This window comes from Ananas comosus, linkage group 13 (genome assembly GCF_001540865.1).
Source record: "Ananas comosus cultivar F153 linkage group 13, ASM154086v1, whole genome shotgun sequence".
Lineage (NCBI taxonomy): Eukaryota > Viridiplantae > Streptophyta > Magnoliopsida > Poales > Bromeliaceae > Ananas > Ananas comosus.
Window position 1 is genome coordinate 5,510,647 of NC_033633.1, and position 144,179 is coordinate 5,654,825.

At 41.3% G+C, this 144,179-nt stretch overlaps 2 protein-coding genes across 2 annotated transcripts; one reads left to right on the forward strand and one right to left on the reverse strand.

The window, feature by feature from the left end:
- On the forward strand, positions 17,232–29,681 carry LOC109719752. Its single transcript, XM_020246559.1, has 2 exons — positions 17,232–17,594; positions 28,412–29,681. The coding sequence occupies exons 1-2, from the start codon at positions 17,489–17,491 to the stop codon at positions 29,233–29,235; spliced, it is 930 nt and encodes a 309-aa protein (XP_020102148.1). The 5' UTR covers positions 17,232–17,488; the 3' UTR covers positions 29,236–29,681.
- Positions 31,473–113,730, reverse strand: LOC109719254 (magnesium-chelatase subunit ChlD, chloroplastic). The gene is made up of 15 exons (XM_020245827.1): positions 113,342–113,730; positions 100,625–100,803; positions 99,599–99,683; positions 99,189–99,505; positions 98,936–99,059; positions 40,735–40,827; positions 39,322–39,417; positions 37,220–37,357; positions 36,860–37,060; positions 35,408–35,563; positions 35,144–35,251; positions 34,021–34,155; positions 33,765–33,923; positions 31,875–31,995; positions 31,473–31,800 (listed from the first exon to the last, which is right to left on the reverse strand). Exons 1-15 carry the CDS (start codon positions 113,624–113,626, stop codon positions 31,715–31,717), a joined length of 2,283 nt encoding a protein of 760 aa, XP_020101416.1. The 5' UTR covers positions 113,627–113,730; the 3' UTR covers positions 31,473–31,714.

Consider the following 144,179-nt stretch of genomic DNA (forward strand, 5'->3'; position numbering starts at 1 on the left):
CAAGAGCTAAGCCATAAGTGTCAAAATTGCAAGCCGAATCCAAATCTAAAAGGGTTCGGCACAAGTAAGGAAAAAAAATCTACAAGCACATTTGTAAGAACCACAAGATACCACATCCAGAACTAATAACCGCACCAAGAAATCAAGTGCCGCCTTTGCCGTACGGCATAAGGGCATGCCGTACCGTGGCCCCAAGAAGGGGGCACGGTACAGAGGGGTCTTGGCCCCCCCCCTCTATATCGCGGCACTCACACGCGTACCGCTCGAGACAAAGCAGCATGCAAGTGCGTGCCGGCGGCACGTATCGTGCGTGCCTCTTTTTTTTCTTTTTTCTCCTTTTTGGCTTTTTTTTTTGGCTTTTTCTTTTCTTCTTTTGTTCTCTGGGGTATCAAGTCTTTTTTTTACTTCTTATTTATCAATATAGGAGCAAATTTTTAATTGACATATCCAATCCATATCGGACCGAGCCCTCCACTTCCACCACAGACATCTATTTTTTTCGCAAAATATTTTATCAAAATTTGTCGCACCGCGAAACTTTCAGTGAATCAAGGGAACAAAAATCAATCTCCTAAACAAATTTTAATCAAATATTTTTTAAAAGAATAAAAGAACAAAAACTATTTATGTAATATCGGGAATATACGACTGTCTCACAATACAAGCAATACTTATATCAATATTGTCAAATAAATCTTGTATCTGCAAATGACAATATACCATATGATCAAGCGCGACGATCTATGTGGAATTAAGAAGTCATCTCTATATAAAGATTTAAATTTAAATAATTATTGTACTTGTGAATTTTATTATTATATTTTAATTTTTATTTTACATCAGGTATAGTTGTACTTTGCTTACAAAAAGCTTATATCCATGTTAATTGATGAGTATAGTAAGGTATACATAGTAAATATTCATAATTATTTATTTAAATCTTTCAAAATAACATTATAAAAGTTTATTGGAACTAAAAAACTGAAATAAGTCTGTGCCAAAGCATGGCAGTAGGAGGTCATGCGTATCTATCGGCACACAAGTGTGCCTGTGTCGTACCGTGCCAAGGACATAATGGCACGCCACCGTGCCACGACACTTTAAACCTTGAACCACACCACCTGATAGTAATGATTTAATGGATTCAAAAGTTTCTCTATAAACAAAAGAAAGAAATTCGGTACCTAGTGCCAGCTTTTCATCGTTGGCTAGGGCAACGACAATCAAAATAAAATCTCAATTGATCTTCTACAAACGAGTACATAAGAGATTATGATAAAGCTAGTAAAGAATGAAGGCTATATGTTCCTTCCTTGTAACCGAAGTAAGTGACTGGCCTACAAACCGGCGAATGAATTTGGTATAGACCAGATCGGCCTCCAGATCAAGATGAGCCTCAAAATCATTTACGCCATCAGGGTTATAGGCCATCGAGAGAGTAATACCGTGAGGGCGGAGTGATAATCGCCACCACATCCAGAAGGGTAGGAGTAAAAGGTCCCCCTCTGAAAAGAAAAGTACTAGAAACATGGGACAAGAAACAGAGAGCCGCATCCAAAAGAAGGTTGTTAGCTATAGGAGGAGTTCTCGAGAGTTGAATGGCTTCAAAAATCTCCACCTCGCACAAGAAATCGGCATAGGACGCTTCGACGTGATTTAACCAAGTGAGGTAGGCGTTTGAAACGCTTGGCCAAGTCTGAAGGCTCTTCCCAGACGATTTCGAAGTAGTTGAAACATACCAAGAAGACAAGTGAATGGCATCAGCCATCAAGGGAAGGCCCTCAGTCGAAAGGGAAAAATCTTTAGGGATAGCATCGTCCACAAACGAAGGACCTAGCACAAATCGAGAAGGATCCATTTCGACAAATTGATGAAGGAGAATGTAATCGAGGTTAGGAGATGAAGGAAGAGGATGAAGCGAAGCCATTAGAAGCTAAAATATAAGAAAGAATGAGAAAAATATGAGGAGAAGAAAGGAAAAACCTCAAACAGGGGTGAAGAAGAAAAGAAGCGGAAGGTTCGAAGAAGAAAGCGATGAAGCGCTAGAGGTTAAAAAGAAAGAAAAGAGAGAGAGAGCCATCAGATGGAATTTCAAAAAATAGTTTTAATGGCGAATAGACTGTGCCAATAAATGACCTAATTAATGCCTTAAAAGAGACAAAAGTGCATGGAAGATCGTGCTCGTCAAAAGCAAAAGGACGACTGAGAGAAGAAGACAATACAAGGCAATTTGAAATGATGATTTCGAAATCCGCGCCTTTCGAGAAGATTACGCCAGCTACCGAACCACTTATTCGGAAGCTGCCGAGGGGACAATTGTTGGCGCCAAAGAAATCGTGCCACGTGGTAAGCCAGGATGCGCCGCAGTCAGGGCTTTTGAAGCTAGAGATAAGTAACAAGTGGTGCACCAAGAACAGAGAAAGAACCGCATTAAACCGAAAAGTAGTTAAGGTCCATGCGATTACATGCAGTTAAGATCGGCTAGTAGTGGTTCACGAAATTGGGGAAGAGACCGATCATGGAAATAACTGAATAACAACAGGCGGACTATAAATAAATAGAAGACACCTGGAAGAGAGGTCTTTTTCCCCTGAGAACGAGAAAACCAATTTTCATATTCCTCGCATTTTACCATTTTTCTATGAGCAGTCTATTTGTAAACCTTTTACTTTTCTCGCATCTACTGTTTTTCCCTAGAAGTAGTTGGTAGAATAGATTCTCTTTTTGCTCTTTCTAGTAAATTTTTTTCAAATCTTAGCAATATAAGCTTCATTTGGCTCTTCAGCCGAACCAGAAAATCCTGTGTAATCCTCATACTCGGCTGATATAGCCAAGCCGAATTTGTTGTGTTACATTGAACTCGGTTGATCTGATCTCTCATCAACCGAATTGCTTGATCTATAGTAGGCACAAACTTCGAGGGTCATCATTCGTAGCCGTCTTGTCTCCTCGCACGCTTCCCGAAGGAGGATCTTTGTCCGGGTCAGCGGTTTGAGATTTTGGCTCACAGCAAGACCACAATATAAGCTCAAAAGAAAAAAAAAAAAAACAACTTAGATCCCTCACATATCACTTACAAGAGACGTCCTAACCCTCATTCTCTCAATCAAAACTTAGATCCCTCACACATCACTTACAAGAAACGCTCTAACCCTCACTCTCTCAATAAAAAGACTCACTTGTACCCACACATCATAAAAAATCAAATCCAAATAGCCTGCAAAAGAAAGGTAATTCAGATAAATTGATATAAAGTTTCAGCTAATGTAATTACGATGTCAACCAGAGTAATATTAGGCTAATCAACAATTGGGTCCAAGAATTTATCTCTACTAGCAAGATTATTAATGTTTCCAAGACAAAAAAGAAAAATTTTATCAAAGATTTCAAGTACAAGCACTAGATTCAATATGCATTTTATTAGTTACAAAATAGTTTTTATTGAACTTCAGTTAAAAATTATTTTCAATTTGAAAATTAGTTATTTATAAAAAGCAGACACTAAAATGAAAGAAATATTTATATTGTTAAGACAATGGATGGCAGAGCAATGCAACCTATAGACTTAGTATAAGTATTAAGTATAAATTTTACCCCCGAGATGTCACGCCCCGGGACCCACCGGAAGCCCGCCCGGTGCGTGTCCAGACCCGCCATATGCCAACAACATATAAGGCGTCTACAACAAAACGATAAATAAAAACAATAATAATTGAGCATCTAGGAGTATCAGAGCATACAACAACTAGGTTCTAGAACAAGAAGGTAAATAAAAGAGTTAATCCACTAACATAAAACCATTAAGTAGTACAAAAGGAACCCAAATATAAGTGCTAAACATATGAAAATGGCTTTATACATGGATACAAAACTCTCACTCTCTACTAAGATACAAAAAAATAGAGAGAGAACCACCTAATAGCAAAAATATACTCCTCTCTAGCTAGCTATGCGATCCCTTTGCCACAATCCCGAGCCTCCACCGGTGCGGATGGCTCTGAAAAACATCAATAAACAGGGGCGTGAGAACTATTAAACAATAGTTCCCAGTGGGCAATTACTGACCTCAGTGAAATGCACCACTAGGCAAAAAGTAAAAGTAGTAAGTTCTAACATTTAAATAGAATAAATAACATGTACACTAAATATGAATAAAGTTTGTAAAACTACTATGCCTCTACTTAGCATGGATTTGCATAAGTGTAAATGTTATTCTAACATGAATATGTGTATATATAAACAACTAGTAAAATGTCATTGTTGACTAACTTGTCCAATGTTTACTTTGCATTTTCGTCCAATAATATTCCAATCATGTAGGACCTACCCGTAAGTAGTCCGGCTTGCGCTGTGCCTAATGGCCGCGTGATAGTCAATATTCCCACCCTATGAATGAGCCTCCTCCACGGCATCCCATTTCGGCGCCCAATCCCGCACAGGCGAGCTAATGTCGCGATGGCTATCTTCGGAGTGCCGGCTTGTAGGGAGCGACCCTCACAAGCATGTGCGAATGAGCACAATGGCAAGCAAGCGCAAATATCCGTCTCAAGTCCAATGTCATCATGTCTAAAATATGGTATAAAGTCGGTATCTCAATGGCCTATCACTATGTTATCATGTGTAAAACATGGTATAAAAGCTAGTGATCCCATGGTCTATTTCGATGTCATCATATTGCAGTTTAACCATTTACTAGGTTGAGTGCCCCTTTATGGCACTTTTGTCCACTATGTCAAACATGAATTCTAAGTCCAATAGCATACTATATAAGTCATTTTCTTTGCAAGAAACATGATTCCAAATCTTGTAATAGAATGATATTCTCATGCATGCTAACAATGCATATATCTCTCTCTACTATATAGAGGTAATTTTTAAAAAATGTAATACATATATTTTAAGCATTCTAAACATCTCGTATGCTCTATCTAGCATAAATATGCATGCATTTATATTTTACGACAATTAAAAATGACATAGGAGGACTTTCTACCATTTTCGGTGAGGTCAAACCCACCGAGACTCCTCGCAACCCTTCGTTTGCGCCGACGAAGGTGTCCACTACTCTCCTAGCACCCTGAAGGTAATATTAAGAGAGTTAAACGCAACAAACGAACAACCGTACGATCAAACTTAAATCAACCCAAGAAAAGGGCAAAAACTCACCTTATAAGGTGAAAATCTCTCTCAATCTCCAAATGAGAATTAGAGTCCTTCTAATCCAACCTAAATAAAAGTTCTAACTCAATCAATTGAGTTCCAAAAGCCTCTAATCAAAAATTCCCATTTTAAACCCTAATTTTCACATTCTAGGATTTCATCTCAAGAAATCCATCAAAACATGAATCAAAAGGGAAAAACATGCTACTAACCTCTTTAGAAGCTTCAAACAAGGCTTAAAATGAGCTAGGGCTGAGAATCTTCCCACCAAAAAGCTTTAACCCGAGCTCCTAAGCTTCTCCCATGGTGGAAATAGCACCAAGAAGCAAAAAGAGGCCAAAAGAGAGGATTAAACCTCAAAAATCCCAACTAAATAGTAAAAGATCAAAGAGAAGAAGTGGAGGGCTCCTTACCTTTCTCTCCTTAGTTTCCAAGTTCAGGAAAACATCCAAGGGCGTGGAGGGTACTTGTAGTATTGCTACAATAACAAAAACACCCCTCAAAAACTGCCAGACTGCAATCTGCACTGCGTACTGGTACCATCGGGAAAGAGTACCGGTACCAGTTACTGTACACAAAAACCCGAGCCTCGGGTTGGTAGAAAATGGCCCTTGATACCGGTACAAACCCGATGTTGTGCCGGTACCACCTCCCATTCCGATACAAGTTCAATGCTGTACCGGTACTCTGCTCTGCAGAGTCAAACCCGAGAGCAGCCCAATTTCCTTCACTTTAGAGGTTTGATGCTAAGTTTTAAACCTCAATTCTCGGGATACGAGCCATAGGTCGGAATACTGTCAACGACCCTCCAGAATATTTGGAAAAACTCGAAACATAGATCAAACACTCGAACCTCGCAATTTGCAAAGGTCTAGTGTGTTACATTCACTCCTCCTAAAAAGGAGTTTCGTCCGTGAAACTAAAAAGCGAAGTACCTCAAGACTCCATCTAAAAAAGATGGGGATAGCGCTCCTACAGTGCGCTCTCCAGCTCCCACGTAGCCTCCCGCTCATCGTGGTTGCTCTAAAGAACCTTCACATACGGAATATCCTGGTTCCGTAACTTCTTCACCTCGCGAGCCGAAATCCTCACAGGTTGCTCTTCAAAGCTCAAATCATCCTTCAGCTCCAATGGTGTAGTATCCAAAACGTGAGCCGGATCGAAGATGTACTTTCGAAGGACCGATACATGAAATACATTATGTACACCCGATAGGTTCGGTGGTAGAGCAAGTCGATACGCTACCGGGCCTACACGCTCCAAAATCTCATAGGTCCAATAAACCGGGGGCTCAACTTTTCCCGAATCCCAAATCTTCTAATCCCTTTGGTCGGTGAGACTTTCAAGAAAACATGATCTCCAACTTAAAACTCCAAATCTCGTCGATGCTTATCAGCGCAACTTTTTTGCCTACTGTGGGCTGTCAACAATCGCTTCCGAGCAATGCGAACTTTGTCCTCTGCTTCCTGGAGCACATCGGGGCCTAAAGCCAGTCTCTCGGCAACTTCACCCCAATGAAGTGGCGATCTACACTTCCGTCCATATAGTGCTTCGAAGGGTGCCATCTTGATGCTTGCTTGATAACTATTGTAATAAGCAAACTCCGCCATTGGTAGATGCTGTGCCCATCCTCCTTGGAAGTCTATCACACAGGCTCAAAGCATATCCTTGAGTGTCTGCATAGTGCGCTCAGACTGTCCATCACTCTGAGGGTGAAATACGGTGCTAAAATCGAATCGGGTGCCTACGGCGTCCTGCAGACTCCTCCAAAAGTGAGATACAAAGCGGGGATCTCGATCTAAAACTATCGAAGTAGGTATCCCGTGAAGCCGCACAATCTCATCAAGATATACCTGTGCAAGTCTCTCACCTGTCCAAATCGTGTGAATAAGTATGAAATGAGCCGATTTCGTCAACCTATCCACAATCACCCAAATAGCATCATGCCCGGTTTGAGAGCGGGGCAATCCCATCACAAAGTCCATGGTGATCTTTTCTCACTTCCACACTGGAATCGGTAAACTCTGAAGTATTCTCGCGGAAACTCGGTGTTCAACTTTCATTTGTTGGCAAGTCAAACATCGAGCTACGAACTCGCCAACATACTTTTTCATTTCGGGCCACCAATAAAGTAGTTTCAAATCCTTGTACATCTTAGTGCCTCCCGAGGGTAAAGCATACGGTGCACGATGTGCTTCTTGAAGAATATCCTCTTTAAGTGCCGATTCCACCGGTACACAAATCCGCCGGCGAAAACGCAACATTCCTTGATCATCCACAAGGAAATCACCGGTGTAACCATCAACCATCTTAGCTCGAATCTTTTGCAACTCCACATCGTGGACTTGCTTTTCCTTGATCCTTTCCAAAAGTGTAGGTTGCACTACCAAGTCATCAATCTCAAGGGTGTATTAGAAGCCACCATCTCCACTCCAACCGCTTCATCTGCTCAATCAACGGCGGTTGAGTGACTACAAGCATCGCTAAGTTATCCGTCGATTTCCGACTTAGCACATCCACCACCACGTTAGCCTTGCCCGGGTGGTAGAGAATCATTAGATCATAGTCCTTGAGTATCTCCAACCATCTGCGCTACCTCAAGTTCAACTCCTGAGTAAATAAGTACTTTAAGCTCTTGTGATCCGTATACACTTCACACCGCTCGCCATAAAGATAGTGACGCCATAGCTTTAATGCAAAGACTACGGCCGCCCAATCCAAATCATGTGTGGGATAATTCCTTTCATAATCCTTTAATTGGCGAGAAGCATACGCGATCACCTTTCCATCATGCATCAATACACAGCCCAATCCATTAAAGGAAGTATCACTATAAATTACATACCTTGCTCCAGCAACCGGTAAGATTAGAATCGGGGCGGTCGTCAATCGAGCCTTCAACTCTTGGAAGCTTCTCTCACACGCATCATTCCAAATGAACTTGGTGCCTTTGTGCGTGAGCCGCGTGAGGGGAGTAGATAACTTAGCAAACCTCTCAACAAATTTCCGATAGTAGCCGGCCAAACCAAGAAAACTCCGGATTTTCGTAACGCTCGTCGGCCTCGGCCAATCCTTGATAGCTTCAATCTTCCTAGGATCCACAGCTATACCCGATCCCGAAATCAGGTGTCCAAGGAATGCCACCTCTCGAAGCCAAAATTCACACTTTTTCAACTTGGCAAAAAACTTCTTTTCCCGAAGCACTTGAAGTACAAGTCTTAAGTGCTCCTCGTGATCCTTATCACTTCCGGAATAAACCAAGATATCGTCGATGAACACTACGACGAACCTGTCTAGATAAGGCTTGAAAATACGGTTCATTAGATCCATAAAAGCTGCCAAGGCATTAGTAAGCCCAAACAGCATAACAGTGAACTCATAATGTCCATACAGTGTTCTAAAAGCCATCTTCAATATATCCCCAGGTGCAATCTTTAACTGGTGGTATTCCGACTGCAAGTCGATCTTGGAATACACACTCGATCCTTGAAGCTGATCAAAAAGATCATCAATCCTTAGCAACGGATACTTATTTTTAATCGTGACTTTATTAAGTTCACGATAATCCACACACAAGCGAAGTGATCCGTCATTCTTCTTAACAAATAAAACTGGTGCTCCCCAAGGAAAAACACTCGGGCGAATGAAACCTTTATTAAGAAGATTTTGTAGTTGTGCCCTCAGCTCTTTCAACTCTGCCGGTGCCATCCTACAGGGCGCCTTTGAGATTGGAGTAGTCCCAGGGACGAGATCTACCACAAACTCAATCTTCCTATCAGGTGCCATACCTGGAAGCTCCGCTGGAAACACATCACAAAAGTCCCATACTACCGAGATATCCTCAATCCTAGGGTTGTCATCCTCACCCCTCAACACCACACTAGCCAAATAGGCTATGCAACCCCTACTGATCAACTGCCTAGCTCGAGAGGAGCTAATCGTCATCGCAAACAGCGAACTCCGGCATCCTCTAAACACAACCTCCGTCTGCCCAGTTCTCTAAATGTAACCTTTCGATTCCTGCAATCGATAGTGGCAAAATACTTGGTTAACCAATCCATGCCCAAAACCACATCAAACTCTCCAAGTTTGCACAAAGCAAGAAGATCCACGGACATAATCCAATCTCCTACCCGAACAGGGCAACTGGGGCAAAACTCTCGAATATCCAAAGAATGGTCTGGGACTACAACACGTCCCAGATACAACAAGAAAACTAACGGGATGTCATGCAATTCGGCAAACAGCCGATCTATGAATGAATGCGATGCACCAGTATCAAATAATGCTCGAACTCTAACGCCATTTAATAAAATGATACCTGCCACCACATCCTCGGCCACTACCGCCTCCTTCGTCTAGGCCGCATGCATGCGCCCGCTCGGGGCCTGTAGTGACCCCTTAGTCCGGCGCTAGACGGGTGGCCACCCAGGCTGGTATTGTGCCGATGGAGTCCCCTGACTAGATGCTGGCAATGTTGGTGCCGATGCAGATGACGGTGCCGGTGACGAACCCCTCGGGCACTCGGTCCGGAAGTGGCCCTCCTGACCATACAAGAAACACCTGCCTCCCCGCTGAGGATACTGCGGTGGAATGTGAGAACCACCGCAGATCACACGCTAGGGAGGTCGGCGACAATCTGAACCTCCGCGCTGCGCCGACGGCCACGTCCACGCTGCTGGCTCCTAGGGTGCTTTTGCGGCCTCCTAGAGTGCATCTAACTCGCACCCTCAGCCGTGGGCCTCTTGCCCTTACCCTTATCCAAGCCCTCTCTCCGATCCTGAATATCCGCCGCGTCGCTCTCCACAAAAAGCGCGCGGTTCACCACCTCCCGATAGGTTCGGTTCACCACCTCCCGATAGGTTTGGAGGTTGGAAGACTGCAAAAACCGAAAGATCGACGGGCGGAGTCCTCGCTCAAAAATGCGGGCCTTGTCCTCATCGTCTCGCAAGACGAAAGACACGCAATGCAGAAGCTGAGAAAACTCCCTCTCGTACTCGGCCACTCTCCGATCCCCCAGGCGCAAACCGTCCTGTTCCATCTTCCTCTTGACACTGTTGGGGAAGTAGTGCTCCAACAGAAGTTCCTTAAACTTCTTCCAGGTAATAGCTGCAAGGTCGGTGTTGGGGTTGTCTTGGATATCCAACCACCAGTGATAGGCCTCGCCATCCAGGTGATGAGTGACGAGCCAAACTAGGTCTCTCTCCTCTACAAAAGTGTCGCGGAAGAGCTTCTCTATATGCAACCACTTCTCCACGATCTAGTAGTCAGCTTTCTCTCCGTCGAAGATCCTAGGATTACACCTTCTGAACTCGTTAAGGCGATCTATGAGCCGGTCCCGCTCCTCTCCAACAACCATCACGGAAAAAACTGCCCCCGCCGGATGCACCTGAACTGGTGGTGCCACAACATACTCCTCCCGAGGCGCGACCACAGGTGCCGCCCGTGAAGAACCGAGCGCGGGAGACGGTGCCGTCGGAGCAACGTCGTCAACTGGCGCAGGTGGTGGGAGAATCTGAACCTCCCTAGCAGCCACCTTGTAACATACCGAATTTTAATATAAAAGTAAAACAAATAAAAAAAATAGTATGAGATACTATTTTTATTGGATTTAGAGAAGTGAAATATAAGTCTGGAATGACTCGTGCTGAAATCGGAATGAAAACAGAAAATTTAAAATTTTCTGTGCGAAACGGGACTAATATTTTAGCAGAAAATGCACAGTGTAAGATGTAACATACCAGATTTTGGTATAAAAATAAAAATAAATAAAAATAGTGTGAGATACTATTTTTATTGGATTTATAGAAGTAAAACATAAGTCAGAAATGACTTGTACTGAAATCGGAATGAAATCAGAATATCTAGAATTTTCTGTTGAAAACGGGACAGATAAATTAGCAGAAAATGCACAGTCTCAGAAAATTATGAAATTGGAGAATAAGTCAGAAATATTTTTATGAGGTTAGATTTAAAGTTTCATATTTTTCTGACACCCGTAGAGTGAGAAATAAAATCCGACAGCTATCTGATAAAGATTACAGTTCGGTACAGTTTGTAGTGACCAAACGAGGTCGAAACGGAAAACTTAAGATATATTCTTACTCAGTACGTTAAACCGAGTCTGCCTGTCAAATTTGAGCCCAAACGGACACTAAGAAGGGCTCCAACTGTTCCGAACTGCTAAACTGCTGCCCGAGGTAAAGAGTGTAATAGTTGAGGGGCTGATTTGTAAAAAGGGATTTAATCCCTTTTCTTCTTCTCCTCCTCAGCCGAATGCGCACACACACACACGCCACACACACGCAAGGAGAGGGAGGAAGAGAACTCTCGTTTCTCTCTCTAAATCTCTCCTAAAAGAGAGGGTTTTGGTGGAGATTGAAGCTCAAGGATGGATTTTCATCTTCTCCATCTTCTTCCTTGCATGAGAAGCAAGCTTTGAAGGTAAGCTCCAAAACCCTTTAATGGTATCTCCTTGTAGTTTGGGTTTTAAACTTCAAGAATGGATTTAGAGCTATTCTAGCATGCTAAAGAAATGATTGTTGCTTAAATTGTGGATCAATTTATTGATTTCTTGCCTAGTTGTAAACCTAGGGCTTGAAATGAGCTTTTTGAACCCTCTCATGGTAGATCTTTAAAGCTTCATTTATAATCCATAGAAATGGTTTATTTGGAATCCTAGCATGCTAAATAGAGGATAAATGCTAGAATGTAGGATCAATTTAGTTAATTCTTGCAATAGATGAAACCTAGGGTTCAAAATACAATTTTTGAAAAGATGAGGGTTTGATCTCATTTGACCCTCTGTAAATATAATTGCTAGGTAAACGCTGGCGAAATCGGTTCGGCGATTCGTCGAGCCGGTACGAAGTTATTAAAGAAACGGACGTTTAGACTTCGTTTCCGCCTGGAGGGTCGAGGCGACATCGTATACTCATGAAAACGGATTTGAAGCATCGTGGCACATAACCGAAGACCTTAATTTCCGGATCGTGAATTGGAGGCCGTTCGGGTGGTTGCGCGAGAGATCGGGCTAAACCGGGTGCCGGGTGCCGCGGGAGGCCGATTGCAAGTGTCGACAAGCAATCGGAATGCGAAATGAGGTGGGNATTGTATTTCTACAGGTACTTTGACGCTTCGTATACAGGGAAAATTCCTTTGTATACGGCGGATTTGTCGGCGTGCCCGGGAACGAGACATCCGGGGCGTGACATAACTAGCATTAGATGTTGGACTTAGATCCCGACCTATAGGTCGGTAGGGGACATTCCATGTTTGAGACATGGCGATTGAGAGCCTTGTACTATGGATCATGCTTGCTTGCCATTGTGCTCATTCGCACATGCTTGTGAGGGTCGCTCCCCACAAGCCGACACTCCGGAGTTGGCCTATGCAACATCGTGCTCTCCTGTGCGGGATTGGGTGCCGAAGTGGATTGCCGTGGGGGAGTGTATACTACCACGGGGTCATTAGGCGTAGCACAAGCCGGACTACCTTGTATAGGTCCTTATGAATTGAACAAAAATACTGAATTGTATTAGTACAATAGTCACTACTAGATAGTGTGCATTTATGAGATGATATAGCATGCTTACTCATATAGAGTAGTTCATTATCTGTTGCTTACTAATAGTAGCATTAGAGACTTTATCATTCTATTGTTTACTAGTTGTTTATTGTTTATATCATGTTATAGACATACATGCTCTTTATTTATACCTCATGAACCTAGTGGTGTAATTCGCTGAGGTCGGCGGCTTACCCACTAGGAACTATTGACTAATAGTTCTCATGCCCTATTTATTGTTGTTTTATTTGCAGAGTCATCCACTGCGGGAGAGGCTAGGGATCGCGGCAAAGGAGTCGCATCTAGCTAGGCATAGCTTGGAGTCCCGCTAGGTGATCACCTCTCTGTTTTGGTTGTGTGGACGAGGGTGATGTTTTACTCGTGTATAGAGACTACCACATGTATATATAACTGTTTTGTGACCGTGTGATGTAAGAGTGATGTTGGAGGGTTGTATTTGCAGTTTTTATACTCTTGCTTCCTATTGTCTTTAGTGGATATTGTAGATCTTACACTCTTGCTTTTAGTACTTCTAGTACATTTTGTACATTCTATGCTCTGATACCATGTTAGACTTTTCTATTAATTATTACTCTTCTAGTATGGTTTTGGTAGACGCCTTGTATACTTTGGCTTCGCTTGGTTCGAAAATTAGTAGGAACTAGTTATACCGGGGATAGGTACAAGTATGAATTTTTGCAAGAACAATGGTATTTTTTTGTTTGGATGAAAATATGAGTATAAGCTGCATGGAATTAGAAAAATTGTGTTTGGATGGTTATTGGGAATAAAAAAAATAAATAAATTGATGTTTATAAATAAAAAATAATGATATTACCCCTATAATTGAATTTTAATTTTTAAATTTTAAACTTATAATTTTAAATTGAAAATTTTAACTTTTAAATTTTAAAATTTGAAATTAAAATTTAAAATTTAAATATTCAAATTTATAAATTTTAAATTTAAGACCAAATTTAAATTTGAAATATGTAAAATATCAAATTTAAAATTTAAAAATTTATAATATCAAATTTAAATTTTAAACTTTAAAATTTACCATTTACAATTTTAAATTTTAATTTTAAAATTACAAAATTTAAATTCTAAATTTTAAAACAAAACTCTATCTCTCTCTCTCTCTCTCTCTCTCTCTCTCTCTACCCCAGTGGGTGGGAACAAGCTTGTTCCCAAGCTTGTTCTCACCTCGGGAACAACCTACCCTTACCGGGTTAGGTTGTCACACCCCAATAATCCAACATCGGATAGGAATGGGGATGTGATTGGGTATATAAGAGACTTAGACACTAGTAATAATAACTGGGCTTAAGCATTTTGGGCCGGTGGTTGGGCCCAACGAGTTATTATTGCTAGTGCGCCGGATCGTTACATTTGATATCAGAGCCAATCACTAGCCGAAAATGTGTGGCGAGTCTCGGCCGAGACAGGGTCTGAAAGACAAGGTGATAGGCTATGCCGGAGTGGCTATGCCAGGGTCTGGTTGATAAGGCTAGCGAGACGAGTCTCACATCGCCTGGTGATCTTCGGTGTGTGTGATTGGACTGACAAGGACGTAAGAGTCTTAACGAGAGGAGTCTGTCATACCCTAATAATCCCACATTGGATAGGAATGAGGATATGATTGGGTATATAAGAGAATTAGATATTAGTAATAATAACTGGGCTTAAGCTTTGGGCCGGTGGTTGGGCCCAACGAGTTATTATTGCTAGTCGGCTGGGTCCTTACAAAGGTAGGAACAAAAGTTCCTACCTTGCCAAATTTTGTTTGGGTATAAAGGGGGGGATACCCCCTATCCCCCCCTTTATACCCGATCCAAACACACACTTTAGGTATATGACGGGTTTGTATATGTACCGAATAGGCTTCTGCTGTAACCCGGGCGTGATATATTCAATGTCGAAAAGAGTTATATCATCTATTTGGAACCAAAACGAGAAATAATATTCGTGTTGTGTTCAAATCATATGGCAAGTTTCAAATTTCTCATTCACGCAATTTATCGAACAATTGCAGAGCAAAGTGAGACGCCCCAAAAAAACAAAAGATTAGCTACCAATCATGAGTCCAAATGACAACCCATTCGACCAAATGAAGCATAAATTAAGCAAAAAAATGATTTAAGGATTTGAGGAGGATTACCTGAGATTGAGAATAGAGGGGTTTACATTATTAAAATAAAGTTACATAGTTTAAAAAAATTTGCACTATTTTAAGTAAAAGTTGCACTATTTGAGACAGAAAATTATACTCTTTAAATGAGAGTTACACTCTTTAGGCCAAAATTGCACTCTTTAGATAAACTTTACACTTTCTTTTTCTCTTCTTCTTCCTCCTCTTCCTTCCTCTCATCCTCATCTACATCCTCCTCCACCCCCATCCTCTCCCATTTTTTTTTTCTTCTTCTTTTTCTTTCTCATCCCCAAGCATCATCCCCGACAATTAAGTAAAATGAACTTCGTCTATGAATGGTGGTCGACGGCGACGTTCTCGACGTACCACTTTTAGGTCTGGATGAGGCCGTCGCGGGGGGCGATCTTGGGCTTCCAGCCCATGGTGGCGATCTTGGAGCTGTCCATGAGCTTGTGCGGGGTGTCGTCGGGCTTAGTGGGGTCCCAGACAATCTTGCCCGACGATGTCGTGGACCATCTCGGCGAGGTCGCGGATAGAGATCTCGGCGTCGCTGCCGACGTTGACGTGGTCGAGGTTAGAGTAGTGGTCCATGAGGAAGACGAGGATGTCGGCAAGATCGTCGACGTGGAGGAACTCGCGGAGCGGGGCGCCGGAGCCCCGTGGGGCGGCAGCGAGCTTGGCAAGGTGGAAACAGCAGAGGTGGAAAGGGTGGAAGCAGCAGAGCTTGGCAAGGTGGGAGTGGTCAGGGTGGAAGTTGTCGCGAGGGCCATAAAGGTTGGTGGGCATGGCGGAGACGGCATCAAGGCCATGCTAGAGGTGGAAAGCCTAGCAGAGGTCAGGGATAATGCCCGGGATTAGGCCCGAGAGGGGCCAGCGAGGTGGCGGCGTAAGCTATTGTTAGGGTTCGTAGGAGGAGGAAGAAAAAGAAGAAGGGGAGAGGATAGGGGTGGAGGAGGATGAGGATAAGGATGAGAGGAAGGAGGAGGAGGAAGAAGAAGAGAAAAGGTAGTGTAAAGTTTACTTAACGAGTGCAATTTTGATCTAAAGAGTATAACTCTCATCCTAAAGAGCGTAATTTTTGTTTCAAATAGTGCAACTTTCACTTAAAACAGTGCAAAATTCTTTTAAAACAATGTAACTTTATTTTAACAGTATGATTCCATCATCTTCTTCCTTCTTATATGATTTTTGGTCTTTTTTGTAGGAAAAAAATATTTTTTATTTTTATATTTTATTATTCTTATTTTTTTTCTCTATAGTTTTTTTTTTTCACAACCTTTTACTTGCCCTCTATCGCAACCATAGCGACATCGTCGGAGGCGAGCTCGCTACCTCCAACGACGTCGCAGCGTTTCGGCGCGCGGTGGAGGAGAAGATCCTACACCTTGACGTCGCCGTACCTAGTGGAGAAAGAGGGTCGCGGCACGGCCTCAACAGGGTCGGAGGCGAGGAGGGTGGGGGATGCGCGGGCAAGGGCCAGGGCGTGAGAGCAGAGGCGACGCGGGCAGTTTCCGCCTCTGCCTCCATTGCCTTCTTCGGAGAGGGAAAAAAAAAGAACGAGAGAAAAAAAAAAAAAAGAAAGAAAAAGGAATAAAGGTATTTTGGTCAGTTTGATGAAAATTCAAACCAAATCTCTAAAATCGAAAAAGACGGTCTAGTTTTGCAAAAGCTCAAAATTTATGAATTTTTTATGCAAATTGCCCTATTATTATTATTATTACTACTACTACTACTACGACTAAAATTTCATAAGAGTTTTATCGATTCTTGATTTTAAGGGTGTAAAATATAAGCATTTTTCTAGCCAGTAAAATAAAATTTTTTGAATCTAACTATCCATGTCTAAAGTAACACTATTGGTACACCCCAAAAAGTAGTATATATTTTACACCCGCTCCAACCAAAAGTCTTTAATTCTTTACCTGTCACATCAATTTTTTTATTTTTATTAAAAAGTATTTTAATTTTTTGTGAATACTAGAATGGTAAGTGTAAGATCTACAGTCCTTTACGGATATATATAAGTAGAATTTTGCTCAAAAACATTATTTATTTTTTATATTTTACTGTAGGCAATTATATGATAGTTAGTTAGTTACAGCCTTACATGGAACTATTTCAACCTAGAGTTCAAAGCCTTACTCGATCTGGAAACTGACGGACGCATAACCGACTTGCGCAGGTGATAGTCCGAAAGCCGGCTCACGCACTAGCGCGAATCTAAATGCGAGCCAGACAGCTTGTGGCAAAGCCGCAACAAAATCAGATCGTTCGTCGCATCTTGACGGAGTCTCCCGTCCGTCCAAAACCTACGCAGCGAATCCAACTCCCCCTATTTATTATATACACCGACGTAACCCACCTCAGAGAAGGAAAAATTAATTATTATATAAACAAAAACGAAAATAGTCGAAATATACGAGGATCTCCCCCAAATCTCTCCTCTCCGAGCCCGCACCAATTTCTCTCTTATATTTCGCAAGTTTAGGGTTTTCCCTTCTCTGGTAAGATTTGGGATTCAGTTTTTTCATCTTCTCGATCACTTGAATTTTGGGGGAAAAGTTGTGATCTTGGAGAAGAAGCAGCGGCAGAAGCGCTTCTCGCCGTAGATGGGGGAGTGGAGAGGTTCGTGGGATGGGGAGAAGAGGAATCATTATAATTACAAGGAACGAAACAGCGGGGCGAGCAATTCTTGGAGGCCCCCCAATCCAACAGGTATGCTTGGAAATTTTTTTCTTTTTTTTTTTTTTCTTTTTTTTTTTTGAAATTTCTTTTATTTTTTTTTTTCTTATGATGTTTCTTATTTGAATGTTGATTTCTTAATTGCTTTGGGATTTTTCCTTCTCTTCTAATCCGATGATGAGTTTATTGCCCTTTGTGCTTTGTGGTTAGGTCATCTGATTGTGGTTATGTTATAAGATCATCTTGTTGTGATTAATATGAAACAGGTAGGAATTTTGGTGGTTTGGGTGGGGACGGATTCTTTAGATTTCTGTTAGGTTAATCTTGATTTTTTTTTTTTTTAATAAAAGATATGCTTTTGTTTGAGAATTGAGGTTTATGTTTCAGTTCTTTTATTAGGTTGTTAAAGTACTGGACAAAATTTCTGCATCAATTAGTTCTTCTTGGAGATTTTGGGCTTGCAGGTATGCGTGTCGTGGTTAGCATAAAATTAGGTTTCTATGATGCCTTTGCCACATCCCCCCTAGAAGTCGACTCTGATCATCAGGCAAGTCTGAGAAGGGAGGGATTCTACGTGGGAAGTGAATCTGCCGAGTCAAATTGGAGGAGGAAGAAGCTCGTGCACTTGATAACGAAAGAAAGGTGATACTCTCTTTGCACTAATAGAAATGCAAAATACAAGAGAGGAGTTGTTCTGGCGTACTAATAGAAATGCAAAATGCAAGAGAAGAGTTGTACTGACAACCGGTGGGTTGGCTTGACGGACATGGCTGATCTATCAAGCGTTGTTGTGATGGACGTCGATCCCAGCTTTCGACGTCTGTGATGGTGTGGATTATTAGGTCGTGAAGATGGACACGAGTCCTTGCTGTGCAACGCAGATGGAATCGGTCAGTGCATTGAAGGCGTAGATGGTTATGACGAGGCGGGATGTCCTGGATGTAGGAGGAAGGAGACTACATTACTTCTACTCCTAAAAAAAGCCTTTAGTTCTGCCTACTCCTAAGTTACGTCACTTCTCCTATAGTAGAAAGAACTGATTTCTATAGTGGAAAGGGGCCCCTTGCCCATGGAGCTTCATTTCTTTAGTTAGTAGTTCTAAGGACCAATGGTGCCATAATATTTGATTCATTCATGCCTGCAACTGATTAATGATGCTGCAGCACCTGCCTAATTCGAAATTGTCATTTCAGGAAAAAGGACGTTCCCTACAAAAACATCACGCCAACAACTTAATGACACAGCATGGGATCCACCATACTTGAATTGTCGTTTCCAAAAGATAAACTATCCCTAACGCACCCACTTTTGGCCTATTATACAAGTCTTGTGATAGTAATGCTCCACAAATATAGGAATGTTATGTTGTCTCTTGCTGTTGAGTTACCAAGAACCTACATATAGGCTTCGTGCTTGGGCTTTTTTAGTCGATGTATTTGGCTGAATACCATAAATGGCAGTCTGCATTGCATGTGCACCAACATAGTTCTTCATGTTGGCAACGTGCCTCTCATGCATGTTAGCCTTCGACTGATGCAGAACAAAGTTTTTAGCTAATGGAGAAGCAAGGATGTGTATCCATTATTAACGGTGGATTGGCTAATTATATGTTTCATGGGCTGAAATGACTATACATACTCAAGCTGAATTTTATTTGATTGTATGCCTAATTGGNGGTCGCCTATATGTCTAAGAGTAATGGTTTTCTAATTGATGCATATAGTTGATGTTACTTACTGTTGAGATAAAATGCATAATGACATATAATGTGTTAAATGCTAGATGAATGTATGAGTTAATTGTCACATGAATGCATGAAAATAATGTTATAGTAATATGTTAGAGGTAATATGCATGTTGATAAATTATGGAACATGTTGGATGGCATATGAATGATTGGTATATATATGTAGACATATTGTGGAATATGATGAATTAGTGCATGTTGATTTATTGTAGAATATACTAGATGAATGTATATTGACAAATTGTGTATTATGTTAAATGACACATGCATGTTGAACTTCGGTCGATAAACTCTAGGTGAATTAGAGAACTCGACATTGGAAAACAATGACATATGAACTATGATATGTGACGTGGACAATCTATATATATTAGATCGAGTGGCATATGATTAGTATAGTGGAAACACTTATGGCATGTTGAACACTTAGAAAACAAGTGTGGCATGAGTCCAAGAATATAGTAGTGTATATGACACAAGTGATAGTAAAGAATGCAAAGAAAAGAATGATTGAAATATTATGACATTTCAACCCTAGAGTTATGGTCATTTGAGTATAGTCTTCCTAAAGTTAAGGAATGGATTGAACTTTGAGTCCTCAAATGTAGGATTGATCATACTCACTTTTAGTCCTTGCTCGAGGTTGTGGTAGCTCTCCCTCGGGCGATGTGCTCCGGAGTCGACATCACTGGGTTGTAGCGAGTATCTCCCCAGAGGACGGTCCCATCGGGTCGTAGCGAGTATCTCCCCGATTATTGGGATTTTGAGTTGGTGAGTTTGTTGAGGGTGAAACCTTCGGGTTAGCTAAGAAATTGGGTAACAAGCACATGAGCTGTAGCAATATCCTAGTTGAGTGGACTTAAGGCTGAGGTGCAAGTGAGACGTCCTTCGCCTCGAGCCTGGGTTTACGCGGTACTCCGCGAATGATTGACTCGAGACCGAGTCGGGTGGATAGTTGATAAAGGTAAATGAGACCATATGATCAGAAGTTTAATTGATATGAATCTAAAATAGTGGAATAACTTCGAAGTCAATTGAATGAGTTTTGAATAGCAGGATTAAAGTAGTATCGATTGAACTACTAATTGGTTGCATAAATCGCATGATTTTCATATTGCATGGTTGTGAGGCATGACATGTATTTCAATTATCGCATATATATATCTGTTGGATATTTGTTGGACTAACATGTTGTAGTGCCTCCTTGGACCTGTGGGTCGAGCTCTTCCCTTGGGTGGCCGTACCCACTGGGAACTATATTTATATAGTTCTCACCCCCGTGTTGTTTTTGGGGGTACAGGTTCCCACGTGAGCGGCGCGGCGGCGCGAGGAGAGGGTGTAGCTCCGTAGATAGCGCACTACCACCGAGACCAGAGATAGCGGTACCCTGAGTCGGTCTTTACTCAGAGCATAAAAAGAATATAAAAAGAATCAAGTTGTAATAATTTGTAATAAAAGCTTGATTGTATTTAGAAGTTAAATGTAATGTGTAATTATGATGTAAAATATATCTAGTGAATGTGAATGCTTGTAATAGCAAGTAAATTATGTTTTTGACACTTTCTTATGCAATCTTTGATTGAAATGTGTTCCTGGTTGGAACTTTGTACATTGTATTGATTGCGACGCCTTGAATGTACAGGGGAGACTCTGTCCGCGGTACCGAAAAAACCCTGTCCGTTCGGCGGTCTGTCGGCGTGCCCGAAACCTGCCAAATAGACGGGCTCGGGGCGTGACATCAGAAAATTATGAAAATTGGAGAATATGTTAGAATTATTTTATGAGGCTAGATTTAAAGTTTCATGTCATTCTGACACCCGAAATGTGGAAAATAAAATCCGACTGCNATTTACAGGCAAACTCGAGTTTGAACTGTCAGTCTGAGCCAAAATGAATTACTTTCTTTAAAATTAGAAAGTCAAAGCTGGTGTAAACCAGTGGCTTTCGAGATGGCTTGACATTAGAGATCGTGAAGGGCAGGCGAAAAATATCTGTATCTGAGCTACAAACTAAAGTGAATAGTGTTGAGGGTGTTAATTATAAAAGAAGCATTTGCTTCTTCTTCTCCTTCAACCGAATGCACACACACACACAACACACACGCACACATGGTGGGAGAGAGAAACTCTCCTTTCTCTCTCTAGATTCCTCCTCCAGCTCTCTAGATCCATCTCTCAAATTCAGAATTTTAGAGAAGATGATGTTGGAGATGAAGTTGAAGCTCTCTAATGGTGGAAGCAAGCTTTCCAATGGTGGATTTAGCTTGATGAGCATGGTGGCCTAAGGTGAGATCTCATGATTAAGCTAGGATTTCAATTAAATTCTTTATGTATGAGATTCTATTAGCCTCTAATGTGTCGTTAGCATGTTTTCTCCATTTAAATTGGGTTAATTGGAGCATGTGTAGAGGCTAGGTTTGAAATGGTGAATTTCTAGGGTTTGAATTATATGCTCTAGAATTGAATTTAGAGGAACCCTTAGATGCTAAATGGATGACTATTGCATGAATTAAGAGGTTATATGTTGATTTCTTACAATAGTGCATCCTAGGGCTTAAAGTGGGGTTTTGTAAAATGTAAGGGCTTGATCTAATTTAATCTGATGTAAACCTAATTGCTAGGTATACGAATGCGTTGGTGAAGTTGGTTCGGCGATTCGTCGAGCCTACGTGAAGTTATTGAAGAAACGGACCGTTAAAGCTTCGTTTCCACCTGGAGGGCCGAGGCGACGTCCTAAAATCATGAAAACGGAATCGTGAGCTCATGACAACTAACCGCGCATCTTTAATTTCCGGATCATGGATTGGAGGCTGTTCGGGTGGTGGCGCAAGAGTTCGGGCCGAACCGGGTCACGGGTGCCGCGGGAGGCCGATTGCAAGTGACTACAAGAAATCGGAGTGCAAATTGAGGTGGGTTGTGCTCACCGAAGCGACTAGGCCGCCGTTATGTCTAAGAGTAATGGTTACTATTGATGCATACATGTGTAGTAGTAGGTTGCAAGAGATAATGTAGATGCATGAATCTTATGCTTGATGTTGATACCTACGTATGAAATATGTATGTTGATACAATGAGGAAATGCTAGATGATGCATGTAGTTAACACCAAGAGAATGCATGTTAATTACATAATGTAAATGCTAAAGAGGATGCATGTTGCATATTATAGAAATGCTAAGTGAATGCATATGATATGATATAGAGATGCTAGAATGCATATGTGCATGTGACTGGATTATTAACTCTAGAGTGAGTAGAGAACATGGCAAAGGAAAAATACTAATGTGTAAGGCTCGATGGGACAATCTATGTATATTAGATCGAGTGGCATTTAACCTAGTGTCTTGAACATAGGTTGAACATGAATGATATGAACCTAATGTCGTGAACCTAGGAAAGATTGAGTGGCATTTAACCTAGTATTAATAAACATAGGTTGGTCAAGGGTGGCATTAAACCTAATGTATTGAACTTAGGTTGAGAATTGAACCTAGAGTCAAGTAAACCTAGGTTATGACTATAGCGACATTGAACCTAGGGTCAAGTGGACTTAGAAGGAAAATGACATTAGACCTAGTGTTAATGAACCTAGGCTATGAACATATCGACATCGAACCTAAAGTATTAACTTAGGTTGAACGAAGACTTGGACCTAGATAGGTGTCACGCCCCGGGACCCAGCGGGAGCCCGCCCGGCGCGTGCCCAGACCCGCCATATGTCTACAACATATAAGGCGTCTAAAAACAACAATAATAACAGCAATAATAAAAGACATCTAGAAGTATCAGAGCATAATAAATGTCTAAATGCTACCACAAGAGATAAGGATAAAACAGTAAATCCACTAAATAANTGTTTCTTATTTGAATGTTGATTTCTTAATTGCTTTGGGATTTTTCCTTCTCTTCTAATCCGATGATGAGTTTATTGCCCTTTGTGCTTTGTGGTTAGGTCATCTGATTGTGGTTATGTTATAAGATCATCTTGTTGTGATTAATATGAAACAGGTAGGAATTTTGGTGGTTTGGGTGGGAACGGATTCTTTAGATTTCTGTTAGGTTAATCTTGATTTTTTTTTTTAATAAAAGATATACTTTTGTTTGAGAATTGAGGTTTATGTTTCAGTTCTTTTATTAGGTTGTTAAAGTACTGGACAAAATTTCTGCATCAATTAGTTCTTCTTGGAGATTTTGGGCTTGCAGGTATGCGTGTCGTGGTTAGCATAAAATTAGGTTTCTATGATGCCTTTGCCACATCCCCCCTAGAAGTCGACTCTGATCATCAGGCAAGTCTGAGAAGGGAGGGATTCTACGTGGGAAGTGAATCTGCCGAGTCAAATTGGAGGAGGAAGAAGCTCGTGCACTTGATAACGAAAGAAAGGTGATACTCTCTTTGCACTAATAGAAATGCAAAATACAAGAGAGGAGTTGTTCTGGCGTACTAATAGAAATGCAAAATGCAAGAGAAGAGTTGTACTGACAACCGGTGGGTTGGCTTGACGGACATGGCTGATCTATCAAGCGTTGTTGTGATGGACGTCGATCCCAGCTTTCGACGTCTGTGATGGTGTGGATTATTAGGTCGTGAAGATGGACACGAGTCCTTGCTGTGCAACGCAGATGGAATCGGTCAGTGCATTGAAGGCGTAGATGGTTATGACGAGGCGGGATGTCCTGGATGTAGGAGGAAGGAGACTACATTACTTCTACTCCTAAAAAAAGCCTTTAGTTCTGCCTACTCCTAAGTTACGTCACTTCTCCTATAGTAGAAAGAACTGATTTCTATAGTGGAAAGGGGCCCCTTGCCCATGGAGCTTCATTTCTTTAGTTAGTAGTTCTAAGGACCAATGGTGCCATAATATTTGATTCATTCATGCCTGCAACTGATTAATGATGCTGCAGCACCTGCCTAATTCGAAATTGTCATTTCAGGAAAAAGGACGTTCCCTACAAAAACATCACGCCAACAACTTAATGACACAGCATGGGATCCACCATACTTGAATTGTCGTTTCCAAAAGATAAACTATCCCTAACGCACCCACTTTTGGCCTATTATACAAGTCTTGTGATAGTAATGCTCCACAAATATAGGAATGTTATGTTGTCTCTTGCTGTTGAGTTACCAAGAACCTACATATAGGCTTCGTGCTTGGGCTTTTTTAGTCGATGTATTTGGCTGAATACCATAAATGGCAGTCTGCATTGCATGTGCACCAACATAGTTCTTCATGTTGGCAACGTGCCTCTCATGCATGTTAGCCTTCGACTGATGCAGAACAAAGTTTTTAGCTAATGGAGAAGCAAGGATGTGTATCCATTATTAACGGTGGATTGGCTAATTATATGTTTCATGGGCTGAAATGACTATACATACTCAAGCTGAATTTTATTTGATTGTATGGCTAATTGGCCAAATAACTTTCTTACTTTTGGGTAGGTCAGTCCTATATTATTTTTAGATGCTTACTGCATCTGTTCCTAGGAGTGCTGCTACAACTGTTAGCTGAATTAGCATAGGTGGTTCGGCCTTACATGGTGGAAATGAACACCGCTCGGTAAGTCGGCGACGATATTTTTATAATCCAAATTCACTTGTTCCTTGATTTTGTTCTAGGCTGGAGTAACATTCGGCCTCTTAATATAATTGGTTAAGTGTGCGGAACTCACTTGAAATTGGCCAAAAATGGCCATCGTACATAACTTTGATGTTGTATTACAATTTTCGTAATATAAGTTGATTTAGTTCTTGTTAATGTCACCTTTTATATTGTTAACAGAATTGCTCTATTTTTTTGTTTCTTTGTGTAGTAAAAAAATTTATTTATTAGCTATTTTAACGATTTAGATGCTACTTTTATATTCCAACTTTAGGCCCAAGTTTTATCTTGAATTTGGTATTGTGTTATTCTTTGCGCTGAAGCAAGAGACGTGGCGTGAATTTCTTTTGCCAGTAAACCGAAACATCTTGACTCATAACCAACAGTTCGGTTCAGTTTCTCAATTTCATTCTACCTTCTTCTCACCATCACCTCTCCCGCATAGAGATGAGAGGCTGCCTTGCTGTCAGAGATCAGTTAGAGATGGAAAATCTAGAGTTAGTATGGAAGTCATCAGGTGACTAAGATTATTCAATTGCGGTTGTTTACTATGTGAATGAGTGCACTCAAAACAAATTAGATTTATCAAATCTGGGTGCAATCTAAACCGCCATACATATATTTGCGACTAAATGCAGGATTTTGTTTTGTGTGGTTGGATAATGCTGGATAATTAACGAATGAGGAATTAAAGCAACAACAAGTGAGGGCTTTGGAATGATAATAAACCCCAGATTTCTTCTTTTATATTGAGAACTTGGTAATTAAAGCTTTCGATTGATCCATCATCCACAAGAAAGTGTACGAGTTTGTAACATAATACCCATTGGACATTATCTTTGTAGTTATATGCTGGCTTTTGCTAGGCACATTAAGATAGATGACCGGTAGGATTGTTTTTTTTTTTTTTTTTTTGGGTTTCCATTTGGTTGGAGGTTGCAAACTTATTTTATTGATGGAATTTAAGGCTAAGATATGCTAGGTTGTTGTGGAGGCGAAAGAAGAGGCTTCGAGTGCTACTGAGGTGTGTATATGATGGATGTACATGTGATGATTCAGAAAACTGAGCAAGACTAGCTGGTCGGACCGCATTAAATTGGGAACCGGCTCGACAGCCGGTTTAGACATAGTACTGAAAACCATAGTAGGAGTTCAACCAAATACGCTGGTTAGCTGCTCGAACTGGCTAGATTACCACAATCCAACAAACCAGCCGGTTATGTAAACTAGTGACATATTGTAAATTAATGTGCTAGAAGCAGAATTCAATCCTGCATTAGCCCAATACAACCTAGCCACTCTAATCACTTGTCCATCCAAACATACTTTCTTAAAATATATAGTGAAAATCTATTGTATAAGTTTAAAAAAGTTACTTCTTTTAAAAAATATATATTTATAGATATATTTACAAATAAATCTATATATTTTTATGTTTATTTATTTTTATGGTTCAATACTAGTTCAGCCTCGATTGAACCTTTGAACCTTAAACCTCTACCATCACCGGTTCAATGACTGGTACAGAATGGAGATGTGCTGGTAATACTTCATATAGAAGACTATATGTGCTATAAAGGGGATAAAGGTGGTTGGATCTTGATTTCTTTGTTCTGTAAGGTTGTTGACCTCTTGCGAGTATGAGTGAAAAGGGTCGTCAAGGTAAAGAAGGAAATAGCAGGAAAGGAGGAGGGTGCTATGGTATCGTGGGTGGAATTATTACGAGACATAAAGATGGTGGCAGAGGGAAGAAACATAGAGAAGAAGTAAAACGGGATCGGTGGAGAGAGAAGTATGAAAAGCCATACGGAAATCTAGCACATGGAAGACACTTTTTGGCTATTTCTATGCAGCAAGATATAGAATCATCACCTCAATTTTGTGAACATAACTTTTCTTTTTGCATTGTAGGAATTTAAGTGTTTTTGACTCCTTTTTATTCAATTTGATGTCTCTATTTACCCTGTCTGTATGCTGGCTAGTAGCATTGGCCTTTCCTTGTTCCAATCTATCAAATTCCAAATAATGAAGCAAGAAACCTCTTTCATGTCCATTTTATTGTTTATTAAATATTTCATCAATTGTCATCAGCTGCTAACATATTTGACACTTGATAGGGATTTTTTTTGTGTGAATTCTATGCGTTGATTCTCACTAAAATATAAATACGTTGTGCACCTTTGTGTGTTGTTAAGTGGCTATATAAACTAGGTAAAATAATATCAGAGCAGATTATAGAAAAGCCAGAGAGCTAGAAACAAAGAAACTATGGGTTGACCAATCCAATCGGGTTTAAACCTTGGCTCCAGCCCTGAAATATCTACTCTGCTCTAGGATCTAATTAGCCTAAAAGTTACTCAATGAACTTCATCCGAACTAAAGGTCACTAAGACTCAGAAAGTGTTAAAAATGAGAAATGGCTTCAAATTTGATGTCCTCATTAAAACTTCACGATGGTCTCCTTTCTGTGTTCCATGGACTTTCTTGGATTCGGAAGAGTCACTTTGACTAGTGCGTGATGGAGATTTCGACTTGCAATGAGGTGTGGATATTCTATTAATCATACAAGTTGCTTAGTTAGAATGACTAGTGTTCTGCCCAAGTTCTAACAATGCTCTCTTTTTCTTAAGGTTCTATGCTTCTGTTGTCAATTGATTTCTTGTCCTGCAATTTCTTCAAAAGTAATAAGGGTCTTAGTTCTCCCTTGTAATGTATCTTATTCCTGGACTGCCAATATTCTTCAATAGTTGTTGGTTTTTCTTTTCCACAGAATATTGAAATTCTGGCTCATTTCACTTTAGTTCTTTCAGTACCTTCTCTATACTCATTTTTCTATGGGACGAAAGGAAAAAAAAAAATGGAAATATTTGGTGAGGATGCTTCTTAAACTTCTTTCTCCTTTAATTTGAAAATTTCCAACATCTGGCACTGCAAATCTACTCTCTTATAGAATCATAATTTGAGTTGTAAAAGAAGTCTGGTGGTTTACTAGGTTTGGTTCAGTTCAATATTCTAGATTTGAAGCTGTTCTTTTTAGCAAAAAGTTGTTTTTGAGCTTGTAAACACTAGATTCATTCGTATGCATGTCTCCCCACCATTACCGACATTTTTTGGAGAAACTGCAAAACTCCATATTCTGACTCACCATGTTCTGTTTATTCCCACTCTCAACTGCTCCTTGGAACCTCCTAACATCCACCTGGGACCATCCTATCCGTGATACTTCCTGTTTCTGCAATATGGTGCAACTTTCGTACATAAACCTTCAAGTACAATTCACTTGATTCAAGATAATTAGCCCTATGATCAAATAATTGACTCTGCAAAGTGCATGAATTTTACAGTTGATGTATTGCGTCAACATCTTTTTGTAACTTGGCAGAATATTTTCTTCATATATATATATATATATATATTTTTTGCAATCATATACGGTTGTTACAAGATATACTTTCTCCTTCAATTGTTCTTGCTAACACTATTTCTCCTTTATTTAAATTTTCAGGTCCTGAATATTTTTCTGTTCCATTGTGGGAGAAAAAGTTTTGCACTTATGTTTGCGACATACCCTGGAAAAGGCTTTGTGAAACCAAGAGATTTATGAGCATGTACAAGAATATTGTCCAGTGGGATGATTCTGCGGCATTAGAGGCTTTCCAGAATGCAAAGGCCCGGTTCCATGCAGAGTATCATGGCCTACATTGTGATATCCCTTTACCTAATCCGGATATGTACATCGATGAGGTTGACCCAAATGCAATAATCGACCCCGATTTAATTGCAGATTTGGAAAGTCAGCCACCTGCCCCTGCTGATAGAGATAACTCTGCACCTAATGGCTGGGATTCTTTTACATATACAGATAAGCCAATTCCTGCTACTGGGTGGGATGATGCGGAGCCAAATGCAGTTTCTGATCAGAATCAGTCAGTAAATTGGGATATTTATGTAGAAAAACCATCTCAAGCTACTTTTTCTTCAAGTTGGGATGTAAAGGATGAATCTCTCAACGCATGGAATTGCAGTAGTCGCGGTTGGGGTGAGGGTAATGAGCAGCACAATTCTTGGGCTAGTAATAGAAGGAATGATAATTGGGGCAATGTTAGAAGTGGCTCGTGGGGACATTGGGAGAATAGAAACAAGGAGACGAGTAGAAGAAATGGAAGGAAGAGAGACGGAGGAGGTGGCCGGTTCTATGCAAGAGTTACGAAACCAAAGTACCATGAGGTGGATGGTTATCAATCTAACAATAGCTGGAGAGGTTGTAGAGGGAGAAATAACACAAATTCTGACAAGGTTGCTTATGCAAAACCGCCTCTCGCTATGTAGCAGTGAAAGGCCAATGAATTATTTTCTGGTTGGCGTACCGAGTTCTCTTTTCTCGCAGTATATGGCAAGTTATAATGTATAAAATCAAGTTTATTTGTGATGGGCCTGATAACTAGGGTTCCCATCTATTAGTTGGAAGAGTTTTGGCATATTTTGAGACGTAGTATGTCAGAAGCAGATGATGATTTCAAGATGGTATCTGCTAGTACCGAACGTTATGTATGCACTCAATTTTGTTTCTGGCGTTCTATTAAAGCATGTTTTGTATTGATAGGGTGTAGTCCCAGATTTATTAAATGTTTTCATATTATAGGGTAGTTTATTATGGAAGATTAAGATTTTGTTTCATCTATTATACGATTACTTTGTCTGACCTCTTGGATTCTTTTTAAAGCCAGAGCAGTATGAATGTGGAAAGCAATGATTTTTATCGCTTGCAGCTTAAATTAGTTGTTCAACATAACAGGGCATGTCCTCTGTATTCTGAAAACTCGATACTGATATAATGGCAATGTTGATTCTATGCAGCCAGAAACTGCGAAATTATACCGTTGTAGCATGCAGTCTCTTGCTTGTGCAGGTTGGCTGAGCTATAGATGTATAACACATCATCACACCAAGAGAATTTTTTTTAAAAAAAAAAGGAAACACCACTTAAAAAAACGAAACACCAGTAAAAAAAAATTTTTAAAAAAAAAGGAAAAAAGAAATATCCACCCTGCTTGATGCTTTTGCAGCTTATAATCATGTAATTCAACGAATGGTATTTCGCCCACTTAGTTTCTATTTTAATTTTGGAAAATGCTACCTGTACACCATTATTTGTAGTGTACATCCTACAACTGGAGAATTGGTGGTTGAGATTAAATGATCATCATGGGCTAGTATAGTCTAATTTTATTTTTCTGAGGTTCCACACATTCCCTCCGAAACTCTCTGCCTCGTGTTCTGTGAGCTCTAAGCTCTGTCTTGCACTCTCGCCTCTCTCTCGCGCTCTTGCCTCTCTCTCTCTCTCTCTCTCTCTCTCTCTCTCGCCTCTCTCCTCTCTCCATCGGGCAGGAGTTCGCCTTTCACACTGCAGTTGTTTCATTCGACACATTCTCGAGCTCTGTAAAAAACTTTGCTCCAACCTTCTCAGAGCTCTCGCTCTTGCCTCTCTCTATTGGTAGTAGCTCACCTCTCGTCACTTGTACGATGCTCCAAACCACTCCCCTGTCCATCACAAGACCTACCACTCGTTCATTCGCTCGTAAACGCTCGAAATTGGGAACGATTTCTAACCTCTCAGCCACAACCCAAACATGGGACTCTTTTAATTCCTATAATCTTGTTCTTTCAATTTTTTATTTAATATAAAATTTCTATTTTTAGGGTTTAGGGTTCCATCTGAGCTTTCACCTTTGCCGTGCTGCTGACTTCATCACTAAATAGCAGATCACTCAATTTTAGAATACTACTGGGATATATTATTTTTTCGTTGCATTTATATAAATTCAGGGTTTAGAGTTAGGGTTAGGGTTAAGATTTAGGATTTAGAAGTTGCTTCCACAGTCGCACACTTATACAACATGCATTTTATTAAATTTTATTCGGTTTAGAATAGAAACATGTATTCATTATAAATATAAATTATTACGGCATAATAGAAAATAGAACAGTACTGTGAGGTTTTTAAATTTTATTTGTTTCAACGTGGAACATATATTCATTACAAATATACTCTTAGAAATTGATAGAATAGTACTACACAAATTTACTAGTATATATTATTTTGTTTGTTTCCATATAATTCATAATTTAAAATAAAGGTTTAGAAATTTTCACTTGTATACAACAGTCCTACACACACAAACATACTATTTATAGACGACACATATGATTAAGTTTTGTTCGTTTGAATAGAAAACAAGTATAGGAAACACATATTAATTGCTAATATAGATTCCGATCAATCTTTTGTTATATGCTTACTTGTTTCTGATTCGTTGGCTTAGTTGTTTTTGATTTGTTGTTTTAATTGTTTCTAATTCGTTCGTGTAGTGGAATTTGTATTTTATCATTTTTCTCTAGGGTAATTCTTTGTTAGATTCCGCAGCGTTGTTTATTTATAGTTCTAGCAGATATGGGATGTTTGTTATGTCTCGGATTTGGACCATGACAAACTGTAAACAGAACAAATCAGAAAATATTGAATACATTGGAGAAAGCTCTAGCAGAGCCAGTTGATCAAGGTGAAGTAGAAGCAATAACAGATCGTATAATTGGCCTAAAAAGTTCAACAATGCAATAAATTTGTGACAAATATATAGATAAAACAACTAATATGGTACATCCGCCAACATGTTTGTCTCATTGTATTCATGCTAAAGGAACGCGAAGCTCGAGATGATAAGAGAGGTTTCTGAGAAAACCCCTAAATAAAGTTGTCCGAAAATTTGAAGGAATAAAAAAAAAAAAAAGACAATTAGGAAGATACAGATCACGAACTTTTCAGGACAGATAAAGCTTCCTTTGTTGTAGCAGAGATTACAGCATCAGAAGCATTTGGCAAGTAGTAATATTTCCCTGCCAGATAAATATAAGGTTTAGCTTTCTGGAGAATGATTATATTATATCAGGAGTATCAATTACTGAACTACCTTGGGCCACTCTTGCAATTTCCTTGGCAAATCCAGTAGATACAAACTTGTTTTCGGTGTCAATAACTAAAAGTGACATCCCTGCTTTATATATTTTTCCAGCCACATCTAGTATCTCGTCCTTCAAGAAAACGAACAGCATTGGCTTATTGAACGAACAAAGATAAAAGGCACAAAAAGCTCCTATTAAGAGTGAGACTTAATAAACAGTACGAAGTTTTAAGGAGACTAGAAAAACACATATACTTAGTTGAATGTAAAAGGCTGTATATTGATTAAGGTAAAGAAACATATCTTCGCTTCTTTAATAGCTTTGTTCGCCTTGTTGAATCTGACAGTATTGTGAAAGTTACAGCAAAACAATATATAAATAAATAGTTTATTTTGATTTAAAACGGTGTGTGTGACTAATAACTTGAGATGCCATTCTGGTGCTTTTGCTTACTCGAGTTTTAAGAGACGAAAGCAAATAGATCTCTGTGAATCTGGACATGCAAGCTTCATAAAATCAAGCATGATCCACACTGCCTTTCTATTGATTAGTGCCAAAATTTAAGCTACAGCTGCTATTACTGTCTCGTTTAATCATGTCTCTAATATGAGCAGCCTCTCCCTCCCCCCACCCCCCTCCCAACTTCAATTACCAAGCAACATGGAAGTGGGTGTGGCGAAGACTCTTGTATTTTCCTTCAAGCGATAATGCCATTTTAGATAGTCTTTGACAGCCAAACATACTAGCTGGAATTCACTAGTTTCACTCAAATGGATATCCTAGATAACAAGGCAATTAAATGAAATAAAGCTCCGACCACTAGTAATTTGGACTTACAGTTGAATCCAGCATGGGAATAGAGAACTCCTTTATAAGTGAGTTATTTTCAAAGGTGGTCAGGGTGAAAAACATTGTTGTGATAGATGCGGACGTGAATCCAAAAGATGAGAGTCGTGCCTCTCCAAGAGAAGTGCATTTTAAGATGGTCGGCCTTCATTATGATGAAGAAATATAATGTGTCTTCATAAATATTAGAATTAACATGGCTTTGCTTGTTAGGTGGAAACTAAACTTTGAACCTTGCAAACTACAATAAAGGATTGTACTAAGATATCGAATAGAGTAGGTCAATTTGATGGTCAACATTCAAGAGTCAAAAGAAAAAACTATCTCGTTACACCCCAATAGTCCCACATTGAATAATATAAAAGAATTTGAGGGCCACATAAATGACTAGCACATTAGTACGAATGGTTTGGACTTAACGAGTAGCTTATACTAGTATGTTAATCAAGTAGTGATATATCAGATTAGTTGCCAACTGAAAGTGTGCAAACTAAGTTCTGTACAAGATATAGTGCAATACAATGGGCTTGGTGGGTGCCTCTTCAACCGCTCGGATCAACCTTCAAAATCACACATCACCTGGTGGTTCCAGATCATTTGTGTGATTGAGACTGACAAGGATGTTAAGATCAGAACGAGAGGAGTTTGTGACACTCCAATAGTCCTATATTGAATAATGTGGGAGAGTTTGAGGGCCATATATACAACTAGCACATTAGTACTAACAACAAGGGCTTGAGCATTTTGGAATTGTGATTGGGCCAAAGAAGTCGCTAATACTAGTGCAGTAGTTGGTTCATTACATATTTGAACTATTGCACTAGGAGATAATCCGTACTATTTCCTTTGTTAGGGTCACATATTTCAGTATGTTCAGCAGATAACGGCAATTTCGAAGAATATATGATTGATTAAAGCTGCTCCTGACAAAATTTAAATTGTAAGCACTATATGGAAAATAATTTCTTATGCCCAGTTTAAGATTAACACAAGTGGAAACAATTGCCGTACTTTAAAGTTGATATCTATGTTGCTATCGGAAACAATGGTACCTTTAATTCTTGAGAAGAAGGTTTAGGTGCATCAACAGAAGCTGCTTCTGGATCAGTGGATCTTTTAAGTGATACGTTAGCCCTTCCATCGGTAATTGCAACAATCATGATACGTCCAACATCCCCACTCTTTTCAGCATTTAGTCCAACTCTGACAGCCTTATGGAGTGAACCTGGAGTTAGTTATCCAGGAAACATAGAAAACAGAAAACACATTCCAGACAACAATGCATATAAGTAGTGCTTAATAAATTACCGTGCTAAGACCATGAGCTAATGGAGAACCACCACCACATGGTAGTCTCTCAAGACGCTTCCGGGCCATTGCTATTGACCTTGATGGAGGCAGTAGGACTTCTGCATAATCTCCACGAAAGGGAATAATAGAAACCTGGGTGAAAGAAATTAAAGATAACTTAGGAAACTTGGATTGGAATGAAGGCTAAATTGGGTTGAAAAATGAGAAACTTATTTACTAATAATAATAACAGACAGTTATAATCGGAAATTAATGCTAGCACTTTTTTTTTCCATTTGAAAGCAGGTAAATGAATAAATGTATCTGTTAGGATAATTTCTTCCTAATTAGATGTCCACAGAGAGATACTAAGGGCGCGTTTGGTTCAAGTTATGTAATATTACAGAGTATTTTGATATATTCAGATATCTTGGATTTCTAAATGAGACTACTACTTATGCTGCATTAGTGCATTTGGTTTAATACAGTAATATAATGTTGAATTGCAGTGTTTATAGCATTACTATATTTAGTTCTGTCTATAAAATTCAGTAATATAGACAATAAAGTAGTCTATTCCAAAATTGCCCTTAGCCATATTTTGCAATCTTTTTTTACTGTTTACAAATAATATTTTTTTACTAAATCTTATTTTAAATAATTTAATTTTTTAAATTTGAAGTTTAAAAATTTTAAATTTTAAATTTAAAAATTAAAAATTAAATTCAAAATTTAAAATTTAAAAGTTGACAATTCAAAATTTTAAATTAAATTTTTTAAAATGACGTATTGAAAAGGTTTCGGGAGTTAGAGGGGTAAAATTATCATTTTACATAATATGCAGTATTACTGGCTTTCAATAATCCAAGATACACATTCTCCTCTCGTTAATATTTTTGATATAATTCTACACCATTTGTAATGCTACATTACCGACCCAATTACATACCGAATGAACCAAACATAGTAATCCTGACAAAATTGCCTGTAATCCTGCCAGAATAATACGAACCAAACGCACCCTAAAAGAAAAGTCTTAGCACCAAAAATCCTTACTATCTTTATTGTTTGAGTTCTTAAAGTACATACACCTTGTCAGATAATTTAGAGGGGTAAACCAGAATGATATTCTTGTGTTTACCTGATCTCTACTAGTGTAGCTTTCTGCTAGCAATTGTAGTCCTGCACCTTTTGCATTTTGCATACGGTTCAGTGCCATGCTTCCACTAGCATCTACCACAAAGATTACCTGGAAAGAACACACTTAAATAAATAACACATACAATACCAAACCAGCAAGTACAGGGTTGTCCATTACCGAGAGAGTCTGACTAGAGGTAGTACTCTCAGCATTACAGTTGTGAAGTGAAAGAAGAACAAATGAGGGAAAAGAAAAAACCTATACCAGGGCACCTGCTTTTCGAGCCATTCTTTTTGCTCTCATGTCAGTTTTTTCAACAAAAACTTTTCTTGTCTTGTCAACATTTTTCTCCCTCCGCAGCTTTTGGTATGGCGCAGCTGCTCTAAGTGTTGCATCAACAGCCAATCTTTTTACTGGACCCTGCATTTCAATTTATTATTTTGAGATATAGAACACATTTATGACAAATCAAACACACAGGTAAGAATTCAGTCAAGTAGAGAGTAAAATATCCAGATAAATTTGCATAAGGCATTAAACAACATAAAACAGCAGCAGATATGCCATAGAAGTGATACAAAGTGTTAGCTATCAAAAAGCTGTTATCCACCACTGCTCAACTAGCATACCATAAGACAAGGTAAGATTTAGATAAGAGAAGCTCAAAATAATCATGGACTATGTTTCAAACAAGATTTAAAGTGTCGCCCTGTGCGCGGTACAGGGGGGGGTCTCGGACACCCCTCCGTGCTGCGGCACGCAGCGCCGTGCCGCACGAGACAGAACGGCACGGCACTGTGCTAATTTTTTTTTTGCTTTTTTTTTCCTTTGTTTTTTTTTGTTTTGTTCTTTGGAATATCCAAAGCATTCTGGGTACACCACGCCCCCCCTCCCCAAAGACATTGCAAATCGAAAATTTACTTATTAAAGTAAGTCAAAAAAATTATAATTTAAATTTTTTTGTTTATCAATATACGGACAAAAGATTTCTCCGAGCCCTCCGCTTCCATCACAAATATCTATTTTTTCTTTACAAATTATTTTATCAAAATTTGTTGCACTGTGAAATTTTTAGCGAATTAAGGGAACAAAATCGAACTCAATAAATAAATTTTGAGCCACATCAAACATAAAATTTTATTTTTGCGCTCGAAAATTGAAAATACTGATAAAATTAAAAGCTAAATTAAATCAATTGATACTTAAATTTATTTAATTTATTTGTCATATAATTTATTGCTTAATTCTTTTGATAGATTTTTAAAATTATTTTTTTGTATTTTATAAAAAAAACTGTAATATGGTCAAAAGAAAAAAAGAAAAAAAGATATCTTTGCATTTTAAAAATTCTAACATGTAAAAATTTCTATTCTGCATCAGGTGCAATTATACTTTACATACAAAAAAACTTACAAATATGCTAATTGATGAGTATAGTAAGCTATACATAGCAAATATTCATAATTATTTGATTAAATCTTTCAAAATAACATTATAAGAGCTTATTGAAACCAAAAAAACTGAAATAAATCCGTGCCAAAGCGTGCCAGTAAGAGATTATGCGTATCCATTGGCACGCAAGCGTACCATGTGTCGGTACGGAAGCATGCCAATGACGTACCGTGCCAGTCAAACAACGACACGCCCTCATGCCACGACACTTTAAACCTTGGTTTCAAATAACAAATAAATGATGGACTAAGAAATAGGAAAAACCTTTGGAAGCATAGACTTTATATATCGGCCCCTATCTTCTGAGAATATAACATTTTTGGCTCGTCCAGCTTTCCCTCGTCGCCTCTGTGCTTGCTGTGCAAAGAACAGGAGTTTATCATCTACTATACCACCTTCAGCATCAAAGATAAACTCCTCAGGTATTTGCTGCTCTTCCTGTTCATTCTCTTGCTCATTGTCCTCCTGTCAATGTAGTTGAGTTGTTTATCATCTCATAGTGGAAACCTCCGACAAGTATTGTGTTAAATAAGCAAAATAGTTTAAAGGAAAACTCAGATAGCAGGAATAGAATTCATGCTACACAGGATAAGGATGTATTATAAAAAAATAACATTGACCCACCTCCTGATCTTCATCCTCATTCTCATTCTCCGACGAGTCTTGATTCTGTGGGGGAGGTGGCGGAGGTGGAGGTGATTGATTTTGCTGTTCTTGTGGATTCTCGTTGATGGTTGACCGTGGCAAAATAACTAGCTCTACCTGCAGTACGATTAAATATAGCATGCGAAATATGTTAAAGACCCTAAATGGACAACATCAGTTGAACATATCTTAAAAAGATAGCTTGGTCTATAATAGAAAAGGATGCATAAATGCATACTATCGCATGAATATAATGATAAAACAGAAGTTACATCAATTTACAATGGCTATCAACTTTTGGAGAGTAGTCAGATCTCAGAATCACAGTGATCACTTATAGTAGCAAACTGAAATTCTACACACATCCCAATCCGACATTTTACGATTGATTCCCTATCGGTTAAATTTCTCCATGGATCATGATTATATCTAGGCATCTACTATTTTTGACATTTTAACAAGTCCCAGCAGCAGAATCTTGCACCAAGTTTGCAGAGGTGGTGAAGTCTTCGTTGTGAAATTATAAGAAACAAACAAAAAGCCTCTGCCATGCTCAAAGGAGTGCAAGTAGGCTAGAGCTCGAATCTGACCCAACTACGAGAAAGACACCATCTGTCTAAATGCATTACCCCATGCAATCCCTTACATCCTGTTTATCTGTAGACAGCATATATCTACTTATTTCATCAATTTATATCTACTAGGCGAGTCCAATACATGTTTATGTCATTGATAACAGGTACAGTTGCAGATATTGACATGGATGAAGCAAAATCTGACAAGCCTAATGGATGTCTGTATTACATTTATGAAAAATATAATGCATATAAGTTAAGTAATCTCATTTTTAGATTAACTACCTTATTAATAATAGAGCAAATCCATTTAAGGAATGCCTCCATTAATGAAGATCCATCAGATAAACTTTATTTTCATGTTCAATTAAGCACAACTTATCTCTAATTTTGAAACTTTGTAGATAGCAAATTGGTAAACACCAAGTTATTCCAGCTACTTCTTTGAAGCTAGTACTAAATATTTTTCTAATATAAGCTTTCTATGAACCATTTCAGTGTTCTATAAACTCCACCATTAGGTAATCACAGCGATAATTAAAGATCTTATTTCTAGAATGCTTATCAGTACAGAGTGAAATATAAACATATTCTACCTACAATATTTCAGCAGGCAGCGAGATGTACAACTATGGCTCATATAGAACACTCGACCAAAAAGTTTTAAATTAGAGTATGTTGGCTGATGAAGGGTCATAACCTGCAAGGTAATGCTAAGGCCTTCGAATTCGTTGAAAGTGCCAAAAAGCAACTTTCATGTTTCTTTTACTAGTAAGTTGTAACTTTCCGAATTTAGATAAGCATTAAGGAAGAAAGAAAAAGAAGGCTGCCTGACCAAGTAGGCCATCCAAACTAACCTTCCTTTCATTATGTCGACTTTCGGGGAAATTCTCCACACACTTAATACAACTTCATTGTTCTTTTCTTTTATTGTGCATTGCAAAGTTTTTATCTAACACATATGTAGGTTATCAGTTGCATGTTAGGTCTGGATTTGGTTCATAATTTTGCATCAAGAAAATAAATTGTTTCGCATCAATGAAAGCTACATTTTCAGCACGAATATCAGCTGGGCTAGCTTTTCTCATCCAAAAGACTCCATTATTAGAGTTTAAATTCATTAGCATAAACATCAGAAATATTGTTTGCCAACTGACGGGTGTCATATTTGTTTTTATGCAAGTATTGGTGGACAGTTGGTCCTAAAATCCAAACTAAAAAGCTGTGACCAAACAAAAGTACTACAAAAAAGCAGGCTATCAATTTTTGTTTACAAGTTGATAATTGAAGGGTCTCATAAACTTCTGCCACAATGCTATTAATTTAAAAAGGAGGAAAATATCAAAACAGATAAATGACAACAACCCGTTTCAACAGACTTTCAATGAGATGGACTATAGAGAACTTTCCTTATTAATATACTTGAAGAATACAGCATAAGGTGTCAAGCTATAAATGAGTATATCTTACAAGATTAAGCAGTCACAAGGAGTAGAGATACTTAACAGCTTTCTTAAGGTCATCCACATAAACTTTTTCACGTCCCTCCAGAGCAGCAAGACATTTTGCCACTCGAGCAGCATACAACTCAGCTCTATGTCCCTATAGATGGTCCTGATCAGATTCAGCATGCCAAAAGCACAAGGTAAATTGTAAACAAGCTATGTTTGCATCACTAATTTGGCAATGATTCACACGTGTGATATCCTAGTGGCAGTTAAATAAATGGTTGCTCCACAAAATTTCATATCGGATAGCAGATGAAAGTACAAACATAATAGACTAAGATGACTTAATCACTACGTGAACATAATAACAGTGAAGAATAGAAGTCAATGTGGACAAACCAAAGTTTCACCCCACAGATGGATCGCCTGTTATTGTAATGCCAAATGGAACATGCTTCACAGGTCTAGTAACCAGATACAAGTTGGTAATGAGTAAACAAAAAAAAGAAAAAGAAAAAAAGACCAAAAAAAAAAAAAGATAAGGGAAAGCAACATAGAGAGTCCGATTTTGACACTGTATGTTGTGCATAGATAGAATATGAATGTCAATATTTTTCGTCTAATAATAAAAAAAAAGAAAAATTTTGATCACTATTCAAATGATGTCGAAAAAAATATAAAATTTGGTTTCCAGATATTTCCAATGCATAGATCATGTCTAATGGAGCCTATCATTGATTCAGATGTTAGGGATGGTCTTACGCTATTGAAAATAACAAATGCGGTAGATCTACTTTAAGAGTGCTCGATGGATACAATTGACATTTATCGAATACTTATGCAAAATTGTCTTTACCCTAAGTTCTCCAAATTTCTAAACAAAAGCTGAAGGCTTTACAACTTCTTTGGTACTGCTGCCTTTTTCATTCTTATTTTTCTTTCGCAAAACTTTTATGTGGTTAGAGGTGCCGATGGATGGAGTTCCTTAATCTTTGTAATTGTTGACCAGCATCCAATGCAACCCAAAGGCCTCTTCTTCAAAAACTCAAAAAGTTCTATGATTTTTTTTTTTTCATGCATGATCCTTAGACGTATAGACTGCATGCGCTACCATCTACCCGACACTCTCTCACAAAGAATTTGTGTTATAGAAAAAGAGAACCATACAAAGCAATGCCCACACACTCTATCGCATAGAATTTGTGTTTAAAAAATTTTAAAAAGGGGCCAATACAAAACAATGCCTATATTTGTGAAAAATAATTAGGTAAAATTACTTGATCCAAAAAAATCATTAACTAATCACGATTTATTTGATTAATTAATAATTGTTGAATTGAAGATGCAAGTGCATTCCGTAGTACCAAATGCAACAGTAAATACATTGGCAAAAAAAAACTACAGGGGTGTGGGATGCTGCAATTACAAAAAACCCATAAATTGCTAGGTAAAAGTGTTTCCCAGTATGAACCTGACAACCACCTCGCAATGCCTCCATAACCAGGTATTTAAGCTGCTCCCGACTTATGGTTACATCCTTCAGATATTCTCTTGCTAGAATGATCTATATAGTTGAATGCAAATGAAATTAGGTCTCAATGCCCAACAGTAATCAAATTGAATAACAAAGTATACAATCATTCATTATGATCCTTCTTACTTCAATGTACTGTAATACAAAAATGAAAAATGAAAATTGGGCAATTATTAGCAGTGGTTTGCCATTGTATAAGAATATTTCATTGCTCATTTTCGAGAAGCGATGAAATAGGAGCAGAGCCTCATGGCAACAGAGTAATAACACATAAAGCATGCTGAAAACATAAAGCAATACCACCATAAATGAAGATGAAGTTTGTTCTCTAACAGACAGTTAAATGCTAAGTAGCTCAGAGATTCTGAGAGTTTAACTTAACACTCTTTTCCTTACAAATGACTAGGCAATACGCAAAAAAGATGCAAGATTAGAAGAAAAGCACAGAAAATTTGGGAAAACCTTCCATTCAACAATCGAGTTACAGTACGCATACTGAAACTTGGAGTAGCTTTTTTAGCCAAATACAGCTGAAGTTAGAAACCTAAATTTTCCACTAACCATGTAAACATTTTGATTTTGACTAGTGGTGAAATCATTATGATTTTCAAAACTTAATTAACATGGATAAGAACTACAACTCCTCTAGTTTTATTCAAAACAACTATTAATTGCAAATCACATAGGTCAATATATACTTTAACAGCATAATAACAAATGCAGTTAAAAAGTGAACAAAACAAGATGAAGATGAGACCAAAAAGTAGGTCGCCACAACATATAGTGCATTGATTGCAACTTTGATTGTCAGGGAAACCACTATCCAGATAGTTGAAGGTTTTCTTGGCCCCTTAATGAAGTTGATGACTCACATTTTAACAGCACAAGAAGCCATGCAAACACAAATTAGTCCATCAGAAGGTCAAAGTTGGAAAAGCCAAATCTAAGTTGGCGATAACATAAAACCACGACTAGTTCCACTAAATTTAATACAAACAACTCAAACTTCACGCAAATTGTGATTCAGTTATGTTATAATATTTGAAATAGTGGTTTCGAGCATCTTAAATACAAAATTTGATTATTGCATGGCTTTCACAAAATATTGTTTTTCAAAGAGTTAAATTTTACAATTTGATTTTGAATATTGTGAAAATTAACTATGTACCCCTCCAACGTCCCACAATTTATAAATACCTTCTCAAAGCTATGAAGATCAAAATACCCTTACTCTTATAGATGGTTATAAATATTCAAGATAATCTCAGTGGTAACGGTCCATTCATACCCCTACTTTCTCATCTTTCTTCCTATTTCCTTTCCCTCTTTCTACTTACAACCTTAGCTCCATTCTTTCCACCAATTGAGAAGAAAAGAAAACGACTAAAAAAATGTTTCAAAGACATACTCCTCCAAACCATGGCTGCCCCATCTTTCCTCATTTCTCTACCGATTTTTACTGCACAAACCTCCAACTAAGGGTGTAATGTGGGCCCAGCAAGGCCGGCACGGCCCACATTAGTCAGGCGAGGAGCCGGCCTGGCCCGGCCTGATTTCATACCTGAGCCGGGCCGTACCGAGACGGAGCAAACAAGCCTCCGGCCCAGCATGGCCCAGAAGGCCCGAGCCTGGCAGGCCCCTTAAATTTTTATTTTTTAATTTTTTAAAAAAATTGTGTAAAATTAAAAAAAATAAGAAAATATATTATTTTTGATTAAATTGATATTTTGATTAAAAAATTTAAAATTTTATAAAAATATAAAATAATAAATTTTTAATTTAAAAAATATATATACATTTTTATTATTATTTTTAATTTTACACAATTTTTTTAAAAAATTAAAAAATAAAAATTTAAGGGGCCTGCCAGGCTCGGGCCTTCTGGGCCATGCTGGGCCGGAGGCNTAAAAAAATAATAATAAAAAAAGTAAGAGGGGCCATTTCTTAATATTCTATAGGGGAGGTGGTTTCCGTACATTTCTCCCTCCCCAAAAAGAAAAAAAGAAATTAAGCTGAGGGCGTTCTTTCAACATATACATAATTGAGGGGGTATCGATACATTTTTATTATTATTTTTGAAAAAGAAAAAGAGTTTTTGGTCCAATGGACCAAAATTGTTTGGTCCATTGGACCAGAAACAACTCCTAAGTTCTGCAGTGGCAGACATTAGGTGGAGAGCCTTTTCTCTCTAGGAGCTCAAACCCTTAGGCCCAAAGCAAGTTGCCTTGGTTCATGGGGTCCAAGCAAGCCGTGCCGTGCCGTACCGAGCCGCGGGCTTTCCTCACCTCGGCACGACCTAGGCCCGTTTCGTGCTGGGCCGTGCCGGGCCATCGGGCCTAAAGAGTGAGGTCCAGTGCGACCCGAAAGTTCGGGCTGGGCCAGGCCGGCACAGGTGCTAGCCACCCATGTTACATCCCTACATCCAACCCTGCCTGACTTTCTTTCCCTCCTTCCCAATAGTACCATGAAGAAGAGAACTTGAGTACCATGGACAAGTCAATTAACTTTCATGCTTCTCTTGCTCTCATGTTATTTTGCTTCAAACGCCATTGCTTCCTAAATTAGGCATCAATTGCAATTACTGCCAATAAAAACAGTGTTTTGTAATTTTCAAGCTAGGTTTCCTCAACGAGGAACAAGCCGCGGTAAAATTGACTGATTGGTAATGGATTCCTACTGTATTTTCTTTTTACAAACTTGGCATTACTTTATGGTACATTTGAATTGTTGCCATGTGGCGTGTCCACATTGACCAATTCTAATTCAACCCAATCTACAGGGGATGTGAATAAAAAATTATCTTAATAATTATTTATTAAAAAACATATTTGGAATGAATATCTTAATAGATATTCTAATCCTAATCTCCATATGAGAATCAGGATATTTTAAGGGATCCTAGTATCTATATATATAAATCACTTCCAATTTTGACATGAGAAATAAAAAAAGAAATTCCTCTTTCTTGTCCTATCTCTACATTCTCTCTGAGATTTCCACCTATGTTCCCAGGGTTTTTGAGGATGGACGATTGTGGAGACTAATACCCTTCCACGGTAATCTAGCGTAGAGATCCCGACACGAGTCCGATTGAAGATCTAGGAGGCAAAATGACGAGCGTAGCAATACAAGTTCTTCCGCTGGAACTACTGTAAGTATGATATTTTTACGGTGGTTATTTTTCCTACAATTTGTATCAAAGCAATTTTACTCATTTTGCCTTGAATGTCAATCGACCTATTTGTTTAGATCTTCTTTATGCATAGATCATTTTTTGGTGATCGATTAATCAGCAATGCTTTTAGATTTATTAATATTGAAAAAGTCTTAATTACTTTTCTTGTAAGTTTTGTTAATGGTACTCGTCGTGTAGGGGTGTAAAACGGATCGGGCTGCCCGTGGGCCGCTCGGCCCGGCACAACTGCGAGCCGGGCCATGGCCCGGCACGAGTACTGTAGCACCCATGCCGGGCCAGCCCGGCTTAGTTCCATGGGCTGTGCTGGGCCGAGCTACTGCGGCCCGTAGGCTCGGGACCCGAAGGACGTGCCGTGTGTGGGCCGTGCGGGCCGACAGCTCGGCCGTGCGCAGCCCGGCATCCGCACGTGCGCACGCCGGCGTGTCGGGCACCTGGGCCGTGCCTGGCCCGACAGCCTCGCCGCAGGTGCCCCGCACGGTAACAACGGCCCGCCCGGCCTAGCCGTTTTTTTTTTTGCACTAGCCTGGCGCTACGTATAGCCACTAACACACTCCCAATGTATTTTTCCAATGTGTAGACTCAGGGTGCTGAAAACTTGTTTTCCAGCATTGGCCTGACAAGAGTGCCCAACGCTGTAGTATTCCGCTTGTCCCCCCCCGCCCCGTCCCTTTTTATTTTTTTTTTCAATTTTCTTTATTATTATTTTACAAAATGGGGGGTTAAAAAAATTTTGAAAAAAAATCTTGATAAAAATGAAACATAATGAGCCCTTACTAACATTCAAATTGATGTAGAACGAGGACATTTTGGTCAAAAAATAAAAAATAATTTTATATTTTTAAAAAAATTAAAAAAAAATTTACATATATAAATACTACTACAAACATCCAAATTCATCATAACAAACAACTCTTCATTCATCTTCTTCTACAAAGATTAATTCCTCCTACTCTTACACTTTAAATTTAAATTTTTTTTCCTCAACTCTCAAGTTTACTTTGCAAATATTTTTAATTTTTTTCAACATTATTTTTTACAAAGTCTCTCTACAATTTCACCGCACAAAATTTTAATTTTAGCACAATAATTAATCTCTATTTTTTTATTTTAAATTTTGAATTCCCTAAAGGAATTCCCATATAAACAGTTGAAATTCCCACAGAATAATAAAGTCTAATATACTAAATATACTATATATTTTATTTAATTACTTTTAGCATTATTGTATTTATTTTTTATAACAATGTCGGGTGAATTTTCTCATATAGATTTTTCTTGCACTGATTATACTCCTGAATATTATGTTAATAATCAATCAGAAACTGCAACTGGTGGTTCTACACAAGGTGACGGCAGCTCGCAACCTAAACCAAATTTAGACGCAGGTTCTCAAAAAGCGTCTAAACGAAGAACAAGCGAAGTATAGAAATACTTCAATATCAAAGAAATTGACGGAAAAAGCATGCGAGCTGTTTGTACTATATGTGGATTTCATTATTCTTGTGATAGTTCCGGTGGAACAGGTCATCTTAACAGGCATATTCAGAAACATCAGGTAAAAGAAGGTAAAGAAACAAAACAATCACAACTTACTTTTACTTCTAGTGGAGTTAGTACATTTCAATATTCTCATGAACGTAATAGAAGAGAACTTGCATTGTATATTGTAGGAGCTGAACAACCATATACATTTGCCGAATGTCCATATTTTGAACACTAAGTGAAAACATCTTTGAATCCCGCATACAAAAAAACTTCTTGAAATACTAGTCGCAAAGACTCAATAAAGCATTTCTTGAATATAGGCAAAATTTGATTTCAATTTTAGAAAATTTGAATTCAAAAATTTCACTCACTTCCGATATTTGGACTTCGAGAAATGAACGTAGTTTTATATGTATTACTGCACATTGGATTGATTCTGATTGGATATTACAAAAACAAATTATTGGTTTTCAAGAACTTGAGTTTCCACATACTGGTATTTATATTGCTCAGGCTATTGAAAATGTTTTACAAATTTACAACATTAGCCAAAAAAAATTTTCAATTAGTTTCGATAATGCTAGCAATAACAGAACCGCAGTTCAAATTTTGAAAAATAATTTGCATCCCATCTTAAATGGAAAATTATTTCATAATAAATGTGCATGTCATATTATAAATTTATGTGTACACGAGGGATTAAAAATAATTAGTCCACAAATAAAAAAATTAAAAGATTGTATTATGTTTATTCATAGCTCCGGTCCAAGAAAACAAGATTTTAAAAGTTTATGTAGACAATTGGGCCAAAAGTATAAAAAATTTATTTTTGATGTTCAGCACCGATGGAATTCCACATATAAAATGTTGCAATATTGTTATGAGAATAGAAATGTTTTATCTATTTTTTGTAATGAGAAAATGCAGCATAATCCCATAACTAATAAAGAACAGGACATTGGACAAATTCTTATAACATTTTTGCAACCATTTTATGAGTCAACCAAACTTTTATCAGGTGTGTATTATCCTACTTCATGTCATTTTCTTAATCAAATTTTACTTATGAGTAGTCATTTTGCTGAATATAGAAATTCTCCTCTTTTAGCTCAAATTGTTTTTATGATGGAATCTAAATTTAAAGATTATTGGGAAGAAATTCCTATTGTACCTCTTTTGGCCTCTATAATGGATCCTAGAATTAAATTAAATGGAGTAGAAATTGCTCTTACTCAATATAATGAATTTTTAGAAATTAATTCAACAAATTATTCAAATAGGGAAAATATTTTTCAAATAGTAAATAGTATTTTATGTGAAATGTATGGTGTTTATGCAACTACTTCGGGTAGTAAACGACCATATTCTTCACAGTTACAAAGTAGCAGCAGTAGTAGTGGTAAAACTAGTAAAAATATAATTTTATCTTTAGTAAGAAAAAAAAAACAAACGGATTTTAGTGCACCTTCTTTTAATGAACTTCAGTTTTACTTACAAGCTAATTTTTCAAATCTTTTTAATGATGATGAATCGGATAAATTTGATATTTTAGCCTAGTGGAAAACACATGAAAGTACACCGTGCTTTCTGCCATGGCACGTGATCTACTAACTGTGCAGGTTTCAACAATGGCATCCGAGTCTTCTTTTAGTGCAGGTGGAAGAATATTGGATGATTATAGAACCTGGCTTAAGGAGGATGCGGTCGAAGTTTTAGTCTGCTTAAAAGATTAGCGAGCTGCAGAATTAAGAATACAAAATAAAGAAGGACATGAGTCTACATCTTCAGATGAAGCAGAATTAACTACCTAAAAATATACCAACATTTGTGGCATGCTAGAGTGCAATCGCCCCAATCTCCTCACTATTGCTTATTAGTTTTTGTACCTCTTCTTTTTTATTTTGTACCTCTCTTTAGTAGGTACCCTTTTTAAGTAAAAAAATGATGTAATGAAGAACAAAATTATATTAATTTTGTTCTCTATTGTTTGCTAATTAGTCGTATAAACAATTCTGTTTTATTTTAAATATATTTTTGATTTTATAAATGTTTGTACTTTTCTCTAATGTAATTATATAATATGATTAATTCAAATTTTACATATTTTTTGTGCTTTTTCTTTAATATCATTTTCCCTTCAAAATATTAAAAAAAAAAAAGATGAAAAAGGACTTTTTTTGGCTTCGGGCTGGCACGAAGCCCGGCTATAGAACAACAAGGATAACCTATCCTAAATACTATGGACCTACCTATAGATGTAGGTTGTAGGGCTACTGTAGCCCCGTGAGCTTGCAGACAACCTTGGAAGATGGGCCCAACGGCACTTTAAGCCGTTGGGTCCCTTCCCTTTTTTTTAAATACTTTTTTATTTTTATTTTTTCAAAATAATGGGTCAAAAAATTAAAAAACAATTGTTATATGTTTTGATTTTTTTAATTTTTATACTTTTCTCTAATGTAATTATGTAATATGATTAATTCAAAATTTATATATTTTTTTGTAATTTTTTTTAGAATATCAATTTCACTTGAAATAATAAAAAATTATGAAAAAAAGTTATTAATTTTATATTAAAGCTTGTTATTGGATCAAACAATTGTAAATTAAAATATTTATATTAAAAATCTATAAAATTGAAAGTGAATATTATTTATCTCTTAGCTTTAAATTTTATATAATTTAATTAATAATATTAAAAATTAAATTTGTTGTTAGTGTTTAATTTTTTAAAATTTATAAATGCTTAAAAAGTTTCAAAAAGTGGGCATAATTGTATAAATTAAAACATTAAATCAAAAGTTTATAAGTTAAAAACTACTTATCTCTTTTTCTTCAAAATAAAAAAATAAAAAAAATACAAAAAAGGACAAAGAAAAAGGCAAAAGCCCTATTATTGGGCTGGCACAAGGCCCGGCCCGGCCGGCCCGGGCGGGCTAGGGGCCGGGCCGGGCCTTTCCTCTAAATAAACGGGCCGCCCGGCCGGATTCATAATCGGGAGGGGCGGGCCGACCTGGGCCCGAACGGCCCGGATAATGTGGGTCGTGCCACCCCTATCGTCGTGAATCGTTCATCATAATTTTTATACTATCTTGTAACTCTAAAATTGAAGATTAGACCTACAATATTTTGTTAGAATTCGTTTTTGTGATATACGAAACAACTTAAAATTTGAACTAAGTTTTATTTATAGATGTATATTATATCTTATTGCAAAATTTTATGAGGATTGGTGGAGTTTTTCGTAAACTTTCCAACAACACTTTTTTTTTTGCAAAAATCTATTTTGTAGATCTACTCCCTTTTTTTTACTAATTTACTATTTTATCTAAAAGAGAAAGGTTACTATGCTGCTGCACGGGCTACTAGCTGCACCTGGCCCCTGCTCGCTCGCGCCCTGGGTTGCGTAGGTTGCCGGGCCTTGCCCAATCCGACCCGACCCGACCCGAGCCTGCCCATGCAGGGCTGGGAGGGCCACTGGACTCGCCCCTAGCCACCGCAGGGCCCGAGCCCGGGCTGCCAAGGTGGCCTAAATTGGATTTATTCATCAAAATAAAATAAAATATGATATGAAGCTATAGGCCTACAACTCGACTTAAACCTTCATCAATCTATTGTTCTACCACCAAGCTATATCGACCTTTTATCAGTATGGGTAGATCTATTTATTTTTAGTAGTTTCTTTTTTTGCAACTTATTTATTAGTTTAATTTGTTGTTTCGGTTGCTCTCTAATTATGCTTTTGTAGCTGAGTGATTATTTTTCTGCTGTGTGCAAGTAGCGTATTCTTTCTCAAAATAAGTACTAATGTTTTTTGTGTGGTTTTGTACAAAACTTAATTTGTCGGAAAATAGGTTGACATATGTAGCATTCGCTAGGTGAGGATGAAATTATATACTCTTATTCTATATATTTTATAATAGGTCTTTTCTTTTTGCACAAAAATTGTAATATTGCTTGAGTGATGTAAAGAGAATGTGTTTCACATCGACAATATTTTTCAAATTTAGTTTTGGCATAAGTACTTATATTTTCGATACGTATATTTGTTATTTTGTAGCTGTCTGCCACCACGAATGACGCACCTCGCACAGTCGTTGGATTTCGGCCGTGGGGTAGTATTCATGATTCAGATGAGTATGTATATGTATATGGGTATCAGCTATCGCGGGTCCATGGCTTCCAATAGATGCAAGCATCTACTGTTAATTACCCCCGTGACATTGGGGCACCTTCAATTAAAAGACCTTTATAGATGGGATGAGATGAATCGTATCTTGGTTTATTGAATCCTAAATATATGTATTAGGATTCAGTTGGATTTGAGATTAACTAGGTCCTAAGTATATGGTCCATGAACTTGGGTATGGTTCGTGGTGTTTGGTTCATGGGATATGGTTTATGATTCAGAACTTGGTGTATGGTTTATGGGTTTGGTTTATGGTTCATGGGACTCGGTTCATGAACTTGGGTACGGTTCATGGAATATGGTGTATGGTTCATGAGATTTGGTTTATGGATATGGTTCATAGTTTATGGTTTCATGAATTTGGTGTATGGTTTATGGTTCATGGTGTATGATTCATGAACTTGGTTCATTTGGTTCATGGTTCATGAGGTTAGATATGTGGGATTTGGTTCATGAACTTGGTGTATGGTTCATGGTGTTTGGTTCACGAACTTGATTCATGGTTTATGGTGTTTGAGGTTTATGGTTTATGGGATTTAGTTCATGAACTTGGGTATGGTTCGTGGTATTTGGTTCACGAACTTGGTTCATAGTTTATGGTGTTTGAGGTTTATGGTTTATGGAATTTAGTTCATGAACTTGGGTATGGTTTACGGGTGAGGTTTATGAACTTGGCTCATGAATCTTGGTTTATGGACTTGATTCATGATTCATAAACTTGGTTTATGGTTTATGAAGTTGGGTATATTGGATATGGTTCATGAACTTGGATATGGTTCATGGACTTGGTACATGGTTCATGAGATTTGACTCATGAACTTGGTGTATGGTTTATGGGCCTTGATTCATGAACTTGGGTTATGATCCGTGGTGTTTGGTTCACGAACTTGGGTAAGGTTCATGGATATGGTTCGTGGTTCATGAACTTGGTTTATGAGTTTTGGTTCATGAGACTTGATTCATGAACTTGGGTATAGGATTTGGGATTTGGTTCACGAACTTAGGTATGGTTTAGGTTCATGAGCCTAAGTTGGAAGTTGGATTTGGGTTTTAGGTTTGGATTTGGATTGTGGACTTGATTTGGGTTGGGTTTGGGTTTTGGTTTTGGGTTCGGGTTTCGGTTTGGATTTTGGTTTTGTTTTGGTTTGGGTTTGGATTTGATTTGGTTTGGGTTTGGGTTTATTTGTGGATTTGGGTTTGGATTTGGGTTTTGGTTTTATTTGTGGATTTGGTTTTGGTTTGGGTTTGGGTTTATTTGTGTTTTGGGTTTGGTTTGTGTAACAATGTGAATTCTCGGAATCCGAGAGTTGCACTTCGTCCGGAATCGACTAACTGTCGAGTGGGTAAGCTTTGGAAAAGCTTAGGATGCACGAAACCCAAAAAGTGCATTGAAATGGAGTCCGCGAGAGCAAAAGATGCAAATCTGCACTTTTGGCAGGTTTTGCTCTCGGGGACCGGTCTCTGGCAGGAGAGACCGGTCCCATCGGCTGAGGGTTGCGGGGTTGCTGATGCAACCGGTCCCTGGCAGGGAGGGACCGGTCCCCGCAGGCGACACCAGCGAGAATGGCCAAAATTTGGTTAAGTCCCGAAAATCCAGCTCTCGAGAACAGGTCTCTCAGGAAAAGACCGGTCTCCGAGGACCGGTCTCTCGAGCAAGGACCGGTTCCCAAATGCGAAATTCCCTCTGCCCGAAGGGGAGGCTCTCGGGGACCGGTCTACCCGACCTGGGACCGGTCCTTCTGGGCGAAAATTGCCCAGTAAGGGCAAGTTCAAAGAGTGGAAAAGTGGAGGGGCTTATATGCAAAATGGCCATATGAGGGGTTATTAGAGAGGTATCTCTCTCTCTCTCTCTTTCTCCCTCACTCTCCCACCGCCTCCCCTCTCTCTCTCTGATCGTGAAGGGGAGAAATAAGAAAAAGAAAAGAGAAGAAAGAAAGAGAAGAAGAAGGAGAAGAAGACTAAGAAGGAGATCTTCCTCCTCCTCTTCATCTTTTCCTCACCATTGGAGCTCTGTAGAGAGGTAAGCTTGGTGCTCTCTCATGGTAGATCTTTAGAGATAGGTTTTTGATCTCTAACGATGGTCGGAATGGAACCCTAGCATGCTATCAAGATGGTTTTTTCCCATTTCATAAATCGATTTGGTGGATTTGGTAGTAATGGCATTCTAGGGCATCCAAAGAGGGTTTTTGGAAATAGATGAGATTGATCTCATTTGACCCCGTGTAAACCTAATTGGGGGTCTAACGAACGCATTGGCGCGCTCGGTTCGGTGATCCGACGAGCGAGTGCAAAGTTATTAATGAAATACTATATTTTTAACAGATAGTCGCAGCACGCAAGATAGGAGCCCAAAAATCGTGAGATCGGATACGGAGCATCGTAAAGCCGTGGAATAACAGGGGAAACCTTCGGATCGCGATTCGGTAGCAATTCGGTTAGTCGCGCAAGAGTTTGGGCCGAACCGAGTCACGGGTGCCGCGGGCGGCCAATTGCAAGTGTCGACGAGCAATCGGAAAGCTAGCTAAGGTGCGTTGTGTTTACCGAAGCGACTAGGTCGCCTGTATGTCTGAGAGTGACATAAACCGAGTTGATGCATACAAATGTTGAAAGATACATGCGTAGGAAGAGATATATATATATATATATATATATATTTTAACTCGAGGATACGAAAATTTTCATAGTTCAATAACCACGAACATCTAAAAATCGGTAACCTATTTTTCTATACGCTAATCTTACTACACTGGGGGGATCACAAATCACCCACCAACCAACTTATCATATTAGATTACCAACTTTTACTAGGCTCTTCATCTAGATTGCCATTTTTTTGAAAGTTCGTGGTTCACGAAACACGAAAATGTTCGTGGTATCGACCTGATATATATATATATATATATATATATATATATATATATACAATGTGGGGCCTAATGTTGCCTTCGGGCCCGATGCAGTTATCTCGGCGGTGTACATGTTCCTATATGGAATATGTATGCTTCGCAGTTGTTTTGAACAAGTTGTTTTAATTGATTCGACCTAACTAACCCAATACTTTATACTTACCGTACGTAGTACTCGTATCATCAACGATCATGTACAAATAGCATGGACAACTAACTTAGTATAACGGTTCCGTACCATCGTACGATCTACAAATAATATAATGATTGGAAAAGATGAATACGGACAAATCTGGATCACTTTTTTAGCCACCCCAGCCGACGACTTGGGTGACCCTTGAAAATAATCAAAAGTAGGGTGAAACAATGTCCCGGATCGTGTTCGCCTGGCCGACTCCTAGCGCCATTCCCGTATCGCGGGTTCTATCAACGGAGGATACGTAATCTCATAGTACATGGGAAAACTCTCTACTACATAAAACCACTCCAATGAACATCTACATATACATAGATCTCTACTTTGTACATTTGGTTTACATACATGAACCACCTATTTACATTTACCAACTTACACTTACATTATCGAACAGTGCTGGGCACTGGTGGGCGGATAAACCGGCTCCAGGGCCGCGGCGGCTGTAGCGGCTTACCTGTCCCAAAGGGGACATGATGCCTGTCTCAGAGGGGACATGTAAGTTCCGTAGCGTTAGTTATGTTAAGTGCTTCCAAGGTTGGTCCTTGTCTATAGTTAGTTCTAACGTTCACCTTCCATAGTATGTTGTATTTGTGTAGGATTCAATAATGTAAGTAAGTGAAAGTATCAAAAATGTAGTATCAAAGGTAAGAAAAAGTAGGTTTACGTTAGACTCAATAATGTTGTAAATGAATGATGTTCAAACTATGTAACATAAGAAAAGTAAAGGAAATGGGGATTCGATATATCTGCCCCATGACGATCGAGACCAAAGACCCCATCCCGCGATAGACGTCTTGATGCGGGAGCGGAACGCGGCGGCGCGGCGTGTGCACACATGGACATGGGGGTTTTGTCGTTGTGCCCCCACCCTGATAACAGGTATCAGGAGTCACCCAAATCGGTGGGTTCTCTTGGTCGAGTTGGTTGTCCAGATTGCTCCGTGACATTGTACAACCAAGTTGTTATATGTTGTCTATATATATAAGTTAACTTTATGTACAGTACGGAGTGCTTTACGTTATACGTTATGGACATTAGTACGTTCATCCAATGAAATTGCGATGAATATAAGAGTTAGTAAGAAATGAGAACAGTAAATTACAAATGAAAATCGAGAATCGATAAGAAATGAACATTGGAAAGAATTGAATAGTCGATAAGAATAAGGAATCGGCTAGAAATAAGAAATGAATAAGAAATAAGAAATGTGAAACAGCGTGAAAAGGTGACCGGTAAGAAAGGATTCTAAAGAGAATGGAATCAAGAGATACGGTGGGCTGAGCCAGAACTCAGTTAGTTAGCGCCTATCAGACGCGTGACAGATCGAGCTCCACTTCCTTGAGAGTGTACGTGGAGTCGACCGTTGTCGAGTGGCATGAGGACAGGATCGGCAAACCGCCGCTTGCTTAGCGTTGAGTGGGTTGTTGCCGGATCCAGGTACTGAATCGGTGGGCCGCCGCTTTAGCAGCGTGTTTGCGGTGCTGTCACCAAGTCAGTTGTCCGTCATCCTAGGTGTTTAACCGATTGGTGGGCCGCCGCTTTAGCAGCGTGTGCGGTGCTGTTACCAAGTAATCGGGAACCCGCCGCTTTAGCAGCGTGTGTGGGCTGTGGTGAAACCCACATAGGAAAATCGGAACCCTAAGGCCTTAGGTAAAGTGTAGTGTATCCCCAACCAGAATTGGGATACCTTGACTGGAGAGATCCAGATTCGGAAATGAGTTGGATTCAAGTGGGTAATCCAAATAACGAAAGTGTAAGAATTGGATCCAAATAATGTGATCCTAGTAATAAGAAAGGTTGGATCCAAGTGAACTGAGATCCAATTCAAGAAAAGTAAAGTGCTGGATACAAACAATTGTGATCCAATCTACGGTGAGCTAGATAAACTAAGATCCAGATGAGTGCTGGATACAAGGAATTGTGATTCAATCTACGGTGAGCTAGATTAAGTGTATGATTAACAGGTTAATTCGTAAGATGAGTAAGATCTCAATAGTTAAGAATAAAAGATTACAATAGAGAGATTAGTTCGATCTCAATAGTTGGTTCAAGTATACGTATATATTAGAGTGTTACGATTCGTACGTAGATACTAGAGTGTTACGATTAGTACGCAAATATTAGAGTATATAGTAAATATACGTAGATGAATCGTAAATGTAGTATGATAATTGTACGTAATAAATCGATGTACGTAGTAAATGTACGAAATAAATGTAAATATACGTAGTTGTACCTAAGAATCAAAGAATCTGTATTTCCGCTGGATCAGCGAAGCCATTTGTGTTGGGTGTAATTAAGCGCAAGGCTAACGAACAGCTGTGAACGTTAGCCGGAGGGCGCCGTGGCCATAGGCCGTGCCGGGCTATGACGTTGACGCGGAGTTGGCACGAGGCGAAGCGTCGGGGCTTTTAATATCCAGAAGCCAATACACGGTGCTACGGAGTTTAGGTAAAGGTACTAAAATGCTGCAGCGGAGCCGGGAGGGCCGCCTGGGCTTCGGATTTGCAGATAAAGAAATTATTGAAACATTGCCGAGCAGCCTAACGGCTTGGCAGAAGCGGTTGCGCAAAGCAATGGATCGTTAATCCAAATGCCTCCCAGTTTAATCTAGTTTGGGAGTATAAAACTTTTAATCATAAAACCTCGGGATCCAATGTTGATACGTTCTTTAGTGGTTTAACTAAGTACTAAATTCGTAGTAAGTAGATCTATCGTACGATCCTAAGGAGATTTAGGTAAATATTCGATAAATTGGGTTGGTAATTACTAGATGGTAATTACCCATTCCTCGAATGGAGATTCTCGAACGAGGTTTTACTTCTTCTTCTTCTACTACCACAACTACTAGGGAGGTTCGAAGAAGAGGTGGTTAAAGTGGAGAAAATCCTCTCTAAATCTCTCTCTTTCTCTCCCAAAAGAGAAGAGGAAGGTACGCACACACCCACACACAGCACCCACACGTGCCCAACCCCGACGTGCCAACTCCCTCTTCTTCGTAAACGAAGAAAATGTTGAATTGGGGAGTTGATATGTGATAAGTATAATGCCCGTCGAACTTTAGACTATTTAAAACAACCTCGGGAAGACTTGCAGGCAAACTTGAGTTTAAACTGTCCGTATGAGCCAAAATGAATTATTCAAGTTTCTTTAAAATTATAAAGTCAAAGCTGGGGTAAACCAGTGACTTTTAATATGGCTTGACATTAGAAAAAGTCTATCGAAAGCTTAAGATAAAGAGAGAGATGCCCACAGTCTTACCATACTTTGAAATTTAGATCGGAGTATTTTTATAAAGACTATAGGGGCGATTAAAAGTATTAAAAGACTCTGACACGTAAAAGACGATTAAATAGTCAGGGCAAAGGTTGTCTTTTAAGATTTAGAAGACAAAAGCGAGGCTAAAGTCGTGTCCAGCAAGGGTTGGCTATAAAGTGAAGAGATTTAGGTTATTTTATCATAGAGTATGATAAAAAAAAATAAAAAGAGAAAATATAAATTTTAAGCTATACAATGTATCGATCATAAAGAGAGAACGAGAAGGAACATAGTATGAACGTACTAAGTACATACAACTGATACAAATGAACCCGTTGATCTATATGTACTAACTACAAACAACTCGGAAATAGTCTGTCCCCTTTGAGACAGGCAAACCGCAGACAACTGCGCGGGTTTGGCTGGTTTAGCCGCCAACGCCCCACACTGCCTTTCTCACCATAGTCTCGTACATTTTCTCTCTTCAGATCCTACCTGGATCCTCTGGGAGCCTGCCATTAGGATTCCTGTATCCACGCACTCACTGCGCCTAGATACTCAACACCGCCTCCAATTCAATTAACCCATATTAACAATCTTACAGAGATCACCAAATATCTCTACCTAAGTTCACTATGACAAGTGTTAAGCTCCCTCAATACAACCGCTGGCTGTTGTATCGCGATTCCTAACCCTTACTCATACGAACACACGAAGGCGGATTTAACCATGTTCCAACAAAGCAAAGATTCAACACACCTAATAGCACTCAATTTATTCCAGTGCTAATTCTTGTTGATGGTCAACGGAACATAGCTGCTGAACAAACTAGTCAACGTTCCCAGAGCCCACATAAGTTTCTAGCTAGAAATCAGCTCGATAGTAGTCAACTTCTAATTCGGCCTTCTACAAGTATTCTAGCGCAAAGCCTACGCCATACCCGTGATGCTTAAGTACCAGTACGGTAAGCCCGAATGCTTACGGGGCCGTCGTAAGTACCTAGATTACTTGGCACAAAAGTCTCGAAAGAATCTAGCTAAACAGCACCACAAGTATCTGCTGTATAACCAGATGAGGGCACCGCTGTTCCTCGTGCTCCTTGTAGACTCCTAACACAACGTTCAGGAAACCCTCCTTTTCGAAATACGTTTTAACTTCTTCACGCCGAAAACCGAGGCACTTCAACGGAAGAACCCTATACACTAAAGACTCCCACCTCATAGACAACTGGGCTCCTTCCAACTCCGCTAGTTCCTAACCGGAGTAGGCGGCTTATATAGCCTTCAGGCGTTAAAACAGCCGAACCGCCCGATAATATCTACCAAACACCTCCCAAAGAACTTCTAGTAACAAGGTGAATGGGCAGAATGTGTCTTCCCGTGATTCAAACACACCCCACTACTCACGCTGGTCTCAAAATTTCTCAACTTCCTTTCTAACTGAAGCTGAGGCCACGAGCGGGATAGCCAAGTTCCTCTCCTGAAGCACCAAATATCACTGCGTAGGATGGTTCCAGAACCCACACAAGACTACGTCACGCCCTTTAATAACGAATACGTAGGGCGATCAACTTTTCGATACTCTTCTTGATAGAGTAAGTACTGGACCTCAATCGACGTCACTAGAAGCGAGAATTCGTCACCTCTGTGATAGATATACCACGCGCAACGCTCCACATGTGCCTAGTATTCTTTATAAACAAGTGAGTTTTCCTCGAGTTATACTCCGTTGCGTCCACCAATCTCAATAATTCCTTAATACTACAATGATAGGAAATGGTGGGCCCCTTACGGTTACACCACCGACTACGTGAATCGTCCTTCAGCCATCTCTTGGAGCACTACAACTAGTGTGTAGTCTTTAGCGAGACCTACCGCTAAACTAGAACTCTAGCACCGAGGCCTCCAAGGTCGATATGAATGCCGAGAGCAGCAGGTTGGCTGGAACAACCTCTCCTAATTTCTAAACGTTAGGCGTCTGGGTCAGAGGTTTTCCACGCTGCGCTACAGCTCTTACCTGCGTAACCACTAAAGGTGTACCCGTGACTAGCACGTGGAGCTATAGCCTTGGCTACCACACATGGCCTATTACTCCTTTAGGCTTTCAACTAAAACGTTCTTCGAGTAGCTAGAGAAATATCACAGGTAGGCCCGTCGTGGTTTTACATATTACTGAATTTTTACGTGATAACCACCGGCCCCTACTTCTCTCTGTAGCCCGTGATACACCGCGTTACAGAACACACAGTTGTTCAGTTTAGCCCCGCAGCTAAAAGCCGCCCTTTCAAAGTCTCAAATGGTTAAAGGCAAACCTTTAACCCCCTATATCGATACCTGAAGCACCACCCAAACGGGGCAAACAGCCTACCGGTACTACGATAAACCCACCACCACCTAGCGAACAACTTCAGCCATGTAAAAGATGGATAGGTGTGATGAACCAGACCTCTGTTCAATCGCGTCCAAATGGAACTATTCCACCACTCCGAAATACCCCAAGGTTTCAGCTAGCATAGCCTAGCTCTAGGAGCCAAATGTAGAGTAAAAACCTTTTCGAACATTCTTCGCGAACCGTATGCCGAGCTGAAATCGTATCGCAAAGTAGGAGTTTTGCTACCGGTCAGCCTCTCCTGTTAGGTTCAAAACCTCCTATACGAAGCTCGCACACATTAGCAAATAGCCCCACCTACCGTACTCGTAAATGGTTACCGGCTCAAGCGGATGTTGTTATCGATGGTTCGCTCATATCTTTACCGAGGTAAACTTCGAGATATGCCCTCCTTTACGGCTAGAGGATATGTAACCTCACTTCAACCGCTTGGCCATCAAAACCCGGGGTTAAATAACGCTCTCCGCCTCCTTTTTCAGGCGGAACGAGCGGTTTCCAACAACTGCCGTGTTTGATCCGTTTTCTTAATACGCTTATCCGCGGCGGCCCTAGAACTCAAGCGTCAACCTCTGGCGCGGAAAAACTTTCACAGCGGGTACTCCCCACACTTCACCAAACCTCAAGCCCCTTTCGAATCGGGGCCATATAGCCTGGCATGCTCCACCACCTTGCCTAACCACGTCACCGTATGGCCGAACGAAACAGCGGGTTCGAACGCCCACAAGTGTTACACAAGGTGCACAGATTAGAGGCGTTCATGCAAGTGCTGAGGCTCGTACAAGAGAACAAACTTGGCGGGCTCGAAGTTCTCCTATACTGAATGCTCCTCAAGGGTCACAGGTAGTAACGAGCTCTCCACTCCTTCGACGCCTTGGCACTCTAAGGCATACAATTTCCGGTCACCTCATTAGTACTACTAGCATTTCGGTGAACCCTCGAACTCCTGCGCTACTTCCTTGTAGTATGAGTAGAAAAGCCTCTAGACCTAACTCCATTCTCAAATCTAAATTTCACTCAATTCAAGACTCCTGCTTTGAGGAAAAATCCTCCCCTCCTACTTTCCATTACTAGGAGCTGCGCATTTAGCTTGAAGCCAGCTTTAACTGGTTTCATACCATAACCTGCGAAACCTACCCAGGTAAGTCGCAAGGCTTTCAAGCCTTACCGAATTTTCCCACATTTCCCGGAACCTCTCGTAACACCCTTTAAAAGTTTTTTAAAGCGTCCCTTTTACGAGAGCACCAGGCCTGGACACATCCCAGGCTTGGAGCATTTGCTTTTTACGGGTCCAACTCGATCACACGTACATACTCCCCGAACCCCGTTAACAACGTTCACCCCCTCATATACTCACCCCAGAGGTGAGTAGGGAAAGTAAAGGGAGTGTAAGAGGTTGGATTCTCTTTTTGGAGGAGAGAGAGAGAGATTCGAAGAAAAAGAGAGAAGATCCCAAACGAGGTTCTCCACCTCAACCACCTCTCTTCAACGAACCTCCATTTCGAAGAAGAAGAAGAAGAAGAAGAAGAAGGAACCGAACTCTTCCTCGAACCAAAACTCTATTCGAAGTACCCAAAAATACCAAATATCAATCCCAAACTAGATTTAGGAAATCTTTACTCAACATACTTTGGGATCCACTATGATACGAACGAATAACATATTTAGTACTCGATCAATTCACATAAGAACGTTATCACCTAAAATCCCAAAGATCTCTCCCAAGAGGGTACACTACCCAAACCTGAATTTAATTGGTATACCTTTGGATTAACTTCCATTTTGGCTGTGCTACCCGTTGAATTTGACCTCAAGGATGCCCGCACTCCGCTCAACAACTTCTTTTCATGCTAAAAGCCAAGCAAACGCAACCCAGCTCGGCTTCGTTGCAGATATTTAGCGCTCCGATCCTAAGAGCGTGGAGACGTAACATTTCTCCACCCCCACGATAGGCTTTGTTAGCCTAAAGGAAAATACAGATACAATAGTATAACCGGTACATATATATACACATCCCTAGTACGTAACATCTCATCCTACAACGAATAAGGTAAGGAACGTACGAGAGTACCATAAACATCCTATTATACTCTATTTTGTATCACCTGATACACGTACTCCGAATCCAACACTTGTTCCTTGAGATATCACGATACTGTTACTCTTGAATCTTTGTAACATTGTATGTTTCCACCGTAACCCTATCTCTGTAACACTGTATGTTTCCACCGTAAACCGATCATTTAGCTCTTGTGAGTTGTATACCGCTATCCCTAACCATAGAAGGGACCGAAACAATGATGATCAACCATCCCATAAGAGCCCTATCTCCTAACCTAGTATGAGTGTAAGCAGACAAAGCGAACCGCCACCAGCGAGGTGGTTCGTCACCAAAGGCCTCATGAAGTGCCATCCCCAATTGCATCGATGGGGCGTCTTCCAGGGCCCACTCACATCGCCTGCAGAGGAGTGTAACGCCCTAAGCCGACACTCAACCCCGAATTGGAAGCCCAATCGGCCTAGCTAACCCAATACTTTATACTTACCGTACATAGTACTCGTATCATCAACGATCATGTACAAATAGCATGGATAACTAACTTAGTATAACGGTTCCATACCATTGTACAATCTACAAATAATATAACGATTGGGAAAGATGAATACGGACGAATCTGGATCACTTTTTTAGCCGCCTCAGCCGCCGGCTTGGGTGACCGTTGAAAATAATCAAGAGTAGGGTAAAACAACGTCCCGGAACGTGCTCGCCTGGCCGACTCCTAGCGCCATTCCTGTATCGCGGGATCTATCATCGGAGGATACGTAATCTCATAGTACATGGAAAAACTCTCTACTACATAAAACCACTCCAATGAACACCTACATATACATAGATCTCTACTTTGTACATTTGGTTTACATACATGAACCAACTATTTACATTTACCTACTTACACTTACATTATCGATCATAAAGAGAGAACGAGAATGAACATAGTATGAACATACTAAGTATATACAACTGATACAAATGGACCTGTTGATCTATATGTACTAACTACAAACAACTCGGAACTCGCCTGTCCTTTTTGAGACAGGTAAGCTGCAGACAACTGCACGGGCTTGGCTGGTTTAACCGCCAACGCTCCACACTGTTGGTATGGTCAGAGGTTTTATCATGTTGTAGAGATTGGTGAGGTTCGGAGTTTCGTAATATGTCCGACGATATTTGTGACTATCCATCAGGTTGATGTATGTGCTTTTCCCATCCTCTATGATTGATAGGCGTTAGGGGAATGGAGCTAGTCAGCGACCACGATTTCCGAGACTTTATTTTATAATTTATTTTCTCATACTCTTGATATTAGTCATCAAGGATCACCCATGCTAGCAGTTGCGGTTGTTAGATATGGTGATCCAGGTATTATCTGTTTTTATCATTTATAACTCGTTATACTTTCTTGTCCATCATTATACTCATTAACGATTTTTATTGACAACGATAGTACGGAGATGTTATATCGACTTTAACATTAATACAAAACGTACGTAGTTAATCTCTGATTTATTTTATGACACTATTACAGGTTAGTATCACTGGCTGAGTTGTCAGTCCAGATCGGACGCGGCGGAACACAGGTCATGGATGGAACAGTGTGGGGCGGCGGATGGGATACATCCACCTTCCTCGGGGTGTGCCCGCGCACGTGGTCTGGACGGCTTACTTGTCTCAAAAAAGACAGGCGGGTTCCGGAGTGTTAGCCATGTTAAGTTTTGTAAGGTTTGTACTTATATTAAGTATGTGTCTAACATAATCCTTCTGTAGTATTTGTATTTATTGAAAGATAATGTTGGTAAGTAGAGTAATTAAAATGTAAATCTAAGAAGGTTTATGTTGGTATAAATAATGTAAAGAAAGTAAGGAAAGTTTGGGAATCGATGTGGCTACGTCCCATGTAGATAGAAACCAGCGTTACCGTTCTGCGATTGATATCGATGCAGGAAAGGAGCGCGGCGACGCGGCGAATATACATCTGGACGTTTAATTTTACCCCCACTTTTGATGTTTATATCAAGGGTCACCCAAGCCGGTGGCTGGAGCGGCTAAAAAGGTGATCCAGATTAGTCCGTATTCATCGATGTTTTTGTCCATTCATTATTACGCTGATATGATTCGTACATATCTTGAATGATGATACGAAATGTTGCCATCTCTTACTCAAGGTACCAAGTGATATTAGTTACCGCAAGAAAATGAGTGAGAACTGGTTGAGTAAGAGCTGGGTTAATCCCTAATGATGTTTAGGTCAGGTTGAGTGGGGTGTGTTGGAGTGCCCAGATCCAGGTTCTTATTGTTCTAGCTGGCAGTGAGGTGTACACTGAATAAGAGCTGTGTTAGTGCCCGAAGAGTGTTCTGGTTCGGGTTGAGTGTACTTATAGTGCTAGTTAGGGTGTGTGTTGTACACTAGAGTGATACGAGTCAGAGATACGTCCTACGTTGTTGTTTTATACCGTATCCCATGTTCTGATAGAGTTGGGTTTCATATTGTACGTTGTTTACGATTGGTGATACGGTAGAGTTATTGTTGTATAGTTCCAAGATGATACATACGTAGTATATACTTTATGGGTATTGGTACAGAACTAGGTTTAGGTTAGTCAAGCGGGCATCCAGCTTGGTGTTGAGCGGTGTGTGAGACAGTGGTGGTAGTGGCAGATGGCCCCCGCGTGGTAGCACTGAGAGAGGGGGTAGAGTTAGAGTGACACTGTGAGGCTTCAAGTGCCGAACCCTCAGCGCTGGAGGTGTTCGGTGTTGTCTGCTGCGTTCATACTAGTTCAGGAGAGTGAGCTCTTGGAGTCCCTAGAGTGGTGTAGGGTTTATCATTGTTCCGTACGTTACGAGTTTGTTACTACCTTATGTGTTACAGTACGATATTCACGTTACTGGGTTAGAGAACCATGAGTCACAGGTTAGTTGAGTACGGTTATTGGTGCCACTGTTGAGTTGTAGTTCCCTAGAGAAAGTTGGGGATCGTACCAGATCTCCTATTGAAAGTTAGGGAGCGTACGAGTTCTTAGAGTTTTGTGATTAACAGTTTTAGTGTGTACGTAGCTGGGTTAGGAAAGGTGTATTGAGTTCTCAAATGAGTTGAGTACAGCACACGTAGTTATTTTACATGTTTGTAGTGTTGCGTACGTAGTTATCTTACATGTTTGTAGTGTTGTACACCTGTGTTCGTTGATACGTTACGAAATACTTGTTACTGGTGTGTGAGTACGTTCCTGGGTTAAAGTGTAAAATGTGAACCCAAGTGAGTTAAATGCGGTGTAGGCAGAGTACGTATAGTGTAATATGGGCTTAGTACCAAAGTAATGATCTAAGTGTATATTAGTAGTGTTACTGCAGATCATAGAGTGAACAAAGTTACAGTTGATAAACAAAAGATACAGGTTATGTGATCAAAAGAGATGATCAAGTAATACAGTGATCCCAAGTTCATAGTGATCTAAGTACGTAGGTTCCAAAGTACAGGAGTTAGCATTAGTAAGAGTGTAAAGTATTCTCCGTATGTTCAAAGACCTTATTCCTAATTAACTTGGGATAGTATATATTAGTTCTGTAAATATATGAGTTATTTCCCTTAATCTGTATCCCTCTTTGGGTTGGTAAGGCCCTTCGTGGTGGGTGGAACGTTGTGGAGGCTAACGAACATCTGTGAATGTTAGCCCGAGGGAGCTGATAAGCGAGGGATAACTCAGGCGTATCGATTGTAGCGGGCCAAGCTCAGCAATGAGTTTTGCTAGTGGTTTGCAAGCGGCCAAAGGTTTAGTTTCAACAGACCCCGTGAAGAGATTGGAAGTTAATCTCTATATCTCCTAGTTAAACCAATTTTTGGAGTTTTGGGGTTTTAGGGGTTAAGATTGGGATCTAAGGTTAAAGAGGTGTTAGTAGAGTTTTAGGTATCTCTTTGCATCTAATTTGATCAAATCTTAGTAGATCTCTTGATTTTTGGAGTTCAAGTTCCCAAAGTTATTTTTGGGATTAAAAATTGGGTTTTTGCTTGGAGTGGCTCGGTGCTTCGCGGGCTTTCGAACTAAGAGGTGAGGGGGCTCGTAGGGCTCGAGCTAGAGGTGGTTTTGGGGTTCAAACCCTCTTTAGATCTCTCTCCTTCACTCCTCCAACACTCTTCCCGAAAGAAAGAAGAAGAGAACACACACTCCCTCTTTTACTCTCTCCTCCTCAACCCTCCGAAATGTATATCTCCCTTCTTTCCTGTTAACGGTTTTTGGGGGGCTTTCAGGAATCGAGTTTTTACGTTAAAAGTTTTTAAGTGTAAAAATCAGGAACTCGGAGATTAAGTGAAGATTAGTAAGGTTTTGAGAGTTTAGAGTAAAAACTCATAAAAATTTAATAAAGAGATAATACGAAACGGGTTAGCCGTGTTGAATCGTATAATGAAGCTTTGAGCCATGTGATGTGTGGATATCACCAGGCAATGGTGCGTTCGATGACAGAGCAGGTACGGTATTATTATAGAGTATTGGGTTGGAAATCTCACCGTAAGTGCCCCGCGATGGGGTTGGCTCATATCATAGTGACAGTTTGAGTTGTATCGTACGTCGGACACCAGTTTACGCTACTAGTTTGTCTACTACTATTTTTATGTTAATATCAGATGTGATAGATACAGAGTTAAATGAGATGACCGTCTACAGTTTGATAGTGATTATACCTGTATCTTTAATCAATCGGTTAAAACTGGTGTACTTTAGGTGGATATTACATTTAGGCTCCTTTACTTGCCATCTGCCCTATCGTCGGTATTATGAGATTTTATTGAGCTTTTAGGGAGCAGTTTTAATGCGCTTTAGGCAAGGATCTTTCATATTTTTAGTCAAAGTTAGAGAGTTAAAGATATTTTTAAATAGTTTTCTTATATTTGCTTTTTTATTATTATAATACTATGATTGACGCTGCAGCTTTGTGGTTTTTGTATACGCACGTGAGCTGAGCAAGCGAGTGATCTTGCTTTGTTTTGAAGAAGAGAGGAGAAGAGAAGAAAAAAAAAGAGGAGTTGGTTTGAGAAAGAGAGAGATGGAATACAAGTTTCTCTATTTCTCTATTCCTAGTTTCTTCGTGCCACGTGAGGTGGTTGAATTTACGTTTTTACGATTCTTCGGGGAGTTTTATTTCATAAAGTTGAAATCAGGAGTTATCAATTTAGAACTCAAAGTTTCAGGTAACAACGCAGATTATAAAGCGTGGTTTTGCAAAGGTTGAGTTGTTTGTTATTAAATATGACATTGGAACAATTAAACGATTTCAAGTCATATAGTGTATAATAAATTTTACTTTGGCTATCAAACCTTTAAGATTTTTAGATAAGTTTAAAAGGACTTTTATCTCTATGGGAGAAAACTCTATTTAAGATAAGGAAGGTATTATTTTTATAAGGCAGGCTCAATGATTAGTTGTAATGATTCGCGATTTAAAGATATTTAAAAAAACATTAGGTTATATCTATCACATTTACGACGCCCGGCTTAGGAAGTTGGCAACTAGGCCAGTTTCTAGGAGGTAGCATCTCGTACGTTCCTCTACCTTGCCGATGCTTATTACTAGTGGGAGCTTCAAACACGGGAAACAGTCTAGTTTGCTAAGCCAACTACTCCTTAGCTTGGTTGGCCCAAGCAGAGTTATGTTATTTAGATCAAGCTGACTTCTCGACTTACATGCTTGATGTATTCCTAAAAACCAAGTCAACTTCTCGGCTTACTCCGGATATAACGACTATAAACCTTGTTGCAAATGTTTCGACCTGTTTTCTTTTTAAATGAGACGGTTGATGAGGATCTTTTCTGATATCTACGCCCTCTTACTTTTCTAATGTCCATGTGATGAGCATCTTTCGTTCTTTTACGCACCTTAACCTTCACCAGAAGAATAAGCCTCCCTTTTTTCTGGGGAGAAGGTCCGCAATGAACAAATAAATAAAAGGCGGACAACAATAAGTCAATAGATGTACTAGCCGGTGAAGAGATGAAAGCACCCGATGATGTCCGGCTAAGGTTGACGTACTTTGGCAGACGCCAAACAACACTAAGCAGGAAACAAGAGTTACGTGGTCTATGGATTATAGGAACCGAAAACATCGAGGACCAACACAGCACGTGGATAAGTGGTGCACCACGCTAAAAGAACCGCGGTTGTTAACGGGGGAACCGTCGAGAGCTTGTTCGCCAAATCATCGACCGCATTAGGAGGAATTTCCACGCTTAAAGTTTTAATAGTAAAGCTTAACGGAACATGGCAGAGAAAAGAATCGGCAGGAAAATGAAACTGCCGGTGCTAGAGGATGTAAGAAAAACAGAGAAGATTCCATAATTAATCTAATAAATAACGGCAGCAGAAAAGTGATAATACCGGTAAAAAAGCCTTAAGGTAGACTACCGAGAGGAAAAGAAGAGAGAAAGAAACGGAAGGTACGAAATAACAAAAGAAGAAGGAATGCGAAGGAAAGAAAAAGTAGGAGCAGACCCTAAAGTAAAGTGATGAAAAAGAAGAAAGGTAGAAAAAGAGAAAGAAAAAAAAGACAATCGATTACCGAGGTTAAGGGAGAGAAGGAAGTAGAGGAAAAGAACTAATATGAGAAGAAGCGGTTAAGCAGTTTTGTCTAGGTAGAGTTAAATATAATCCTGGAAGTAAGCATCTACTAGGATAAGGACTTCTAAAAGAAAAAAATTGACTCCCGGAAGGGGACTACCGACTACGGTAGGTAGACACAAGAACCATACAAAACTGCTGAAGTTTTAGTAGACCCTTCTCAGAGCCTGAATCGGCTCACGAAGCCTGCGGATAGAGGAGACCAATCTAGCACAGCTCCGTAGGATACGATTAAAGACCGCGCTCCAGCCCTAAATACTTCTGTAAGTTGATAGGCTTTGTAGAATATATCGGCTGTTGGAAGAAGATCGATGACGAGAGACGAAAACTAGAAAACAAAGGTTGTGGAAATAAAAGTCTCCACCTGGAAAGTGAGGGTGAGAGGAACTACACCATCGCTAGTAACCAGATGCGGAAGTGTCGCAATGAGAAAGCTATCGGATATTGGGTCTACCGCATTTACTAAAACTCCGGATAGAACTAGACTTTCAAATGGACTAAATATGGTTTAAGTAGGCGGCCAAACGTCTGGTCAGAAGATGAGACCCATGTTCCTTCCTTGTGTGTCGAAAGGAGGAAATGACCAATACAGTGTTGGAGAAGACATGTGCAAGGGTCTTCTAGTTAGTTCTAAAGCAAAGCTAGCGGCAACGGAATTGGTTGCCGCTCTTTAATCGTAATCCATGGATAAAGGAGAGAAAACAAATATCTCTCTAAAAACTTAGGTAGTTTGGTAATGGTAACCCACTACACCAATAATCAAAACCCACGTCACAGAACGCCAAAGATGTTTACACAAACGTATAGATAAAAGGAATAAACACGGCTTGAGGAAATCTAAACCTAAGCTGAGGGTTAAAACTGTGAATACCAAACCGAGAGCCGACAGGGCTCGGAAACTGGCTTCCAGTTGGTGAGTTAAAAAGGTGATAAAATCCCACAAATTACGTTCCTTGGTGGCAGAGGTATAATTGACCAGAGGTAAACCTCTTGCGCAGTGATCAAGCAGAACCGAAGAGTGAGCTAAGCTTCGGTAAGTTCTAGTCGATCGGAGGAGAGCGCGGTCACTTATACGGTAGCACACCAAGAGATAAAACCGACGATCTCTAAACGTACAGTCGAACTTCTTAGCAAGGTTTAATTGCGGTACATATCTCCACATAAAGGGAGTGATACATCGTGCGGTTAAACCTAAACATGTCCGGGAAGGTCGGGGTCGGTTTAAGAAATGCCGGTTTTGACGAACACCGGTAGGAGGATGTTTCTCACGTCGACTTCGGCTAGTATAAAATCGAAACCCTTTAGCAGAAGCTGCCAAAAATTTGAACACTCGAAAGCCGATTTGGTGCATCCCCACAACCTGAAAGCGAAGGATCTCGGACCCTTCGGAAAACAGTTGTTATAAAAGAAAGGGAATACTGGGAACAAAAATCGTTTTAGAAAGTATGTCTTCCATACGACAGAAAGTTTATTATGCTAAAATAGGAGTAGAGGAAGAAGGAAATAAAGTAAGGTGGAATTAAACCAAGAAGTCCATTCCTAGGAAAAGATTAAGGGGATCTTCTACACAATCCTCCTTTAAGTCTGCTTCCGGGACTCTTAAACAGAGTAGGTGGTTGCCATTTAGAATAGAAGACCACATCAAAGAAAAAGACTACCTAAAGAAGCCGATTTTACAGAAAAAAAACGGTCGGGGACGAGGACGGAGTAACCGGGGTGCAAGGTTGTTCGCTGGCTATCTCAGACTAGTTAGCGGAGCCGGTAGCGTTGTCTTCGCCTCATTCTGGTAACCATAATTCTAGGCAGGATAAGTAATAAAACACGGTTGACTTCTCAAAGGCTACCTTTAAGGTAGCCGGCTATGAGGTTTACTCCACCACTTGGGACAAGTTAGCTGGTGACAGCTGGGTGAAAGACGGCGACATTGGGTAGCAGATAAAGTTAACTTAGAAGAAGAAGAGTGAGAAGTCAGCCTAGTAGTGGCAACAGGAGAAGCTAGTTTGTCGGAGGCAGTTCTTTTTGAAGAGTATGAGCCAAGCGAAGTAGGAACCTCACTCAGTACAAACTATAGTCCGCCGTTCGAGCGATTCTTCGGGCGAATCTATTCTTCGTTCTTCGTTTCTCTTTTACCCGCCTCCGTTTCTTTTCTTAGCTTCTCCTTGTTTTTTTTTCAACTTCTCTTCTTTTTCTCCTCATCGGTTCGTCTCTCTCCTCCTTTTTCTAGAGTCCTTCTTCCTCCTTTACTTCCCTCCTTCTTTTTCTTTCCTTCCTTCCTTTCTTTTTTTTTTTGTTTTCCAACTTCTTCTCTTTCTTCTCGTTCTTTCCCTATCTCCTCCTCTCCGCTTGTATCTGATAGGACGACTATAAGTTCGACTCCGAAAACGTAGTCGAAGAAACGGCCATAGACTTGGTCATCTAGGTAACCGGTAAAGAGAAGTTCTAAACCGGCGAAGCTCGGGTTTTAGGTTACTGTTTCTTCTGGAGAGATGATAGTAAAGCTGACTCTGGATCGTCTTTAACCTACTTACAAATTCTGACATATCGTTACCAGAAAGATTAAACCGAGCTTTATATCTTGTTAAACTAGCCGAACCCCGTGAGGAACTAGATTAGCTAGTCGGTCTAGAAAGAGGACATCCATTTACAAAGCTACTCTGAAATAGAAGAGTAGAGGGAAGAAAGAACTGAGCCGTTGTTTGATAAAAACGGCTCATGAACCGAAACCTAATAGTAAAGTGGGTCCAGTCAGTAAAGTTTTACTTTCAGGGGCTTTACCGTTGAGGGTAATGACTGGACTTGGCCTTTTTGGGAAAAGATCTCTTGGTTTTTAACCGAGAAGCCGTCCGCGTAGTAGTTAGATTTTCTTCTTGAACGATGTCGGCTTAGTCGAGACCGGGTCTGTAGATTCGCCGTATAGAAACATGTTTGGGTTGATTTCCGATTCTTTCTAATTACCCACTTCAATGTCCTGGTTGAGAGAGTTGAAGTTTTTTAAGTGGGATACTACTTCGCTTCTTTCGCTCGTCGGTTGGACCGGGTTAGTTTAAAACTTTGGCTCACCTTAGTTGAATTTCTGAACAATAGAGCTAGAGAAGAGACAAAAGATAAAGAATTGAGCCGACATTATATAAAGTTCGAAAGTAAACATAAACTGAGATTGAAAAATAAGGAAAAGGATGTACCTACCCATTAGAAAAGAGTTTATGAAAAGTAACTAACTAAACAGCAAAAGATTGGGTGGATTACAAAATTCTTCATACGTAATGGAGAACGTTGAGACATTTAAACCTTACCAGGAAGGGTTAAAAACCTGATAAAGGATATGTGAGCTAGAAAAGCTGGCTAACCTTCATAATTCGAATTTTGGTTTCGAGGTTGTCTCTTTCTAAACCGGAACTGAAAAAATAACATACGTAACGAATGAACCGAGACTATACGAACATCTACTAGGTCACGATAGTTGGCTCGAAGTAGGTAAAAAAGATTAGAGAGTAAGTAATTCCAAAACATAAACAAAAGGTAATCAAGGAAGACAGAAAGCTGAGCGTTTCTTCCTTGGTAATAGAGTCGTCCTTGATGCCGGAGTACCGGCATATGATTAACTTTGCTACAGTGGGGACAACGACAAAAATGACATTTTATATCTTTAGAGCCATTCGCTTATAGCTTGAAATCAGTTTTACTGGTTTCACGCTCCAACCATACGAAGCCTTTCCGGCTTCCGAAGTTTTTCTCGTTTTCACGTAACACCTTCCAGAGCTTCTCGTTGAACCTCGTTTAGACGTGGTAACGTCTAAAACACGAGAGCCCCTGGCCAGGGACTTCCTCTCTGGCCAAGGGCATGCACGTCGGTCACTCTTCTCTCTTTTAACCGATTCAGGACTCTCAAAAAGAGAGCCCCTGGCTAGGGACGCCCTTCTCTAGCCAGGGGCACTCTGGCCAGGGAGTCCCACTCTGACCTGGGGCCGACGCATTTGACGTCTCTCACGAGAGCCCCTGGCCAGGGATGATCTCTCTGGCCAGGGGCACGGGCTTTTCACGGGTCAGACCCGTCACACTCTTCGTTGTTCAACTCCCCGGATTTACGTAAATACGTAGTATACCCAATATAACTCCCCGTTTACTCTACAAAGAGAGTAAAGAGAGGAAGAATAAAGTCTTTGTTCTCAAGAGAGAGAGAGAGAGAGAGATCCTTTAGAGAGAGAGGGAGTTCTCCATCTCGTTCATCCTCTCCAACCTCCTCTTCTTCCGATTCCTCTCCTAATAGTAGAAGAAGAAGGAGTAACCACGTTCTTTTTCCTTTCAAAACTCCATTCGAAACGGGGGAGAGTACCATCTTGGGATTCCATCCAAACTAATCTGGATCTTTATCAAAATCATCCTAGAGAACCACTTAAATTCGAAAGAAAACGAAAACCTTCTCTAGTTTTGTTCCCAAAATATATATACAATATCGATCCCGTGGGTTTAAACCCCGAAAACGTAGCCAACCAAGATTTCCGTTTAACTGGAATATCTTTGGATTAATCCCCACAAAGGCTGCGCAACCACACGAGCTAAATTGCAATGCTTTTCAGATACGCTTCAATACTCGCTTTTTCGGATTAAACCGAAGCAAAACGGCGTCCGTTCCTTTATCCGCCGATTCTTAGCACTTTAAGCTTGGGCTCGTGGAATCGTTCGGATGCTCCACCCACCACGAAAGGTTTGAGAAACTTTAAGGAAGATATAGATTCACAGTGAATAACTCGTACATACAAATATCGAATAGCACGTATTATCCCACTTTATTCTCACATACAACGTACGAATATCAATTCTACGTAAGCAGCACCAACTCTTGGTTATTCTTAACATATTGGGATATACACGTACATACCACTGTTCTTGAATCGTTTCAATTTCTTGTTCACCGTAATACTGTGTCTCCTGCTACCCTGTAACACTATAACTCATGATCTCAATATGTGGATCATTTCATCACGCCGTTTCTTGTTATTTACGATCTCAATCGTAGTTCACACTGTTTCTTGTTATTTACGATCTCAATCGTAGTTCACACCGTTTCTTGTTATTTACGATCTCAATCGTAGTTCACACCGCATTTCTTGTGATCTCAATCACATTACTGTACTAGCTTTTGTTTCTTCCGTTTCTTGTACTCTAACTCTGTATTACTGTATATTGGAATATCAATTCCCAGTAAACACGTACCAAAGGAATATCAATTCCTTACCTAACTTGAACTGTAGGAAACTCAATTCCTAACCTAGTATGAGCGGTATCAGGAACGAGCCACCCACCATCGAGGGGGTGCTCGCTACACGAGGCCTCAAGCTGTAGTGACCCAACATCATCAAGGAGGGGTCTCCTGCTAGGGCAGCTCAGCATCCTCAAAGAAGGACTGTAAACCCTAAAGCTCACCACTCAACGAAACTCCGCTTTGGGGGCCCAATCGGTACTCTAACTCTAACACTTAACTTGTTCTTGGTACAAAAGTAGTACTCATAATAACTACTCGTAAAAATAACTACCGTAAACAAATCCGTATAATCAACGTATAATATCAACCAATGAATAGATAGACGAAGAAAGATAATACGGACTCAATCTGGATCACCCTTTCAGCCACTCTAACCCCGTTTTGGGTGATCCTTGAAGCAACATCAAGAGTGGGGTGATAAAGGTGTCTCGGCCCTGGCTCGCTCGGCCGCTCACTGGCGCCATTTCAATAGCGCGACATCTGTCACTGGCGGTTCAACCTAAAATATAAAACGAACATCGTATGGGCAAGTAGTAGAAAACATAAACTACTAATCTCTATAATTTCTTTACTTACATTCGATAGATATAACTTCTTTACACTACATTTCTTTCTTTACTATTTTTCGTTACATTTCCGTTTACACTAACACTATCAACTTACGAACATTTACCAATTTTCAATTAGTAAGATGAACACTCAACATATCAAATCATAAGAAAGTGAGACCGATAACGAATGGGAGCACATTCGGTAATACATACAAAGGCGAACACGTTTGAGAAACGAACTTAACATGTACACAACTCGGATCCCGTCTGTCCCCTCCGAGACAGGCAAGCCGCAGACAAGCTGCACGGACCTGGCCGGTTTCCCTAGCCAGTGTCCCGCACTGTAAATGGCAGTAGGCCGTACGGGTGTTGTGAAGGCTTTCGAAAAGTAAGGTAAAGGAGCCCACAAAAGGTTATACAGCAAAGTACTTCCAAATACTATTGAAATAAGTGGCGAAGTCGAACAGGTAACCGAACTCGCATTATCCCACTACTTACTTGGTTGAATATAAAAGAACTGAGATATTTGGCTCTCTTAACAAGAGGGCACTTGTAACAGGGAACTAGCCAACATTAGCAGAATCCTTAGAGTTTTGCTACTTAATATCTTGGAAGATGTTTTAGATACTATGGGAAAACCCACTGGTCAGATCATCCAAAACGGAGATGGATGAACCATTTTATCAGATGCCGGTGATAATTCTTGAATACGGTCGTCTCCTCAAACCGACTTAAAGAGGTTAATTCAGGTATCGGGTAGGAGCTTTTCCAATTCTAAATTACTAACGTACGTAAAGCCTTCGCCCTGGGAAACGTGGCTCGATACTTTAACTGTGAAAACTGTAGTAGACCATATGAAATGCGTTAGAAGAACGTATCAACTGGTCATTATGAGATACGACTTGGCAGGTAGAATTAGAGAAAGGCCGATTTACACGAGGTGTGTTCGGAAGCACCCGAAGCGGGTATTGATCGTTTCGAAGGAGCCCAGGATTTTGTGAAGTTATCATGAAGGAGCCGATAGGAGAATATCTCAACGGGTAAATTGTTCGTTAACGGCTCACGAAAAAAGGCTTATACTATAAGCTGGGCAATAATCCCAGCAGATTCTTGAGTTAATTTCCAAAAGAGATCAGAAGGACACAAAACTAGCCTTGTTAGTAGTAACCAAACGCATATACTTAGCTACCATTGTTGAAGAAAGATAAAGATGAACTAAGGGAAAACCGAGAGACATAGGACGTCGGCTGATCGGTTTAATAACCGAAAGAGTAAAAGAAGGGAACTATCTACGTGCTTGAGACGAAGTGGCTTTGATGTTTCATTGAGATAATAAAAGAAGTTTATTAAGATGTCTAAAGTCAAAAGTATAGCCACAAGGGGTAAATGGACAAACTAGTGGTTAACACTTAGTGGCTACTGAAATTCAGTAGCACGAAGATTAAGAGCATTCTAAAGTTCCGGTTAATAATTCCGGCTAATAAGTCGTACTAACAATCTTATCAGCTTTAGGTTAAACTTTCGTTTGACCATTCACATCGGAAGTCCTCTGGTATATTAATAAGATCGAGAACGACTAAGCCGACAAAAACTAGATAGCTTTATCATAGGTTCCAACTGTTGGTTGGTTCGAGTCATGATCAAGGAGTTGGAGCCGTATACCTATTAATCAGTTCTTTAGCTGTGTACCTACTAGTCAGTTCTTTAGTCGATAACGAACGGGAAACTGACGAAAACGGTCCTATTTTAATCCTCTTTTAAATCTGTTGCAATTGTAGGTAGTAGGCTAGGCAGGAGAATTATGTCCAAACCTATTGTATATGAAGTGATCCGGTCAGAATGTCTGTTAACTATGAAGATGACCATCTTACATTATAGAGTCGAATCCTGTACGTATTATATTGTGGTCTGTGTAGAAAAGATAACGGCTTATTATAAAAAGTCGTAGTTCGTTCACGGCCGATTATATTATTTATCGAACAAGAAGAGAGAGTGATAAAAAGACTCGATTATCTGTAGGATTTAAGAGACGACGTCGGCTATATATATTGAAGTAGCCAACTGGAACCGCTCCTCCGTACTTCTGACCTCCGAAACAATTTATGGAAAAATACAAAAGTTTACGAAGAACAACAAGTAGACAGGTTGACTTGGGGAGAGCTAAGAAGACGGCATCGTTACCTCACTTATAAGGATAAGATGGCCGATCCAAACTATAGTTTACGGTGTCTATTAATTAAAAAAGGTAATCTGAAACATTGAGAAAAAATAAAGAACCATCGCCATCAAGGTATTATCGAAAACGAAACAAAAATAGATAGAGTTAAGGAAAAAACACATGATCCTTAGGCTCTTTTAAAAGAAAAATTTAATATAAAAGAATAAGTCAATTTCCGTTCAAAATTTATACAGGTTACTAGTCGATCGCTAAACTTAAAATGTTGTTACAGTAGTTACATTTGAAGGTTGTAAAACGGCTAGTTTAATACTTTTTATTTTAAGTAACGGGAAACTTTTCATCGAGGCCGTAAGAAATTTGTTTTACCGTAATGATAGGTAAGAATCCAGGGTTATCTGGGGTTCGTAGACTTTCGACAAATATACAGAAGGAACCGTTACTTTTTAACCAATATTGGACGTACAGGTAGGTATTTCCTCGGCCCGGCTCAAATGATCGTACAGTCGATACCCAAAGCCTATAAGTAGAAATCCGTACTGATTTAAATTTAAAGATTTCAATTACGTTTGAGATTCAAACGGTAAGGAAAAAGCGTGACCTTGATACAATTTTTGGGTTAGTTGTATTGCCCGGTGAGATTATTTTAGCCGTAAGTTTTCTAAAAGATAAAATAAGAATTAAACTTCATGTTATGAGCCGAATTTAGATGATCGGCCGACAAATATTCCGGATATGGAAAAAATTATCTTTCGGTTATAAGATGTTAAAGAGCCGAGTTAGGATTGTAAAGGAGTAGTAAAGTTCGCTTCGTTAGAAACATAAAGTAGTTGTTGAAGCAATCGAAGAGGACGACGACTCAGTTTTCGGAACACGATTATATGCAACCAGCAAACAAAAATAGGCTGGGATGTAAATGAAGATAATTCCCTAGAACTCCGAGGTTGAAAAAGAGCGGTTGAAACTAGCCGCTAAGAAGATACCTAAGGATACATTAAAATACCTAAAATCACGATAAAAATGGTCTAAGCCAACATGAAAAGTAAAAGACTCGGCATGGTAAAAATAAACTCGGCCGAAATCATAAACTGTAAAGTAGTTCGCAGAAAAGTAGTTGGGTATACCGGCTAAATGATCCACTAGAAAGGAGCCGGTGGAATCGGTTAAACTATGTGCTATAAAATAGCCGGTTTAGCCAGCTAAACTACTTTATCGGCTGGGGAAACCAACCGAGTAAAACGGCTTCGAGAAGATCTCGAAGCCAATGACTGAAAACTATAAGGTAAAGTTGGTTGAGCCACCGAGAAGGCGGCGGTGGTTACGAAGAAGCAGAAAGTACTCATGGTTAATCTGAGGAAGAAACCACTAGACATGCTTGCTTTAGACTAGACCCAGTTACAGTCGGGTTAACTATACCGGTTAAAGAAGGTTCAAATACAGATGGAAGACTCCGGCAGGGAGCCGGGACTAAAGGAGGTGCGCTAGAGGCTGGGTGACTTTTTCGAAGGATACATTTTACCTACCGTGTGTGAGTAACCGCACTTATTTTAGTACGGGCTCATCGTCCAACATCACCGATAGATGTAGGTGGTGCTTCTTCCAGCAAACATCTCAAAACCTAGGCTGGTATTCAAGCTGGCACTCACGCCGAGAGCGGATAACTGATAAAAATCACTTTAGCCAGTACTAACACAGTGATCCAAACAGTGCGGTCGTATATTCCGCAGATGTTGTTTCGCCATTTATTTTGTTATTATTTACTCGTAGATCCTCATAGTCTCATATCTTGTTGATCCAAGATCTTATTCCTCCATTTATTTCCTTGATTAGATGATTGTTTTTGGTATTTCATCATGTTATACCTTAGGTTTATGTTCATGATTAGTATAGGTTTACCACTAGAGATATGTACCTATGTTTTTATCTCTCTCTTGGTGGATCTTCGTTGTTCTTGAGAGGAGCGAGAGATCGATCGTCGCTGAAGAAATGGTGCTAGGGCTCGGAGAGGGCCACACCTACCGAGACTTTCTTTTGGTGTTTTGTCCCCGCACTCTTGATAATTTGTTATCAAGGGTCACCCGTTAATGACTGGAGTTACTTTACATGTTGATCCGATTTTTCCCGTTTTCATCATATAAGTTGATAATTTCCCTTTCTTGTTGTACGTATACTTTGAACTTTATTTGAATGATTGATGATACGGAGATGAAATCGTATCTAAAGGTGCTATATTTACGATAAGATCGTACTTATACGTATTCATATTGGTTGTACTACAGGTGTTACATTGATCATTTTACAGTAACAAATGATTAAACAGATTTCGGGTTAAACATAAAACAAGTTACTATGAGGTTAGTACATCCTAGATGGGTACCCATCAGGCCGAATACGGCACGGATTACCGGGGCACCATCAGTTGTAGGGATAGGATCCTTACTCGGAGGGGGTGCCGTAGAGTAAAGCCGCGGGTTAGGGGGTGCCCGCTCGAATACAGCATTACCGATAGAGGCCTCACGTCGAACACCCCTCGCTGGGAGTGTTTGTACACGCTTACTCTTGTTACCGTTCTTTCGCATTTATAAGCAGAGTTCAAGGTTACAGTAGTACAGATTTTGTAACGTACTTCGATCACTGGGTTTTCGGGTAGAGATACAGTAGTATATCTTCAAATTGGTAAGTAATCCAACCTACGGGGAAATACCGTAAAAACAGATGATACAGTTCACACTCTAGATTTAGGTTCTCGTATAATATATTCAGTAAAAGAAACGTTCTTTGTATTAAAGTTTGGTATATTATCTTACGATAAGAGTACGTACGATTGTTACGTATATAGAGAGAGGTGATATATCTCCATTAAAAGTATTTTATATCGTGTACATAAAGTTCGTAAGGTTTGTAGAGCATACGAGATAGATCGTACTTATACGTACATAAAGATAAAATGCTGTAAATTTTTCACTGTATCCACTTCAAAAAGAGTAAAGCTTCTTCAGTTTGGGTGGCTCTGAGGAGCATTGGGAAGCAAACGCGGCTGCTTCCACAGGTGATGAGAGGATCGAGGGATTTCTATTATAATTCTCTCAATTTGCGTTGCTTGCTTGTTGGGATTCGAGTTTGTAATTAGTTGGGTTCTTTTCCGGTTTTAGAGTTGAATATTCCACTTTTGGAGAGAGTTAGAGGTTTACTCTCAATCTCAGGAAGATTAGGTTGGATTTGTTTCCAAGATTGAGTTAGTTATCTCAAGGTTTTCGGAGATTAGTTTTTAAGGGTAAAATTTGGGATTAAAAGTGTAAGATCCTAAAATAGAGTTCTTTAGGTAGTTTTGTACCTAGTTTTCCCTTTTTGTACGATGATTGGAGAAATCTTCGAAGTTTATTCCGAATTTTACTCGATCCCGACTCTTAGAAGGGAGGTTGTTCAAAGTTGGGCTCGAGGGTTCGAAGAGGGTACCACCTTTATCGTGATTCTTCGTTTTTCTCCGGTTTTCTCTCCTAATTTGGAGTTTTTAGGGTTGTTTTATCATTTTCTAGTTTCTCTTCTTCACCTCCCGAGGAATGGAAAGAGAGGAATCAAAGGTTCGAGTCTCTTTGTAGGTTCCCGTACCCCCCATGAACATCATAACGATGTTATTGTTTTTGTGGGGAATTTTTGACGGTCTGACGTCAGACGTGACTCATGGCCATGGTAGCTTTTTCTCATGGCCATGGTCAATGACATGTGTGTTTGGGCTTGGAGCCCTACCGTCTTTTGTCGGGAACTATGGTCATGTTTGGGCTACAACATGGCAATGGTGGAGGATAAGGCCATGTTCGAGTTACGACATGGCCATGAGACGAGACATCTCAGTTTGGGTTCTCGTCGGGTTAAAGAAAGTGAAATCTCCAAACCACGATTCAAAATTCGGAACTAAGAGCTCTACACTCGGTATTCAGCCTTGTGACAGTTGCTGGGAGGTCTTATAGACCTTTTTAAGCTTTGTGTCTAGTTTGTGAGCTTGGAGTGTTAAACGTTTCCAGGTCACACAATGTTCCAAACTCAAGTAGGAGTGAGAATGGGTTAAAGAACTTTTTATTATATCCGTACTGTAACTGGTAGCGGGGTGATAGGTGGTAGTGAACCGGATGTTCAGCAGTAAGATAGTTTAGGGATTGCTTATTTCCGGACTGTTTGGGGTACACTTCCGACTCAAAAAAAGATATATTTAAACTGTAACAAAATTTACAATAACACACGAAAGATTACAATTTGAACGAGCAGTTAAAAATCACTGTTTCCTAAATTTTATTTTAAAAATGCGCTAATAATGAAAAGTGAATTTCACTTATCATTGAGCCCAAAAGCCCTCTCCGGTAACACGCTCTACCGAAGACCGCACATAGCCTGAGGCAAGTGTCACTAGGTTATCGAGCAAAAGTTGACAGACTTATAAGGTCTGGGAAACCGCGACTGCCTAGCACCAAAACTGCGTACTAAAAACTCTTGTATTCTAAAATAACGTTTCACCCAAAAACAAGAAATAGCAAAGACGAAAAATTTCAAATGGCAACGAGACAAAACGCACACCTGGGAGCCCGTCCCTGGTAAAACACTCTCTTACGAACGTAGCTCCCTGAAACCGGCGTTAAACCGATTCAATCCCCTAAACTTCCGCTAATAATCAAATAAATATTTTCAACGAAAACTCCACAACCTTCTCCCAAACAAAACAGCACTTAGCCGCTGGCAAGATTACTTTGTTTTAGTATCCAAACTACCAGACCGTCAAAACCTTCGCAACCGCGCTAGGGAGGCATTTAAGTTGCTTAGCTAGCAGGCTTTAACACGCAAATAGCTCCTACCCTACAAAAACGTTTTGCCCATAAAAACATTTTGTAGGTTATAAAATACATGACAAAGTGCTCCTTAACGTACACCTCTACGTAATCGCGCAAAATGTGTACGGGACTCCCTGAGTTCAAGTTTAAATCTCAAAAGCCCCCCAAAAGCCGTTAATATATAAAACATATATACATATCAAATCCCAAGGAAAGAGAACTTGGGATTGGGATTGGAGGGGGAGAGGAGAGGGCTCGAGACCGGTGGCAGAGTGGTAAGAGACCGTGGCGGCGCACGGAGGGGCTGACGGCCGCTGGGAGGGGTCCGGCCGGTTTGGATGACGGTGGAAAGAGAGAGAGAAAGAGTTCGAGAGGGAGAAGTAGAGAGGGAGAGATCTGGGCTGCGCTGGTCCCCTCGGCACGGACACACCTAGGAGAAAGGGGGTAGAGGACCTGGAGGCCGCTGGTGGAGGCCGGTAGGGACACGGCGGTCTTCGGCGGCGTCGGCGGCGAAAAGGGCAAACCACGTCAAAAACCGTGACCGTCGACTCCGATGAACTACGCGGCGACGGTGACGGCGTCGGGAGTCGGCAGTGGCGGTGGGAGTCGGCGGCGGCAGCGGAGGGAGCCCGGAGTCCCCTGGACGATGACAGCAGGGGTTGGATAGGGCCGGCAGTGGCAGCAACCCTCCTCGGCGGCTCGGACTCAGGATCTGTGCCCAACCGGCATGAACGAAGGTCGCGGCGGCGGCGACGAAGGGCGGCGGCCAGTTCCACTCGTGCCACAAGGAGTGGAAGGGGCGTAGGTGGGGAGCGGGCACGCACGTAACGGTACGTCGGCCGTCAGCTGGCCTCGTTCGAACGAGGCCGGTTTGAGCTTTATCCCGTAAAGAACCCAACGAGTGACAAGGCTCTTTGGACTCCGGAGGATTAGAAGCTCCTTCCCTGCTGCTACTAACATTGAGAAGCGGCTAGTAGCACGAGTGGAGTCAAAGATTGCCCTTCCGAAGTAAAGCGACAAAGTCGTTACAGCGAGGAAACCCGGAACATAAGAACGTGATAAGAACCCGAGCCACACGAGGCGTCGATAAAAGCTACGGAACCTGTCACTCGTACCCGAAGCGTCGCTACTCTGGATCGACAACCACGGGAGCAACCAGAACTTTAGCACGTTATCGCCACTCCAACGGAAAAATCACACAATTAAGTAATCAAATACGATAAATACATAACAAACTCCCGAAGGTACGTTAACACTGTCACACCCTACGGAGTCCGTCGTACACTGGTGGAGCATACTGGGAGACCTGACTAACAGGTTCAGGAGCTATGAAAGCGCTCTAGCTTGGCACAAAGCTTTACAAAAAAGCTGCTTTAACAGTCACTTTGCACAAATACTACATCCTGAGTGAAACACCTCAACACCTAAGGGATCAAAGTAGCAACTCGGAACAACCGACCAAAGGGAATGACAGGGCTTCAAAGCCTCTGTTGGCTACTCGCTGCCTCCCAAAGCCACACCTTTGCCGTAAAAACCCTTGGGCCCAACAGTAAAGCCCACGCAAATACAAATGTACGTGGGACATGAACACCAACGATAGGTTGATGGATTTAACCACACAAATGGATGTCGACCACTGAACCCAACGAATAACCATGGAGGGTTCCATAAAGGAATCCAATCCTTAGCAAGCCCACCTGAAAGGCTTTTAAACCGCTAAAGCCCTAACACTCAAATAATAAAAGCTCAGCTGAACTGCCTAGAACTGAACCAGAAAGCATCCAGGTTAGCTGCAAGGACGCTCGGAACCCTCAATCCGAGAAGAGGTCAAGTCCACCCATGAAGCAAGAACATTCCTGGACTTTTGAGCTCCACGTCTAGGCTTTGAAACTAGATTTAACTAGCTTCCACTCAAACCCTGCGAAGCCTTTCCGCCTTCCGTAGCTCTTCCGTATTTCACGTAACTCCTTCCGGAGGCTCTCTTTCAACCTCTTAAGGACGTTCACGTCCTTAATACGAGAGCCCCCGGCCCAGGGAGTCGGCTTCCTGACCAGGTGCATACACACCCTTTACCGTCCTTCCTCGGATGGATGTACAAAACGAGAGCCCCTGGCCAGGGAGTCACTCTCCTGGCCAGGGGCATTCGCACTTTTACCCATCTGTTTGAGAAGGGCGTCCTAAACGAGAGCCCCTGGCCAGGGAGACATCCCTCTGGCCAGGGGCATCGGGCTTTGACGGACCCAACTCGTCAGGTATCCTGTTTTTCAACTCCCCGGATAAACGTTATAACGTAATCTCCCTAATATACTCTCCCCAATAAGAGTAAAGAGAGGGAGAGAGGGAGTGTTGATTTGGGATTTGAGAGAGAGAGAGATCCTATCGAGAGAGAGAGAGAGTGTAGTTTCTAACTCGTTCCTCCTCTCTTCCTACCTCTTCTTCCGTTCCTCCTATTCTCGGTAGAAGTAGAAGAAGAAGAACACGAACCTCGTTCGAATCTCTCCGTTCGAAGAACCTCGAGAAATTACCACCTAAAGATCCCAAATAGAAAATATGAGATCTTAGCCAAATCTACCTTGAGATCGTACGAATTATCTCCTAATTACGTACTTAGATCCCTAAATAAACCTCATAAACGTTATCAACGTTTGGATCCCGTAGGTTTTTCCCTCAAAAACACTTATCAACCCAAACTAGAGTTAACTGGGAGACAATTGGATTAACGATCCAAAAGGCTACGCAACCGCTCCAGCCAAGCTGCAAAGCTGCTTGGATGCTCTTCTATAGCGGCTTTTTCCGTAAAAGCCGCTACAAAGGCGGACCTCCCGGTTGCGCCGCAGGTATTTAGTGCCCTCACCTAAGGCTCGTAGCGCCGTTGATTGGCTTCTGGATATTAAAGGTCCCGGTGCTTAGCTGCGTGCCAATCCCACGTCAACGTACTTACGTACTAATCGTAACACACCTATACGTACACTTGACCTAGCTACTGAGATCTCATTCATCTCTTGAGCTATAACCTGTTAATCCTACAGCTTATCTAGCTCACCGTAGCTTGGATCACAACAACTTGGATCCCACTTAGTACTCACCGTAGATTGGATCACAATTTCTTGTATCCAACACTTACTTGGATCTCAATTTATCTAGATCCACTCACCGTAGGTTGGATCACAGCACTTGTATCCAACTTGTACTTACTGTAACTTGGATCACAATTATTTGTATCCAGCCTATACTTACCATGTCTTGGATCTCACAACCTTGGATCCAATACTGTACATCATTTGGATCTCACCTTAACTTGGATCCAACAACTCGTATTACCATCGCCGGTGTTCCTACAAGACCCAGCTTGGATCTATCCAGCTGTCGTATCCCAACCTATACCTGGGAACTATACACGTTCACCTAAGGCCTTAGGGTCCTGAACTCTACTGGAGCCATAGTTCCGATCCCGCACACGCTATTAAAGCAGCGGCTCTAACTATGGTTCCACCTAACCCACACACATGTCACAAGCGGTGGGCCTCCGAACTTGGTACCGACCCACACACGCTGCTAAAGCGGCGGTCTACCAATTCGGCTAACACTTAGTCCGGCGGTCCACTGAACTCAGGCAAGTCGCACACGCTACTAAAGCGGCGATACCCCGATTCAGTGCCTCCCGCCAACCGACTCCACGTCGGTCGTGCACCATCAGGCGTCTACTAATTGAACTCCGGCTCAGCTCACCTATCGAACCTATCCCATCACCTTTGGAATATTCGATCACTATTTCCGTTCTCTATTCCACTATCACTGGAATACTCGTTCACCTTGAACTTAACACTTGATTCCATCATCTTGGAATCTCCGATCTACTGAACTCGATTTCTATCGTTTCAACTCTCATCTTAGTTATCTAGATGATCAACAACCAATTACAAGTATGACGTACAACGCGCCGTATTATAGACAATCAACGTAATATTGTTCTACTATATATATAGATATCTACAAAAACCTGATTGTACTAACGTCACGGAGGAACCTGGATAACCAGCTCGAGAAAGGAACCCACCCTTGGTACCTCAACCAAGAGTGGGGTGCAACAAAACCTCACAATGTCCAAACGTGCACTCGCCGCGCCGCCACACTCCGTTCCCGTATCGAGGCATCTATCGCGGGATGTGTCTCTGGTCTCTATGGCCATGGGGCTCATCCGTATCGGATCCCCATCTCCCTTTACTTTTCTTGTACTACATGATTTTGAACATTTATTTATTAACATTATTAGCCTAACATAAAACCTTCAAGTTACATTTGTTTAACATAATACACCTGAAACTCTTACTTACGGACATTATCGTTTATCAAAATACAAAAACTATGAAGAAATACGTTAGGAACTAACTTTACACAAGGACCAACCTTGAAGTATGTAACATAACTAACGCTGCGGACCTTGCATGTCCCCTCTGAGACATGTGCCATGTCCTTTTGGGACAGGCAAGCCGCGACAGCCGCATGGGCTTGAGCTGGTTTTTCCGCCCAGCGCCCCGCACTGTCAAGGCCTCAGCCATGTTATTTGATCGAGCCACTATAGAGAGAAAAAGGAAAGAGGAACGTACAATACCTATTCACACAAAGGTGATCTGAAGGTCAATAATAAGAGATGAAGTAGGAACGTATACTATCTCCATCTCACCACACCACATAGGACGTACTAGAATTCCACTCTGGACTAACCAGTCACAACTAACCGAGTCACTAGGCTCGCTAGAGAACCTGAACACAATCAGCAACGATAAGAGCCGAACAACAGCAGGACACCTAACTCGTAAAACGTAGTTAGCAGTGTTGAGTAAATCGTGAAGTGCTTGTGGCCGCCAAACCGGTTACACCCCCCACAAAAAAAAGCTTTTTCATCAGCAGATGATGTGGGCACTCGGAGAACGGTCCATGAACGTCTCCAACACACGAACACCCACTCGTATGACACTGTATCGGACGCTAGGCGACTAAATATCCCGTATCACTAACCCAAAGATCAAATAGATATCAACTACGTATACGAATAATAAACATCATCGTCATCAACAAGTATGGACACGTATGGAATAAACGTAATAAGCAACGATATGAACTATATATATCCCGCTCGTATGACACTGCATCGAACACTAGACGCCTAGATATACCGTATCACTAACCCAAAAATCAAATAGATGTCAACTACGTATACAAGTAATGAGTCATCGTCATCAACAAGTATGTACAAATATGAACAAAAGGTAATAAGCAATGACAGAACTATATATGTATAGATAGACAACGAGGAGGAAACGGCCACTCATGCGGAGCGGAAGCAGCCGAACGTCATGGGTGATCCTCCCATCTGTACAAATGTACAAGAGTGGGGATGGTTAAAAGTCCACTAGAGCCACCACCCTCAGCCCTGCCACACACTCCACGCTATCGATCACTCGATATCTCCAAGGCTGGTGAGTAGCAAGCCAATACCAACAATACAGAACTGGAAAGAAACATATAACCAATTATTTTATCTCAATACACCAAATCAATGAGTTAATAGATAACAAACTAACGGCCTGAACCACCAAAAACTTATAACACTTACTAACAAATAAGGGTTATTAAGTCCTACTATTTACACCAAAATAGCGAGCACCAAAAGATAGGGAGCGCCATCGACCGAAAGGTTTTCTTTCAAAGGCACACCCTTTGTCAAAGATTTCCTAAAAGCTTATATAGCTATAGATCACAAAAATTTATCTCAAAGGCCCATCTTTTGTGAAAAGTTTCTTATTTTAACTAGCAACATACACGTAATCGTAGTAGGAAACGGATTCCTCACAAATCTCGTACGTAGTAGCATTCCTACCAATCGACTTACCAACAGACTGTAAGCGTAACATATACGACAAACACGCTTACCTACTCACACAACAACATAAACGATATACTCATGCGGCACGTCTATGTCCTTTCTGAGACAGTCACACTTGTCTCTCTAAAGACATAGATACCGCCCAGACAATGCAGAACCCCTGTTCAACATTAAAGTTTTTTTTATATATACCCGTAAAAGCGACTGAAACAAAGTTTGATCGGGGATACTAAGCTTTTCCGAAATATTTTTCCTGGGACCCCGTACTGTGGGATGGACGTATCGACTACCAAAAAGTTTTTGATGGCGTAGTCGGTGGAATCGTAAAAGATTGACCTCGACTCGGTAACATTCGAGGAGAGGTAGTATTTAACTGAGAAGGTTAAGATAACCAAGACGGAATTTGCTTATACCATCTCGTATATGGTACGAATGTAGTCGGCTCGAAAGAAGCCGGCTAAAAAAAACATGAAAGACAAAAAAGAGGAGACTGAGAGAGTGACGGAGTCGGCTTCTTAGGGAGAGGCCAGTTTAGAGGGAGAGGAACCCTCCGATGGATAGAGTGAATTACTAACAGAAACCGCTCCGCTAGAAGAGAAGATTAAGGAAAACTCATTTAAAGAAACAACCGAGTGAACCTCGGCTTACAAGTTAAAACCTGAAATTGGTACCCTGTCCGAACCTTGGCGAATGAAGTATCAGTAAGAAGTATCCGGTTTTTCTGCCGCCACTAAGTACGACTAAGATTTGTAAGCCGGAGTATGAAAAACGGAGAAGGGTTACTATAGAACGAAGCCAAACGTAGGAAACGACGGCTGCGAAAACTCAGAACCAATCGTAGCCGGGTACGGTAAACTGGCCACGAAAGGGTTACACGGTAACTAGTTGACCGTATAACCATCCATGGAAATATCAAGACTCTACAAGGGAGTATTAGAGAAAAGAAAGGATGCTAGAGCCGGTTCCAACTTACGGCTCGAGCAATTGGTCACAAGCCGGCTCCTTAAGTTACACTGGGAGCCAGTAGGGGAGTTTAAGTCCAAGCCCAGCGCCGCTAGACCAGACTACTACGGTCAATCCGACCATGGAGCCTATGGAAACAACACACGGCTTCCCAAAGAGCACTATTAAGGAAACCGACTAAGAAAGAAGCCAAAATACTAATATCATTAGTAGATACTGGAAAACCTAATAGTTCAGAAAAAATAGGCAAAAACTGAGCTGAAGGAGAAGTCTCGGTAAACTTAGTGAAAGACTTGTCAGTAGGACTAGTAAGAAGCGAAGTCCTTCTAGAAAAGTAAGAAGGCTCTTACGGTACTTGAGGAAGGTAAGGGGCATATTGAAAAAAGGGGTTTACTAGCGGAGGGTCAGTGCAGCGTAGTAAAGCCGGGAGGTGGTATACGTATCGGCTTCACGAGAAGACATAACCGCTATAGAACCAGGTAGAAGAGAACTTGATTACGGAAAAGAACATGTAGGTGGTATAATTGGACGCTCCCTTTACCTAAGACTAGTTGAAGGTACAAGAATAAAAGAACTAGCCGTTTATACTTGGCTGGAAGTGAATAGAGAAAAACTTAAAAAGGAGAACTTCAACATCGGTATCATGTTAGTAAACAGGACACCGAGGAACTTACTACGGTGAATGTTATAGAAAAAGAAAAATTAAGAAGAGAGCTCCCATAGTAAACAGGGAGTACCTCAACCTAAGGTGGTAGAAAATTATTGGCTAGTCTTTAATTTAGTTAAAAACAATGTAGCTTTCTCATACATATACTACGATGAACACGAAATCGAATTGATCGGAACCGACCAAATTCGTGTCACGTACATTGTATGGCTTTGGAGTCATTAATTTAAGCTTGGAACCAGTTTAACTGGTTTCACGCTCCAACCATGTGACGCTTCTCCGGCTTCCGCAGTACATTACGTTTTTACGTAATGATCCCTGGAAGCTCTCGAAACTTTTAGTTTTAGACGTTTGACGTCCAAAACACGAGAGCCCCTGGCCAGGGACCACCCTCTCTGGCCAGAGGTTTGCGCATCCGTCGCTCTACCGATTCTTTAGCCGATTCAGGACCTTTTAGTCGAGAGCCCTTGGCCAGGGATGCTCATCTCTGGCCAGGGGCCTCTGGCCAAGATAGTTCCCTCTGGCCAACGTAGTGCGCATCGGACGCGTCAGGCGCCCTCCTCGAGAGCCCCTGGCCAGGGTCCAGCCCCTCTGGCCAGGGAGTGACGGTTTTTACGGGTCAGGCCCGTCACGTGTCTCTTTCTCAACCGCCCGAATCAACGTTTACAACGTTGTACAATATACAGGGTAGAGGAGAGGGGAAAAGTGTCGTGTGTGTGTGTGGAGAGAGGGAGAGTAAAGGAGAGGAGAGAGAGAGATCTTTAGTGGATCCCGAACTTCCTCTTCTTCTTGTTCTTCGAGCTCCTCCCTAAAAACCACCTGAACCACCCAGATCCTCGAGAAGTTGTTCTTCCTCGAACGATCTTGAACCCGGTTCCATTTAAAAATCGTTCATCTCGGGATCCCAAACCTCAAATTGGAATCTAAAACCTCAAAACCAGAGAAATCTCCAAAATCTTCTCATCATGTCGAAACTTATGGTACTTTGGGATCAAAAGAAGTACCACGAGATTACCCCCTAAAGATCCCAAACGTAAAATTTGGGATCTCTACCAATCCTACCAAGATTACTCGAAGATCTCGAATCTGTTCGAGAGAAAACGAACAAAATCTCTAGTTTTGGATCCCAAATTGTTACCCAAACCAATCCCGTGGCTTAAATCCCAAAACGGGTTCCTAAAAAACCCCCGCTTAACTGGAGCATCTTTGGGTTAACCCCCACAGGAGCTGTGCAACCTGTTGAGGCAAACTGCAATGTTTTTACAAATTCATACCAAGTACATGTTTTCCGGATTTCACCGTGATAAAACCAACATCCAGCGCCATAGCCGAAAGCATTTCAAACCCTCAGTAGTATAAGATGCGGGTGTGCTGGTGAACTCCACCCACCACGTAAAGTTCCTGGAGTTTTTAAGGAAATACAGAATTCACAGTACAAACTTGTATATACATATATAACTCCTAGAACGTATCATCCCAATTAACGCTCGAAACAACGTACTAACACTTTAATTAAAGCATACTTTATGAACACTCTTACACTCTTAATATTGGGATACATACGTACTGTTCATTGTTCTTGGATCTTCCCAATCACTTGTTTTCACTGTGTACCTGTAACTAGATCACTCACTGTAACTACCCAGATCTTGTGAATCTTTTGTTCACACCGTAAACCGTACTCTTGTTCTTGTATCGTGGATCTTTTATTCACACCGTACTCATGTTCTTGAATCATCACATATACTGTGATCACTATCATTTCTTACGTTTCTTTTCTTACTAACTCTGTATACTGTAAAGTTGGAATCTCAAGTTCCAGTAAACTTGTACCAGAAGGAATTTCAATTCCTTACCTAACTTAAACCTTAGGAGTTACATCCTAACTAGCATGAGTGGAAAATCAGGAACGAGCTCCCTTCATCGAGGGGGAGCCCGCTACACGAGGCCTCAGCTGTAGTGACCCAGTATCGCCCATAGAGGGGTTTCCTGCCAGGATAGCCCAACATCGCCCATAGAGAGGCCAATTTATCCTAAAACCCAACCACTCAAACAATTCCCGCTTTGGATGTCCAATCGGTTCTCTAACCCATTTCTTTAACACTAGAACGTAAGTAGTACTCGTAATATAGCTCGTAGCATAAAATATAACAAGTCCGTATAATCAACGTAAACAATCAACCAATGAAAGGAAGAAGATAAGATAATACGGACTAATCTGGATCACCCTATCAGCCGCACCAACCAACGGCTTGGATGACCTTTGAAACAACATCAAGAGTGTGGGGATAAAGGTGTCTCGGCCCTGGTTCACTCGGCCGTCTGCTGGCGCCATTCCCGTAGCGCAGGATCCATCTCTGGCGGGCTCTACAAAATAAAGTATCAACGTATGGGGAAAACTATGTAGTAGAAAATATAAAGCTTCTAATATCAACAATTTACTTTCCTGTACTTACTACATTTTCTTAAATAAATTATAGTTACATTATAAAACCTCCTTACCCTACATTCTTTCCTTTACTACTTTTTAACATTATTTAAGGATTCACATCAATAAAAGATAGTGACAACCGATAACGAACGGGAACGCGTTCGGCAACACATACGAAGGCGAATACGTTTGAAATATGAGATAACTACGATCAACAATTCGGAACCCGCCTGTCCCCTCCGAGACAGGCAAGCCGCAGACAAGCTGCGAGAGCTTAGCCGGTTTTCCTAGCCTGAGCCCCGCACTGTCACGTAAATGTGCCAACTGCCAAGAAATGGTAGAGGCGATGTATTTAAAACTGAAGTGATCGGCTTAGGAGACAAAGCATTTTTAATGAGCCGAGCAGAACTCAGTTCCTAAGGAGTTATTTTCTCTGTAAAAAGAGGAAAGGAAATGGGGTTAGAAACAAAGTCGAGGTAAATCCAGCTAGGAGTAATAACGGAAAGGACTTAACGAGTATAACTCGTTGAGCCTGTGGGTTCAATTTGTCTAAACCTTTTATAAATAGAAGTTTTATTAAAAATAGAATTTTACGTCTGGTAACTTACAGTAAAACCGTTTAAGACTAAGACCAAGATTGCTTTGTTGCCGAAGAGTGATAAAATTTGGCCAAGTTCATAAGAAGTTGGCTAAGAGGACCGAAAACGATCTTAACTCCATCTAGTTGCTGACTATCAAGATCAAGACTAGATATCTTGATGAGTACTTTGTAAGAGAGGTTAAGCAGGATTAGTGTCTGTATTAACCGACCATTTGAACACATGGTTCATTTGCGGCAGAATTAATTACTGTACAATTTATTAGATTCAAAGTCCTTGCTTAGACACCGCCGGAGGGATGTAACCCCGCATTTGCGGCGGTGTACGAGTTGTCACAAAAACTAAAGTAGTGGCTTTTTAAACAGTTTAAAATCGTAAAAAGTCAAACGATCTATTCCTACAAGATGTAGATATAAACGTCCTATCCCTCTAGATTTATACCCGGTGTAACGGCCGGATCGAGGATGAGGTTTCCATAATGCTTACCGAAGGAGATAAACTCGCATATTAAGTAATAACAAGGAATTTCGTCCTTGCCCTCGAACTCCAAATCGGTTTAAGCCAGGAACTCCTTAAGGTTTTAAAACGTGACCATGTTGTCCCAAGTAAGGAACCTGTTGTAACCCCCGAACGGGGGATTGGGATTAGGGATATAAAACCCCAACTATCCGGCAGTGACCACCGCCCTCTCCATTAGGGGTACGATGAAGATCAACAACTCGTCTTAAATATCAGCGGTCAGATATTCGTTGAACTATTTCTCGATGGACTCCGAAACGTAAATGATCGCAGTGATCTAAAACGTTGCGGCCACGTGGGTATCCAGGAACACTTGGATAATACCCTACAAATAAGGTTCAATTATTAACGGGCTAAACCCGTTACAAGAGTAACCTTCGACATTATCGCCGGTTTTATCGTAGTTCTGCTCATCATGAGGCTACTGATGAAACCAGATCTTGAACATTCTAGGTTCAGTAGACAGGTTCACGGGTTCGGTTTGAACCAAGAACAACCAGACTAACTAGCGAACAAAGTGGATGGTGGCCATTCCGATGTACTGCGAGCAAGCGTAAGAGCCACAATGATCGAACCAGCAAGGGCTTTAAAGTCCCTTGCTGGTCCAACATCTCCAAGTATCGCAATAGTAGTCGTAGCGAGCATTATTTATTTTACGTCTAAATGGAATTATACAGGGTGACCCGCACGGTTTTTAACGACGCCAGGCTTAGGAAGTTGACGACTGGGCCAGTTTCTAGGAGGAAGTATCTCGCACGTTCCTCTACCTTGCCGATGCTTATTACTGGGAGCTTCAAACGCGGGAAGCATTCTAGTTTGCTAAGTCAAGTACTCCCTAGCCTGGTTGGTCCAAACAGAGTTATGTTATTTAGACCAAGCCGATTTCTCGGTTTACATGCCTGACGTGTTCCTAAAAACCAAGCCGACTTTTCGGATCACTCCGAATATAACGACTATAAACCTTTTTGCAAATGTTCCGACCTGTTTTCTTTTTAGATGAGATGGTTGATGAGGATCTTTTATGACATCTACGCCCTCTTACTTTTCTATTAATCATGTGATGAGGATCTTTCCTTCTTTTACGCACCTTAACTTGCCAGTGAAGGGATGAAAACACCCGGTGATGTCCAGCTAGGGTTGGCGTACTTTGGCAAACGCCAAACGACACTAAACAGGAAACAAGGGCCACGTGGTCTATGGGTTGTAGGAACCGAAAACGTCGAGGACCAACACAACACGTGGCCAAGTGGTGCACCGCGCTAAAAGAATCGCAGTTATCATTATTTGGTTTTCATGATACTACTATTAAAACAATTAAAAAACTAGAGTAGAGAGACTACCAAAGTTTCGTCGTCGTTTACTTTTACTAATCTCGGAACACGTTCCACTTTTACCTAATTTGACTTTTTTCCCAAATTGGTCTCCTATTTTACTTAATCTACATGTCACAAGAGAAGAGGCAGCAGCGGAAAGTTTCAAACCTTGAATACTCGTGTTCAAAACAACACGAGGATTATCGTGTTACCCAAATGATATAGAAAAATAAATACAAAGATAGAGAGCTCGAGCGCTCAAGTATCGAAGGCAGATCGATATGATAGATATCATGAAACACGAACCATGATAACTCAAAAGATGGCAATCTAGATGCGGAAACCAGTAAAAGAGGGCAATCTAATATGATAAGTTGGTTAGTAGGTGAGTTGGGATCCCCCGGGTGATAGTAAAATTAGCCTCTAGAGATAGTAGGATTCCCGATGTACAAAAGTACGTGTTGACTGAACCATGAAATATCATCGTATCCTCGAACCAAGATAAATATCTATATATATAGTATATATAGATATATATATATATATATATATATATATATATAAGCTCGAAAAGCTCGAAAAGCTCGGATTAAGCTTGCTCGGCTCATTATGAGTTCGAGCCGAACTTTACTTAAAGCTCGGAAAATAAAACAAGTTCGAGCCGAGTAAATTAAAGCTCAGCTCGGGCTCGCTCGGCTTATAGCTCGGCTTGTGCTCAGCTTGCGCTCAGCCGAGCGAGCAAACGGTCGGGATTGGTGTAGATCGTAAAAGAATACTACGAGTAGTATACGTAGATGAGTCGTAAATGTAATTGATAATTGTACGTNTAATGTCGAGAATTTCAATCGGCTCGTTTAGAGCTCGAGCTCGGCTCGACTCGAAATTAGGCTCGCTCGAGCTCGGCTAGAATTAATTTCAAGCCGAGCTTGAGCCTAGATTTAGGCTCGAAATTAATTTCAAGCCGAATTTGAGCTGACATAAGCTCGCTCGAGCTCGGCTCGTTTCCACCCCTAGATGTGGTATGAATGCATGCTTAGCATAGTGAATGCATGCTAGATGTAATGAATAAATGCATGTAAGGGGATCGATAACTCTAGATTGAGTAGAATACTCGATTGGACATAAACATACAAGTAGATCGAGTGGCATCTAACCTAGTGTTCAAGAACATAAGTTGTAGTAAACCTAGAGTCAATGGACCTAGGCGAGTAGCATCCAACCTAGTGTTAGAAAACATAGGTTGAAATGGACCTAGAGTGAAAGTAACCTAGGTATATGATAAAAAGTGTGGCCCTAGAGTCAAAAGGACCTAGGATAATGTGGCCCTAGAGTCAAGGGGACCTAGGATGAAAAGGATATGGACCTGAGTGGGTCGACTCGTGGGGGTTAAAGCCAACCCTGCAAGCTATGTGGAACGGATTCCGGAATCCTGAAAATTGGACACCGAAAAGGGTGTCGAGCGTGTCCGACGATTTCGCAGTCCAGGGCTATACCACTGTCGTGGTGTGCGTGCGACGATTTCGCCGCCGGGTGGGTGAGCCGAGCTGAGTTTTATACCGGTTGAGCCGGGTTGTGGATCAGACCGCCAGGAGTGACTGAAACCATTGCTGGGCAAGTACGATACGTGCGCCGCCAGGTGGCTGAGACATGACTCGAACCATTGTTGGGTGAGGTGCGATTGGTTCGCCGCTAAATAGTTAGGTCATGATTCTAGTCCTCGGTGGGTAAGTACGCCGTGTTCGCCACCAGAATGGCTATGTCATGTGACTCGAGCCGTGTTCAGCGTGTGCGACGATTTCGCCGCTATGAGGCTGAGTCACAGGGAGCGGCAGGCTGTCAAAAGCTGAGGTGTTTGTGAGACGTCCATCACCTCGAGCCAGACGGTGCGCGGATTATCCGCAGATCGATTGACTCAAGACCGAGTCGGGTGGCATAGTGAGCTGAGGCCAGGTGACCTTAGATGTGAATGCTAAATAGCATAAAGTGCCCAAGAGTTAAGAAATAGAGTAGCTAACTTAATGTATAGCTAAAGGTAAGATGAAATGGCTAATGTAAAGAATAGCAGTGATGAAAAGAAAAGCTAAGAACTATTCAGTAGTTGCATATTGCATATTGTGAGGCATACTTTCCGGTTAGTTGCATAGTACATCATTATATATTTGCATATGTGGATGTTTTTGGACTAACATGTTTGCAGTGCCTCCTCGGACCTATTGGTCGAGCTTTTTCCTTGGGTGGCCGTACCCACTGGGAACCATGGAGTTGGTTCTCACTCCACGTTGTTTTGGGGTGTTTCAGGTACACACGTGAGCGGCGCGGCAGCGCGAGGCAAGGGCGTAGCTTCGTAGATAGCGCCCTACCCCAGAGACTGAGATAACAGTACCCCGAGTCGGCATAGCCTAGGGGTAGAGGAAAGTAAGAAAAGAACAAGATATATTAAACTTGTAAATGAAATTGTAATAATTTGATTGTAGTAGGAAGTTGAATATAAATGTAAAAACCTAAACTGAGATGAATGTTGTAATAGCAAGTAGCTGTATTTATGTTTTTGATACTTCCTTATGCAATCTTGTTTGTGTTATGTTCCTGGTTGGAACCCCTTGTAATTGTATTGATTGCGACGCCTTGGACGTATAGGGGAAACTCTGTCCGTTCGGCGGTCTGTCGGCGTGCCCGAAACCGACCAAGTAGACGGGCTCGGGGCATGACAGTTTGGGTTTGGTTCCTGAGATTGGGTATTGGTTCAGGTTTGGATGTGGACTTGATTTGGTTTGGATTCGTATGTGAACTTGATTTTCTTTTCAATTCTATTTCGGATTCGAGACAATCCTCTTTTGATTTTGCAACTTGATTCGGATCCGAAGAAATCCCTTTTTGATTTTGGTTTGATTTGGGGCGCGAAGAAATCCGATTTTGATCTTAATTTGGATTTGGGGTCTGAAGAAATCCCCGTTTTGATTTTCAATTTGATTTGGGGTCCGAAGAAATCCCCGTTTAATTTCGATTTGGATTTGATTTTCCAATTTGATTTGGGGTCCGAAGAAATCCCCGTTTGATTCTCCAATTGGATTCGATTTGGGGTCCGAAGAAATCCCCGTTTGATTCTCCAATTTGGATTTGATTTTCCAATTTGATTTGGAGTCGGAAGAAATCTCCGTTTGATTCTCCAATTGGATTTGATTTGGGGTCCGAAGAAACGGGGAATCAAAGATTCCCCTCCCTTCTTCTTGCGATGCTGCAGATGACGTCGACAAAGTTGATGACAGTGGCGTGGACCTGTTCGGCCATCGGATTTAATTTGACATTTTCGAAAAAATGTTGAAGGGTTCGAAGAAACGGGGAATCAAAGATTCCCCTCCCCTCTTCTTTCGAAAGTATCAAACCGTCGGTGTTGTAGATGATGTCGATAAAGTTGATGACGGTAGTGCGGATTTGTTTGACCGTCGGATTTGATTTAACATTTTCGAAGAAATGTTGAAGGGTCCGAAGAAACGGGGAATCAAAGATTCCCCTCCCCTCTTCTTTCGAAAGTATCCAACCGGCGATGTTGTAGATGTCGTCGGTAAAGTTGATGACGGTGGCGTGGATCTGTTCGGCCATCGAATTTGATTTGACATTTTCGAAGAAATGTTGAAGGGTCCGAAGAAACGGGGAATCAAAGATTCCCCTCCCCTCTTCTTTCGAAACTATCAAGCCATCAATGTTGGGGGTGGTCGCGGCAAAGTAAATCACCCATTCCATCATCAACGACTTCGAATGGGGTATTGAGAGGTCCGAAGAAACAGGAAGCCATTGGCTCCCCTCCACTCTCCCATCGAAGTCGTCTAGACGATATAGATGACTACGGTAGCAGGACCTAAAAAAAAAAAGGAAGAGGGGAAGAAAAGAGATCTTTTTCTTTTCTTTTTTTCTTTTTTTTTATGTTTTCTTTTTTTTTCTTCATTTTTCTTCTTCTTCTTTTTTTTTTACCTGTTGATCAGATGACGGATCGGATGAAGCGGCTCGGCGATCTCTCCTCCTTTCGGCAGCTCGGCGATCTCTCCTTCTTTCCGCGGCTCGGCGATCTCTCCTCCTTTGAATTTTTTTGTACGTCGGAACGTGGGTAGCAGAGGTGGGAATACTATTATCTCTCCCTTTTTTTATCGTAGTCTCTCTATCGTCTCTTTCTATATCTTTTTTTTTTCTCTCCTCCGTCTATCGTCGGACGTTTGATTTCGATTCTCCTATTTATAATGGGAGGGGTGGCGAGAGTTATTTTGAGAAATTCGAAATTCGAAATTCGAAATTGAATTTTGAATAGGTTGTTGTGGTTGGTTGAAAGATATTTGGGATTGGTTGGAAATTCAAAATTCGAAATCGAATTTTGAATGAGTTTTTAGATGGTTGGAGGGTATTTTGGGCATTGGTTGGAAATTCGAAATCGAATTTTGAATGGATTGTTGGAGGATATTTTGGAAATTGGTTGGAAATTCGAAATTCGAAATTGAATTTTGAGTGTGTTGTTGGATGATATTTTGGGAATTGGTTGGAGATTTGAAATTCGAAATTCGAAATCGAATTTTGAATGGGTTGTTGAATGGTTGAAGGATATTTTGGTGAATCGGTTAGGGATTCGAAATTCGAAATCGAATTTTGAATGGGTTGTTGGATGGTTGAAGGATATTTTGGGGAGTCGGTTAGGGATTCAAAATTCGAAATTTGGTTGGGGATTCGAATTTTGAATCGGTTGTTGGGTGCACGGATGTTGGTTGGGGATTCGAAATTCAAAAGTTGTGGAATGAATAGGTATTCAAAATTCGAATGAATGTTGGTTGAGAGATATTTTGGGAGTTGGTTCGAAGTTCGAAATCGAATTTCGAATATGGTTATTAGGATAACAGATATTTTCTGGGGGTTTAAAAATTTAAAATCGAATTTGAATATGATATTCGAAATTGAATTTTCAAACGTGGGTGAAAATGTGAGCCGTGATCCCATGAATTGGGCTGAAGTTGGGCCCACCTTGATGAAACTTGTTGGACACAATTATTTATTGGGCTGAGATGAGGCCCGAATTATTGTATAGGCCTAAAATTTTAAAGGGCTTTCATGAGGCCCTTTAATTCACATTTATGAATAGCCCTATTGTGGATTTTAAATTGTAATTATTGGCCCCAAAATTTTCTGGTCAACATGAGACCTATCAAAATTGTTCGAGTCTGAATCTAATCGGTTTCGATTATGATTAGGATTTTTTTTTTTTTCACTTCAAACAGTAGCTTGGTAATATTTAATATCTGTGTGATGTATAATGGATTAGTGCCTTTACTAAAATATGGATATGTTCCCAATAAATTGAAAATTAATAGAATTTGGAATTTAAGCCTGTAAAGGAAGATGATTATAAGCTTAGCAAAATTTTGATCATACTATGTGGGCTAAAATATTTCAATTCAGTTAATTTTTATTCGATATGCCTGATATCTTGTCGTGTCGATTTTATGTAGTGAAATGGTTTCAAAAAATGTGATTGCCGATTAAATAAAAGTGAAAAATTGGATAGCAAAAACTATAAAATATAGCGCAAGAAAATAAAATTTTTGCTCAATGAACAGGATATTTTGGAACAACTTACTGTCAAATAGATATCACCTCTGGAAGGCAACAGTGCACAGCACAGTCGTGATAGAAAGGTCTATGAGAAGTGGTTCAATAAGGATAGAACCATTCGGTACACTATGTTGAGTGCCGTGCAGGATGACCTTATCGGGGAGTTTGATATCTACAAAACTGCCAAAAGTATGTCGGACAAGCTCAAAGTGACTTTTGGGCAAACTTCAACTACAAGGCTGCGGCCTTAAATTTGAATTTCCAACAATACATGGGAGTTAAAGCCACCATGGCTGAATACCTTCGTATGATGAGAGCTATGATTCAAGACCTTAAAGTTGCTAAAAATGAGCTCAAAGATGAGCAACAAGTTCTCGCAGTGATTCATTTACTGCCAGATTCTGACTGGTCCCAAATGAAGCTCTTGATGACCTACGGCGAGAACATTAAAACGTTCAGTGATATTTCGTGTTATCTCGAGCTTGTAGCGAAATGCATGGAGGCGAGTAGCTCGGTGGCTCTTGTTGCTCGCTCTCACAAGCACCGGAGATTCAAACCCAAGCGCGAAAAGTATGGCGACAATGTAGAACAGAAGAATAAGAATCAAACTCCTCAAGACGAAATATGGAAACGCCGTAAAGACAAATGCGTCAGTAGTCGAGATGTATCAAAGCTCAAGTGCTATAACTACAAGAATAAGGGTTATTTCGCTCAGGATTGTCCTAAGCAAAGACAGGTAACCCTTCCACTCTTTTCAACCTATTTTGTTTGCTCATATGCTTTAGTAGCCCATTCCTTTCCTAATTGGATTGTGAATACAGGAGAACAAACACATAATATGTGAAGGAGGGAGCTTCGTAGATTATCACACTAGTCCGATCGAAGATACAGAAGGCCGTAAAATGAGTGCAACGATCCAATAAGCTCTTCCGCTGGAACTACTGTAAGTATGATATTTTTATGATGGTTATTTTTCCTACATGAACTAAAAAAACAAACTCTAGACTGTATTATATTATCATATCAATACTGAGTAATCTACAATCATCTAGTGGACAAACAACTAAACAAAAGGCATAATACCTGGGTCTTTGCAAACTCAATCTCTTCCTCTACCATTTTGAAAACCTCCTTGCGAGACTCCTGAAATTGTGTTGCAATACCAACAGCTGCAATCCGATCATCAAAACTCATTGGTAGATCTGCACTGCAGAAAAAGGTAAAATAAAATCATTATGCTATGTGACAGTTGTGAATAGAGAAATAGTATCTAATAGAGTACACTACTTCTAGATACGAAATGACATTCAAATGTATTGCTAAGGATCTTAAGTACCTTAAATTTATTGCAATACGATCAAGCAAGTGCTCACGTACAGACCCTTCCTCTGGGTTGTAGGTAGCAATAAGGAGTGGCTTGCATGGATGGCGAAAGCTGATCCCCTCTCTTTCCACAGAATTAACTCCATCAGTCAATACGTTTAAAAGCAGATTGCTAATGCCCTCATCCAAAAGGTTTATCTCATCAATGTACAAAACACCTCTATGGGCTTCTGCAAGTAGACCTGGTTGAAAAACCGTTGTCCCTGATTTAACAGATTCCTCAACATCAACAGATCCTAAAAGCCTATCTTCTGTGACACCAAGTGGAATCTGTGATACAATTACTACTGGTGTCATAGATAGATTAGTGATAATAGAACAGAAATGCACAATTGATGTTTTAGTCAGTTGAATAAATGATACCTGCACAAAAGGCGTTCTGACAACCTCAGTCTTTATATTGCCAACAGCATCATAGTGAAGACAATCAACTAATCCATCTTCCCATCTAAAGATGTCAATGAAATAACTAATAACTAATAAGCAGACAAAATATAAATTTAAGCAGTTAAAAGGAATGATAATTTGCAAATGTTTCAAGCATGTGTAAGATATTTGGCCTGCTGAGAGATTGATGGAGAGGAGGGTTGAATAAAAGAATTCCAAAAACCCTAGCAAGAAGACCTCTTTGGACTTCTATGTTACTATTCTACTCTACATATTCCTCTACCCAAGAGAATGTAATAACCACTGAATGACAAATATAGATAAATCATAGGCCCAAGTATAAATCTAGTAGTACGGATAGTTGATGACATAACTTTGGGAGATGATATTTCCAGAGCAATTAGAATCCTAGAGAAACAATGTTAGTAAACAGATATACAGAAGATCACAAGAATTCCAGCACTTGCTCATAGTGCGTTTTCTTGGAAAGAACAGTACAATCTTTCGGCATGTTTTTTAATTAAATTAAAATTTTTTATCTCCATCAAACCAAATATTACGGGAAAATAATATTTCTAGGCAGAAGAAATCGTTCATCTTCTGATGTATGAATTATGAAGTCTATTAGCAGCGTTTAGAACGCGGAAAATGCAGCATGTTGTTCCCACAGTAACCCATTTATAACGTAACAGGTGCCTTACCAATATCTTTTTTCCAATTCACAATAATAAAAAAGAGTATAAAATAGTGGCACTTCCGCTGAGTTTATTCTAATAAACTTTGACATTATCCAAATACTGTTTTAGATAAATGGCAAAATGAACTAACAATTCTACTTAAACATTTTAATCATAGTGGTTTTGTGAAATATGCCACTTCTTCAATGTAGAAGCAACCAGAATACCCGTCGGGAGTTTAAATTGTGCAGTTCTATATTGAAAATTCAGATATAAAATAGTAAGACTATTGATGCAAGTCCGGTCAAGCATGTGATGACGTTACTCTTCTGGACAATTGGGATCTGCATTGGCAATTGAACCTGCAACTACTTCAATTGGAGGAAGCAACGCATGCAATCCACGAGCCATTACAGTCTTTCCCGTTCCGCGCTTCCCTGAAATGGCAATTCCGCCAATCTCACGATCAATGGCCCCAAGAAGTAAAGCTGTTTTAATTGCATCCTGGGCCAAAAGCAATTGACATGATGATTTAGAAATTGCTATAACACAACGAAGTAGAACACAAACTAGGAACAAAAAGCTGCGACCAATATAAGCAGATGAAAAATGCAGTGGAGTAATGTTGACACAGAGGTCGCTGAAATTCGTTTTGCGGGAAGTAACCGTTACCATCAATTGCTGGAATATGCCCTTCAAAATAATTGCGTGTGATACATACCAACAAAAAGCAATAAGCATGAAAGAATCGACTAATTGGTCTATCTGGAGAGATTCAGTAGTTCTTATTCTCTCCTAGAACATATAATACTGTTAAATTTGGTTTAGATTTGTAGTTATCTAAATTGAAGTTAAATCCTAAACTAATTGGGATTAGATATAATTTAGATTTAATTTGACATATATGGATTATAAGGAGTGTAATTCTAATTGAATTAGGATTAGACTCTAGTTAGGAGACAAGTATTATATATACATGTTACGGCCAAGTTAATGATGCCGCGACCAAAATTAAGAGCCATGCTAATTAATTAAGTGAGCATCAAGGAAGAGTGGTCATTACAGGTGAGAGGAGCCAAGCCGCTTATTTGGAGTCACTTGTACGGATGCGGATTTCGGCGTTTCCGATCTAATTAAGTTTTGGTTTTTTGAGGGATTTTCTTTGTACTCCGCCTTTCGACATTAATAAATTATTTGCTCCGTCTTCGCCCGTGGACGTAGGCCGGTGGCCGAACCACATAAATATCGGTGTGCTCTTTCCTTATCTTTTCTTTTCCCGCATTAAGTTATTTTCTGGATCTATTTTTCGTCGTTCCGATTTTAACAAACCGGTATCAGAGCCTTTCTATTCTCTTTGAGGATTAAGATGACGACGAAGTTCGAGATTCAGAAATTTGACAGGACCAATGTAAGGACTGAAATTTTGACAGTGCAATTAGACTCTCTGTTGACGATGTTCCTGTGTGTAATTTAATTACATAAGCACTCGTCAAGTTTCAGGAGAAAATGAGCTAAAATGGAGAAGATACGCGATTATTAGTTTTCACTTAAAGTGAATAGTAACTCGGTTTTTCGGTGAAGCCACGGAGTAGAGTTGGCTTTCGGCGCGTATCAGACTCCGTTCATAGCGATCCAATAGCTCGTTTTGATCGGTTCAGCTATTCTGGAACCAATGGCACTGACGGATTTCAGATCTGACGCACGGTTTTCGAGAAAAAGGGATTTTATCGAAAAGGGGTTTTTGCACTTTGTTATTCGTGCATTCTAAAGCTCCTCGTGCTCCGTGCTTGTGACCTAGAGTAGGCTAAAGGATGTTTCGGGTCCCTACTAGTGGTAGGGAAGTCAAATTCAAGTGCGAATTTAAGGTTTAGTGGGATTACATATTTGTACATGTGTTTGGTGTGGAATAATTAGAGAGAGGATGGTTCGGTCGCAAATCGGCGACGAAATCGGATGAAACGAAATGGTGGTTTCGATGCCTTCGTCGTGCTGAACGCGATGGTGCAATCCGTTCAGAAATCCGATGAACGGATTGCCGGATATCGCATGATGTCCGGAAAGGGGTAGATTATGGCAATCGGGAACTTCGCAATAGTCCCAATATTTTATGCACCGTTTTGCACGAATTTGAATGTAGAGGGACTTATGCACATAATACACGTGCTGGTAGGGGACCTAACTGAAAATATGTGGCTTTGAGGGGGTTTCTTGCGAAATGGCATCTAGTATATAGGTGGCAACTAGGGTTTCTAAGGTCCTTTTGCTGCCCATGTCTACTCATCTAACCCTAGCCGCCCCACCTGCAATCCTGCCCTCCCCGTGCGCATGCTCCGGCCGCCGGCGAGCACCTCCGGCCGCCGGAATTCCCTGCATCACCTCTCTTTCTCCCTCTCGGCCAACCTCTTCACCGCATTGTGGTTGCGGACCCTAGAAGCCACCCTAGCTTGAGCACCATTGTCCCCTGGCCGAGACATATCTCCCCCGTCTCCTTCGCCGGCCCCGGCCATACCCGTACGCCGCGGGAGCCACCTCGCTCCCTGCGGCCAACCCGCAGTCACCCGGGCCGAGCCCGGGTGATTCCCGCCTCCGCGCGCCGCCACTGATCCTCGCTGGCCGCGCCGCCCTCCTGGTACCTCCGGTGACCTCCCGGTCGCCGCCCTGTCGTCTCCGCACGCCGCCGGCCGCTGCTCCGACTCTCTGCGGCCGCCCAGGGCTTGTGCGGGCCGAGATCTGGTCATCTCGACCACTGCGCGTCGCCACCGCCCGCAGCATGGTGCGCCACCCTTCCTCGGCCTCCGGCGACGTGACGCCGTCGCCCCGACCCTCCTCCGGTCGCCGCAGTGGCCGCCGCCGACGCTCCCTCTCCCTGCGGCAGCGCAAGGTCTGTGCAGGCCGAGCCGCACCCAGCACCGCCGCCGCCGCCGCCTTCCGCCGCCGGCCGGCGTGAGCATAGGCTCCGCCTGGCCGGCTGCACTCGTCCGCCGCCGGCCTACCTGTCGCCGGAGCTCCCTGTTGGCCAGATCTGGGCCGTCCTCTCCTCGGGTTAGGTGGCTAGGGCATCATCGCCCGTCACCGACGCCGTCTTCTGTCGCCGGCCAACGCGCGCCCCGGCCTCCCTCCATCGCCAGAAACCTTCCCCTGTCGGCGCGCCCGCCGTCCAGCCGCCGCCGGCCGCCCGTGCCCTACCTTGCTCCGGTAAGTCTAGTGAAGGTCTCCAGCATACTGTTGGGAGCTTCCGGTCACCTTTCTGGTGGTCCGAGGACACTCCGATAATCCGGGAAGTGAGCACGATGATCCTTACTTCGTGCTGAACATCGTGCTCACCTCCGTTGGGGTCAACGATGCCCTGGTTTGCGAGTTTGACGCAATGTAAGCGCTGTGCGCGCTATTTCGCTGAGGTTCGCGTCGTGTGTGCGCTTGCCACAAGGGTTGGCAGTGCTCTGAAAGGTGAGCACGGCCTCCGGCACGTCGAAACCTATAAGTGGGTATCTTGGCTCGGCTGATTGACCTCTGGTTTGCGTAGACGGACCATAAAAGCCCGAAAAACACATGAAATAATGTGATTTCTTGGAATCGGGAGGGCTTTTATGCAATTTGATTTGTCGTGGCTGCTGTTGGCAGCATGGGTGAGCTGTGGGTGACCTCTGGACTGAATGTCCAAGGCCCCAGACCTTTGCGAAGATTGGAAATGCATTTCCGGTGCGTTTGTCGGCAAAATCCGTCGACGGAACGCGGTTTTAGTTCGGAATTCTTCCGACGGTGCCTCGTGAACATTTGTTGAGTCGCTGAGCCTTGTTGGCTGGTCACTCGCGTCATTTCGAGGGTTCAGAAATGACGGGTGAGCGACGGTGGGTTCCGGTGTCGAAATCGATACTTCCGGGAACCCGGATCGGAACGATTATCCGACGATAATCGTTTCGGAGTGAGTTAAGGTCTTTGCTGCCAAGTCACACGTAAATTTGTATTTAGTGGCAGCGAGTGACTCGTGGCATGAGTCGGTGCATTTCGGGACAGTTCGTGGGTCCCGACGGAGTCCCGGTGCGATTTCGGGACTTTCGGCGAGTTATGGTCGTCGGTTTTAGGAAACCGATCTCAGTGGGATTGTTTGTGGGGTTGTACATTTAGTGTTTTATATTCGTGGGTTAGAAACTAACCTGGTGGACCTTCCGTAGGTCCGGTTGATGTTCTTTCGCAGTTAGGAGACAGGCGCGACCTTCGTACAGGTGGGTACTTCGATCCGACGTCGGTACAGTGGTGCACGCTCGGTGATATTCTTCTATCCTTATTCTCTTGTTATTACTATTGCGTAGTGTAGCTTATTGAGCCTTGCACCCCTATTGTTTACATCTTACTTTACTCGCTGTTTGCATGATTAGTATCCTGAGTAGGAGTAGAGTAGTTATACCATGTTTCCTTGTTGCTCTACTTAGCTATTCTGCATACCCTGTTTCATGTTTATAGTAGAGTGATTCCGTGATTATCTGTGAGATCAGCGATCTAGTCGATCGATTCTAGTATTCCGTATTTATGACCTATTCGGTGAGTTCCTCGACCTTTGTTGTCCGATGACCGTTGAGGTCGGTACCCTGAGGGGTCGGATTGTCGGCTAGTGGCCGACGGTAGTTCTAGATTATATACTCAGATGACTTCTTGATCGATTCTTGCATATATACAGTAGTTGACTTATTGATCAGTATCTACATACTTTTGTTAGGATGTTGAGTTGTTCCATCCCAGTTGACTTGATTAGTCAGTACTTGCATACAGTTGAGAGGATGTCGATGTTGTCCCATCCTAGTTGACCTGAGTGGTTGGTTCTTGTGCTTCCTTACAGTTGATGACCTATACGGTCGATGAGCCCTGTAGGCAGGATTGTCGGCTGGTTGCCGACGTTTGGCCTTTGAGCATATCAGCATTGACCGCCCGATACTCGTCGCATTTCACGAACACTGGCGGTCTGATCCACCGCAAGGAGTGTTCTTTTCAGGAAAAGTGTTTGCAGGTGTCAACCCGTGAGCCCCCGAGGGGTTATATGCATGGTAGAGTGGCAGTGGTACTGTCAGGAGGTCTCCGGTGTGAACCTCCAGGGCACATGCTTGAGGTTCAGGTGCGGACCAACAGAACAGCAGATTCCAGATTGGGTATATTTGGTCTTTACATCCAGTTGACGCATATGTCTATAGTAGCAGTCGTTGCATGCATACTTACAGTTCTTACTTTATAGTTGTCTTGCTATTATAGTAGATATTCATGTATGCTTTCTGTTCTAGTTACAGTAGCGGTAGCCATTTATTCAGTATAGTTCCTACTTCCTTTCAGTTTATTGCTACTGTATTCATTATATCTGCTCATTACCTTATATATCTCTTTCGTGTATTATTGTTGCTACTATATTTCCACTGACCCGTATTGTTTTATAGCTCTTCCTGATCCGGTGAGTACTCCTCGCCTTCTTCGGCTTGTGGTACCCACTGGGAGGGGAGACATGTTTACATGTTCTCACCTCCCCCACTATTTTTCAGGTATCGTGGGCGGTGAGGGTTGTGACGTGACGTGAGACACGTACGTAGCGGTCGATAGATCTTCCGACCCAGGTTATTCGGTTTAGTTCCTACCCTTACTATTCTGTTGATATAGCTTAGATAGTTTATATGGTTCAGTATTTTTATTACATTTGAATATGTGGATTTTTATGAAAGTAATAAAAGGATTTCTGGGTTTTGTAAAATAAAAGATTCTCTACCCCTCGTGGTAGCGTTTTAAAAAGATAAAAGTTCCTGTGTAGGGAACAGTTTTCAAAAAGTTTTCTGTGGATTTTGTATCTTAGTATTTCAAAACCTGTTTCTGTGGTTGAAAATATTTTAACTGATAGATGTGGATTTATGTTTAAATATCGAATGTATAAATATGAATCTGTGGTGAATGGTGTATGAATATATAACTATTGGTTATATGTATGTTCATTTGGTTGTGGTTGTACCTGGGTGACTTCTTGTACTCGTGCGACGCCGTGCAAATACAGGGGAGACTCTGTCCGTGTGAACAGTAGATTTCCTGTATTTGTGGCGGATCTGGCATACTCTGAGGTCAGGTTTTCAAAAAAAAAAATTTCAGACGCTTTTCCGCTTTGTTTTAAACTGAAATGGGACCCCGGGGCGTGACAACCAACATTTTCGCATTTTGGCAAGTCAAGATGCGTGTTATATTGACGCAGTAAGGATTGCAGAAGGCACTGTTGGGAAAAGAAAAGATGTCCGATTCGTTGACGGCGGAGCAGAAGGAGGAGATTGATAATAAAGCTCTTACGGCAATACAATTATATTTATCCGATGAGCTATTGTGCGAGGTCTTGGATGAAACGACTGCTGTAGGGCTTTGGCTTAAATTGGAGTCTCTCTACATGACGAAGCCTCTCACCAACAAGTTATATTTGAAGCAACGTCTCTTCATGTTGCACATGACGGAAGGTACCTCTATTAAATCACATTTAGATGAATTTAATTCTGTTATTATGGGTCTCCACTCGATAGATGTCAAAATCGAGGAGGAAGATAAATACATTTTATTATTATGTTCTCTACCGCCCTCTTACAAGAATTTTCGTGAGACCTTCTTGTTTGGACGAGATACTCAATGTCTCGATGATATTAAATCCTCTTTACTTTCAAAAGAGAGAATTGACATGCAGATAAGCAATGAGACAGGTACAGCTTCAGGACAAGGTTTGGTCGCTAGAGGGAGGTCTCGGGAGAAGGGTTCCGGTAATAGAGGTACATCTAGATCAAAGTCAAAACATAGGAATTTGATTTGTGGTTATTGTAAGAAGGGTCACATAAAAGCTTATTGTTTCAAGCTGAAAAATAAAGAGCAGCGGAAGAATAACGGTGATAAGACTCAAGGTCAAAAAAAACACCAATACTGAAGCTGAAGCAAGTGTTGCAGCAGAAGAATCAGATAAAAATGATATCGTCTTCATAGTTAGGGATAAGACACGCAGACAAGATGAGTGGCTTATGGACTCTGCGTGCTCCTTCCATATCTGCACGCATAGAGAATGGTTCTCGACGTACAAGCCTATTGAAGGCGGAGATGTATTGATGGAAAATCACTCTACGTGTACAATTATTGGAATTGGCACTGTTCGAGTACGGCTGTTCGATGGAGTAGTGAGAACTATATCTGAGGTTCGGCATATTCCGGATATGAGAAAAAATATGATCTTATTGGATACACTTGATGCTAAAGGCTTTAAGTATTCTCCAGCTGATGAATTAATGAAAGTCGCTAAAGGGAATCTTATAGTGATGAAGGCCAAGTTGTCCGACATGTTATATGTTCTACAGGATTTTACTATGACAGGTTCAGCAGCAGTGACTTCTTCCTCTATGTCCGATTCGGATAACACCAGACTATGGCATATGCGACTAGGCCATATGAGTGAATATGGTATGATGAAGTTGAATGAGAGAGGTCTGCTTGGTAGTCAGAATTTAGAAAAGTTAGATTTCTGCGAGCATTGTGTTCTTGGCAAACAAAAGAGAGTCAACTTTAAGACCACAGTTCACCGGACAAAAGGTACTCTGGATTATATTCATTCTGATCTTTAGGGACCTTCTCGTACTCCTATTCATAGTGGTACTAAATATATGTTGACTTTTATTGACGACTATTCTCGTAAAGTGTGGGCGTTCTTTCTGAAAAGTAAGGATGAGATGTTCAATTATTTCAAGCTGTGGAAGACATGATTGAGAAGCAAATTGAAAAGCAGATCAAGAGATTAAAGACCGACAACGGTTTGAAATTTTGTTCGTCAGAGTTTAAAGAATTTTGCAAGAATAAAGGAATCGTCTGACATAAAACCGTTAGGCATACTCCACAACAGAACGGGGTGGCCGAACGGATGAACAAAACTCTTTTGGAGAGAGCTCGTTGTATGCTCTCTAATGCTTACTTAGCTAAGAGTTTCTGGGTAGAGGCGATCTCTACGACATGCTATTTGGTAAATCGATCTCCCATTCAGCACTTGATTGCAAAACTCTTGAGGAGGTATGGTCTGGCAGCCCTTCTGATTATTCTAATTTACGAATATTTGGTTGTCTTGCTTATGTTCATATAAATGAAGGCAAGTTAGAACCTAGGGCTAAGCATTTTTATTGGCTATGCATCGGGGATTAAAGGATATAGATTGTGGTGTCCTGAATCGTCTAAATTAATTATTAGTAGGGATGTCACATTTGATGAGTCTGTTATGTTATATTCTAACCGTAATTCTTCTGATGAGATCCTGAGTACTAGCAAGCAGGTAGAGGTAGAGACCAATAATATAATCCAGTCTCAAGATTCTTCTCAGTCAGAACAAGTTCAGTCGGCAGGCACCTCAGTAACTGAAACCCCACAAGTTGAGAGGCAGAGCATTGCTACAGGCAGAGCGAGGAGATAGATCAAACCACCGCAGAAATACGGTTATGAAGATATGGTTGCTTATGCTCTTTCAGTGGCACAAGATACAGAAGAAGAAGGCGAACCTTCCACGTATAATCAAGCTATTCTAGTGCCAATTCTGCAGAGTGGTTGGTGGCGATGAATGAGGAGATAGAATCGCTTTATAAGAATCGCACATGAGAGTTGGTAAAACCGCCTACAGGCAAGAAAATTATTGGCTGCAAGTGAGTCTCCGAGAAAAAGGATGGAATCCCCGGCGTGGAAGATACAAGATACAAAGCTCGTTTAGTTACTAAGGGCTACAGTCAGATAGAATGTGTTGATTTTAATGATATTTTCTCATCCGTTGTGAAGCATATTTCTATTCGTGTTCTTTTATCAGTAATAGCCATGAATGACCTGTATCTTGAGCAACTTGATGTTAAGACAACTTTTCTACATGGAGAACTTTAGGAGCAAATTTATATGAAACAGCCGGAGGGATTCATTGTTGAAGGGAAGGAGGACCATGTTTGCCTATTAAAGAAATCGCTTTATGGCTTAAAGCAGTCTCCTGGACAATAGTACAAGCGATACAACTCCTTCATGACAAGTCACGAATATTCTAGAAGTAAGCATGATAGTTGTGTGTACTTCAGAAAACTTGATAAGGGATTTTTCATATATTTGTTGCTCTATGTCGATGATATGTTAATTGCTTCGAGCGACATAGTTGAGATAAATAAATTGAAGACTTTACTTAAGAGTGAGTTTTTGAGATGAAAGATCTAGGTGCTGCTAAGAAAATTCTTGGTATGGAAATTAAGAGGGACAACAAGTCAGGACTACTGCATTTGACACAGGAGAAATATACAAAGAAGATTTTAAAGTGTTTCGGGATGACAAATGCAAAACTGGTGAGCACTCCTTTTGCGACGCATTTCAGACTTTCCGCTGAATTATCACCACAGTCCGATGATGAGCGGGAGTACATGTCACATGTTCCCTATTCTAGTGCTGTCGGGAGCATCATGTACGCCATGGTTTGCACATGGCCGGACATCTCCTACGCAGTGAGCATGGTTAGTAGATATATGACCAATCCTGATAAGGCTCATTGGCAGGCTGTTAAGTGGATTCTGAGATACTTGCGAGGTACCACTAGCACTTGTTTGGAGTTTGGAAGGTGTAAGGATGGTGTAGTTGGAAATGCTGATTCGGATTTTGCAGGTGATTTGGACAGGAGGAGATCACTTTCAGGTTATGTATTCTCTATTGGCGGATGTGCAGTTAGTTGGAAAGCTTCACTACAACCTATTGTCGCTTTGTCTACGACAGAAGCGGAATATATTACTATGACAGAGGGTGTGAAGGAAGCTATGTGGCTAAGAGGCTTATTTGGAGAACTTACTTCTTATTAGAATCCGACGATTATTTATTCAAACAGTCAAAGTGTTATTCATTTATCGAAAGATCAGATGTTTCACGAGAAGACAAAGCACATCGATGTAAAGTTTCACTTTGTTCGGGATGTGATTGGGAAACGTACAGTGACTGTTAAGAAAATTGGTACTGAGGACAATCCGGCGGATATGCTTACTAAGTCTCTTACTATTGCCAAGTTCAAGTATTGTTTGGACTTTGTGGCAGTTGGCAGCACTTGAGGCCTTATGGGGCATTTGGAGAAGACGGAGCATAGAGCATTAAGCAGCGTTGAGGAGAATTTAAATCAAGGTGGAGTTTTGTGGCAAACTCGACATAGCGGCTACACTACAAATTAAATCAATGTGGAAATTGTTAAATTTGGTTTAGATTTGTAGTTATCTAAATTGAAATTAAATCCTAATCTAATTGGGATTAGATATAATTTAGATTTAATTTGACATATATGGATTATAAGTAGGAGTATAATTCTAATTGAATTAGGATTAGACTCTAGTTAGGAGACAAGTACTATATATACATGCTACGGCCAAGTTAATGATGCCGCGACCAAAATTAAGAGCCGTGCTAATTAATTGAGTGAGCATCAAGGAAGAGTGGTCCGTACGGGTGAGACGAGCCAAGCCGCTTATTTGGAGTCGCTCGTACGGATGCGGATTTCGGCGTTTCCGATCTAATTAAGTTTTGGTTCTTTGAGAGATTTTCTTTGTGCTCCGCCTTTCGACATTAATAAATTATTTGCTTCGTCTTTGCCCGTGGACGTAGGCCAGTGGCCGAACCACGTAAATATCGGTGTGCTCTATCTTTATCTTTTCTTTTCCTGCATTAAGTTATTTTCTGGATCTATTTTTCGCCGTTCCGATTTTAACAAATACAACAAGAACCAAGATTATTTAGGTGTTTATGTTTCAATCCCTACTTACACACGCAGTTGCGGATCTAATTACGTGTCATTTATGGGTAAGCATTGCTTCATAGATTACAGCAGTAATACCATCAGCATATCAACATCACATTATTACCACCTCCTGTAATTTGACTACAAATCAAAGATTTTGGCCTGGTCATTCCAAAAGCTCAAATGAACATGACATTTGAAGCCTTTTTTTGACTTGAAACTGACCTTGGATACGAATTATCAACTAGACCACCTGTAACAGTAATGGAATGGAGAAGAACCCACATTTAAAAAAAATAAAATAAAATCCAATTATCCTAAACTAACCTAAGCTTGAACTTCGAAAGATAAGTGTCAAGCTAATCTAATTCAACTAATATAACCAGTTGAGTTCTTTTGTACATGAGGAATTTATAGGACTATTAATAAATGCTACAGGATATCCTTCACTGAAGCCCATGGTTATAGAACTACAGTGAACTATGGAATCTATTTCTTCTTTTAGACAAAATACTCATTGTGTGAATGATGAAGAGCTTTCTTTTTCTTCTTTTTTTTAAACAGAATAAGAAGCATTCCTATCTAGGGCCTATATTTCACCTTTTCGAACCTACTAGATGTGGTTCCACTTTTCTCGAGATTGTGTTGCAACAATATAAAGAGAATTTCTTTTGGAATGTCCTTCATTCGATGGAGAGATCAATAAATAATTATTTGGTTCTCGTCAAGGATTTAAGTTCCCATCAACACAGGCCATGCTCATTATGTCGTACCGTGCTTACAAGATATAGGCATGATATAGTCCCCGTGCCAATAGCATGATTCAAAACCCTCTTTTATTTATCGATATTCCACTTTTTTAAAAAACTCTATTTTTATGATCAATTTTTTTGCGTGTAACTTTCATAATAATTCAATTTTGATTCTTAAGTTATGAATTAATTTATCATAAAAATTAAAAATCAAAAAATTAACTGCAAAACTGAACTAAACCGAACAAAAGCAAATTAATTCGGTTTGGTTTGGATCGGTCCAAGGATAAATTGGTTTGATTCAGTTGAGAATTTGTTCAAACAGAAAATTTTGGTTCGGAATGAGAATTGACTAGAACAGAACCAGTTACACCATAAAGAAAATAGTATAATAAGAAGAATAAAGAGTTTGTCAACCTTTAGCGGGAGAGAGGAGATCTAGAGAGGGAAAGAGAGATCAAGGTAACTTTGGGAAACTCCCAAATACTCGCGTTTTTCTTTCTTTAGAAAAATATGCGTACAAATCTAAGCCTAAAAGGCTTATTTAAAGACTATTAACCTAAATAAACTCCTAACATTTAGATTTTATTTTCAAATTCAAATTTGAAATTTGAGTTGCATCAGCATGACAGCTGCTTCTTGGACTAGATAAGTTATTTCAAAAGTTAGGTCAGATAGCCACGAAAGCCAAGTTCAGGAATGTAGCCTAAAGAAACAACTTTGATGTTTACAGCTCCAAAATATCCAAAACCGCATTGACGCCCAAAGACATCAGGCGAGGTCCTTCAAAACTATAATGCTCAAGAGACCATGAAATTTTAATTTTCTAGCACTTGGAGGATAAGAGGACCTTGTCTTAGTTTCATCACCAAAATTACCCTGCTTTCCTAAATTACTCTTGTTATTTTCAAATTTCTTACAAGGGTGCTTTTTCTCATCATCTGGTTGACAAACTTATTACACACTAGATATTACATTAAAGGACATGGAAATGGTCACTGCAGAACCAATCGCCATTCATGAGTCACTTACAGTTCCTTCAACTTAAATGTGGCTTCGTATTTAATTGCATAAAGCTAAATCCTATAAAAAAGTTGGCATTCCTAGTGTTCGTTAGTTCTTTTTCTTCGATGACTTATTACTCTTGCCAGCATAACCGAGGACACAAGTTAGAAGATTCAATGCCGGTGTAAGCCTTTCTTTCCTGCATTAGGATACTAGCACAATAAAGCAAAGAACAGAAGAAGATGATTCTCTTTTCTTTTGTTTTTTTTTTTTTTTACGAGTAAACTAGTGACATTGCTGTAAAGTGGCCTATAGAGAAAAGAAAAAGGAAAAAAAAAATGAAGAACAGCAATGCCACTACTGAACCAAAAGAACATAAACCCCAACTATACCGTACAAACCGAGACCCAACAAAAATGCCACAAACCCACAAAGAACAATAACTCTAGCTAACAACCTACCACCATAAATTTCAACAAAGAATGCAAAACCAGTTAAGAATTGAATTGAGAGCCGTCCTGACCTGTCCGACGACGGCGGCCAACGGGAAGTACTGCCTGCCGTATTCTGCGTCCTCGAAAGACTTCTTGCCGCTCGTGGAGACGGCGCCATTGGTGGACTCCACAGTGGCGGAGGCGGCGGCGGCGGCGGCGGCGGAAGAGGCGTTGATGGCGCGGGGAAGAGGGCGCCGTCGCACGGCTCTACTATTTGTAAGGTAAATGGGTTTTGAAAGGGGAAGGGAAAATGGGTGCTGTTTGGAAGAAGAGAGGAGGATGGATTGGAATGGGGTGAGAGAGGACGCAGCCATGAAGGAGCTCCAGGAAGGAAGAGCTGGGGAAGGTGAGATGACTAGTAACGCTATCTCCTTATCCTTGAGTGGTTTTTGTCTCCTGCTTCCACATAAGGCATCCTGTTTACAAGAAAGTTTATTATTATTTAGCAACCACATCACATCATTTATATTCACTCAATTATATTTTTTAATTTAAATAAAATATTTTTTAAAAAAATTATGATGGAATAGATAAACCCAAAAAAAAAAATTTAAATAATTAGAGATACCACATCAGTCATGTGAGCGCTACATTTTTTTTCTTGTTTATTTTATATATATACATATATGTATAGAACCTCGATCTACAGCTGTCCTAGAGTGGTAATCCTACTGCCTCAGATCTGTCGGTTGTAGGCCAATGTTGAAAATAAAAATTTTAAAATATTTTTTACATTATATATTGGCCAATTTTTATAAAAAATATATTGGTTTTGAGATTTTGCAAAAGTGGGCCAAGCTGCAAATTCGACGGTTGTAGGCCTATGTAGAAAATAAAAATTTTAAAATATTTTTTAGATTATATATTGGCCAATTTACATAAAAAATTCACTAGTTTTGAGATTTTGCAAAAGTTGGCCACATTTTTCTTTTTTATAGATTCGGTCTGAATTTTTTGCCACCGGACGAAAATGCCCTCGGTCCGCTCCACCCGTACTCCCTCACATATGTATAAAATACGGTACGGCCTACTACAGCGGGTTACGTCAACTAATTTTTCAAAATTCAAACCAAATCGCGCCACACTATTCGCCAACCTTGTGAAGACTTCGTGGTCTATTGCGACGCCTCACGGGTAGGATTGGGGTGTGTACTCTTACAACAAGACCGGATCATTACTTAAGCTTTGCGCCAGTTGAAGGGCTATGAAAGGAATTACCTAACTCATGATTTCGATCTCATGGCAATAGTGTTTGCCCTTAAGCTGTGCAGGCACTATCTCTATGAACCATACTGCGAGGTTTTCACAGATCATCAGAGTCTGAAGTATCTCTTCACCCAGAACGAACTAAACCTCAGGCAGAGGCGATGGCTAGAGCTCCTAAAGGATTATGACCTCTCTATCCAGTATCATTCGGGAAAGGCGAATGTCGTGACTGACGCCTTGAGCTGGAAGCAATCTTCAGCCGAGTTGTCCTTTATGATTACGAAGCAGGATCGTCTTGTGGAGGAGTTCAACTGTCTGGAGTTAGAGGTTGTTTCCACTGGGGCCACGGCCTAATTGATGACCCTAGTCAGCCCACGTTGATAGAGCGGATTGTGCTCGGATAGCAGAGTGACCCGTACTTGCAGAAGGTGTGTGCGGATGTCGAGTAGGGCAAGGAAGGGGACTTCTGTATCCATTCTAACAGATCTCTTCGTTTTAGAGGTAGGTGGTGTGTGCTTGATAATTCGAGGTTGAGGAATGATATCATATCCGAGGCGCATCGATCCCCGTATACCGTACATCCCTGCGGAACCAAAATGTATCGCGACCTAAAGCAGAACTTCTGGTGGCCAGGGATGAAGTTAGACGTGGCATAGCACGTGGCTCAGTGCTTTGTTTGTCAGCAGGTGAAGGCCACGCACCAGCGACCAGTGGGAAAGCTGCAACCACTTCCGGTGCTTGTATGGAAGTGGGAACAAATCTCGATGGATTTCGTCATGGGATTACCTCGATTGCAACGAAGTCACGATGCGATCTGGGTCATAGTGGACCGGTTGACGAAATCGGCTCATTTCCTACCGGTGGATACTACTTGGTCCTGAGATCGGCTGGCGCAATTGTATATTGACGAGATTGTTCGGCTTCACGGAGTACCGGTGTCGATCGTATCGGATCGGGACACTCGCTTTGTACCCCAGTTTTGGTAGAGCTTGCAGCAAACCATAGGTACGAAGTTGAATTTCAGTGCAACCTTCCATCCCTAGAGTGACGGTCAGTTGAAGTGAGTCATCCAGACTCTCGAGGACATGCTTCGTGTGTGCGTCTTGGATTAGGGCGAAGGGTGTTTCAAATACTTGCCACTAGTGGAGTTCACCTATAATAATAATTATCAGGTGAGCATCGGGATGGCACTATACGAGGCTTTGTATGGGCGTCAATGTCAGTCTCCTATTTGCTAGAACGATGTCGGGGAACACCGGGTGATCGGGGCAGACTTCGTAGAAGACGCAGACACAAAAATTCGCATTGCGAGAAAGCAGCTTTTGACTGCACAGAGTCGACAGAGGAGCTACGCGAACCAGCGACGACTAGGAGTGGCAATCCAGCTTTATTTTTATATATAATATATATTCATAAATAAATATATATATTTATATTTAATTTATTTAATATATTTATATTTTATATACATAAGCTCGACAATAGCTCGGCTTGTGTTCGCTCAACTGGGGTCGAGCACAAGCCGAGCAAATTATTTGCTCGGCTTTTTAAGCCGAGCACAAGCCGAGCAAATGATTTGCTCGCTCAGCTAGAGCACGAGTAAAGCTCGGCTTGTGCTCGGCCGAGCGCTTGTCGCNATAAAAAAAATTATTTATATGTAAAGTTTCAATTATTAGATCAAAGTCTAATGAATAAGATTTTATAAATTTATTTTTTATATATATTCAATCTAATCTTTTTAATTTATTGTTCGTTGGCCAACTCGTGAGCCAGCTCGTGTTCGACTCGTTTATTAACGAGCCGAACATGAGCTGAATTTTTTGGCTCGATACTTTAGCGAGCCAGCTCGTGTTCGGCTCATTTATTAAATGAGCCGAACACGAGCCGACCCCAGCTCGCTCGTGCTCGGCTCGTTTACACCCCTAGCGACGGCGTGATATGGAGTTCCAAGTCGGTGAGCACGTGTTGCTCAAGGTATCGCCATCCAGGGGATCAAGCGGTTCAGTTTGTGGAACAAGCTTGCATGCCTGCAGGTCGACTCTAGAGGATCCCCGGGTACCGAGCTCGAATTCGCCCTATAGTGAGTCGTATTACAATTCACTGGCCNTGAATTTTTTGGCTCGATACTTTAGCGAGCCAGCTCGTGTTCGGCTCATTTATTAAATGAGCCGAACACGAGCCGACCCCAGCTCGCTCGTGCTCGGCTCGTTTACACCCCTAGCGACGGCGTGATATGGAGTTCCAAGTCGGTGAGCACGTGTTGCTCAAGGTATCGCCATCCAGGGGATCAAGCGGTTCAGTTTGTGGAACAAGCTTAGTCCGCGGTTCGTTGGACCATTTGAGATCCTGGAGCAGGTTGGTCAAGTGGCATATAGATTGGCTTTTTCTCCGAGTCTTGCGCGGTGCACAATGTATTTCACTTGTCCATGCTTCGGAAGTACATTCCAGATCCGTCCTATGTTATCAGTCCGATGACTATCCAGCTGAGGGAGGATCTGAGTTACGATAAGGCTCCGATACGGATATTAGCGCCTGAGGTGAAGCAGTTACGAAACAGGAGTATCCCGTATGTGAAAGTTCTGTGAGGAAGTGAATTCTCGAAATCCGAGAGTTTGACTTCGTCCAGGATCGACTAATAGTCGAGAGAATACCCTTTGGGGGAGCTAAAGTTATCCAAAATACAAAAAGTGCATTGGAGTTGAGTCCGCGAGAGCATATAGTGCAAAACCTGCACTGGGCTGAAGTTGCTCTTAGGGACCGGTCTCTGGCAAGGAGAGACCGGTCCCCGAGGCTGGTGGTTGCTGGGGATCTTTGATGCAACCGGTCCCTGGCTGAGGGATCGGTTCCCGTGTGCGACGCCAGCGAGAGAAGGCCAAAATCGGCTAAGTCCTGAAAATCGAGCTCTCGGGGACTGGTCTCCGGAGGACCGGTCTCCCAGAGAGAGACCGGTTCCCGTACGCGAAGGGGCCTTCTGGCCGCGGGGACTGCTCTCGGGGACCGGTCTCCCCGACGAGGGACCGGTCCCTCTGGGCAAAAAGTGCCTAGTAAGGGCAGTGCAAGGATGGAAAAGTGGAAGGGTTTAAGTGCAAAATGGCCATCATATGAGGGGTGTATATAGGAAATTACCCTCTCTCTCCCTTATTCTCATCCCCCTCACTCTCTCTCACACTCTCCCTCTCTCTCTCTAGAAAGAGAAGAAGAACAAGAGGAACAAGAATGAGAGGAAGAAAAAGGAGGAGAAGAACAAGGTGGAGAAGAAGAAGGAGATCAAGGAAAAGGCCTTGGACACCTTCACCTCTCTTTTCTCTCACCATTGGAGTAGCTCAAGAGGTAAGCTACTAAACCCTAGCTTCTAGAACTTAGGGTTTTTGGGTTTGAGCTTTAGAAATGGGGTCAAATGGACCCCTAGCACCATTCCTGGTGGATCAAAGCTAGTGGCTAGGGTTCATGGTGCAAATGGCAAGATGGAGCCCTAGGGCTCCAAAATGGGGTTTTTAGTAAAGTATGAGATTGATCTCATTTGAGGCCTTGTAAACCTAATTGGCGAAGTCGATTTCACGATTCGACTAGTGGATTGGGAGCTATCGGCGAAATATGGCCGATTTAGCATTGTCTTGGACCAAGGAACCTTTTCGTAAAGTTCGTCGAGGAATATTTCTAAAGCCTCTACATCGATAAAAGGTGGGGGATGCGATACGAAACTTTCGAACTCCTTTCTATGTCTTAGATTGCATTTAATCTCATCTCTTACATGTTGCATTGTAGGATTGCATAGTAGTACCATTTCTTATTCTTTCTAATTGATAACCTGTGTACTTGGAACGCTTAGTAACTTAGATAGGTGAGGATTGGGTCGGAACATGAATCCTATGATGCGAAAGAAGAGAGAGAACCCGATGGGGGTGTTGATGACATAGAAAGTGGTATTTAATGTTAAAGAACAAACGAGTGGCATCCAAATATTAAAGAATAACGAGTGGCATTAATGTAGTGTAAATGACACTAGAGGTTTGAGAACCTAGGGATAGGTGGATCCCTTAGAAAATGCCTTGTGGATAAAGAACTTAGTAAACCTAAGTACCCTCACATGGAGAGGTTGTCGATGAGTTATTGAGATATTGACCCTAGTTGTAGGGTATCCTCACTTGGAGATGATAGATCTAGCTCACAGTCTGCTTTTGGGGTGGTATAGCCATCCATATCCCCACATGAAGAGGATTGTCGTCGAGTACTCCGGAGTGTCGGGCGATTAGGACCACTTGGAGGTCCGGACCACATGGAGGTCCGCAGACGGTCCCGGGCTTGGGAGCACTTGGAGCTCCCTCCCCACTTTGGGATTGAAAAGTGAGTTATTGGCGAACCCAAGGGCTTCGCTACAGATTGGGTAAAAGAACAGTGAACAATGTCATTGAACATTATTATTCGAACATGAATCAAATTCGTTAGCATGATAGTAAACCTTTACTATATGATGCATGCATTCATTACACATGATTATGGGTATAGTAGCATAGTTTTCCTACTATCGCATTTACAGCTTTCAAATATCTATCTATCTATCTATATGTTGTTGCTTATGCCCACTTGGACCTAGTGGGGAGATCGGCAGAGTCGGCGGCCGAGCCCACTGAAAACTATGAAAGATAGTTCTCACCCCACTCTATTTCCAGTGGTAGGTACAGGGCTGCCGAAAGAGGACTGCGGCAAGGGCATCGCGCCTGACCAGTGAGACCGTGGTAGTATAGTAGCTTACCTTTTTGCATTAGTACACCTATGTATTGAGAGAGATTCATTGTAGGTGAGGATTTGGAGAGCTATGTATTTTGGATGAAAGATGTATTCATTTAAAGAAAATGATGTAAATGAAAAGGATGAACTATTGTAATAGTTAGCAAAGTACTCTCTTTATTTCACATGTTATTCCTGTGGATTACTTGCTCTTGTAGTTGCTGGTACTATTTGTGCCCCGTTGAATGTGTATGTTTAGAATTTAAATTCCTGGAAAATTCTTGTACACATTCTTGTTGTGAGCCTTGGGCGAACAGGGAAGGTGCTGTCCGTTCGGCGGTCTGCTCGCCGCGCCCGAATCGTGCCAAATTAGTAGTGGTTTCGGGGCGGGGCGTGACAAGTTCAGTGGGAGAAACATGAGGAACGCGAGGCTACATGGGAGCTTGAGACGGCTATGTGGGAGCGGTATCCTCAGTTGTTTAGGGGAGGTGTATGATTAAGTTTCGAGGACAAAACTTCTTGTAAAGGGAGGATAATGTAATATCTAAGACAGTTAAATTAGGGGAATTCAAAATTCAAATTTGAATTTGATTTAAATTTAATTTTTATATATATAATATGTGTATATATGGGTGTTGTGTTTGGAACCGGAGAGAGGATGGGTTCCGTCACAAATATGCAACCAATTTGGGCATAACCAAATCGAGATCTTGATGGTTCGGCAGTGCCGGAAGTGTTGGCGCAGTCCGTTCGCAAATCCAACGGACGGATCTCTTGATATCACGCGATCTTCGAGAAGGGATCGAAATTGGCAAAACAGAGTTTTTGCAAAAACCCCTATATTTTATGTACCAAATTACGTGAAATCACTCTTGGAGGTGCATGCGCGCGATTTACACGCGCTATGAGGGACTCAACACAAAATAGCAAGAATTAGAGGACTTATACGCAAATATGCACATTGTATGTATAGAAAATTTAGGGTTTTGATGACCCTGACCCTAACCCTTACCCTAACCCTAGCCTTGCCCCCCCTTAACTGAGCCCTTAGCCGCCTCCCTTCCCTCACCCTCGTGCACCGCGGGCTCCCTGACCACCGGCGACCGCGCTCCGGCTGGCCAACCACCACCACAGCCACCATCTCTCCCTCTCCCTCTCATATTGCCACCCTTCCCTCCCTTCATCCCTGCCCGGGAGTCACCAGGGGGCTCCTCCCCCTCGGGCCCCTCACCGACGACTTCCCGTGACTCCGGCGACCTTCTCCCGCCGGCTGCCCGACTGCTGCTTGCTCGCGGCCAACTTTTGGCTAGCATGGCCGAACCTGGTCACACCGCCTTCCTCGTCGCCGACAGCCACCCCCTCACCTCCCCCTCAGTACCAGAAGAGGCCCGCGCCCCTTCTTCAGGCGACCCCGGCCATCGTCTTTGCCGGAGAAGGAACCGCAAGCCCGAACTGCATTCGTGTGGGCTCGGGTTGCCCCCGCGCTGCCACCACCGCCTCCCGCCGCCAGCCAGCATAAGCGCGGGCCTCCCCCGGTTGGCTGCACCCCCCTGCCGCACGCCGCCAAGCCGCCGCCGGCTGTGAGAGCCCCTGCCTACGGCTAGCCATTAAGGCTATTTTTTTTAGGCCTTTCTCACTATTCCGGTGACCTGGGTAGATTCCGACACCTCCAGAGATGAGCATAGTGATCCCTAGTCAATGTTGATCATAGTGCTCACCTCATTTGGGGTCGGCAAGCCCGGATCTGAGAGTTCGGCCAGGTTTGCTCCTCGTGCGCATCGTTCATTGAAGTTTGGCTCGCTCCCGTGCATCCCACAGCAACCTGCGGTGCTTCGGACAGTGAGCACAGCCTTCGCCTCGCCAAGACCTACCAACTCGTGTCTCGGCTGACCTCGAAAATCATCGATTAGGGCAACAATCCATGAAACCTCTCTAGTTACATAAAATATTGAGGATTCTTGTAATGGTAGGGTTTTTATGCAAAATATAGCCCGGCGGCTACTGCAAGCAGCATGTATACATGGTGGACGACCTTTGGACTGATCGTCCAAGGTCCGAAGCCCTTCGAGGAGGTCGAATGTCCATTTTGGTATTTTTTTGGTGAAATCCGCCGGCGAAACGCGATTTCTGGTTGGATTTCATCCGACAATGTTGGAACACCCTACGTTTTGTCATCGAGCCTTGTTGGTTGGTCACTTACGTCATTTCAGGAGTTTGGAGATGACGGGTAAGCGGCGGAGGGTTCCAGTGTCGAAATTGACAATTCCAGGAACTCGGGTTGGAACGACTATCTGACGATAATCATTTCGACATGAGTTTTGTTGTTGGCAACCTAGATACCCAAATTGATGTGTTTTAAGGCAGCGGGTGACTCGTGGCACGAGTTGGTGAGTTCCGAGATACTTAATAGGTCTCGACGGCATCCCGGTGTGATTTTGGGATTTCTGGCAAGTTACGGTAATCGGTTTTGGGAAACCGATTCCATGGAAAATGTGTAGGGTTTGTGAGTTGTGTATTGTGGATTAGTGGGTTGGACACTGACATGGTGTACCCTCCGTAGGTCCGGTTGTTGATCTTGTACAGTTCGGAGACAGGCGCGACACTGATATAGGTGAGTACTTCGATTCGAAGTCGGTCTAGTGGTGCACGCTCGGTGGCCTTCCCTCAACCCTCTCTCTTTATTTTTCTCGCATTACCAATGTTTGTCGAGCCTAGCACCATATAACTTCATTACATATTGCTCTACTTAATTATTTTCATATCGATTACTATGATCTAGAAGTAAAGCGATTGCTTGTTTATCATACCTGAGGATTTTGACATCAGTGTGACCTAGTTTTAGTATCCCTGGTTTTTGGGTTGCCAGTGAGATTTCAACATCTGAGGCTTGTCGACACATCTGGAGAGTGTCGAGACAAGTCCGAGTCGTTTTGACGCGAAATAGATGCAAAACAGACTCAGTGTCACGCGAGAGCAGGATTTTAACACTGAAATTTGCAAATTGCAGATTGTCAGTATTGAGTACTGGTACCACACAGGGGAGTACTGGTACCCCAGTATAATTTTTCCCAATTGCTGCTCTTGGGTTGTCATTACTGATGCTGGGTACCGGTACGGCATTGGCCTGGTACCGGTACTCTAGAGTAGGTGAGGGGCCTTTTGGTCTTTTGATGCCTCGTGGACTTCACCCTTATCCCCCACCACTTATATAGGATAGAGAGGTAGTGAGGGAGCTTCTATGTACTATTTCCTCTCTCTCTGTAGACGTTGATCGTGGCTTGGTGGAAGTTGCGGATCGAGCTTAGATCGTCGTCGACGTTGCGCCGAGGAGCCGTTCGAGCGTACGTGCGTCGTGGTAGTGCCGTTGGAGGTCGAGCGTGCGCGTGGGTTCCGCTTCTTTCGACTTCTCGCCGTTGTTGGACTCGCTTTTGAGGTGGGTTGAAGTTACCGGAATTTTCGGATTTTCTCCTAAGCCTCAATTGACAGCGTGTATTTTTGGGTTTTGTATATCATATTTAATAGCTTGAATTCGTGGATTTGTATGTTCTTCGAAATCTGAATTTTGAGCATAGTTATTGGTTTAAATATATTATACATGTTGGACTTGGAATTGACTTAGGAGAAAACTATAACTTCTACACTGTCAGTTTCTGAAAACTACCATATTTAGCTTTAAGAGCTGTAGTTTGTTTGTATCGTCGCAGTTTGTATGCGGTGGATACTCAGATTAGTATAGGATGAATTTACGTTCGTGCTGGATGCCGAGCTTATTTTACAGTAGTGTGTAGACTGTTTCGGACTGTCGGGTGTCGTCGGGGTTGACGGTGAACCTAGTTTGCTGTTTTTGCATCGGATTGTGCCAAGGGCACATGAGTTTTGGTTGTAGGACCAGTTAGACCCTTTTACTTTGATTATAGCCTGTGAAAGCTTGATTGAGCTCGGCAGAGACATACTTGCATACTCGGTTGGGTAGCGCCCACGAGTGCCACTCCGGAGTTGGGCTTTGTGCGTTTGCGTTGTTGTCATTGTGTCTTGGTTGGACTCGCTCTCCACTGACGACCCAGCGTAGCGGTGGTTAGTGTAGCTTCGACAGGCGGGACGGGTGCATTCACAGTCTCTAGTGAGATTGGGTCAGAGTTTGTATTATGTTTACATCTACAGATATCTAGTATTGGTTAGCGATAGTATAGTGACATATAGCTGTAGGGTTTGTATCAGCTTCCTTTATTCTCTTCCTGTACACTTTCTGTAGACTTAATGGGTGAGCCATTGAGGTCGGTAGCGATACCCACTGAGGACTACTTTTTGTAGTAGTTCTCACACCCAGTTGTTGACCCCTTTTTGCAGAGCCATCTTCTGCGGCTGCTGCTGTTCCTGATACTGATCGTGCAAAGAGAGTTGTGAGCTAGATCCCTTCCAGACGAGTTGCAGGGCTAGAGGAGTACCTTCCACAGGTAGGTTTGGGGTATTTTGTACATATGGTTGTTATCTGGGTACTCGCTGGAGCGAGTGTTGTAGTAGACATTTTTGTATGTACTTGAACCGCTCGAGGTTTTATATATATGTTTTCAGTTTAGCAGCTCATTACCTTGTGGTTGTAGCTTGATTTAGTTACAGGTACAGCTATCGCTTCGTATAAAGGGAAAATTCCTATATATACGGCGGGTCTGTTGTTGTGCCCAGGGAAACGTGTAATCCGGGGCGTGACATAGTTGGTCGGTTTGAAATTCTGATTGATGACCTATTCGATCGGCACACCCTGAGGGGTTGATTGTTGGCTACTTGCTGACGGCACACCCTGAGGATTTTGACATGTATGTCTGCTGACTATAGTTGTTCTTTACCTTGCCACATTATCTTACAGTAGCAGTATCTTTGTGATTATTGATCGATGTTATTTCATCATCGTTATACCTGATTTACTTATTTCTACCCTTGATTTTCCCTTCCATCTACCGGTGTGTACAGCTCGCCTTCGTCGGCTTGCGGTACCCACTGGGAGGAGGAGACTTGTTTACATGTTCTCACCCCCCACTATTTTTCAGGTAGCTCGGGCGATGAGGGTCGGGACGGTGCGCAAGGATGATACTAGATAGTGTGAGATAGAGATCCCAATCTTACGGTATCAGTTCTAGTTTGACTCTTATTGTGTACATGAGATAGTATAGTTTACCCCCTATACCTGTTAGTAGTTGTTCTTATGTGGTTCAATTGATGGTTTTTATTCGCGGGTTTTTGGATGACGTATTTATGAGTTTTTGGTTACTCATGGTTTTTGGGATATTCGTGGTTTGTGGACATTCATGGCTTTGGATTCGAATTTCAGAAAGTGATTTTCTACCCTTCGTGGTAGTGCTTTCAAAACAAAGATTTCCATATGGAAAACGATTTTCAAGGTGGCTTTTCTGCTTGTCATGGATTTTCGAAAAACTAGAATTTCAAAATAAAGCCTTCGGGTGGGAGGCGCTTTTAACTAATAGGAATGGATGTGAAACTTGAAATGATAATTCTTGTGACTCGTGACTATTGTTTGCGTGAGTGGAGGTTATAATTGTCACTTGTACTATCTGCTACGCCATGCAAATATCGGGGAGATTCTGTCCGTCTGGAACGGAGAATTTCCTATATTTGTGGCGCGCCTATTACATCCTTGGGTTAAGGTTAAAAAAAAAATGGGTGCTTTTCCGCGAACTCTGATTTACAAAAGATAGCCCAATTTCAAAATAGCTTACAAAAGGGACCCCAGGGCATGACACAACCCCATTTTGCTAGTAGGCATATAGGCAAGAAAGCTAAAGTAAGGTCCCTTAACTTGCAAGAATTTGTCTAAATTCAAAAGATATATATTCACTACCAAAGTGTGAACGAAAATTTTAATTTTTGTTCCAAATTGATTTTGAATCATAATCGTAAAATTTTTATATATTTGCAATAGTTCAGACCGGTTGCTGATGAAATATATCTAAGTAAAACAAGAATAATCATCCACAAAGATCACATAGTATCAATTGCCAATTCGTGTAGGAATAGGAGCAGGACCCCAAACATCAGAATGAATTAATTCAAAAGCAGCATGAGAAATAGAATTACTTATAGGAAAGGTTTAGTAGTATATTTAGCAAGTTTGCAATCCATACAACTAAACTTACTGGAAATAGAAAATTTGTCTAATACGCCACGAAGAACTAGGACATTAAGATGTTTAGAAGAAAGATGACCTAAGTAATGATGCCATAAAGTAGTACTAGAGGTGATGGAAGTGGTGGTGGCATTAACAGAGGTATGGTTGGATGGTAGATGCAGATGATCCATATAGCACAAGCCATCTCACCTGGCTCTGTCCAATCAAATTCCATGTTCAACGATCCTGTACATGACAAGAAGAGGAATCAAATGCAACTGTGCAATCATGATCAGTAATTTAGCTAACAGACAAAAGATTTAAAGAAAGTTTTGGTATGTGTAAAATAAAAGGTACAAAAAAATTTGACAGAATTGCTAATGGTAGGTGATAGAGTACTATAGTGAGTAATAGGAAGTGGGGTGTACCATCAGCAGTAAAAATATTAAGTGGAGAAGACAATAGGAAAGGTGAAGAAAGTAATGAACTATAGGGAGTCATATGAAAAGAAGCACCTGAGTCTAGAATCTAGGAATTCTTAGAAGTCCCTCCAAAGCTAGGCATTGAAAGGGAAGGGAACAAAAACCTGGTAGTACTGATGATGTCTAAGGATTTGGATCCTAGCTCTTTTGGAGTCGAGTTATTCAAATTGCTCTGTTGGAGTAGCTGCATTAGCTGAGGCCAACTGAGTTGAGTAGAAGTACTGCTATGTCCCACTTCGTTAGGAGAAGTATGGAAAGGATGCTCGAACTACAAAGTAGAAGTGGCAGTAATATAACTATGTGGAGAGTGTCGATGTTGATCAGCCCACTTCCTTTTCTTGAAATCTTGAATAAATTGCCCTAGAGTTGGCAATATTTGCATTGGATATTGTGTTTGTTCTTTCGAGGGCCAACGAGTTAGTAAAACACAAAGGCTCGGATAATGGAACAACTAGAGCAGGAGGAACTTGCTTGGGAGCAGCAAGTATAGTCGGTGTTGAAGGACTAGAGGCATGCAATACTCGAAGACGAGTTTCCTCTGCAATTAGCTTTGCAAGTGCAGCATCAATGATAGGTAGCAGAGATCGGTGAAGAAGTTGGCCTTGTAAGGCCTCGAAACTCCGGCCGTAGACACATAATAAATTGGAAAAAGCGCTGTTGATCACGAACTTGCGTTTGTTTGGTAGCACAAGTGCAAGCCAAACAAGTCTGGCACAATGACTCTTCCATGAAGGATAGTTGGTGCTACCGTGCTTGCATAAAGCTATAGAACTCCTGAATAGAGCGTTCACCTTGATGGGCCAATGTCAGCTCTTGAAATTCAACATATGATTGAGCGTGGCTAGACTACTCATACAGTCTTTTAAGATGAGCCCACATTTGTTGAACCGTAGAGAAACTCGCCAACTGTATTCTGATGTCAATTTTCACGAACGTGGATATAATTCCACGAGTACATCTGTCAGCAATACTCTACTCTTTGAGTTTCTTCTCATCAGCAAGAGGGTTAGTCCATTAATATGATCTGTTAAATCTAGGGCATCAAATAAAAGTTATCGAGACACCAACCACCCCTATAATTAGAATTAGATAATTTGACATCTAGTTGTGAAAATTGATTGGTAGAACCTGTCATAACTAAACAAATAAAGAAAATAAGTAGAATAAACAAATCTGAAGAAGTGGCTCGCTAGAGATAGGGGTGGAACTGGGGCCGGATTTGGGTCGGGTCATGCTATACCCAAGTCCGGCCCGAAAAAAAAAAATCGGGCTTTGGGTCGGGCTTTTACCCAATTTTTTTAAAAAATTAAGGCCCGGCCCAAGCCCAAGCCCAATGCCCAATACCCATCGGGCTTTGTGGAGGCCCACTTTATGTATTTGTCATATAGTGCAAATATATTTGTATTGTATTAAATTAAAATAAAATAAAATATTCTCATATTAACAAATAATATATATATTATATAATGTTAAGTATATGTATATAACTATGTAAAATAATATGCACTATATATTTTTACTTATAGTATATAATTGTATATATAATATTATTTATAATATATCCTCATATGAAACTAAATATTTAGTTATATTTACAACGTATTGTCACCAAGGTTTAAAGTACCGCCTCGTGCCGTACGGTACGGGGCGGTACGTACTGTGCCACCAAGATAGACCGGCATGACGCAGTGTGCCGCGGCACAGTGCCGTACTGGCACTCTACTAATTTTTTTTTGCTTTTTTGCTTTATTTTTTGCTTTTTGCTTTTTTTCTTTTTGTTTTGTTCTTTGGGTATTCAAAGTATTCTTGTAGTGTCCCTGGTGTTCAGTGGCCTGTGAGATCTTAGCATCTGAAGCTTGTCGACACATCAGGAGAGTGTCAGAACAAGTCGGAGTCATTTTGGCACTAAATTGACGCAAAACGGACTCAACGCGACGTAAGAGTGGAGTTCTGACACTGAAATTTGCAAAGTGCAGGATTTCAGTGTTGAGTACCTGTACTAGAGAGGAGTGCCGGTACCCTAATGGAATTACAGAACAAGATGCTCTTGGGTTTGTGTGAGGTGATGCTGAGTACCGGTACCGACCTGTCGAGTACCGGTATCGAGCTCGGGTACCGGTACTACATCGGGCTGGTACCGTTATCCAGCATGCGCAGCTACGAGCTGAAGGCTCGAGTACCGGTATTCAAGTGGAGTATCGGTATTCCAGCTGAATTTTAGAGTTGGTAAGGGGCCTTTTGGTTATTTGACTGTGACGTTAATCCCTATCTTACCTAGCCTCTTTATATACATGTAGGGAGCTTAGAGATGAGGTTTTTGTTGCTGCTCCCCCTCTTTCTCTAGTTTTGGACGTCGTTCGTGGTGGAGGTCACGGCTCAAGTTCGGGTGGATTTCGACATTGCTCCGGAGGGCCGTTCGAGGGCGTGGGCGTCGTGGTTGCGCCGCTGGAGGCCGAGCGAACGCGTGGATTCCTTCTTTTCGACTTCTCGCCGTGGTTGGACGAGCTTTTCGACGTGGGTTAATGTTTACCGGAATCATCGGATTTCCTCCTAAGTCCTAGCATCGTCAACGTGTTTCATTGGTTTTGTTTCTTTTACTAGTACTCGAATTCATGGAATTTGTATGTTAGAGCATAAATCTGAATTTGGAGTTAAGCTAGTAATTGTACACATGTTGGACTTGAAAATTGACTTAGGAGAAAATCATTAAACCCTACACTGTCATTTTCTGAAAAATTACCAGATTTAGCTTTAGGAGCTGTGGTTCTTTTGTATTGCCGCGGTTAGTATGCGGTGGATACCCAGATTAGTGTAGGTTGAGGTTACGCTCAAGCTGGGAGGCCGAGCTCGTTTTACAGTAGTGTGTAGACTGTTTCGTATTATCGTGTGCCATTGCGATTGACGGTGGACCCAGATTTCTGTATCTTCGCTGTTAGTGCAAGATGGATACTCAGATATGTGTAGATTGAGTTTACACTCGTGCTGAGGAGGCGAGTGTGTTGTTACAGTAAGGTTAGACTATGTTGGATCGTCAGTTGCCGTCGCGGTTGACGGTGGACCCAGATTTCTGCAGTTTATATCGGATTGTACCAAAGGCACGTGAGTTTTTGTGGTTAGATCAGTTTGACCCATTGGCATTGACTACAGTTCGTGAGCGCCTGATTGAGCTCGGCAGAGACAAACATGCATACTCGATTAGGTCGCACCCGCGAGTGCCGCTCCGGAGTGAGGCTTTACGCCCATTGTTGTCACAGCAGTCCTGTTTGGACAGTGTCTTGGGCCGGCTACCCCCGTGGGTGATGTGCGGTGTAGCTTGGATGCAGGCAGGTGGGTCCGTTTCGGCAGCTGTGTGAAGTTGGGTCAGTGGTAGTTAGTGACACTTTCCTCTACCCTTAGTGAGGCTGTGACATGTATTGAGTCATAGCAATCCTGTTGGACCTTTCTACTTGGACGGCCATTTCCGTGGGTGGTGTATGGTGTAGCTTAGGCAGACAGGACGGGTGTAGCACAGTCCCTAGGGAGATCTCGCCACCGGCAACTCTCAGGGTGGTGTGCGGTGTAGCTTTGGCAGACGGGACAGGTGTAGCACAGTCCCTAGTGAGATCTCGCCACCGACAGCCCTCGGAGTGGTGGACGGGGTAGCTTCGACAGGCGGGACGGGTGTATCGCAGTCCCTAGTGAGATTGGGTTAGAGTGAGGCAGGTTCATTTCTACCGATAGCTTGTGTTGGTTAGTGATAGTATGGTGGCATGTAGCTGTAGAATTCTTTCCAGCTTTCCTTACTATCCTTTACGCATATTTTTTTTGTAAACTTAGTGGGTGGGCCGTTGAGGTCGGTGACGGTACCCACTGAGAACTACTCTGTTTTGCAATAGTTCTCACACCCAGTTGTTGACACCTTTTTACAGAGCCTTCGTTTGCGGCTGCTGCTGTTGCCGATTCCGACTGCAAGAAGAGAGTCGCGAGCTAGATCGCTACCAGTTGTGTCGTTGTACTAGAGGAGTACCCTTCACAAGTAGTTTTGAGATGTTGGTTCATGTACATACCTTATGTCCGGTTTACTCACTGGAGCGAGGTTTTTGTAGCGGTTGGAGCTTTTGTATGTACTAGGAACCATATGTTTTATATATATATATGTTTCAGTTTAGCAGCTCTTACCTTCTGGTTGTGTCACGCCCCAAACCCGAGGCATAACAGACGCCGCATATCTACTAAATTAGTAAATATGCAAGGCTACAGAATCAGATAGATAACATGCAAAAGATAATCACAAAATTTCGATTAAATCTAAATAGTCAAAAGATGAAACTAACAGTTCAGTTCCAACTAGTGTCAAATGAAATATCATATAAGCAGAACTAAAGTTTAATATGCCAAGCAAACAGAATTTGGTCTAAAGATACTGTAAATAACAAATGTGGGTGCGAAGAAATAACAAGTGAACGTAGATAAACAAATCATTATTTACGAAGTTCGAAACTCATATCTAAATGCAATAGAAATAAGACGAAAGGGCTAGAATCAGATCTAGCTACATCTAACGTTCACTCGCTCCTAGCCCCGCCCTGCGAATTGGTCTCAGTACCTGGGTAAGCAACCATACACCACATTAGTCGGATTAAGCATACAAATAATTAAATATACAAATTAATTTAAGTGACTGGTTTTTAATTTGCAAGGTTTCGAAAGTAAGAATTATCAAAATTTAAAAATTCAGATCAAATTGAAACTATAAATTTACAAAGCATTTCTCTTTCAACATATAAACGAAGTAAACATTAAGTCCCCGGCACTTAACTATATCATATGATCCGTTGGCGAGATCCAAAGACACCCAAAGGCGTAAACAAAACAGAGGCACCCGAAGGTGCAACAAAACAAAGGCGCGGATAGGCGCAGGCACCCGAAGGCGCAAACAAAACAGAGGCGCGGATAGGCGCAGGCACCCGAAGGCGCAATACAAAGACGAAGCTTGCTTCTATAACAAAATACATGTCGACATGGCCAACATAGCATAGCAGAATACCAGGAGACATTATAATTCAAAAAAATTATCCAGTCACTAATTTACAAAACAGATTATCAAATTTCAAAAGTTTATTTTGCTAAAAGGACCTGTCAATCACAGTTGAAGCTCAATTCACAAAAATATTTAACAATGTGCTTAACCCTTAATTTTAAAATCTACAAAATAAGATTTGATACAATCTGAATATTTTCCTAAATTATCTTACGAAAAACTAACGGGTGTCCGGTCGCTTACCTTAACGCAGCTTCAAAGAGAGAAATTATCCAATCAAAACTGTGCAGAAAATCAATTGTCGGAACCTAAAATAGAGACATGCGATTCTACATAAGCTAACTAAAATGAACATGCAAAGAGGATATAATGGTATGCAAATAGGTCGGGACGGAGCACAAAGGGATTTAGAATAATCAATTCGACGAACCTCAAATAGCGATCTAAGGGATGAAGGAGTTTTTGGAGGATTTAATTTATTCCAAGAAGATAACATGAACGAAAATTTAAATAATAAATGAGGATTTTAATGTTCAAACAGAGGGTTTATCACATGTGTAAAACTAATTTTATAATTTATAATCGATTGGGATCAAAATTTAGAAACAAAACAACACATGCCTTCTCTTAGGCATTTTGTCGAACATCTAACGGACATTCCAAAAGTGTGTATAATATGTGAAGTTTTATACAACAAGATCATACAGAGGGTACAAGATATGAAATTGACATGTTCAAACAACGAAGATTAGATATAACGAAATCGGATTTTAATGGTTCCAATTTTCAACCATTAAGAGACGAGTATTCAAAATAATAATAATATAACGATGAATAGAGAGGTTGGATGATCACAAGATTCGATATAGAGGTAAAATGAGAGAAAGAGAAAAACCTTCTCGAAAACGGTGAAGACGACGGCAAGATTCCGTCGATAGCGAACCAAAAGGAAATAATGGTCAATGAGGATCACGGCCGAGGCGGCGACGGATGACGGCGACGATCAGACGACGTCGCGCGCGCACGTGCGGAGCGGCCGGGGTCGTACGGTCGTAGAGAGGAGAGGGATCGAGCGGGAGAGGGAGGTGGTCGAATAAGGGAGAGAGATAGTGGATCGGGTAGGGGTAGGCTCGTATCAAAAGAAAGGACTTAATTAGTTAGGGACTAATTAAGCAACAATATGCCGCCGAGTCCCTCGAAGATCCGAATTTACAAAAAGGTCCAACTTAAAGTGAATTGGGGTCAAAACAAGAAGTTAAAAGTGTGGGGTGTTACAGGTTGTAGCTATGATTTGATTACAGGTACAACTATTGCTTCGTATACAGGAAAAATTCCTATGTATACGGCGGATCTTTCGGCGTGCCCGGGGAAACGTGGTGATTCGGGGTGTGACAATTCTGGGTACCCCACGCACCCCAAAGACATTGCAAATTGAAAATTTACTTATTAGGTAAGTTAAAAAAATTATAATTTAATTTTTTTGTTTATCAATATACGTACAAAAGATTTGTCTGTGCCCTTCGCTTCCACCACAGACATCCATTTTTTATTCACAAATTATTTTATCAAATTTGTCGCACTGCGAAATTTTTGACGAATTAAGAGAACAAAATCGAACTCAATAAACAAATTTTGAGGCACATCAAACATAAAATTTTATTTTTGCGCTAGAAGATTGAAAATACTGATAAAATTAAAAGCTAAATTAAATCAATTGATACTTAAATTTATTTAATTTATTTGTCATATAATTTATTGCTTAATTTTTTTGATAGATCTACTAATTTTCTAAAAAATTAAATAAAAAATAATTTTTAAATACTTTTAAAAATACTTTTTTCAAATAATTTTTAAAATTATTTTTTTGTATTTTATAAAAGAAAGATTATAATATGGTCAAAAGAAAAAAAAAAAGATGTCTTTATATTTTAAAAATTCTAGCATGTAAAAATTTCTATTCTGCATCTGGTATAGTTGTACTTTACATAAAATAACAAGTATGTTAATTGATGAATATAGTAAGCTATATATAGCAAATATTCATAATTATTTGATTAAATCTTTCAAAATAGCATTATAAAAGCTTATTGAAATTAAAAAACTGAAATAAGTCCGTGTCAAAGCGTGCCAGTAGGAGGTCATGTGTATCTATCGACACGCAAGCGTACCATGTGTCGGCATGGAAGTGTGCCAGTGCAGTATCGTGTCAGGTAGACACCGGCACGCCCCTGTGCCATCCCACTTTAAACCTTGATTGTCATATAAATTAATATATAATCTTAATAATACTATATACTATATATATTATTTATTCCTTATATGGACAAATATACTATATATTTAAAACTAAATATCTTATTTTGATAACTAATGTATCGGGCTTTTGGGTCAGGGTCGGGCTCGGGCCAAAAGGCTTTCAGGTTGGGTTCGAGCCGGGCTTGGACATGTCCAGATAGGCCCAAAAATTTTTCAGGCTTAACTTTTTAAGCCCGGCCCTGACTCAACGTTATAATTTTGATACCCAAAGCCCGGGCCAGTTCCACCGCTAGCTAGAGAGTAAACTCGCCGAGCCAAAGGGTTGAATTGGCTTAGGCGCGTGTAGATGACTCCTAGCAGCTTGGTCAGACGCATGTCATGGTGCGATGTGCGGCCACATGGACGTTATGATGATGATCGTGGCCCCAGTTAATCACTCGAACCGGAATGTGTCATCCTCGGGCGTGGTGCACCGTGGTGATGATCTTGGACGGACAATTCGCCTTCTGAGGTGAGGAGCAATGTTATCGTCGAAAGAAAATCAAACCGTAGAAGGTCTTTGATACCATGAAACAAGAGAATTGAGAAATATTCTATGTATTATTCATCTAACCCATTCACTCATATAGAGAGAGGGAAAAAGGTTTTACATGGAAGAACAAAATTGTATCCTATTATACAAAGAAATAATCAAAAAGAAATAGAAATATTACTACCCTAACAAGGAAGTAATATACATGGTAACATTATATATATATATATATATATATATATATATAGAGTCCGGCTACTATACTATTATGAGTACGATCGCCCTTGTACTCATAAGTTGTTTTTGATGATAGAGCTTCCGAATCGACGATCCACACCGTTAAACGTTATCTAGAGCATTTGAAACATCTAGAAATCAAATTTCATAATTTTTTGACATAATTTACCTTACGATCAAAAGCTCACAAAATTGACAATTTTTAACGGCCGATATGGAGTACTTGCTAGTTTAACGGTGCCAAAGAATCCGAATAGGTTGAATTTTTTATAGAAAATTCTATTCACTACCTAGATAAAGATTAATAACTCCGATCTTAAATTGAAGGATCCGATCATCCATTTTTAAGACATCGTTCGATTTTGACCGTTCATTTTATGCCCACTTGATGGACTTTATTATGATTTCAAAAAATTACGAAATTTATTTTCTAGAAGTTTCAAATACTCTAGATCATATTTAACGGAGTGGATCGTCGATTCGGAAGCTCCATTATCGAAAATAACTTATGAGTATGAAGGGTCCAATACTCATAATAGTATAGTAGCCCTACTCTATATATATATATATAGAGTCCGGCTATTGTACTATTATGAGTACGATCGCCCTTGTACTCATAAGTTGTTTTCGATGATAGAGCTTCCGAATTGACAATCCTCACCGTTAAACGTTATTTAGAACATTTGAAACATTTAGAAATCAAATTTCATAATTTTTCGACATCATTTACCTTACGATCAAAAGGTCACAAAATTGACAATTTTTAACGACAGGTATGGAATACTTGCTAGTTTAACGGTGCAAAAGAATCCGAATAGGTTGAATTCTTGATAGAAAATTCTATTCACTACCTACATAAAGATCAATAACTCCGATCTTAAATTGAAGGATCCGATCATCCATTTTTAAGAAATCGTTTGATTTTGACCGTTCATTTTATGCCCACTTGATGGACTTTATTATGATTTCGAAAAATTACGAAATTTATTTTTTAGAAGTTTCAAATAGTTTAGATCCTATTTAACAGAGTGGATCGTCGATTCGGAAGCTCCATCATCGAAAACAACTTATGTCACGCCCCGGGACCGGCGGAGGCCCTCCCGGTAGCGTACCCAGACCCGCCATATGTCTACACATATAAGGCGTCAAAATAGAAGCGGAAGTAAAAGCAAGTAATAGAACAAATAGAAGAAGTGAAATAATGAGCAGCTAATGATATCAGAGCGAGTAAAGTTCTAACATCTACACCAAGATAAAGAAGTAAAGCTAGACAATAAAAGAATTCATAAGTAGTACAAGATCTGTCTCAAAAGTACAAAAATGGTGGTCTCTAGTACACTGGTAGAACTCTCAACCTCTCGCAAAAAAAAATACATCGAGAGGTAAACCACCTAACAACTCGTCCCTCGCTGAAGAGCTAGCTGGAAGCAATGCCCTTCCCTCGGTCCTTGGCCTCACCCGGCGTGGAAGGCTCTGAAAGAAATCATAAAACAGAGGGCGTGAGAACTATAATTTATAGTTCCCAGTGGGCAATTACTGACCTCAGCTCATCGCACCACTAGGCCCCAAAAAAAAAAGGAGTAAGTATAATAAACAACAATAAGGATAACAGTACAACGGTAAGAAAGCATAATTGAAGTGCCACCTATATGTCTCAAGTAAGCGTGATGCCATGGTGATGTACATCTACGCTATCATAAGATAATATGTCCAATGCATACTAATATGTCTCAACACATTAAACAAGTAAACCTCACGATGCAGTATGTCAATGCATAAGGGTAAACACTATCCAAACGACCGAGTATACTACTAAGCAATAATGGAACTGGCAAGTATACTAAATGTACCAATGCTATATCATGAGCATGTCCAAGCAATCCAACTACTAATCCTATCTAGTAGTGATAGTCCATATACAACGGCGTGTCGATTTTCATTTCCAATTAAGACGACTAAGTGTAGTCTCAGCTTGTGCCCGCTAAGTGTCTGGGTCCCGACGATCCCTACTCTTGGAATGTTCGTCCCACTCGATCCCCTGAGGCTTCTCATACCGCACAAGCGAACGTAGTCGCGTAGGCTAACTTCCGGATGCCTGTGCTTGTAGGTACGACCTGCACAAGCTATGTGCGAGATGACGCACATATGGCAGGCAAGCATAGTCGATGGCTCAAGTAATCCAACGCCTCATGTCTCTAACATGGTAGTCATAACTAGATCCCGAGAGATTCTAGGTCTAAGTACAAATATGAGTTTAGACATTTTCTACCCTGTGGCCCCTTTGATGATCACTTAGGCATTGGTGCCAACATGTAACCCAAGTCACCTCGATGGTCTATTCATTAGGTCCACATGTCCGAGCCATGCGCTTATGACAATTAGCTCTCTAGTTCACTATACGTCTCCTAAATGGCAATCTTTGTCATCTTCATGTCACAAGTAACTCTCAAAGTTAAATGCATGATTCGAACTCATTTATACTATATAAAGATCAAACCAAGTTCATAGAGAATGTCTAAATGAACCAAGGATCCCAAGCAACTGCTCTACTATTAGGGCCAAATTCATCATCTAATAACACATGCATTTAAGCATTCTAAAAAAATCATAATTAAATACATTTGATGAACATGCATGCTTTTCATTTAGCGGGAACATAAATAACCATATATGAGCAATTTTCGATATGCTAGGCTAGTCAAACCCACCGAACCGTCGCGTAGGGTCTGATCGCCGAACAATGGTTGTCCCGAGTCTCAAATACCCTAAAGTTTGCGACAAAGATACACGGGCATTACGTACATCATTTATCGAGATCACACTTTTAACAAATTAGGCAAAAGGTAAAACTAACGCTAATATGGAAGATCTCTCGTCAAGCTCCACCAAAGAGAGCTAAATCGTTCCAATCTATCCTAGAGGAAAGTTCTAATGCCATCTAATCACAGTCTCCAAAAGTCCTAAATCAAACGCCTCAAAAATAAGCCCTAAATCCAATCTAGGGTTTCATCTAGTATACTAGCTTCAAAAACACAAATTAGAGGGAGAGAATAAGCTACAACCTCTCTAAAAGCTTCCAACAAGGTAAAAGTCTCAGGTCCAAGTATCTCTCCCCCAACAAGCCTCAAGGCCCAACTCTATGGTGGAAAAAGCCTCACAATCCCAAAAGAGCAAAAAGAGGTGTTTGAAAACTTCGTAAAAATCCAAGCAAAATCAAGGAAAAGGAATAGGGAGGGTGAGAGCTTCCGCTTCACCTTCCTCCTTGCGGTCGCAGCTCAGTGAATAACCTAGGGCGTGGGTACTAATAGAGATTCCACAAATGCGAAAAACCCCCTGCATTCAAACTGCTCAGCATTCTGCAAAGGTGTACCGGTATACGGGAAGGTACGCGGTTACAACATCCTAGAAAACGCAAAACGCCGAGCCCGGTTTGCAAAATCTGCACAGCCCCACATGTACTGGTAAGGACTGAGATTTTTGCAGTGTTAGCTAAAACTCTCAGTATCGATGTTTTTGTGTGTAATTATTACACGAACGCACATCGTCAAGTTCGGCGAAACGATGTAAAACGGAAATTCTACGCATTTCAATGTTTCACTTTAAGTGAATTAGTAATCGATTTCCGGTAAAGCCGGCGGTGAGAAGTTGCTTACTGGCTCGACACGGTCCTCTGTTTCATAGGCATCTCCAATAGCTCGTTTCGACGTTCGCTGTTCTGGAACAACGACTGGACCTGACAGATTTTTTTGATTTGACAGCACGATTCTTCGAGAAAAGTCCACAAATACATGTTTTATATTATTTATGTGTGTTCTTCTGTTGGAAAGAAGTGTTGGATTTTTGTCGTGAATCCGTGTGCGATCGAAGAATGAACGAAATTGTAAGCTTTGTTGTCTCGCGTCGTGCTCATCGCACTGGTGCAATCCGTGGCAAAATAACTGACGGACGATCTGTGGAGATCCGCGTGTGATCGATGGAGTAAGGTCGGTAGTGGCAAACGTAATTGTTTCGCAAAAGTCGGCGATATATTATGTATCGTTCGCGAGGGATCGGCACGGAGGTCGTTATTGGTTTAGTCGTACTGGAGGATCTCGGATTTTGATAATTCGATGTTTGGGGGCTTTTTGCATGTTGACCTTAACTTTTATAGGTCCTTTTAACGGTTTGGAGCCACTCAACCCTAACCCAAGCCTTTGCCTAGCCCCAGCCGCTCCCTTTCTTCCCCTGCACCGGCTGCGCGCCGGCCCAAGGCCGGCCGCCGACTGAGCCCAGCCGCCAAACCGCCGCCGCAGCCACACACTTCTCTCTCTCCGCCTCTTTCTCTCATCCTCTCTCCTCTCGGGTTGTGTGAAGGCGGCCTGCGCCTCCCTGCACGACCTCTCCCCGGAGCGCACCGTGCTGCCGGCAACCTTCCCCGCCGACCGCTGCCGGTCGCGGGCACCGGCTGGCTGTAGCTGGGCCTGCTGCAACCCAGGCGAGCCTGGCGCGGGGTTGCAGCTGCTGCCAGCCGCCGCAGCCTGAGAACCTCACCGCCGACATCTCCTCCCGTGCCCGGGCGCGCCTTCCCACCGGTCCCGCCGCCACCTACCGCGCGCAGGCCGCGCCGCCGCTCGGCGGCTGGAGCCGCCCAGCCTGAGCCCAGGCCGAGAGCTGTGTGCGGCCGCCTTCCTCGTGGCGGCTGCGCCCTGAGCCACTGTGCCGGCCCTTCCGACCTCCTGCAGGCCCGCCTCCCGGTCCCGGAGCTCCCCTGCCGCCGCCGTGGCCGCAGCAACCCCTGACCCGTGCCTAGCCCGTGGCGGCTCATCTTGCCCCCCGTCGCCGCGCTGCTTCCAGCCGCTGTCGTGAGGTGAGCACCTCACTCCCTCCTCCCCCGCACCCATCCCTGCTCCGCGCCGCGCCGCCGTGCCGCCGGAAGCCGGCCGGAGCAAGCTTGCTCCGGCCAAGCCCGAAATGGGCTTTTATAGGATGGCCTTACTGTTCTGGGCTTCCCGAGCTTCCCGATCTCTACGGAAGGGAGCACGATGATACCTGGCAAGTTGCTGATCATCGTCTCACCTTAGTTTCTGTTGGGGAGACTCCGTTCCGCTGTTTTGGCGATGTCGCTCGTTTCAGCCTTTTGGCTGCTGTTTTGGGCTTGCGCACGCTTATCGGCGATCGAGGCTGTCCTGATGCCTCCGGAGGTGAGCGAGGTGATCGTTGGTTCAGTGGCTGATCACAGTCGCTCACCTCACTTTGGATCAGAATGTCCGGATTAGTTCTGTTCAGCCGCGATCGTTCCTGATGTCGCGCTATTCGTGAACCTTCGGTTGCTCGCGCGCTTTCCCAACGCGGCCGCTGTGCTCCGGATCATCGAGCTCGGACATCCGGTATCGTCGAGACCTTCAGTAAGTGTCTCTGCGTACTTCGGAAGTCCTCGTTTGCGTGAACGAGCCGCTGATATCGCTCAATTACATAAAATGATGAGATTTTTATGTAATTAGAGGGTCTTTTATGCAATTGTTGCTTGGTGCTACTGTGGGCAGTGTGTGGGAGTTTGTTATGATCGCTGGACTGATTGTCCATGGTCCGTTGCTTTCGCGAAAAATCGGTAGTCGGTTCGTGCGTTTTTCGGCGAAATTCGTCGAAAGAACGCGGTTTCGGTTCGGATTCTTTCCGACGGTGTTTGGTTGCTTCGTGTTTTGTCGCTGAGCCTTGTTGGCTGGTCACCATCATCATTTTGTGGGTTCGCTGATGATAAGGTGAGCGACGGAGGGTTCCGGTGTCGAAATAGACACTTCCGGGAATCCGGATTCGTACGATTATCCGGCATGATCGTATTGTTTGTGTTACCTTGTGTTTCGCTCAAGGCATCCAAATTGAATGTTTGGGCAGTGGGTGACTCGTGTTACGAGTCGGTGAGTTCGGCGACACTTAGTGGCGTCCGACGCGTCCCCGGTGTGGTTTTCGGGACTTTCCGGTAGTTGGCGGTAATCGGTTTGGGAAACCGATTACGGGGATCTTGTGGTGGGGGTTTGTAAGTCTCGTGCTTTGGTTAGTGGTTGGATTCTGAGTTGGTGGATCTTCTTAGGTCCGTAGAATCTGTGCGTACCCGTGTTCCGACGCGACAGTGACAGGGGTGCTTCGAGCTGGTAGTCGCTGAGAGCGTTTCACCCTTCTCCTGTTTTCTATTCCGCGTATTTTAGTCTCTACATGTCATTGTTTGCTTGTCTTTCGTATATCGTACCTCTTTGATTGTATTTGTTAGTAGTTGATAGACATGTAGAGCAGGTTGCATTTGTATTTCAGTATCTCTGTGGACCTCTGGGTCCAGGCAACATATCGACTCTCTGTGGTGTGTTCGATCTGTTGATCAGGTTCGGCGTTGTACGCCCTAGCATCCATTTCAGTTTAGCATTGTACACCCGTTGTTGGCTTTCGGCCTAGCACACGTTTAGCGGGTTTATTTTGTTTGAGCATACCAGCATGACTTAGTCACGGCACTTGGGGTATTCATGACACCGGATCGGTTTGGCCACGATCGGAGGTGTAACTTATCCGATGGGTCGTTCCATGCGGGCGGATGGATCAGGTCGGTGCAGTTAGTGACAGCAGCGCTTGAGGTCTGCGACGCAATATAGCAGCACAGATTGGTACAGTTTCTCTGGTTCAGTACATTGAGGCATTCTTGCATTATTTCTATACAGTAGCAGTTCATTTATTGCTTCCTATTACTGTTTGTAGCTACTGTATGTCTATTTCATATCAGCTTACATATAATATACTTGTTTATCTATCTCCTTTGGTTTCCGGTGATTACGACTTGCCTTCGTGGCTCTGTCGTACCCACTGAGAAAACCATGGTTGCGGTTCTCTCACCCCCATTTCCCCCCCTCCAGGTGACAGAGACGAGGAGTTGGATTTTGGGCTCGACGAGAGGACGATCTAGCTAGACGGCAGTATGACCGTCACCCTGGTTATCTCTTTTCCGCACTTAGTATTTTCTTAATAATGTTCAGTTGCTGATCTTATGTATGTTAATGTGTGTGAACTGTGGTGTTGGTTTCTTTTATACATGAGATTGAGTTTTCGATCTGTGTTTTGGTTCTTGGGAGATTGGTTTTCTTGTAGTTATGCATCGTGGTTTTTCTACCCCTCGAGGTAGTCGGTTTTCAAAATAAAGTTTTCGTGTGGAAACAGTTTTAAAAAGGTTTTCGAATGGTTTTTATGAAGAATGAATAGAGTTTAAAAACAAAAGCTTCCGGTTGGGGAGCACTTTTAATAGGATGTTTGTTGTATGTGGCATGCATCATCCAGCGCCTAAGGAGTGCTTAGAGGCATGCACCATTCTAAGGATGTTAGCTGTATGGAATTGGCATATCATGCCTTGGTTGTTGATTGGTAAATGTAGGTTGTGGTTGTGATCCTGTTGTATCGTTGGTACGCGTGACAAACAAAAGAGACTCTGTCCGAGTGGACAGAGAACTTTGTATTGTGGGCGGGTTCTGTACGTCGCGTGGGCCAGGTTGAAACAAAAAATAAGCACGTTTTTGCGAACTCTGTTTTAAAAAAGCTTTAAAATCGGCCCCGGGGCGTGACAGTACGGTACGACCATCAGGGTGTACCGGTACAAATGTGTACCGGTACCACCATCGACCTGTCACGCGGTTACACCTCGTGTAGAATGCAATCGAGGGTAGTTAAGTCCAACTCTTTAGAAGCTTAGCGCTACATAAAAATACTACAATTCTCGGATGCGAGCCATAGGTCGGAACACTGTCAACGACCCCACCACAAAGTTGGAAAAACTCGGAACACTGTCCAAACACTCGAACCCCGCAATTTGCAAAGGCAAACAGTGCGTCACACACTTTATGGTTGAAGGGCGCCAACACTCAATAACATAGTATAGTAGCCCTACTCTCTCTCTCTCTCTCTCTCTCTCTCTCTATATATATATATATATATATATATATATATATATGAGTCAGGCTGGTGTGCTAGAAATAGCACAGCCTGACTCGTGCTAGTGGATTTTTTACCATTGGATGGCTTTAAGATTCGTGCTGTGATTTAAAGAGAATTAACGGAAATACTTCCGTTAACTGGGCGCTCTCTCTTTCTTCATGCGCTCTTGTCACGCCACGGGACTCAGCGGAAGCCCACCCGGCACGTGCACAGACCCGCCATATGTCTAAAACATATAAGGCGTCTAAAACAAAACAATAAATGAGACAATAAAAGGAAACAACTAGAAGTATCAGAGCAATATAAATCATCTAGAAACTGAAACAATGTGAAGAGTAGAGAGCTAAAACCACTAAATAAACCATAAAGTAGTACAACCTAAGATCCAAATACAAGAGCTACAAGAGTACATAGGTGGTCTCTATACATGGTAAACAAAATCCCTCGCTCTCCCAAAACATAAAAAGAGGGAAAAACCATCTAAGAGTAACAATAAGTCCTCGCTATCTAGCTAGCGATCCCCTTGCCGCGGTCCCGTGCCTCCGCCGGTGCAGAGGGCTCTGAAAGGAAAACATAAAACAGAGGGCATCAGAACTATTAAATAATAGTTCCCAGTGGGCAATTACTGACTTCAGTGAAATGCACCACTAGGCCCAAAACTAAGCAAGTAGGGTAAGTAAGAATAATATGAACAATTAAATCGCTGAAATGGAAGCTCAATATAGCATGAAGTCTCTACTTTCATTAGTAATAATCTATCACATGATCCCTACTTAGCATGGATTTGCATAAGTAATAATCTATCACATAATCTCTGCTTAGCATGAATTTGCATAAGTAAGAAAGCAACTAGTACAAGTAAGTGCACAAGAGTATCTAACATGTAAATGCATAAGTATGCAACTAACCTAATATCCACAATGTAAATAGTAAAGATGTCAATGTTCACTATTCTAGTCAATGTCCAAAAGGTACAATATCTCACCAGTAACCCAATCCTGTGGAAGCTACCCGTAGGTAGTCCGGCCTGCGCCGTGCCAATAATGGCCCCGTGGTAGTCAACATCCTCACTCTAGGAATGAGCCTCCCCCACGGCATCCCATTTTGGCGCCCAGTCCCGCACGGGCGAGCATATGTCGCGATGGCTATCTCCGGAGTGCCGACTTGTAGGGAGCGACCCTCACAAGTATGTGCGAATGAGCACAATGGCATTCAAGCGAATAAGTCCGTCACAGGTCCTAGTGGTTCATCACTGTTTCATCGGATCTAAAATCCGGAATACAGCACGTGTCCCAAAGGCCTGCCTCTATGTTATCGTGTCTAAAACACGGAACATAGTAACTGTCTCAATGGCCTATCTCTATGTCATCATGTCTAAAACATGGAATATAGCAGATGTCTAGGTGGCCTATCACTATGTCTCCAAATTACAGTTCAACAATTTTCTAGTTCAAGTGCCCCTTTATGACACTTATGCTCACTAAGTCATAGCATGGCAATTATGTTCAAGAGTATATAATTCTAGTCATTTTCCACATAAGAGACATATTTTCAAGTTGAAATAGAGAATACGTAGCACATGCATGCATACTACTCATAAGGCTCAACTACATATAGTGAAGTTTTCATGATACATAATGCATGTGTTTTATGCATTCCAAAATTTATATAAATTCTACTCTTCATGAATATGCATGCATTTATAGTATACGAAAATATTTAACCACATAGGAGGCATTTCCCCCTATATCAAAGAAGCCAAACCCACCGAAGCTAATCGAAACTCTTCGTTTGCTCCGATGAAGGTGTCTACCACTCTCCTAGTACCCTAAAGGTATAGAAAAGAGAGATATACAAATGTTACGAACAACCATTTGCTCGAACATTAAACTACACAATCAAAGGTGTAGAAAACTCACCGAAAGCTAAGACATCTCTCACGAACTCCAAAAGGAAGCAAGAATCCTTCAAAACCGACCTAAAGGAAGCTTCCAATAAGATCAATCAAGATCAAAAAGCCTCAACTTGAAAATCCCCAATTCTAACCCTAAAATCCAAAATCTAGGATTTCCTCTAGCAAAAACCAACAAAACATGTATCAAAAGGGGAATGCATGTTACCAACCTCTCAAGAAGCTCCAAAACAAGCTCAAAGTCCTCAAGGGTTGAAGTTTGATCCTCAATCAAGCTCCAATCCAACTCTCCAAGCTTCTCCAATGGTGGTAGACCAACAAAAGGCAAGAAGGAGAAGAAAAGAGAGATCAAAACTAGTTCAAATCCCTCAAAAATGAAATAGAAACCATGGAGGGAAGAGCTTACCTTATCTCCTCTGGTCTAGGGCT

What these genes read in the sequence shown, in the direction of transcription:
- LOC109719752 (XM_020246559.1), top strand. Translation starts at nt 17,489, where the DNA reads ATGGGGGAGTGGAGAGGTTCGTGGGATGGGGAGAAGAGGAATCATTAT. An exon ending in GAGGCCCCCCAATCCAACAG is followed by an intron (nt 17,595 to 28,411) that starts GTATGCTTGGAA and finishes TTAAATTTTCAG; the next exon opens with GTCCTGAATATTTTTCTGTT.
- LOC109719254 (XM_020245827.1), bottom strand. Translation starts at nt 113,626, where the DNA reads ATGGCTGCGTCCTCTCTCACCCCATTCCAATCCATCCTCCTCTCTTCT. An exon ending in GATCCCAATTGTCCAGAAGA is followed by an intron (nt 99,684 to 100,624) that starts GTAACGTCATCA and finishes TGACATCTTTAG; the next exon opens with ATGGGAAGATGGATTAGTTG. An exon ending in GCTACACTAGTAGAGATCAG is followed by an intron (nt 34,156 to 35,143) that starts GTAAACACAAGA and finishes TCTTTCACCCAG; the next exon opens with GTTTCTATTATTCCCTTTCG.